Source organism: Borostomias antarcticus (genome assembly GCF_949987555.1).
Source record: "Borostomias antarcticus genome assembly, chromosome: 4".
NCBI lineage: Eukaryota > Metazoa > Chordata > Actinopteri > Stomiiformes > Stomiidae > Borostomias > Borostomias antarcticus.
The window spans coordinates 27,374,073-27,515,400 of NC_140237.1; the positions used below are offsets into that span (position 1 = coordinate 27,374,073).

General features: G+C 44.2%; 10 protein-coding genes across 13 annotated transcripts in view; 6 read left to right on the forward strand and 4 right to left on the reverse strand.

Annotated features, from left to right (window-relative positions):
• The window catches only part of ppfia1 (PTPRF interacting protein alpha 1), a 67,502-nt gene extending 41,311 nt beyond the window's left edge, over positions 1 to 26,191 (reverse strand). For both annotated transcript variants that reach the window (XM_084437000.1, XM_084436999.1), the window contains exons 1-4: positions 25,182 to 26,191; positions 21,714 to 21,980; positions 3,432 to 3,533; positions 827 to 991 (exon numbers count right to left, since the gene is read on the reverse strand). In XM_084437000.1, the coding sequence (XP_084293126.1) occupies positions 827 to 991; positions 3,432 to 3,533; positions 21,714 to 21,980 (534 nt within the window). In that variant the 5' untranslated portion in view covers positions 25,182 to 26,191. The remainder of the gene's footprint in view (positions 1 to 826; positions 992 to 3,431; positions 3,534 to 21,713; positions 21,981 to 25,181) is intronic.
• An 11,779-nt stretch (positions 26,192 to 37,970) lies between these two features.
• On the forward strand, positions 37,971 to 87,365 carry LOC311308452 (uncharacterized protein; the record flags this gene model as incomplete). The annotated part of the gene is made up of 28 exons (XM_084437411.1): positions 37,971 to 38,015; positions 41,203 to 41,355; positions 42,113 to 42,262; positions 42,594 to 42,707; positions 43,122 to 43,271; positions 44,672 to 44,851; positions 45,013 to 45,135; positions 45,481 to 45,594; positions 48,787 to 49,099; positions 49,297 to 49,412; positions 49,737 to 49,851; positions 50,339 to 50,430; positions 55,356 to 55,506; positions 61,139 to 61,290; positions 61,720 to 61,843; positions 62,840 to 62,973; positions 64,349 to 64,458; positions 64,709 to 64,877; positions 65,246 to 65,350; positions 65,495 to 75,736; positions 75,974 to 76,086; positions 77,394 to 77,466; positions 78,208 to 78,354; positions 80,092 to 80,250; positions 81,392 to 81,492; positions 82,300 to 82,413; positions 83,687 to 83,789; positions 84,949 to 87,365. 28 exons carry the CDS (start codon positions 37,971 to 37,973, stop codon positions 85,105 to 85,107), a joined length of 13,821 nt encoding a protein of 4,606 aa, XP_084293537.1. The 3' UTR covers positions 85,108 to 87,365.
• Positions 87,366 to 90,345: 2,980 nt separating this feature from the next.
• Positions 90,346 to 91,743, forward strand: hypk (huntingtin interacting protein K). The gene is made up of 4 exons (XM_084436868.1): positions 90,346 to 90,522; positions 91,062 to 91,117; positions 91,211 to 91,262; positions 91,418 to 91,743. The coding sequence occupies exons 1-4, from the start codon at positions 90,361 to 90,363 to the stop codon at positions 91,511 to 91,513; spliced, it is 366 nt and encodes a 121-aa protein (XP_084292994.1). The 5' UTR covers positions 90,346 to 90,360; the 3' UTR covers positions 91,514 to 91,743.
• Positions 91,744 to 91,750: 7 nt separating this feature from the next.
• Positions 91,751 to 96,008, reverse strand: mfap1 (microfibril associated protein 1). The gene is made up of 8 exons (XM_084436867.1): positions 95,833 to 96,008; positions 95,316 to 95,532; positions 95,042 to 95,180; positions 94,616 to 94,803; positions 93,760 to 94,029; positions 92,964 to 93,123; positions 92,774 to 92,863; positions 91,751 to 92,327 (listed from the first exon to the last, which is right to left on the reverse strand). Exons 1-8 carry the CDS (start codon positions 95,912 to 95,914, stop codon positions 92,148 to 92,150), a joined length of 1,326 nt encoding a protein of 441 aa, XP_084292993.1. The 5' UTR covers positions 95,915 to 96,008; the 3' UTR covers positions 91,751 to 92,147.
• Positions 96,009 to 96,363: 355 nt separating this feature from the next.
• Positions 96,364 to 97,989, reverse strand: hddc3 (HD domain containing 3). Its single transcript, XM_084436548.1, has 4 exons — positions 97,822 to 97,989; positions 97,668 to 97,723; positions 96,837 to 97,077; positions 96,364 to 96,559 (listed from the first exon to the last, which is right to left on the reverse strand). Exons 1-4 carry the CDS (start codon positions 97,931 to 97,933, stop codon positions 96,429 to 96,431), a joined length of 540 nt encoding a protein of 179 aa, XP_084292674.1. The 5' UTR covers positions 97,934 to 97,989; the 3' UTR covers positions 96,364 to 96,428.
• A 101-nt stretch (positions 97,990 to 98,090) lies between these two features.
• vps33b (VPS33B late endosome and lysosome associated) lies at positions 98,091 to 104,421 on the forward strand. Its single transcript, XM_084437063.1, has 24 exons — positions 98,091 to 98,108; positions 98,445 to 98,589; positions 98,708 to 98,788; positions 98,908 to 98,969; positions 99,133 to 99,182; positions 99,522 to 99,589; positions 99,697 to 99,742; positions 99,826 to 99,920; positions 100,245 to 100,349; positions 100,472 to 100,562; positions 100,667 to 100,744; positions 100,835 to 100,908; positions 101,013 to 101,099; positions 101,214 to 101,304; positions 101,417 to 101,491; positions 101,623 to 101,687; positions 101,777 to 101,831; positions 101,975 to 102,021; positions 102,373 to 102,505; positions 102,652 to 102,725; positions 102,830 to 102,931; positions 103,628 to 103,703; positions 103,810 to 103,932; positions 104,113 to 104,421. Exons 2-24 carry the CDS (start codon positions 98,494 to 98,496, stop codon positions 104,190 to 104,192), a joined length of 1,854 nt encoding a protein of 617 aa, XP_084293189.1. The 5' UTR covers positions 98,091 to 98,108; positions 98,445 to 98,493; the 3' UTR covers positions 104,193 to 104,421.
• Positions 104,422 to 105,578: 1,157 nt separating this feature from the next.
• Positions 105,579 to 112,553, forward strand: prc1b (protein regulator of cytokinesis 1b; the record flags this gene model as incomplete). The annotated part of the gene is made up of 12 exons (XM_084437164.1): positions 105,579 to 105,701; positions 106,137 to 106,370; positions 106,669 to 106,839; positions 106,962 to 107,111; positions 107,296 to 107,443; positions 107,533 to 107,669; positions 107,779 to 107,874; positions 109,602 to 109,748; positions 109,835 to 109,945; positions 110,563 to 110,676; positions 111,040 to 111,219; positions 112,482 to 112,553. Exons 1-12 carry the CDS (start codon positions 105,591 to 105,593, stop codon positions 112,551 to 112,553), a joined length of 1,671 nt encoding a protein of 556 aa, XP_084293290.1. The 5' UTR covers positions 105,579 to 105,590.
• Positions 112,554 to 113,360: 807 nt separating this feature from the next.
• On the forward strand, positions 113,361 to 116,927 carry LOC311307774 (uncharacterized protein). Of its 3 annotated transcripts, XM_084436643.1 has the most exons (12): positions 113,361 to 113,479; positions 113,621 to 113,709; positions 113,795 to 113,913; positions 113,996 to 114,098; positions 114,192 to 114,286; positions 114,481 to 114,630; positions 114,881 to 115,048; positions 115,177 to 115,246; positions 115,334 to 115,412; positions 116,371 to 116,524; positions 116,605 to 116,709; positions 116,798 to 116,927. In XM_084436643.1, exons 1-12 carry the CDS (start codon positions 113,373 to 113,375, stop codon positions 116,828 to 116,830), a joined length of 1,272 nt encoding a protein of 423 aa, XP_084292769.1. In that variant the 5' UTR covers positions 113,361 to 113,372; the 3' UTR covers positions 116,831 to 116,927. The 3 variants fall into 3 exon arrangements, with proteins under 3 accessions (XP_084292769.1, XP_084292768.1, XP_084292767.1); XM_084436642.1 differs by lacking the exons at positions 113,996 to 114,098; positions 114,192 to 114,286 and having other exon boundaries at positions 113,795 to 113,922; XM_084436641.1 differs by lacking the exons at positions 113,996 to 114,098; positions 114,192 to 114,286; positions 116,798 to 116,927 and having other exon boundaries at positions 113,795 to 113,922; positions 116,605 to 116,784.
• Positions 116,928 to 117,265: 338 nt separating this feature from the next.
• mtfmt (mitochondrial methionyl-tRNA formyltransferase) lies at positions 117,266 to 121,068 on the reverse strand. The gene is made up of 9 exons (XM_084436640.1): positions 120,602 to 121,068; positions 120,315 to 120,512; positions 120,017 to 120,139; positions 118,811 to 118,913; positions 118,626 to 118,701; positions 118,266 to 118,357; positions 117,801 to 117,879; positions 117,648 to 117,721; positions 117,266 to 117,524 (listed from the first exon to the last, which is right to left on the reverse strand). The coding sequence occupies exons 1-9, from the start codon at positions 120,832 to 120,834 to the stop codon at positions 117,273 to 117,275; spliced, it is 1,230 nt and encodes a 409-aa protein (XP_084292766.1). The 5' UTR covers positions 120,835 to 121,068; the 3' UTR covers positions 117,266 to 117,272.
• Positions 121,069 to 128,753: 7,685 nt separating this feature from the next.
• Positions 128,754 to 141,328, forward strand: part of LOC311308453 (semaphorin-7A) — a gene marked incomplete at both ends in the record, with an annotated part of 26,882 nt that continues 14,307 nt past the window's right edge. Inside the window, 7 exons of the mRNA XM_084437412.1 lie at positions 128,754 to 128,766; positions 132,283 to 132,384; positions 133,169 to 133,305; positions 133,702 to 133,737; positions 134,753 to 134,931; positions 135,281 to 135,389; positions 135,581 to 135,676. Coding sequence (XP_084293538.1) covers positions 128,754 to 128,766; positions 132,283 to 132,384; positions 133,169 to 133,305; positions 133,702 to 133,737; positions 134,753 to 134,931; positions 135,281 to 135,389; positions 135,581 to 135,676 — 672 coding nt within the window. The remainder of the gene's footprint in view (positions 128,767 to 132,282; positions 132,385 to 133,168; positions 133,306 to 133,701; positions 133,738 to 134,752; positions 134,932 to 135,280; positions 135,390 to 135,580; positions 135,677 to 141,328) is intronic.

Sequence of the window (141,328 nt, forward strand, 5' to 3'; positions counted from 1 at the left end):
TAAATTAATCTAACTAACAAGTTAAATTGACATTGACAAAACATAAATGTATTGAATTATAATAAAAATATATTTAAAAAAAAACAAAACTGTATCACAAGACAGTTTTCCATCTCGGCGAAGCATTTTATCGTGTATATCTCGTGGAATGATATATTGTAACACCCCTGGGTATGCATGATCGCACCCTAACTGGGCAAAAATAATAATTCTTGTGACATTCATACTTGGTACATGTATTCCTACCCACTACTTCTGATTAGATTTTGGAGCGGATCCGAACTGGAGGCGGATCCACAAATTATTTTTCTCTTTCGTTATGAGTGTATAGGAGTTATTAATACTTCTGACTAACCACCAGAGGGCAGCAATGACTACCTCTCTCTATAGCATGATTTCACATTGAGCTCGAGCACATTTTGTCAAAGTCGAAAAGTCGGTTTCTGACTGCAGTATCGTCCTCAGAAACGAACACACAACAAAACAGATGAATATTTCATATTCAGGAATTCACATTATACACACTACCACTGACAACCCCTGTAACAAATTAGTCACAATTTCTCACACACATATGGTTCCAGCCATATACTAGGTTTTTACATATACCCAGGACTATACCTTGAACACCAAATGTTGGTTCTCAACAAAATAGTACTTGGCAGCTCTGAGGTGCAAGCTGGCACATCGCTTGAGTGCAGTCTAATGATTTTGAGCAGGCTCCATTGTATATGTGGTCACAATGGGATTACCAATTTAAATAAAAGGATAAATAAAAATGTCTGAAAACACATCAACTCAACAGAACCTCATGTATGTACCACACCTTCTCGTCCAGGGCCTTGTGATGTTCGAATAGGGACTTCAGAGCCTTGAGGACCTCCACCTCACTGGAGACCCCCGCCGGTGACTGGGCCTGCCTCTTCACCACCGTCATCCTCAGACTGCGCTCATGACGCGACACCAGGCACTCCAGATGCTCCAGGAGGAGCTAAGAACGAGGGAATAAAACAGATTACACAAACACACACAGGTTACACAAATACACACACATACAGGTTACACAAATAGACACACCCAGACAGACCCAACACAGTGTGGAAATCACACCACACAACATAAGCCTCCAATCAGCTCCAATCCACACAGAGGTGGAGCTGCATAACGTATGTATGAGGCCAGAGGCTCAACCCTGTATGAGGCCTGAGGCTCAACCCTGTATGAGGCCAGAGGCTCAACCCTGTATGAGGCCAGAGGCTCAACCCTGTATGAGGCCAGAGGCTCAACCCTGTATGAGGCCAGAGGCTCAACCCTGTATGAGGCCAGAGGCTCAACCCTGTATGAGGCCATTGGCTCAACCCTGTATGAGGCCATTGGCTCAACCCTGTATGAGGCCTGAGGCTCAACCCTGTATGAGGCCTGAGGCTCAACCCTGTATGAGGCCAGAGGCTCAACCCTGTATGAGGCCTGAGGCTCAACCCTGTATGAGGCCTGAGGCTCAACCCTGTATGAGGCCAGAGGCTCAACCCTGTATGAGGCCAGAGGCTCAACCCTGTATGAGGCCTGAGGCTCAACCCTGTATGAGGCCTGAGGCTCAACCCTGTATGAGGCCTGAGGCTCAACCCTGTATGAGGCCTGAGGCTCAACCCTGTATGAGGCCAGAGGCTCAACCCTGTATGAGGCCAGAGGCTCAACACTGTATGAGGCCAGAGGCTCAACACTGTATGAGGCCAGAGGCTCAACCCTGTTGTCCAGCAGTTCAGTGGGTTCCCATCAAAGCAGCAGAATGACAAACCCACACTCATCACTTAAATGATTTTGAACATTTAGCTTGTTTTTGCACTTACTGTGAGTGTAGCAGAACTCTATACTATTCTGACTCTATTCCAGGCAATTTGAAGAATCCATGTCAGCTCCGGTTAGCATTACCCCCCTGGTATCTGAGCATTGGGCCAGTTGTTGGAATCCTTAAGTACAGTAAATCTTTAAAATAACGAGTTTGCGATAACGTTTATATAGCCAAACTTAAGCTAGCTAGCTACGCTACAACATTAGCCTACTGCCAGCCAGCATCGTTAGATGGCTTTGAGTGCTTCACTGAATCAAACCTGTGTAAGTTGACAGCCCTAGCCAGCTAGCATAGTTAGAATCCGTAGCATGGAATATTGTTCGCTCAGCCTGTCACCGGTAGGCTTAATAATAGACTATGCAATTGCTGCCACCTAGGGGATCCATTTGGATTTTTTGGGGAGAACGAGTACTCGAGTACTCGTTTGGAAACACCAAAGAGTATCCAAGCCTGTAAAATGGTATTCGGGACAGCCTTAGTAACTATTACACGGACTACCCTATTACTGTGACAAGCCCTCAACTCCACAGCAAATAGGTTTCAAGTAAAACAGTTGGCTATTACAGAATAGACCAAAAAGAATGTTCAGAGGTTTGGTATTGTCTCTGTGTGTGTGCACGTGCACGTGAGGACATGTTTGGTATTGTCTGTGCGTGTGCACGTGCGTGTGAGCAGGACATGTTTGATAGGTTGAGAGCTGTCACTGGGGAAGAGGTAATTCATCGTTTCTCATTATGTATGCTGGACATTCTTTCAACTAAAGGCAAACAACTACAGTGTGTTTTAAGGGAGTGAGTGTGTGTGTGTATGAACTATGGGTGTGTGTCTGTATGTGTCTGGCGTGTGTGTGTGTGTTTGCTGACCCAGGTGTTGTATGGGTATGGGCCTGACGTGTGTGTGTGTGTGTGTGTGTGTGTGTGTTTGCTGACCTGGGTGTTGTATGTGTATGTGCGTGTATTTGTGCGTGTGTGTGTATGGCTTGTGCGTGTGTGTGTGTGTGCTGACCCGGGTGTTGTATGGGTGTGTATCTGGCATGCGTGTGTGTGTGTGTGTGTGTGTGCGTATGCGTGTGTGTATGTGTGTGCGTGTGTGTGTGCGTGTGTGTGTGTGTGTGTGCGTGTGTGTATGTGTGTGTGTGTGTGCGTGCGTGCGTGCGTGCGTGCGTCTGTACGTGTGTGTGTGTGCTGACCCGGGTGTTGTATGGGTATGTGTGTGTGTGTGTGTGTGTGTGTGTGCGTGTGTGCGTGTTTGTGTGGGTGCGTGGGTGTGTGGGTGTGTGTGTGTGTTAACCCGGGTGTTGTATGGGTATGTGTGTGTGTGTGTGTGTGTGTGTGTGTGTCTGTGTGTGTGCGTGTGTGTGTGTGCGTGTGTGTGTGCGTGTGCGTATGTGTGCATGTGTGTGTGTGTGTGCGTGTGTATGTGTGTGTGTGCGTGCGTGTGCTGACCCGGGTGTTGTATGGGTATGTGTGCATGTGTGTGTGTGTGTGTGTGTGTGCGCGTGTGTGTGCAAGTGTGTGCGTGTGTGTGCGTGTGTGTGTGTGCGTATGTGTGCATGTGTGCATGCGTGTGTGCGTGTGCTGACCCGGGTGTTGTTCCTCTCCGCCTTCAGCTCAGCGATCTCCTCCTCCCGCTCCAGCAGCTGCTCTCGACACACGTTCACCTCTTTGGTCAGAGCTGCAAACTCCTGCACAACAACACCACACACAACGTTAACAGGGTCAGCTCCAGGGCACATGCAGTGATACTGTATACAGTAAACAGTCGTTAAAGGAGTAGTAAAGGGGAAATGCATGTTTAGCCCTGTTTTAAGGTTACTTATGATCATATACAATGGTTCAGATCAAAACGTTGACAAAACTAGCACTTTTGAGAAAGTCTGATAATTGCTCTACCACCGTGAGTTTCTTGTCTTTGAAATTGAGAGTTTAACATGTTTTTTGAATGATTTTTCACGGTGCCCACCCACATCCATTGTATGACCTAAACGGTGGTAGAGCAATTATCAGACTTTCTCAAAAGTGCTAGTTTTGTCAACGTTTTGATCTGAACCATTGTATATGATCATAAGTAACCTTAAAACAGGGCTTAACATGCATTTTTCCTTTACAACTCCTTTAAGGAGGGTTAGTTCCATGGTACATGCAGTGATACTGTATAAAGTAAACCATTTGTTAAGAGGGTCAGTTCCATGGTACATGGCATATTGCTATATACAGTATATATATATATATATATATATAAGTAATTTACACAACACAGAGCACATGGGCAGGAAGAGACTTCTCAGTTTGGCAAAACCATTCCGATGGTTTAAAGTGGCAATTTCAAACTTTTCAGTTTAATTATTTTTGACAAAACAGTGTGGTTTGTGTGATGTTGGCGGACTGACACATGAGCCACATCATTATAAAAATACTTTTGCGAGTAGCTAGCTGAGCAAAACAGTCAAGCTGCTAGAGTCAAAGTGTTAATTTAGAATTGTTCATCTAACTTGTGTTCCATTTAACTGATGGGAGTAATTACAGATAAAGTTGCCTTCCCTTGTCATAACCTTAAGTGGTCTTTAGAATCAGAATCAGAAACAGTTTATAGCCAGTTATGGTTTTCACACACTAGGAATTTGAACAGAGCAAAATAGTGGCAAGTAGGGTTGGGCGATATCTTAAAATAATTTGCAATTTTTTAACAATGTAAAAAAAAAAAACGGCTAAAAGTTAAAGTGGTTTGCAAAGAATGTTCACAAGTGAAAGTGAAAGTCTGGAGTTGCAAGTGCTGCCCGAGCTGGTTACACTAGATGGTGGCGGAGGCAATATTTCAGATTTAAACCCAATGCTAAGAGGGAACCTGACAACATTAATGAGGCAGTCTGTAAACTAGAGCCATTTCTCCCTCTCCTTCCTCTTGTGTGTCATAGTGAAACATGACCCCGTTGCTCTCTGCTGAGGATGAGACCCACTCTGTTGCAGGTGCAGAGTGAGTGACAGGAGAGCAGAGCAGACAGGGGGTCTCATCCAAAGCTTATATTTTACTAAATACCGTAATTTCCGGACTATAAGCCGCAACTTTTCCCCCATGCTTTAAACCCTGCGGCCTATACAACGGTGCGGCTAATCTAGCGGCGAGAAATCATTCACCAAAACTGGTCGCATGCGAAAAGCAACTTTTGCTCAAGTCTGCCAGTGGATCCTGACAGCGTGGAGAAGTGTCAAAACATCCACGATCTCCAACGGGTTTCGAAAGGCTGGACTGCTGCGTGATGAAGAGGAGGACGCCGTCACGGCTGACGAGGCCCTTCAGAGGATGTTCGATTCCGACACTGACGAAGAGGAGTTCTTTGGTTTTGAGAGCGACAACAAAGGAGAGACTGGGAGAGTGGCTGACGAATCCACCCTGAGGCTGTTCGTTTCCGACACTGAAGAAGAGGACTTTGGTGGTTTTAGTACGCAGGAAGAAGACGAAGACGAGGATTAATGACTTTTCTGGTAGGCTGGTTATATTTTAAGCAGCCATGTTACTGCACCTTTAGGCCTACTGCCGTGTTACAGGCACTTTCATTTTAGCACTTTTAAAAAGGAAGAAAAAAAAGAAAGCCGGGACGTGCGCTGGGAGCGCACCGTTTACGGTATTATTTCTGCACAGTGAGTGGACACGTTTCGAATGCTGTTAAACGTGAAAGTTTGTGTGTCTGAAACGCTATGTGATACAGTACAGTTTACACAGCACAGTAAATGTTCCGTACTATTGCACTAAATGGTAACACTTGAATAAGTTATGCAAATATGCAACTTGTTTGTTGAAATGTTAATAAAATGGACATTTGCGGCTTATAGTCCAGTGCGGCTTGTATATGTACACATTTGTTTTTTTCCCTAAATGTAGCTGGTGCGGCTTATATTCAGGTGCACTTTATAGTCCGGAAATTACGGTAGTTCTTCTATTTGATTAACGTGGGCACCGCACCGATATAAAAAAATATGAATATATAGGATTGAAGGATAATTTTATTGTTAGGTCTACATGCAATATACAAGTAGCCATATGTTGTGTAAAATTGATGAGTAAAATTATGTTTTGGATCCTCAACATAAGATACAAGATATCTTAATAATAAAAACAGTTCAATGCAGTACAGTAGCAATACAGTAAGAATATGGTGTGTGTCAGGGGTCATTCTCCCCTGGCCTCTCATTAACAAGGTGAACAGAGCTGCTGCTTAATGGATTTTTTTTTTTTTTTATCACACCCTTCTCTGCAAACTCTAGAGACTGTACGTGAAAAAAGAAGGGGGACAAAAAGATGAGAGAGGGAGAGAGAGAGAGAGAGAGGGAGATGGAGAGGGGGAGAGAGAGAGAGAGAGAGAGAGAGAGAGAGAGAGCGAAGTAAATGGCACCAGACCACTCACACACAATTAGGCTTCTCCCCATCAGTGCCTTAACAGATTAAACGCATGGCCTGGCCCAGAGAATGCCCTCCTGTTTTTGCCCTTCAGGACCAGGTGTGAGTGGTGCCCCCCCTCCTTCAGGACCAGGTGTGAGTGGTGCCCCCCCTCCTTCAGGACCAGGTGTGAGTGGTGCCCCCCCTCCTTCAGGACCAGGTGTGAGTGGTGCCCCCCTCCTTCAGGACCAGGTGTGAGTGGTGCCCCCCCTCCTTCAGGACCAGGTGTGAGTGGTGCCCCCCCTCCTTCAGGACCAGGTGTGAGTGGTGCCCCCCCTCCTTCAGGACCAGGTGTGAGTGGTGCCCCCCTCCTTGCCCTTCAGATGAAGCTTGGTTGTGACCAAGTGTGCAGCGGCAGTCCTTCACAGACACCACCACAACTATCCTGCTGGAGCACGCCCCCCTCTCCTGGGCCTCTGAGCCACCCTATCCTGCTGGAACACGCCCCCCTCTCCTGGGCCTCTGAGCTACCCTATCCTGCTGGAACACGCCCCCCTCTCCTGGGCCTCTGAGCCACCCTGACTGGCACCCATTCTGAAAAAACAATCTAAAACTGTGCAGTTAGCCAATCAGACGCCAGAAGAGGCGGGATTAGAGGTAATTACGGGGAGAGTGAATTCCTGACTACCAGAGCTGAGGCAGAGCAAAACGCAGGCCTCCCAGTCTCTCTCTGGCAGCAGCGTAGTGTCCTGTCTCTCTCTGGCAGCAGCGTAGTGTCCTGTCTCTCTCTGGCAGCAGCGTAGTGTGTCCTGTCTCTCTCTGGCAGCAGCGTAGTGTCCTGTCTCTCTCTGGGAGCAGCGTAGTGTCCGGTCTCTCTCTGGGAGCAGCGTAGTGTCCTGTCTCTCTCTGGGAGGAGCGTAGTGTCCTGTCTCTCTCTGGGAGGAGCGTAGTGTCCTGTCCCTCTCTGGGAGGAGCGTAGTGTCCTGTCTCTCTCTGGGAGCAGCGTAGTGTCCTGTCTCTCTCTGGGATCAGCGTAGTGTCCTGTCTCTCTCTGGGAGTAGCGTAGTGTCCTGTCTCTCTCTGGGAGCAGCGTAGTGTCCTGTCTCTCTCTGGGAGCAGCGTAGTGTCCTGTCTCTCTCTGGGAGCAGCGTAGTGTCCTGTCTCTCTCTGGGAGGAGCGTAGTGTCCTGTCTCTCTCTGGGAGCAGCGTAGTGTCCTGTCTCTCTCTGGCAGCAGCGTAGTGGGTCCGGTCTCTCTCTGGGAGCAGCGTAGTGTCCTGTCTCTCTCTGGGAGCAGCGTAGTGTCCTGTCTCTCTCTGGGAGCAGCGTAGTGTCCTGTCTCTCTCTGGGAGGAGCGTAGTGTCCTGTCTCTCTCTGGCAGCAGCGTAGTGTCCTGTCTCTCTCTGGCAGCAGCGTAGTGTCCTGTCTCTCTCTGGCAGCAGCGTAGTGTCCTGTCTCTCTCTGGCAGCAGCGTAGTGGGTCCGGTCTCTCTCTGGGAGGAGCGTAGTGTCCTGTCTCTCTCTGGGAGGAGCGTAGTGTCCTGTCTCTCTCTGGGAGGAGCGTAGTGTCCTGTCTCTCTCTGGGAGCAGCGTAGTGTCCTGTCTCTCTATGGGAGGAGCGTAGTGTGTCCGGTCTCTCTCTGGGAGGAGCGTAGTGTCCTGTCTCTCTCTGGGAGGAGCGTAGTGTGTCCGGTCTCTCTCTGGGAGGAGCGGAGTGTCCTGTCTCTCTCTGGGAGGAGCGTAGTGTCCTGTCTCTCTCTGGGAGCAGCGTAGTGTCCTGTCTCTCTCTGGGAGGAGCGTAGTGTCCTGTCTCTCTCTGGGAGCAGCGTAGTGTCCGGTCTCTCTCTGGGAGGAGCGTAGCGTCCTGTCTCTCTCTGGGAGGAGCGTAGTGTCCTGTCTCTCTCTGGCAGAAGCGTAGTGTCCTGTCTCTCTCTGGGAGCAGCGTAGTGTCCTGTCTCTCTCTGGGAGCAGCGTAGTGTGTCCGGTCTCTCTCTGGGAGGAGCGTAGTGTCCTGTCTCTCTATGGGAGCAGCGTAGTGTCCTGTCTCTCTCTGGGAGCAGCGTAGTGTCCGGTCTCTCTCTGGGAGGAGCGTAGTGGGTCCGGTCTCTCTCTGGGAGGAGCGTAGTGTCCTGTCTCTCTCTGGGAGCAGCGTAGTGTGTCCGGTCTCTCTCTGGGAGCAGCGTAGTGTGTCCGGTCTCTCTCTGGGAGGAGCGTAGTGTCCTGTCTCTCTCTGGGAGGAGCGTAGTGTCCGGTCTCTCTCTGGGAGGAGCGTAGTGTGTCCGGTCTCTCTCTGGGAGGAGCGTAGTGTCCTGTCTCTCTCTGGGAGGAGCGTAGTGTCCTGTCTCTCTCTGGGAGCAGCGTAGTGTCCTGTCTCTCTCTGGGAGGAGCGTAGTGTCCTGTCTCTCTCTGGGAGGAGCGTAGTGTCCTGTCTCTCTCTGGGAGCAGCATAGTGTGTCCTGTCTCTCTCTGGGAGCAGCGTAGTGTGTCCGGTCTCTCTCTGGGAGGAGCGTAGTGTCCTGTCTCTCTCTGGGAGCAGCGTAGTGTGTCCTGTCTCTCTCTGGGAGCAGCGTAGTGTGTCCTGTCTCTCTCTGGGAGGAGCGTAGTGGGTCCTGTCTCTCTCTGGGAGGAGCGTAGTGTCCTGTCTCTCTCTGGGAGCAGCATAGTGTGTCCTGTCTCTCTCTGGGAGCAGCGTAGTGTGTCCGGTCTCTCTCTGGGAGGAGCGTAGTGTCCTGTCTCTCTCTGGGAGCAGCGTAGTGTGTCCTGTCTCTCTCTGGGAGCAGCGTAGTGTGTCCTGTCTCTCTCTGGGAGGAGCGTAGTGTGTCCTGTCTCTCTCTGGGAGGAGCGTAGTGTGTCCTGTCTCTCTCTGGGAGGAGCGTAGTGTGTCCGGTCTCTCTCTGGGAGGAGCGTAGTGTCCTGTCTCTCTCTGGGAGGAGCGTAGTGTCCTGTCTCTCTCTGGGAGGAGCGTAGTGTGTCTGCTCTTGCTCACCCTCTCCCTCCAGCTCTCCAAATGACGCTGAAAACCTGTCCAAAACTTCAGTGCCAACTTTATGTTCTTTTGGATAACATTAAAATAGAAAATAATGAATCTTACTGCCAGGGCAACTCAAGTGAGTCCATCTATGTGACCCGTGGGATTCACTCATCTATGTGACCCGTGGGATTCACTCATCTATGTGACCCGTGGGATTCACTCATCTATGTGACCCGTGGGATTCACTCCTCTATGTGACCCGTGGGAAGCACAGGTCATGTTCAACTTGCCAAAAGGTCATTTTCCCTTTCCCAAAAAATAGTGTCTGTTATAAACAATAATAGGTCAAATTTGAATAACCTTTCATTTAATATTAGTTGATGCATTAGCACACTTAGGCTAGTTACAGAGAGAAGAATGCTGACCAAACTGCAGCAGCCTGGAAGCCACTCTTTATGATAAAAAAAGCTTTCATGATCGTCTAGACTTCCAGCCACCCAGAACGGTTTGAGTGGGCGGGAGTGCTTGCCTTGACAGAAGAACCCCTTCAGCCAGTCAGCGTAACAAAACACAGATCAAACTTTAGCCAAATCCAGTTGGAAGAACGTTACCTAGGCTAGCTAATGTAGCTAACCGGATTGTGCCAGACAGCCAAACAAGTTCAACATTTATTTGAGATTGCTGGCTAGCATAACCAGTTTTGTGGAATTTGTTTTGATAACTGGTCAGTTGATATGTTGCACAGGAAACTAGCAGTACAATATCATTAGGGCTAGGTTAGGTAGGTAGCTAGCAAAGTCAGCTTGCCCGGCTGGCAAGTAGTACATTAGTACATTATGTAGTAATACATTACATTAGTCATTTAGCAGACGCTTTTATCTAAAGCGACTTACAATAATTGCATTTAACATAGGAAGTCAGTGTACTACTACTCACCAGAACTCAAGTGCATCTCCTTTTTAAACAAGTGACTAAGAGCATAATCTAGTGCTATAGGCAAAGTGCAAGAGTAGCAAACTAAAAATACAGTATATGCTTAAGATGGAGGATCCTGGTAGTACTAGGTGAGTTTTGAGCCTGCGTCAAAAGATGGGCAGCGACTCTGATGCATAGTAGCCTGTTATTTAGCTATGGTTTGGCTACTGTACTGTGTTACTGTAGATCAATATTTACAGTGGGGGACAGGACTACCACCCCACCTGTACTGTGGTATATCCGTGGGGGGGGATTAATGCTGAATTCTCACACTTTGGATGTAGGAAATGAAAGAAGTGTGAATGTGAATGATTAGTTCACACATTCTGTGGCGGTGCAAGAGTCAACAGAGCTGCAGGTGTAGAGCTGACAGAGTTGGCCAACACAGCCTAGAGCAAACAGCCTCGTCTCACAGGGTTGCAAAACAGACCCGACTGGCCAGACCAGGGCATGGCCACACATGGTCTACCACCTGAGCAGGATGGAGGGGATTTGGGTGGAGACCTGTACAGGGAACTAGGGTTCAAGGTTCAATATAAGTCACAACAGCATGCTGCTTCTTGGTTTTAATGTGAGATGCATGCCCGTCAATTTAATACTACAGTAAGAGCAAAATGTTAATCTATTGAATCTCTACAAATCTACAGGAGTGGCAAGGACTAGGAATTCAGATTATACTTTCACTGGGTGGATTAAGACAACAACGAAAGAGAAAGAAAACAAGGCAGTCTGTCCTGTGACACTTCCCATGGAATACAGACACACAGAATACTGAGGACATTCAATACCATTAGTGATGAGCTTTTCTCTGCTTTTTCTTTCCTCATAGAAGTAAATATGTAGGGCAGGCGAAGCCAGAAGGCTCCAGACATAAAAGAGCCCAGGATAAAGAGAGAAGAGCAGAAGAGAAACAGGGGGGGGGGGGGGGGTTGGCACAGGATGTAGGCCGTTTATAGAGCCACTCAAAATCAAGACCTGATAGAAATCACATTTTTGAGTTATTGCTAAGTGAGGCAAGGAGGGGAGGAGCACAGAGAGTGAGACTGAGAAGGAATAGCTTAACGTGCATTCACGACAATAGAGTTAATAATATAAATCTAATGATATCAGAACAGGAGGCAAATCTGAATGGCTTACTGAATCACAACTTTTGAATTTAGCTGCTCACAACAAAACTGACTGAGTCTTATTGTTTAACAGTTTGTGTGTTAGTAGGCCCATCAAAGACGCAAATGTGCCCAAGCACTGAAAAGTGAGGTTTTCATAATAGGGGACCAAGTCACTGGAAAGCCAAATACACAATAGCCTTCTTACTACATAATTTAGGGCTTCATATACATAATAGTAAGCGTTTAAAAGTATTAGAAATTAGTTTCAATCCAAATTCCAAACATTGCCATTTACGTTTTTGTAACGTTCCTGATAGTGGGTTTGAATGTGGTGTAATTATGACATTTATTACGAAAATTATGCGATTAATTCTGCAAATCAATCCTCAACCATATCCCATATACTGTGTGTGTGTATATATATTTTTTATTATTATTATTTTTTAAATATATATATCTATATTTGATCTATCTACCCATCGTCATGGATTGTGATTCGCTACCTTGTCTGCATTTCTCTGGCAAGTTTAACCCCCACCCCCCTCCCCCACCACCCCAGCAAGTTCTACCAAGCTGGGCAGGTTTCAGGGTAGAGGCCAGACGAAAAACAACACCTGGCCCTCCAGGTTGGGGGTTGGGCGGGGGCTAACAACTCCAAAAAGACAATCCGTTAAGAAAACTACAACAAATGCTACAGTTGCCAGTTGCCACAGGCCCTGTGGTAGACTCCAGCCAAATCTCAGTATACTCCTAGTGAAAGCCCTTAACAGGAAGCTATGGGTGCGACAGAAAGCCTACCTGGGCCCAAAACAAAGCTCCGCCTAGGAACATAGAACGTATGCGCCATGTATGAGACGTCCAAACCAGCCCAGGTTACCAGAGAGATGAAAAGGTACAGGCTGGATATTTTGGGAATCAGTGAATATCGATGGACTGCTTCTGGACAGCAAACAAACAGTGAAGGATCGGTTGTAGACTAGGGCTGGGCTGAAAAATAGTTTGTACGATTCAAAATCGTACTTCATTTGAATTAATGATAATCAATTTATAAATCCCAAGATCGATCTTTTAATATATTATTTTTCCCGTGGATACTTGAAGCTTTTAAACCCATTAGTCTGGCGTGCTAGAGAAACTATCTAGCTAACGATAGAGCTAGCTAACGATAGAGCGAGCTGGCTGCATAGCTAACACTCTAGCTTATAAGTTGAGCTATCTATTCTCAGTAGCTAGTTCATATAATTTAGCTAGCTAGCCAATTATACATGGTTCGTTGGGTCATCTTAAATAAAAAGTACATTAATGTAACTGCTTTTGGATGCCTTCTAAATGTAAACACTAATATTTCCTTGCACCGCCGAGGCACGCGAGTAGGGTGATCACTGCTGCCTGTATGTGGGTGGGTGGCTGGATGGGCATTTTGTTTACACCATAGCTCGAAGACAAATAACCCAATGATGTTCATACTTGGTACATATGTTCCGCCCAAGGTACCCTGGACCTGATTAGATTTTGGAGTGGATCTGAATTACAGGGCAGATCCACAAATTATTTTTCTTGTGTTATGAAAGTATAGGAGTTATACTTCCCACTCACCACTAGAGAGCAGAAATGACTATCTCTACATTGCATACAATTGCATACAAAATGTAACTCTTCATCCTCATATTTCTGTCCGTGAGAACTATTATTGTTTCCAGCGGATATCTGATTGATCCCATGACCGCCCTAAGCAGCACTCAACAAGGAAGTGATTTGGCATGACAGCATACATTTGCGGATGTTTAGGATCAATCTGTAAGGGGAAAAAAATTCCAGCGAATATCTTAGTTAATACAAGGTTGATTGATTGATTGATTAATACAAGGTTGATTGATCTAGGAAAGCCGTCCTGTTTGTTTTTGTTTATATATGGTATTTATTCTCTTTTGCTCTCGAGTAGCGCAAGGAAGGGAACTCCTCCAACCAGCATTAAAGGACTATGCTCGTTTTTGACAACCTGGACCTTATTTACGACATATTATAAGAAGTTTGACTCACCCAGATCACTTTTGTGTTGTTCGGAGGCATGTAGAAGAAATATAAAATCCAGCGCGAGCCAGTATATCCATGTAATGGCGGCGCACGGGGCATAGGGAATGCAGTTTCTCAAAATCCATTTTCGGCCGCTAAACGGTTGTTTTCATCAATCACATAGCATGAATCGACAGTTGATATTCCTCTACGCCAGCCATTGTTGTTTTGGTGCCATATAAGGGGTCTTGATCCTCTGTAACATGCTCTTTATAAGCCGCTCCCCCACTTGCTCCAGCACGCATGCGCACAGGCCAGCGCGCAGACTTGCTGGAGCAAGTGGGGGAGCGGCTTATAAAGAGCATGTTACAGAGGATCAAGACCCCTTATATGGCACCAAAACAACAATGGCTGGCGTAGAGGAATATCAACTGTCGATTCATGCTATGTGATTGATGAAAACAACCGTTTAGCGGCCGAAAATGGATTTTGAGAAACTGCATTCCCTATGCCCCGTGCGCCGCCATTACATGGATATACTGGCTCGCGCTGGATTTTATATTTCTTCTACATGCCTCCGAACAACACAAAAGTGATCTGGGTGAGTCAAACTTCTTATAATATGTCGTAAATAAGGTCCAGGTTGTCAAAAACGAGCATAGTCCTTTAAACAGGAAACCCCATTAATATGTCACAGGCGTTGCTATGATGACCAACTACATTTAGGGGAATACTATTTTGCGGTGTGCTGTGAAAAAAGTAGTGGAGGGGGATCTATTTACATCTCTGAGGCAACATCGTCCCATTTTTTCCTAAAAAACGTAAATGTTATAAAACCAGACAACATTTGGTGATAAGGTAGCTTAATTTATAGATCAAAATGTCCTCATTATGGCGATAAGTCGGTTTTAAATTGGGTTGCTAATTTTTACGATAGCGCCACAGTTTGGAATCCTCTGAGAGGGGCTGTATTAATATGTACACTACAGTAACGGTTACAGTCACAGACATTATGAACAGAGTACTCACACAATGGCATCGGCAAACAACATTTTCAGGGTGAAACAGAATTAACAGTGATGATTTGAGGTCACTAAATATGCACATAAAAAGCTGAAAACATGAATGTAGACTATGATATGTAATTGTAGGAGAGTCGGTTACTTTTCCGCTGCAGTTTAAAATGTCGCTAATTCAAGGCAGAAATCAAGTCTTGTCGCAGCGTAGCTTGGCATTAATACATCCCATCTCAAGGATTGTCGTTAATAGATCCTCCTAGCAAATAAAGTCGAATCAAGTTGAATCAAGATGACCCGGTAGCATGCTATGGAAAGACGTAATATCTGGCTCAAGTTCGCACCTCGCCCGAGTGCAGTTTAGTTTAAAATTAAAGGCACCGCGTTAGAGGGTTCTTCCTTGTACAGTTTACAGCACTAGTTCTCTGAGAGTCTCTTTCATATCAAGCCAAATAGGTGTTGTAACTGAAATACCCCCTACCGAATCGATATCGAATTGGAAGTAATTTTGTGTAATCCTAGTCCAAAAAATGACTGGAGGTGAATGGGTGGCTTTATTTGGCCAGCTCTGTGGCGCCCCCCTCAGGTCACAGCTGGCGGGGGGCAACGCGGTGCACTCCGGGCTCTCCCCCCACACACCCCAGTCCAAACCCCATGTCTCTAACCCCCACACAGGGAGCTGGCTTCGTTCTCAAGTTTTGTTTTCATTCATGGATCCGGCCCGTGATTTGGATCTGTTCCAAAATGTATCGGCTTCTAAGGTGACCCATGATACACCCCTGCACAGAGTTTCAAGAAAATCGATCAGGTAGATTTTGCGTAATCCTGGCTCAAAAAATGAATGGAGGTGAATGGCCTGCTGTGTTTGGGGGGCCCGTGGACCCGACCCATGCTTCGGATTTGGGCGATATAGGCCTTTGTATGAAGATGCATAATGCATACTGTATATTTTAATCTTGTTTAAGTATGTTGGCAAAAGCAGGACCAGCCCTAAACACACACGAATGTCTGTGGTGTTGTGATGATATGCAAATTAGCCATGTGGGAATTCACACAGAAAGACATCAGGACCGATCTCTCCGTTAAAAATATGGAAGCAAATCTAAGTTCATTAGGCCTACTTGCAAACTTTGGATTCACTTGTCAAAAAAAGTTGTAGGTTTTTTTTAAGACAAGAGAATATTTTTGCGATCTCTGTGACTGATTGTGATAGACCTGCCAGCCTGCTGTGCATGCGTGTTGGGCACGTGCGCCGTTTGGATTCAGTGATAAACAGAAAGTTCATGCAATCATTTGTCTGTTTATTTTTATTTTTTTAGTTGTTCTCCAAAAAAATTCCAACAGTTTTCCCAGATGGGTGAGTGATCCCAGCTGGGTGAGAGAAACAAACCATCTGGCGTTTCAGGTTAGGAGGGATTATAATCTAACAGAGATTTACATTTTAAATCAAAGAATCTCTCCCACTCTTGATACCGATACGGAATGCTAGCACAATCACAGTTTTGTGGAAATATTTATGTGGCGGTTCACACACAAGTCCGCACGTTTGCAGGAGCAGAGGGACAAGAACCTGCATTTCTGTAAAGCACAGCTCCTCCCGTTGTGCAGCCTAGCCAAGTTTATAAGCGCCTTAAGAGAGAAAGACAGATAACAGGTAAAATGCTCTCATACACAAGAGTGATATTTCTAAATCTCCATATTTAATAAGGAGACCTTAGTCCCTCTCTCCGCCCACATCACAAGACCAGTAAGCCTGTGCCAATGTCCCCCTCTCTCTCTCCCGATTCCAAAGCCCTTCTCGTCACATGATGAGGAGAGGGGGGGGTGGCCGTCTGGTCCTGTTTCCCACCCACACAATACAGCCAGTGTGCTGGAACGCCTTTTTACACCACTACACACATCTCACTCTGCCATATCCTTCCACTCTTTTCATTACCGGAGCTGTTTGTCTGTTACTGTCTAGGCTCTACAGTAGGATACTTTTCTCTACCTATTGTTAACTGTCTATATTCATCTTTTTCTCCTATTGCATTTACTGCATTACTTTAAACTTGATTCAAGCGTTCGTCTACTGTTATTGGCATGAAAGCAATAATACATGATTCATTACAGGGATATGAAAGCGATGTTGCTTTCCTTCCCCCTGTCGATTTCCCTTTTATTTCTTACTCACTTCTCACACCATGTACTCCTGTCACCAGCCAATAGGGCGCTTCCATATGTCCTCCTTCGTCCCAACTTCCCTTTTCTAATTGTTTTATTTTTTCAGGATTCATATCCCCCCCACCCTTATTTTTTTTTTTTTTTTTTTAAAGAGAGCAAAAAAAAACAATGCTAGCCAACAAGGTCACAAACTGGTGGCCACGGCAAAACTGAGGGACATGGCGATTAGAAACGGTCTTTGTTGGTCAATTTTGCATTGTGTGAATTCTGCGATTCAGTCCATGTTATCCCTAACGCGAAACTCATAGGGCCCTAAGCCTAGTAATATTTGAAATGTTGCCATTGTACTCACCGTACTAAAAGGATTCAAAATAGTTGGCAACACATTTCATCATCGATTCGTTGGGTCTTATGTTGAACTGTCTCTTTGAAACGATGCTGCACTTTCCCCCAGTAGAATCAACCCTCCGACTGCCAGTTGAAACACACACACACACACACACACACACACACACACACACACACACACACACACACACACACACACACACACACACACACACACACACACACACACACACACACACACACACACACACACACACACACACACACACACACACACACACACACACACACTGCAGTGACCAAATAGCCCCTCCTCTCCTCTCTCTGTCAATTCAATTCACTCACGTCTTCTCGTCACTCCGCAGGTCTCATTCATACATGGAGCAGTGTAGCATTTCATAGCGGGTGCAATTCCAGACCAAAATGCATTCAATGCCGATACCACCACCATATTTAGGCAACGTAGGTTTAAAAAATTAATTTAATTAAGTAGGCTACTGACAGCGACCTCTACAAAGCCACGTCACATCATTATTTGGCTGTGTAATGTGTGCTGTTGTAGTCGGTTACTACGAGCTCGCCCTGTACCGCCTGTAACCTGGCCTATGAATACGGTTTAATAGGCACGTGTTCAATCGTAACCTTTGATTGACTGGTGATAAAAATAGAAAACATAATTGACACAAGGAATTAACAGTCACACTGCGGATTATGGGAAAGCTGAATGACAGGTATCTGTTCAGAATTATAGTAATCGGGGGTTTCATAGACTTACAGAATAGATGCTTATTCCTTGCAAATTCACCTGGTAGTGCTGCCGGTAAATAATTGGTTGGGAAGCTAACAATCTCGTCTTTCCATTGGTGTATATAACTCAAAAAGTGTTTTCGGGTCAATGTGACTCGTTATGATGGAGCAGATCACATATTACAGGATGAAACTGTTGAAGACATCACTTGAAACAACATCAGAGGCCTACATGCAAGTATTGTGTAGGCCTATGTGTAAGAGATGAATGGTTGTGACCATGAACTCAGCCAGGTAGATTATCAGCATTTATCACCAGCCTCAATTTATTTGATAAAGCTTTTCACGTGAGTACTTTCCTCTGTGTTGTCATTCATTTAAACCACCGGAAACCGAATATCATCTAGGCTACTTCCAGTTGCTGCATTTCTACCTTTATGCTTTCATGTTTTTAGAGCGCATTCAATATTTTACAGGATTCCAAATAAAAACCATCCATTCATCCAACTTCGTCCTGAGCGCAGCGCACTCTCCATGGAATCAACTCTACTGTCGTTTGCACAATGTTCTAGATGACATTAGATTCAACATTGCACCATAGCGTACAAGTACTTGGATGACAAAGTGCAGTAGTAGGCTACACTAGGGTTGGGCGATGTGTGCTGAAATATGACATCACGATGTGGCCATCCAAACATCGCGATGGACGATGATATCGTCATTTTATGGAAATAATAATAATAATAAAATAAAACGAAAAAAAAAAAAGTAAAACATGTTTTATAGGCCTATTACGTATCCCGGGTAGGCTATTGTAGAATCAGGCTTCACATTAACTGGCTACATGACGCAGTCACTTTATATGAAATAACTTATATTTAATTTAGAGAGAAAATGCAAGTCTACAATAGCCTACCCGGGATACGTAATACGCCTATAAAACATGTTTTACTTTTTTTTCGAACAAATATGATAATGACGCCACCATGGCTATCTTGCACAAATCAGCACTGCTTGATCCAAGATACCGAGGGGAACACATGCAGCCACCCGAGCTGAACCACGTCAAGACCGAGCTGGTTGCAGAGATGGTAGCAACAACGACCCGCGCAGAGCGCCCAACAGTCAGTCCCACCACGCAGGAAGATCAGTCCAGCGCTGCAGAGCAGAAGCTCGCTGGGCAGTCTTCTAGGGGAAAAAAACAAACCAGCTACGCGCACTGCTGCTGAAATCGCAGAGGTAGAGATCACAGCCTACTTGCTGGAAGAGACAATTGACGGAGATGACGATCCACTCAGATGATGGAAAGATAACCAAACGAGGTTTACTTTTATGGCTAGTATTGCGCGTAAATACCTCTCCATATGCGCAACCAGCACACCATCAGAGCGCGTGTTCAGCACCGCAGGTAGTGTTGTCACTCCTCTCCATTCCCTACTAAAGCCTGATAAAGTGAACATGCTGGTTTTCTTAGCCAGGAATCTAGAATAGAAAGAGTAGGCCTAAACCCTGGGGTAAGAGTATAGAGTCAGATTGTGGAGTTTTTGTTAGCCATTTTTTATGCCATTTGTGGTATTTTTTTAAAAAAATATGTAAATAACAATTATTTACAATTTCTTTATTATTATTTCTTTATTATTATTCAACGAAATATATGTAAATAGTGTGTCATTTATTGATAGTTGGTTCGCTTAGAACCTTGAACTGGACTCATTAATAAAAAGCGTTGTAGGCCTCAATGTGGCGAAAAGGTAAGAAATAAATTGCAAAAAAATAGGCTAATGCTATATTATTGTTGTAACAGGTAATATTTATGTTGCATGTGGCTGATCATGGCAGGCTAAGTTTGATGAAATCGTTTATCAAGTCGAGTCCGAAGACCCTACTATTATAGGCCTAGTCATAGGCCTAGTTATAGGCCTAGTCTTGTATCATAAATGACTGAGGGAAGAAGTTGCAAATGTTTGCCTATGCCCTTCCAATACATTGTTTATGTGTCATATAATTTAACAGATTATAATTTATACAGCTAAACAAACATGATGTTCACTCCGTGTCCGTGCGTAAAATGTTCCATGAGCGCACGGGCTGTTGAACTACATCAAATTGAGATGTTTGTTAAGCTATAGATACATTCTAATCTGTTACATTTTATGACACATAGGCCTAGAATTAGTAGATTACGACTCAAATTAGTTAATCTAATTATTTACAATGTTTAAAGAAGCAGAAATAACTCCGGTATAGGCGTCGACTCGCACCATATGCCTCTCGCTCAGTTTGCTGTCCAAATTCTTCACGAAGGACACAATAACTGTGGGAAACGTATTAAATGGTCTTCATTAACGTCGGCCTACACATATATAATACCCAACTGTTCCATTTTCACAGCTCAAGTGTTTAAAAAGCGCCGATGTGACGATGGTTCTCAACCATCGTATTTTTCTATCAACCATTGGCGATGGACGATGATATCGTCCATCGGCCCAACCCTAGGCTACACTGAAATGCAGTTGACATCGTGAATAACAATTTTTCTGAAATACGATCCAATGATATGTTCCTTTGCATCTACTTTAAACTAAGTTATTCCACAGATTTTAAATTTTTTTAATGATTATTTGTGAAGATAGAGCTTTTTTCCCCAGTTTTTTTGTCACCATAATAGTAGCCATCTTTACCATCACTGACCAGTTTCTTTGCTTTCGTCACTTCCGTGACTTCTGTAAGCCAATCAGAGTGATCTCTCTTTTCCCGACGCGCCCGCTCACTCCGCCGATTAGACACGCTCAGATGTCCCGACCCACACCGACTCAGCCACCAGCATTCACCAGCATTCACCAGCATTCACCACGTTCACGGCGGCCGATTATCGGCCCGGTGGGTCAGGGGCTTTAACTGGTCACAGCCCTGACATAACATATACATGCATTTGGTCACCAGAGGGTGAACGCCAAGGCTCTGTGCAGACATGAGCGCCCTCTATGCTATGAGAGAACCAGCTGAGGCGCCCTCCAAGCGGACTACAGTAGTAGTATTAACAGAACCAGCTGAGCCTCCAAGCGGACTACAGTAGTAGTATTAACAGAACCAGCTGAGTCTCCAAGCGGACTACAGTAGTAGTATTAACAGAACCAGCTGAGCTTCCAAGCGGACTACAGTAGTAGTATTAACAGAACCAGCTGAGCCTCCAAGCGGACTACAGTAGTAGTATTAACAGAACCAGCTGAGGCGCCCTCCAAGCGGACTACAGTAGTAGTATTAACAGAACCAGCTGAGCCTCCAAGCGGACTACAGTAGTAGTATTAACAGAACCAGCTGAGCCTCCAAGCGGACTACAGTAGTAGTATTAACAGAACCAGCTGAGCCTCCAAGCGGACTACAGTAGTAGTATTAACAGAACCAGCTGAGTCTCCAAGCGGACTACAGTAGTAGTATTAACAGAACCAGCTGAGCCTCCAAGCGGACTACAGTAGTAGTATTAACAGAACCAGCTGAGTCTCCAAGCGGACTACAGTAGTAGTATTAACAGAACCAGCTGAGCCTCCAAGCGGACTACAGTAGTAGTATTAAAAGAACCAGCTGAGCCTCCAAGCGGACTACAGTAGTAGTATTAACAGAACCAGCTGAGCCTCCAAGCGGACTACAGTAGTAGTATTCACAGAACCAACTGAGCCTCCAAGCGGACTACAGTAGTAGTATTAACAGAACCAGCTGAGCCTCCAAGCGGACTACAGTAGTAGTATTAACAGAACCAGCTGAGCCTCCAAGCGGACTACAGTAGTAGTATTAACAGAACCAGCTGAGCCTCCAAGCGGACTACAGTAGTAGTATTAACAGAACCAGCTGAGCCTCCTAGCGGACTACAGTAGTAGTATTAACAGAACCAGCTGAGCCTCCTAGCGGACTACAGTAGTAGTATTAACAGAACCCCTTTGGTCCGCCGCTGTCCGTGGACACGTCCATAGGGAGTATAACCGAGGCTTTAGACTTCAGGTGGTCTTATCAGCCTGCTGTGGAGGGAGTACTAAGTTCATTTCAAGGTATTTCAGACAACTTTCCAGTCAGCAAAGACCAGAGAGTTTGTGTCCTTCCAACGGCGCGTGACAGTGCTGTGCAGATATGAAGCCAGGATGAGCGTTCTCTCTCACCTGAGGCAGAGCGGTGTTGAGTTGTCTCTGCAGCGCGTCTCTCTCGTGGCTGACCTCGTGCAGCTTGCCCTGGGTCAGGCCCAGGTTCTCCTGAGTCTCCCGCAGCGTGTCCAGCAGCCGGTCACGCTCCTCCAGCATGGACACCATCAGCGATTCAAAGTGCCCCTCTGAGTCCGACTGCAGGGGGGAGCCAGAGCCTCGGCCACCCCCGCCTCCCCCTGAGGGACCCTCTGCCTCGCTGATGGTGGGCATCACCTCGCACATCATCTGGGGGAAGAGGAGGAATGAAAGGGGAGGCAGGAAAGAAGCAGGTGAAAGAAAAACGGGGTAGAACGGAGGAAGAACAAATGAATGGGAGGAGAATGGAGAAGAGTGAAAAAGCAGGGAAGCAAAGGCAGAGAGGAGAGAGGGAAGAAAGGAGAAAGCTGGGTCAACAACAATGCTTCAGGCCACAACAATTGACCTAAGCTACTGTCAGCCTTAATCCATTAATCCAACACATCAACAGAAACGAGCAGCAGGACACCATGTACACCAGCAATCTCAAAGTACAGAGAGGAAGAAAAAGATCACTGTTGGAAGGCGGCCTCAGCATGGCACACGCCATATCGTATCTGCCCTCAATAAAAAAAATCTTCCCACAGTAGAAAGCTCTTACAAAGCCACATAATGTATTTCCTTGATTTGTATTTATTTATAACTGTGTCTTTCATATGTTCTGTATGATGCTGTGTTATTGTTTACTTTTATCTTGTGTCATTTTAGGATGCCTATTTATAACATCTTGGCCAGGGACCACAAATGAAAATTAGCCTCCTGGCTAAATCTGGTGTATTTACATTTGTTGATGATTGATATGCATTGTCCCTTCTCAAATAAACTGAAAAATTAAATGAAAAGAAATGACTGGCCATTGAACTGAACAGAATTCTCCAAATTTGTTAACAGAGACATGACCTAAACTCCCTTGTTCTCCACAACACATACGGGCGCATCTACCGTGGCACAGGATGCTTCTTAGATGACCTTCATTGCTTTTCAAGTTCTTCCGATCCTCTCGCTTTTTGCAACCCGAAATACAATTGGGATTCAACATGCCCCTTTCACGTGAAAACACAAGGGCTTTTTGTATAATCAACAAATCATTGAGCTTCAGAGTAAAACACAACACGCGCATCTGTCTCGCCTATCTTTTCAGTGCGGCATCGAGATTTTAGAGCATTATTACTTAGTTAAATTTTGCAATTAATCTGTGGTCCACATACATGCCAAACTGTGGGGGGCGACCCAAACGTATCACGGATCAATAGGATCACTATTTAAATGGAAACTGTACTGCTATATCAGCAGCTATAACAAAACACAAAAAACAACCGGCAGTGTATTGGCAGATATGGCTCATAGATATGGCTCATAGATATGGCTCATAGATATGGCTCATAGATATGGCTCATATATATGGCTCATAGATATGGCTCATAGATGATCTGTATCGGACACAAAAAACGTGATCGGAGAATCCCCAGTTATAACGTTTCTTATTCTTACTTTACTCTGATTGCGCGTTTGCAGGCAAGCTGTGGAGGCACACAATGGCAAATTGCCTCCGCAAAACGCTGTTATTATGAATGGAACACTGCTAGAATAGGCGAGAGAACAGGCTGCTAGAATAAGCTAGCCAGCGAGCTAATGGCAACAGCCACTAGGTTAGGTTAGCTGAAAAGCCAACAGGTGGCAAGGTTAGCTGAATGTTAGCTAGGCTAGCTAGCTACGAGAGGCTATTAGCCATAACCTGCCCCTCCCTACTCTCTTCACATGAATTGAAACTGAAATGTGATTCCTTTAGTCTCCGCTCTGTGCTGCGTGTGAAAAGACCAAAGAGGAACATCACACATTTTCTTCACTTTTCAGGCACGGCGGTCCAACAGTAAGGGAAAGACTTAACTTTGTCCTGTAACACCGACTCTGACCACCCAACTGTCTTAGTGTAACATGTGTTTTATTTGAAAATAAACTTGTGAAGCAGCTTAAAGGAACACGGCAACATTTGGGGAAATTAGCTTATGTGCCATCATCCCCAGTCTAATAAGAAGATACATACCCTTCTCTTCTCTGTGCGTGCTGTAGGAAGCATTTAGACCCGTTAGACTAGCTTAGCACAATCACTGCAAGTGGATTCAAAACAGTTTCAAATCCTCTTCCAGTCACTGAGCTAAGTTATGCTAACGGCTCTAACGGGTCTCAATGCTTCCTCCTGCATGCACAGAGAAGGGCGTGCATCTTCTTATCTGACTCTGGGGATGATGGCAAATAAGATCATTTCAAGATGAGTAGAGGCAACACGCATATCAACTTGCTCTCTTTTTAGTGGTGCTGGGAATCAAATGCCCTGAAGATGCACACATTTTCACCTCTGCATTGGTTTATTAGAAAGTCAACATTTCAGTCACAGAGAACTTTTAAGACATGGCATGGCAAACATACCCTTGCGTGTCACTTTACCATGCCATGTTTTGAAAAAGGTCTCTCTGACCCGAGACGTTGACTTTTTAATGAACCAATGCAGGGGTCAAAGTGTGTGCTGGAATCATGAGCTCATTTCCCCAAAAGTTGGCGCATTCCTTTAATGCTGAGGACATGGGCAATTGGGGCATTTCTCCTCATGTATGATTGTGCTGTAGCCAAGTGTCCCTCCTCATATCGCCTAGGCAAATACAGGATGGTGCTCCACAATGAGGTCAAGCCACCAAAGTGCCACCATTTTTATAAGGAAGATGGGCCAGCGAGACAAATTGACATATGGTAGCCTGGCTATAGAACAGCCATCACTTCTTCCAATATCAAAAAGGAATCTGGAAGATGCTAGAAATCCCAAGAGGTGCCCACTGCCCAGGCCTCAGACTACCCTCACTGAGACCATGTACTGACCTGATGAGCTGAGGAAAACCATACAGAGCAGTGAGGCTGACATGAAACTATACATTCACTGAGAAGCAGGCAGATGAAAGGTGCCTGAACTTGTCATCATTAGCCTGCTTAAAGGTTAATCTGAAACAGATGCACTGTGGAATGTGACTTTTTTCTGTAATGTGATTTGAATTCCTGTCAGCTGGGTAGATATTACTGTACCATAATAAGCATCAACTTCCCTCATCGCACCTAAGGACAGATGAATTAATGATGGCAGCATTAGCTAGCCTAGTTGCTAAACATCAACATCTACTCTCTGCAAGAGATTTTTTTAAATACATTTATACAAGAATATGGTTGATTCATGCACTAAATTCCTCTGAGCCCATTTTCCATACTGAGAACCATATCGAGCTACTGTTAATTCTAGCTGGTGCACTGTTGTCCTCCAATACAGCTATGAAATGTACCTAATAATTAGCTAACGTTAGCTGCTTAATACATGCAATAACAATATAATAACATAAAATATCTGTTCACTACTTCAATGCATCTTACCTTTGAAAAGTATCGTAGCTGGATTCCTTTATGATGTCCACTTTCCTTTTGTGACCACACAATCTTCTACTAAAAGAACTAAAATCATCTAGCTAGCTAGCTAATTTATTTAATCCAGTTCCGTTTTTCAGCGTTGAAACTGTACGATTAAGGAATAAACTACTTCACCCACATCCGTTTTTTAGCTTTGAAGCTAACTTTACGATTAAAGAATAAACTAAAATATGCACCATACAAACTATGAAAGGTATTTTCGACGAGAAGGAAGACAATTCCAAAGGCCGCAAAACCAGACACATAACAGAGGGCAAGTTAGCTAGATAGCCAAGTTAGCTAGCTAGATAGCCAAACAGTTTACCTAGCTAACTTAGCTAGCTCGCTAGCCAAGTTAGCCAACCAATTACGCCAACATAGTGACAAAATTCACCAACTAGATGCACCGTGCCAGTGGTGACACGAAAATCATACCTACACTATGGCTAGTTATCTTACTCTGACTTAAGCGTATTAGCCAACGTCGCTGCAAACTGTTTATCTAGCTAGGCTAACGAACCAAAGGGAATTCAGCCCCCAACTTAGCTCAGCTAGAAGCAGGCAAACATAGGTGAATCTAGTCTGTCCTCGGCTATGCTGTAGCTAAAGTGAAACATCAAAGTCCAAGCCGATATCAGACAAAACCCGAAAGCTATTCATGATCCACCTTCCGTGGCAAAGTCGCGACAAAGCTATCTGAAATCATTTTCTGATGTCTAGCTAACCAGCTAGCTAGCGTATCGTACCAAGCTTATCGTTATGAGCCTCCTGCCGCTGAGCCGCGTCACCACATCACATTCTGTCTGCCAGTGGCAGAAGATTAAATATCTTTATATTCCTTGAGTTGCGCCTTAATAGTTCCCCGATGCATATGTTACGACGGTCAGCTTTTCAAAAGCGTCCCGCTTTACACATAAACGTACTACGTGACCGAATGGAACCCTTTTATTCAATTCTTTCGGGGGTAGCCTACAGCTCAACAGGGTCCTTCTACCGGCCAGCCAGCTAGCTTGTTTTTTCCCCTTCTTCTACTTCTTCTACTTCTTCTTCTTCGCCGAGTTTATTGGCGTATCGCGAACCAACGTAACGGCGCATACCGCCACCTACCATGGATACACCGGACTGTGCAACGGACTGCTTTTTAAGGGCCGGGCAGTCTCAGCTGCCGGTCCCTCTTATATTTCCCAATATTCTGGATCTTCTTCTTCCTAGGAAGTCTGGAAGTGTAATGGTTGCTGACATGTGAGCTCTCGCTCTGCCCAGGCATCCTGCAGCGGTCCAGAGAAGGGAGTGGGCTCGTTGGTGCGGGGGATGACAGAGTGGAGGATTTGGATGTACCCCGTCAAGACTGTTCTTGCACCCATGATGATGTTTCATCATGTTCATCTGCCCAGAGGGAAGCATCTCCCAGGGAAGGCTCTTCTGTTATACTGTCCATCTTCGACGCTCCAGACTCAGGCATTACTGACAGAGGGGCTTCACCACGCGTACTGACGCTACTCAGCATCATCATCCAATTACTAGTCCAAGGGGAGGAAGTTGACTTGGAGCAGAATGTTTCTGTGCACCACTCTTTCATTCCCATCATGGTCTCTGATCTTATAGATGTGGAGAGAAGGCTTCGAGGCAACTACTGAGTATACTGCTGTCTCCCACCTGTTGGCGAGCTTGTGTTTCCATCTGCACCCTTTGTTTAACACCAAGACCTGGTCACCGATGGAGAGAGGCAGACCTTTGACTCTTTTGTTGTACTAGTCAGACTGGTGTTTTTGTGCCACCGCTGAGTGCTTTTGAGCCAGAAGCATGGCAGAGCTGAGGTCACTCAACAGGGACTTCACATAGCCTGTCATTAGGGCTGTAACGATTACAAATTATGCTAGACGATTAATTGTCTCAGAAATAATAGCGATTAATAAAATAATTGTCAAAAATTTTTTTTTTTTCTTTGTGCGTTGAGTAGAGGACCTAATGACTTTTCTTGTTTTAGGGGGGTGCACTTGCAAAGCATGCCCTGGTGGGAGGTTTCTAGGTACCAGAAGGGTTCTTGAGCTGTGGCATTTTATATGTTAAAAACATACAGGGGAACTACAGTAGGCCTATTCTTCCTACTGATTACTGATTAAGTGATTACTGATTTTTAACACTTCAACAAAGGCCAATCATTTGAGTGAGTGAGGACTGTGAGAGAGAGAGAGTGAGTGAGAGAAAGAGAGAGAGAGGAGTGAGTGAGTGAGTGAGAGAGAGAGAGAGAGAGAGAGAACTATAACCTGATCAGAGAGGAGGGTTGAGTTCCAGCTCCCAGACCAAAGCCTCTGGTTTGGTTTAGGTACTTGTTAGCTTTGTTAGTTAACTATCTTGCCCAACAGCCACTGTCTGGAAGTGCAAGCATTCTGAAATTATTCAGTGGTCGGTTTAAACATTAGCAAAAAAACAACAACAAAAAACAACATATTTGCGATTATACCACACAATTGCGATTTGGCGACGATGCAATAATTGTTACAGGTCATAGTCACCGACAGTCTCGTCCTGGAGCACGTTCTTGAACACACGATCGACAGGCAGCCTTACATTTAGTAGAATGGAGCGAAGCCGGTGGTTTCATGAGCTGTGCAGTTGTACACGAAGGTCATGGTCTGGATCATCTGTGGCCATTTGTTTTTAGACTCAGGTGGGAGGGACCTCAACATGTTGCCCAGCGTACGGTTGAGTCTCTCAGTGCCACCGTTGCCCATCGGGTGGTATGGGGAGGTACGCCAGCCAGCTCCAGGAGCTCAGCCAGGAGCTCACTCTAAAAGTTCGCCCCCTGGTCAGAGTGGAGACGTTCAGGGAAGCCATAGACAGAAGAAACCATCCCAGAGCTTCTTCGCCACTTTCTTTGCAGTCTGGTCTTGGCAGGGGAGGGGAATGCATGTGCCATCTTGGTGAAATGGTCAGTTATCACCAAGACGTCCACAGACTTGTTGCTACGGTCCTCTGCAGACCAGAAGTCGATGCACACAAGTTCCAATGGCGCAGAGGTCTTTATGCTCTCTAGTGGGGCTCGTGCGGCAGGTTGCTTGCTGAGGATGCATCTCACACAGCACTTAACATAGTCATGGACATCCTTCTCCATGCTCAACCAAAAGAACCTCTGACGAGCAAGAGAAAGTGTGCGGGACTGACCTTGGTGAACAACCAGGTCATGAACACAAGTCAGCACCCAGACAGGACATACTGGAACCTCTTGTGCTTGGTCATACTGGAACCTCTTGTGCTTGGTCATACGGTCATTGGTAACTCTGTATAAGATCCCATTCTGAAGCTCTAGATTCTCCCACTGTTTCAACATTCTCAGGGCGGGCTGACTCTCATGACTGCGCTCCCGTCTGTAGGGTCTGCGCCTCCTCTCAACATAGTGGATGACTCTTGAAATGGTAGTACTGTATCTACTTGTTGGCGGACCTGAAGGTGGAGGTCTGCCAACCTGAAGGTCTGCCAGTGACAAGGAGGAGAACGTGTCGTTACCAGCGGTGGTCAGGTAGCCAGTCAGGGACGCAGCCCTCTCTTTAGGTGCAGAGCCCCAGTCCTCACGGGAGGAAAGCACTGAGGAGGTTTCATCTGCTGACATGGACACACCCATAGCTGCACACACAGAAGGGGTTCCCCAACACCTGGGGATGGCACGTTAGGCGGCACACATCCTGCACCCCTCCATCCTCCACATCACACACATGTTCCAGCGGTGCAGAGTAATGGTGCTTTCTTGCGTGGTCGGAGCTGGCAAGTCGCAAGTGGCAAAATACCTACCTCCGACCTGTGTGCATTCGAGCTATAGCGAATGATTTGATGATGATATGATATGATATTGACGTCAGCCGGCAACTGGGGGCTGAGAAACATATCCGAATTTGCGACGAGGAAGTGCAAGTTCATGCGGCGTTTTATTAGTTCCTATTATTCCTAGTAGCAAGTCGCAATTTGCCACCTCCCAGTTAGAAACGAACGCACCATAAGGCTCGGACAAGAGCCGCTGGCTAAGTGGCGTCAGAAAGGGCTCTCTGCTCAGGGCACATGCTGATTCAGTTTCCCTGAAACATGCTTGATGTCAAAGCAGTATGGAGCGAGTTTGGACACCCAGGGTTGTTCGCATGCGTCAAGTTTAGGCTTATATATGTGAGTGGGTTATCAGTCCATACGGTGAACTTGTGAACAACAACCAATCAGCGAAAATGCTTCTACGGCGCTCCTCTGTTCCGTCATATTATTAAACCCTCCCGATATTAGATAAACGGTTGTGATTGACAAATTTCTGATGGATTCCGTTAGAACGGTTGGATGTCCAGACGGATCTGTGGAGTGAAATCGAATGTGAGCTTGCGAGATCAGGCTGGCGACGCCAGGGCGATCAGCGAATACACTGTGATCCGCAAACACAGATTTGACACTTTTTATTAGGGCCCGAGCACTGGCGGTGCGAGGCCCTATTGAAACTCGAAGGATTATTATTCTCCTTCTCCTTCTTCTCCTTTACTCCAAACAAATGCCTTTTAGGCGGCCTGAACATCGATGAAAACGGATGAAACTTTGCAGATACGTCAGTCCCGGTGAAAAATTTGATAATTCATGGGTGACGGAAATGGGCGTGGCAAAACGGCTCAAGAGCGCCCCCTGGAAAATCTAAAATGGCGAGCCCCACCTTTCAGTTTGATGTAGGCGAACGAAATTCGGAGGGCATATGTAGTTCATCGAGACGCACTAAAATGTCTCTTGGAGCTATACCCAACATGCAACAGGAAGGCCGCCATTTTGCTTTTAATGTGCCATTTTGTCCTTGTTTTGACCATTTCCATGCCTCGTACTTCGACGAACTCCTCCTACAGATTTCATCCGATCAACTTCATATCGGGTCAGCTTCATCTTAAGACCTTTGTGATCAAAAGTTATCAAAAAAATTGAGTTTTCACCAAACACCCTTGCCGTGGCGCCCCGCCAAAGTTTGACATTTCGCCATAAAACACGAAGTCCTCATAACTCCTACATACATTATCCAATTTGTCCGATATATCTCACGCTTCATGACGGTTCTGTCCTGAACACATCTATGTGTCAGTATTGCGTCATACTTATAGCGCCACCTATTGGTGAAACAGGAAGTCCTCATAACTCCTCCATACATTATCCAATTCGTCCGATATATCTCACGCTTCATGAAGGTTCTGTCCTGAACACATCTATGTGTCAGTATTGCGTCATACTTATAGCGCCACCTATTGGTAAAACAGGAAGTCCTCATAACTCCTCCATACATTATCCGATTTGTCCGATATATCTCACGCTTCATGAGGGTTCTGTCCTGAACACATCTATGTGTCAGTATTGCATCATACTTATAGCGCCACCTATTGGTGAAACAGGAAGTCCTCATAACTCCTCCATACATTATCCGATTTGTCCGATTTATCTCACGCTTCATGACGGTTCTGTCCTGAACACATCTATGTGTCAGTATTGCGTCATACTTATAGCGCCACCTATTGGTGAAACAGGAAGTCCTCATAACTCCTCCATACATTATCCAATTCGTCCGATATATCTCACGCTTCATGAAGGTTCTGTCCTGAACACATCTATGTGTCAGTATTGTGTCATACTTATAGCGCCACCTATTGGTGAAACAGGAAGTCCTCATAACTCCTACATACATTATCCAATTCCTCCGATATATCTCACGCTTCATGAAGGTTCTGTCCTGAACACATCTATGTGTCAGTATTGTGTCATACTTATAGCGCCACCTATTGGTGAAACAGGAAGTCCTCATAACTCCTACATACATTATCCAATTCGTCCGATATATCTCACGCTTCATGACGGTTCTGTCCTGAACACATCTTTGTGTCAGTATTGCGTCATACTTATAGCGCCACCTATTGGTGAAACAGGAAGTCCTCATAACTCCTGCATACATCATCCGATTTGCATCAAATTGCTGACGCTTCATGAAGGTCACCTTCTGAACACATCTATGCGTCGGTATTGAGTAACACTTACAGCGCCACCTACTGGTGAAACAGGAAGTACTCATAACTACTACATATATTATCCGATTTACTCCAAATTGCTCATGCTTGATGAAGGTCGCATCTTGAACACATCTGTAGGTCAGTATTGCGTCATACCTACAGCGCCACCTACTGCTTACAGGAAGTCCTCATAACTCCTACATACTTTGTCCGATTTACACAACATTTCTCACGCTTCATCAAGGTACTGTCCTGAACACATCGATGTGTCGGTATTGAGTCACGCTTAGAGCGCCACCTACTGGTGACAGGAAGTTTCTGTCAGTACTGGACACCGAAATAGCACACCCTTTAACGGCGCCACACCCCGACCCGCGTGGGGTGCGAGGGCCCGCTCACTGCTGCTCGCAGCACTAGTTGAATCTGTGTTTTAAAAATACAAGTTAGACTGTGTTTGTTTGCAAGATTGTGAAGAGGGCATTTGTAGATTTTTTACACCATAAACAGCGGAACAGTAGTGTCAAAAATCTGAAAACAATTGCGAAACAATCGACAAATAGAATACGATCCACAAATGCAGAGCAATCAATTTGCATTCATTCAAGTCACCGAATTCTATTTGTGAATCATGATGAGTTTGTTTGCGGATTTCAAATCTACAGTATTTGTAGATCATGTATATATTTGTGGATCATGAAGAGTTTGTTTGCAGATTTCAAATCTATTTGTAGATCGTGTTTTATATTTGTGGGTGATGAAGAGTTTGTTTGCAGATTTCAACTGTATTTGTAGATTGCGTTCTGTGTTTACAAATTGTAATATATATTTGTGACTCATAGTCTGTGCATTTACAATACATTTTACATCCATTTACCCCCATACTCCTCCCTCCAGACAATTCATTCTAACATCAACCACTGGAACTTTGAGATAATTATCCTATTAATTTGATCATCTTATGCTAAGTTTAATGACTCTAAGCCTATTAATTATATTGAGCTTTTGAACCTTCATAACAACCAGGCCAGATCCAGTCTATGTGCGTGGCTGGCTTGTTTCTGTTCAGGACTGGTAGGAAGGAAGCTAGTCATGCCACTGAAATAGCTGTGAATTGCAATGACATGAAATAATGTCTGATAAATTAAGATAGGTCTTGTCGCCTGGACACATCAGTTCCAATGCTTTCAATGCTAATCCAGCACTATAAGAGCGGGATAGCCAGTTAGCTCATGAGCTCACAACAACTAGCAGCAGCTTCCATAACATTAATGGTAGCGGTCAGTGGCTAAAGCAGTTACACTGATGATTCCTGTAACGTTAGCTATTTTGCTGCAATTGGTTCATCTTCTGTTTCTGGACAAAGGTAAGGGATAAACCCAGATAACACAAGGTTAGCGGACCTACAGCGGGTCCCCGAGGGTCCAGCTGGCGGACCTCCGGCCGAATCCGCTGGCGGGTTCCTGGCCATTTGCACATTAAATGGCAAGCGGACCTCTGGTGGATTATTAGCGTCAGGGACAGCGGTCCACTAGTAATCCGAAATGCTCCTGCTGTTGCTCCACCACCATTCCACCAGTAGTTTATTGTCTATATCCTAGGCCCATTGGCCCTAGGCTTATGGATTTCTATTGCTAAATTAACTTACTCTGAACATTGTTTGGGTAAACCTTCCTTTCATAGTCCCCCAATTACCAATTACTAAACATTTACCTGGTAAATACATGCAAAGTATAGCGTAATATAAAATGGGTAATTACTGAGACACCTATACTGTAGGTATACTTTCAAAACAGGAGTATTTCAAATGTTAAATTACTGCACATAAATTCAATAACTGACATAGCACCACCAGGTAACCACATTTGTTACATAGCTTCTATAACATCCAGTGACAAAAAGAATCTTCCCTCAGCGGGGCTTGAACCCCTGACCTTCCGCATGGGAGTCAGATGCTTTACCCACTACACTATACAGTACACTCTGAGCTACACTACTCTACTTTATCCACTATAGAGAGGGAAAGTAAGTTCATCGCCCCCTAGTGGTAGCGTTCTTAATGCCGAGAGAATTAATGGGATTTTTCATAGACACGTCTTTTGAAAAATTATATCTTGGTCGACACCGAAAAGTTAGTAGAATGCCTTAAACGGCAAATACTTGGAGACAAACTTTATTGATTCTGGTGATATAATTGATAGCATAGTTGATTTTCAATCACAATCCGAATTATGAAATTTTTTCTTTAATTCCATTGACTTTGACTGGAGGAATGGAGCAATTTTGAAAATTTGAAAGAAGGCGAAATACTGTTTGAAATTCTCACGGTTAGTAGGTTATTACTGTAAAGACACTCACAAGTTTTTGTTTTGATAACTTCACGGAAATGGCTTCGTAGTAATTATTAGAAAATCCGGTCTATGAGAGTTTACATTGAAACTCCTCTCCGATCGGAACAAATCCGCTAGGGGCGCATGTTTTCACTTTCCCTCCCTATACTACAGGAACTTGAAACTGCGCGGTGTCATAGTGTATTTATTTTCGTGTGCTGGGACTACTGCCTCTTGTGGTGGCAACATAGAACTGCAGGACAACAACGGGACGGAGGGAGGGAGTGACAACCAGACAAATGCTATCTATGGTGCGCTGGCTTACAGCCATGCACAAAAAGAAGTACATAGTATAACACATACACAACATACAAACCGGCCACATTCCGTTGAGTGATACAAGAATTACGTGTTAACCCTTTGAATACGACTGTCTCGCCAGCAAAATTTTAAAAAGCTCCAAAAAATCTACAAAATTCCAACATTCCAACACTTCCTGAAAGCTGAGAAAATGTGCTTACTTGTAGACTAATATAGGAAAAATCAAATTGATATTCGGAATGTTGGCACTGTACTTAATGTACTAGATTAAAAGGGTTATGGGATTATTGAGTAAAACAACTTAACTGAATCAGTTTCAATTCTTTTGTCTTTTCAAAGAAACTGTGGGTTGACGGAAGCTCTCACTTACACCCCGGTACAGTAGGTGGCGGTAATGCACCATTAACGTTGGATGCCAACCGCCGATAAACACCAGGGAGAAGAAGAAGAAAGCGTCTCTGACAGAATGTTGACAGGCCGTTATCGGTCTGATGAGGGATAAGCTTTTATCTGTTGCGATTACACACTCAATACTTACAGCATACGGCTTTTAAAGGCTTCTTTTAAAAGCATGTCGAGGGACGTCTTTATGAAGTGCTAAATCAGGTAAGTCGCATGCTATGGCTTGCATTCGTGCTGTTGTCTTGGCCAGTGAGCAACCTAGCGTCAGCTAACTAGCATACCTAGCACTACCTCGCCAGTTAGGGTCAGGCTATCCATTATTTGTTAGATACATTCGCATGTTAGTTAGCGCTAGCTAAACTAGCTACGTTGTCTACTGTATGACCGAGGGCTAGCTACTGGTAAGCCAGTATTGGGCGAGTATGTTAGCTATCTAGTCAGCAGTAAAATGCAATTCCAAGATGGCAAATGTTGCCAACAGTGACGCAGTCAGCGGGAGCCTGACTCTCTAGGGCTATATTGACAGGTCGGATGACATTCCTAACGCTCCTCATTTTGTGAAGCCTCAAGTCAGTGGACCGGCCTCAAACTGTCCTGCGTGCGATGGTTATACTGTAGCTAGATAGGCTGTTAGGGGCTAAACTAAACGTGTTAGGCTCGGCCCAATCCCATTTCTTATTTTTACCCCTATCCCATGTTTTTGGTGCGGCTTGCTTTTCGACTTGCCCCTCTGAGAGTTACAAGGGGTAGTGGTTGAAATCTTCCCCTATGAAATGTAACAACCCTCCAAGACCCCGATACGTCATCAGTAGTAGTGTACTAGGCATAGGTATTATCACCATGACCTTTGCCATGGACGCTCGCAATTATTTCATGCTTAAAGTCGCACAGAAATGAAAAAAAGCATTCTGTCCCATTTTGGTTCACATAATTGATCATAGTGTTGATTGATCATAGTGCGAAAAAAATGACAAAATTCAACTTTTGTTGTAATCGTATATCAAAGTATATAATTTCTTACTTCCTGGTAAACGGTAGGTCACGTGCAATTACGACAACAGGTACCTTAGATTTTAGGTAGTCTGGGGCCTTTCTCGTTCGGTGTTGTTTCGCCGGTCTAGAGCGGAAGCGGGATGACGCATCACATAATCATCCGGTCTGGACCGGAAGAAAAACAGTTGTTGTAATGTTTTTACTGTAGGCTGCACATGGTGAAGTTTCGAGTAGATAACATTCGCGATGACATCACCAGGCATAACACCGACGAAAATTGTAAAAGAAGATGCGAGGAGAACTACCGGTTAAGGAAAAATAAAGCAAGCGGATGTTGGAGGCGGGCTCTACAGGCTCGAGCCGGATGATGGGGCGGGCTTAAGGCAGTGAAGTAAATAGATACCAGGCTCTCCGAGGAGAGACTGGTGACGCGGGGCTAGATTTTAGGCCAATAATCTCACGACATCCACCCGTCAATCAACACTTTCCTTCTATCGAATCTGTCTAAAGTTCTTAAAGTCGCACTGAAACGGACGTTTGAGATCATCGAACTTCCGTAGTTTGACGTATTTCCGAAGCAAACAAGCTATGAGGGTGGGACAATGTTTAGAGGAATTTGATTGGAACATTGACAATGTCCGTTTCTGTGCGACTTTCACGCTCTCAATCTAGATATACCTTTCGTTATGTTATGTTATGTTATGCAATACCTTGCGTTATGTTACTCTGCGTTATTGCGTTTGAGCCATGTTAAGGGCTTACCCAGGGCGGGATTCGAACCCACACTCTTACAAGCTCTTCCGCTTGCGAGGCGGGCACACTGACAGTTGTGCCAGTGGCAACGTCCCTCTTGGGGGGACTGTCAGCGCTCCTTTGATGAGTGAGTTTACCAGATTAGTGAGTTTACCAGCTACTCGCTACCACTACCTCAGACTTCACAAGGGTTTATGAGGACTCATGGTTCACTTGGGAACATTAGCTAACTAACGCTAGCTTGGGAACGCTAGCTAGCTAACTCAGAGCTAACCATTCCTCAGCATTGTTTGTGGCTGGTTTTGCTAGGAGGTTAGCTAGCTAGCTAATATTTAACAACAATCCATCTGTCAATGTTGCCAAAATATAACCCAGTTTTAGAACACATCGCTTGGCTAATAGGGGTGGGACAAAATATCGATATGGTATTTATCTTATCATGGACTCTTGCGATACAATTATCGATACACATGGGCAAATAGCAATTTCTTTGGGGGGGGACAAGCTGCGCTTGCACGTAGTAGAAAAGAAGTGAACCAGCTACACACACTGGGGAAGATGATTGGCTGAAATTGCGGACTGTGGGGGAAAAACAAATATGAAATGCACCTCTAGCCTTCAAATCTAAAGTCTGGGACCATTTTGGCCTTTACACCAAAGATGGGACAAAAAAAACTTGATAAAGAATATGCTATCTGCAAGAACTGTCTCATGGAAGTGAAGTACACAGGAAACACAATGAACATGCATAGCCACATTGTTCGTCATCACCCTGATCTCTGGGAGAAAACGGCTAAACTTAGCAGTGCCAAAAGTCAGACTGGACTGGATTTCAAAGCAAAGCTTCATCCTAACTGCCTGAGGACTATTACCAAGTCTATCGCTGGGTTTATCTGCAAGGACCTTCTCCCTTACAGTGTAGTCAAAAACAAAGGTTTCTGCCGAATGCTGCAAACACTGGAACCAAGATATGAAATAGTGTCAAAAATATTTCACTGAAACGGCTATTGCAGCCTTGTATGCAGATGTGACCGGTCTAGTTTAGTGTTCGTGTAGTTCTGCATTTTATTGTACTTATTTATTGGTTTATTTGTTAGGGACAATGCAGCGCACATCGTTACATACATGTTGTCGTAATAGATGTGTTGCATGAAAGGTTTCTAGCCTATTGGCTAATTTGCAACCCCAGTCCCTAGTTAGGCGATTCTCTTTCTTTTCATTGTGTATTCAGTTACAGACTGGACCTCTGCTTGGGTGACTGCTGGTTAATTTATTCTGCATTAAATAAGAATAGAATACAGCCAATGCTGTGAGTCTGGCTGGTCATTCACAGACCTGAAAGAAAGGGTGAATGAGCAGGAACAAGACCAACAACTCAACCTTGCTAGCTAGCACAGCAACTAATCACTTGATGTACAGTATTCGATAAATTACTCCATTCACCTCAGAAATACAATCCCAATGGCACTTTGCCAGTTCTATAACACAGTTATCTTATGAATTACAGTATTCACAAACACTTTTAAGAGCTTTTATGAACTTTTATGTCTTGATAAAACAAGAGCTCTATCAGCCGCTTACCTCTCCTCAGAACACTCATCCAACTGAGGAATCTGGCGCGCAACGTTGATGACATCAAAAAGTACAAAATAAATGTTTTATAAACAAATTAATAAAGCTATCAAAAACGACTCACTCTTACTTAGAAAATACAAATAGCTTAGAAAAATAATAAAACAAAATACATTTTTGTCTGGTGAAATACATAATAAATGTTATACATTTGATGCAATGACAAAGGTGGTGCTGAAAAATGTCACGACAAGTTAACTGTCTGAATTATTCATTTGTGTTGTCATGAATATGGTCAGAGAACGTGCTATTAGAATGTTTTTTTTTCTTTTTCTTTTTGTGGAATCATAATTCCATTGCTTTTTTCCAGATAACCTGAAACCATGTTGAAGTGGTTTTCCAATGAGGAGGGCGGGACAGGCCCAGGAGTAAGTATTGACAAAAAAAAAGTGTGTGTTGATGAATTTCTAATTAAAATATAAATATAAAATAGAGTAGGTACTAAAATTCAATACAAGCAGCTGTGCCATGTAGTGTAATATTCACTGTTGATTTGAAGTTACTAGGTCACATGACATGGGAGCATTTGCAACCTTTTTTTGGGTAATGCGATATCAAATTTGAATGTTTCGCATTGGTGCCAGTAAAAGAAAAATCTACAATACGATTATAAAAACATAGCTGCAAGCATCAATAGGGGGGGCAAGCATCAATAGGGGGGGCAAGCATCAATAGGGGGGGGCAAGCATCAATAGGGGGGGGGCAAGCATCAATAGGGGGGGGCAAGCATCAATAGGGGGGGGGCAAGCATCAATAGGGGGGGGGCAAGCATCAATAGGGGGGGGCAAGCATCAAGCGCATCAAAGGCATCCAGGGAAACACCATAGCCACATTTGAATCCCTACCTCAATTTAGAAAATCGGGCATACGGTTCAGGATAAAAGCACTTGCAAGTTTGACACTTTGGAGTTCAAGGTGTCGACATAGACTTGGTGACAGGGGTCATGGGACTGTCCCCAATGAGTGTGCCAAATGTGGTTTTGATACATCAAAACGCTGCTGAGATCTGACCTAATTTCCTTTGCCGCTGATTTCGATTGGCTGTTACGGGTGAACGTTTTCGAATATCAAAAATCTATGTAAAAACTTAAATGAGTCTTGGTCTGAAGATTCAAAGAAGATGTGATTAAAAAAGGCCTGTGATTAAAAAAAACTTTTCATAAAATCCAATATGGTGGACAATGCATTATGGCCGAAATGACCTCATAGGGTGTGTTGAACTCGGCCTGATCTAAGGAATCCAACAGGACATCAAATTTGAAAATCGGGCATATGGCTCAGCATAAACGCACCTCCAACTTTGACACTTTGTTGGCACTAGTGTTCGAGGTATCGACATGTGACTTGGTGACTGGTCACGGGACTGATTAGCTGTAATGGGTGAATGCTTTCAAAAATCACAAGTCCTTGTAACACTTGTAGACATTGGTCTATAGATCTACAGACTTACGGGTCAAAAGTTGCATGCATAAACGCACCTCCAACTTTGACACGTTTGTGGCGCTAGAGTGTTTGAGATGATGTCATGAGACTTGAGGACAAGAGTCAGGTGATGAATGAGTGTGCCAAAATGCATAACTTTTTACCATATGGCACTATGGGCTCCCATAGCAGAAGATGATGAGGAAGAATGAGAAAAGGTACAAACACAATGGGTGCCTCGCAGCTTCAAGCCGTTTTCGACAGCGTTTCAAGTCATGGCCTGAAGATCATAAATATTTCTCTTCAAACAGGCATCTTCCCAGATGGGAAGATGCCTTCAAAACAGCTGTTGTAAAACCGCCACTAAAGAAACACAACCTACTGTAGATGCTAATGCACTGAACAACCACAGGCTGATATCCAACCTCCCATTCCCAGTAAGATACTTGAATAGATAGTCTCAGTACAAATAAACTCCTTTCTCAAAGAAAATAATATCCTGGAGGAACTTCAATTAGGCCTTAGGACACACAGCTACACTGAAACTGCTCTTACTAGAATAAACAGCAACCTCACACTAACTGAAGCAAATAAGGTCTCAATCCGTCCTATTAGACCTAAGTGCAGCGTTTGATACGATCGACCATGACATCCTAATCAATGGCGTTGAAAGGCTGGTTGGTCTCTGATGGTGTGTTAAACTGGTTCAGAACATGCATCAGAGGGAGAAAGGTCTACGTCAGGCTTGGAGATCATGTGTCTGAGAAACATGACCCCTGCTTTGGGGTTGCACAAGGGAGCTGCCTTGGTCCTATTCTCACTATACATGCTGCCTCTCGGGGATATCATTACAGAGCACAATGTACTGTATGTTTCCACAGTTATGCGGATGACACACAACTGTACATCTCTGTTGGACCAAATGATGCTGCAGCTATAAATTTCATTACAACGTGCGGGGCGTTTGTGGCTCAGTGGTAGAGCGGGTCGTCGTAGGGTCGGCGGTTCGAATCCCGCCTCCTCCTGTCCACATGTCGAAGTGTCCTTGGGCAAGACACTGAACCCCAAAATTGCAAGTGGCGCAGTACCTTTTACTGTTGCATCACAGCAAGAGGGTCTCCGGCAGGGTGTTCCAGAGGCTGGGGGCATAAAAACTGAAGGCTGCCTACCCATGTCTCGTGGTCGTGGTCCAGGAACCGTTAATAGTTCAGTGCCAGACGACCTCAGGGTCCTACTTGGTGTATAATGTAAAAGCATGCCTGATATGTATCCAGGTGCATGACCATGGAGTGCTTTATAAACTAATAAACTCATCTTAAAATCTATTCTTAAGCTGACCAGATCCAATTTTGAGAAGTGAACTCTCCTAGCATTCTTTATTGCCTTATTAAAGGCAAAGAGATGTTCTTTAAGAATATCCTGGTGAACCTGATGTGTACTGAATGTGTACTTTTTTATAGAAGGTTATGCTCTTTAACTGTACTGTGTTAAATACGGTTGTTGTGTTTTCAAATAAAAGTTACAGATAAAGCAATGAAGTTGTCTTACTTGATATTTACCTGAGATACAATGCATAGATTTGAGAACTAGAAAATAAGATCAAAAGATCAAATGACAGGATGTTCGAGTAACAATTCATTGAACAATAGTTTGTTCTTCATAGTGCAATAATATAGCATATTATTTATATGCCTAATAGTCAGTGTTTATCTGATTTGTTTGTCATGAGTCAGATATTATTTTGTTTTACATGTATATATACAGATATGTTAATATTGTTCGCAAAAACGGCAAATAAAGTTAATTTAAAATGTAATCCGTTCTAAGTTGGCCCATGCTGCACCCCTCCACCGAGTTTTGTGAAAATCGCTCTGGTAGTTTTTGTGTAATCAAAAAGAATGAATGAACAAACCAAATAACACACCCGACTGAATATATCTCCTCCGCCACAGCAGTCGCCGAGTGTGGAGGCAAAAAAATGAAAAATCTATATGTGGCGGTCAAGATTTATTTGTGGCGACCCTGGCCTACAGTACATCTGGGCCAAATTTGGTGCTTTTGCACGAATTTGCACGGACTTAGCCTCTTATCTCCCCAAATCCCTCGACTGCTATCTTCCTCTCCTCCCAACAGGCCCCTGGCTCCCCCCAGGGGGCTGGTGGAGGCGAGGTCGTCCTGGGGGAGGTGTTGGACCGGCTGGCCCAGACAGAGCAGCTGGTCGCCCATCTGAAGGAGCTGATCCGGGAGAAAGATGCAGCTCTGTGCACCAAAGAGGAGCAGCTTAAGGTGAGGCTCAGTGTGTTTATTATATGGGTGTAACAATATTTCGTGCCACGAGCTATCGTGATGTAAAAACGTGACGATATGCATTGTAGAGATGAAAAACTGTCGCAAAATAAATATACGTAGATAGCATTATAATACTATTTGCAGTAGGCCCTACTACAGTCTATCTACCAGATTACAATACTAGCATTAGCTCTCTAACACTAAGTACAGGTCATTGTATGTATACTCTTATTGCAAACAAACAAACAAAAGCTACTACATAATCTTGGCGCTTTTCTCAGAAAAGTATTTCCCCTCTTCATATGATGTTTTTCTTGTTCTTATGTTGTATATTCATCTTTCTGGTTGTGTACCACTGCACTGATGTTTCTGATTTAGGTAATTGTACTTCACACCACAATTGTGGTCTAGAGTGAAATCAATCTAAAAATCTAAAAAATAATTAAAAAAATGGTCAAATGACTGGCAGCTACAGCTGCTAAACAAAAACTGTAAAATTAAAGTGAAATGTCCTAAATCAAATAAAGATTGAAGAAACAATATATTTACAGATGTTTTCCTTTAACGTTTTACAGAGAAATACCGCTATTTTACACCTATTTCCTAAATGAAATGATCCAATTTCTTTACTCCTGATTTGACATAGTGGCAGACACATCTCTACATCCTCATCTGATCAGATGAATGAGTAGAGTAAAAGTGCCAAATTGTCCTTCACTGAAGCTAACAGGCCTGTCTGATGACTGTCTTAAAGACTGAGAAGGAGGCTTTCGAGGCCAAGCTCTCCAAGATGCGTCTCCAGAATAAAGCCAAGGTGACCTCCCTGACCACCAAACTAGAGGAGATGAAGAAACAAGAGGCGTCCCCTACTCAGGCCGGCCAGGACTCCACCCCCAGCAAGAAGGTGAGAGACTTCCCGTTTGATCCCACCTAAATGGAATCAGGAGTGCCTTCTCCAGAGGTCCTTGGTTCCTCCTCCAGAGGTCGTGGGGGGCATAAGAAAGTCAATACACCAATTGCTGTTAAAACAAGAGTGATATTTAAAGTTTGTGAACAATGTTCAATATTTGTTATCACAATGTCACCCATCTATCATTTGAAGTTTAACATGTATCACAATCTGAATATTTTTACATGTTTGGCATGACTTGTGGGATCAAAAACACAACGTGTTGTTGTATATTCAGCTCTGCTCTGTGGTGATCCTGTGTGCTTTGCCCTCTGTGTCTCTGCAGGGGGGGAGTGAGGGAGGGGAGCAGGCCAGCCGAGGAAAGATCCTTCTCCTCAGGAAGAAGGTTGAGGAGCTGGAACATCATCTCTCCCAGAGAGACGAGGAGCTAGCCGTCAAGGTATGCCATTGAGGACTGCATGGTGTATAGAGCTGTATAATAACATGACTGCATGGTGTATAGAGCTGTATAATAACAGGACTGCATGGTGTATAGAGCTGTATAATAACAGGACTGTCAATGTCATTTTATTTCTATAGCACCATTCATACAAATCTTTACATAAAAAGATACTTTATATAAAAAGAGATGGATAAAATGCTTTACATGAAAAGAGATGGATTAAAAATAGCATATAAACACAATTGGAACAGATTTAAAAGAAACAATACAATTAAAAGAAAAAGAAAAAAAAGAAATAAAAACAATACAAATTAAGAACAGTTTGGGAGATGGAGGCATGCATACTGGGGCTGGGAGATGGATGTGTGTGTGCGTCTCTGTCTTTGTTTATGACCATCTCACTTCTCTCAGACCCTGGAGCTGAAAGCACAGTGGCAGCGGGGCCAGGAGATGGACGCCATGTTGGCCGAGAGAGATTCCAAGCTGGCAGAGAAGGAGGTCTACATCGTCCACCTGCAGACGGCCATGTCTCCCTCCGTCACACCTGCACCGGAGCAGAAGGTGAGACAGACCTCATCATCCCCATTTCTGAATTGATCAATGGCATCTTATTATTGTACGAAAGCTGTACCATCCTTATGACCTGAAACCAGGAGCTCCTTGTACTCATGGCGTCCCTGTGAACTGAACTGCATGATATGCACGCACTGACTGCAGTCTGTCCATCATGAGAAATGTTAAATTAATTGTCAGGCAGATTCAAGTGTTGCTTTAGGATTGAAGGTGAGACCCGTGTAAGCATCTTTGGCGTTAGGGTTCTGCTTCAGAAAGCTTTCTGCCTGAAAATGCTTTAGATGATAAAAACTAGACCAGGCCAAGCCTGGCTTATGGGCTGGTGCTGGCTTGTTTCTCTTCAGGACTGGTTCGTAGGATGGAACTAGCTAGCCATGCCATTGCAATAGCTGCAAACTGAAATGGCATGAAATGTAATGTCACCTGAACACATCAGTTACAATGCTTCCAACGCTAATCCAGCACAATAAGACTGCGATAGCCAGTTGGCTCACAAGCTCACATCTAGCAGCACCTCCCATAACATTAACGGTAGCTGTCGGTGGCTAACGCAGTTAGCTAATGTTACAGTGATGATTCCTGTAAAGTTAGCTATTTTTAAGTTAGCTAAGATTAACCCCAGCCACAGCCTATTCACCAAATAACCTCTCGTCTACCTAGTACTAGACTACCTCTCTAGTGCCTATTTCTGAACTAGCTCCGCCCATTTATGAACTAGCCACGCCCATTTATGAACTAACCACGCCTATTTCTGAACTAGCTCCGCCTATTTCTGAACTAGCTCCGCCCATTTCTGAACTAGCCCCACCTATTTCTGAACTAGCTCTGCACATTTCTGAACTAGCTCTGCCTATTTCTGAACTAGCTCCGCCCATTTCTGAACTAGCGCCGCCCATTTCTGAACTAGCTCCGCCCATTTCTGAACTAGCTCTGCCTATTTCTGAACTAGCTCTGCCCATTTCTGAGCTAGCTCTGCCCATTTCTGAACTAGCCCTGCCTGTTTCTGAACTAGCCCCACCTATTTCTGAACTAGCTCCGCCCATTTCTGAACTAGCTCCGCCTATTTCTGAACTAGCCATGCCTATTTCTGAACTAGCTCCGCCCAGTTCTGAACTAGCTCCGCCTATTTCTGAACTAGCTCTGCCTATTTCTGAACTAGCTCCGCCCATTTCTGAACAAGCTCCGCCTATTTCTGAACTAGCTCCGCCTATTTCTGAACTAGCTCTGCCCATTTCTGAACTAGCCCTGCCTGTTTCTGAACTAGCCCCACCTATTTCTGAACTAGCTCCGCCCATTTATGAACTAGCTCCGCCCATTTATGAACTTGCTCCGCCTATTTCTGAACTAGCTCTGCCCATTTCTGAACTAGCTCCGCCTATTTCTTGCAGTTGTCAGAAGACGGTGGACGTCTCCAGGAGCTCCAGATGTTGGTGCAGAACCTGACCAAGAAGGTGGAGGAGGGAGAGGAGCGCTACAGCCTCCTGCAGGAGCAGAAGGAGAGCCTCAGAGAGCTGCTGGTCACAGAGAAAGACCAATACGAGGAGAAGGAGAACATGTACAAGCAGAACGTATGTCCTACCAGTAAATCACAGCTTTCATACTGCTTCAGTCATATCCCCAAAAAGGTTTCACGTTGCTGGAGGAAATATAGAAACATGCTTTCAAGTATTAGTAATAATATTGCACTATTCAAATAAAATACACGTTCATTCTGTATGTTACATTTCAGATCCAGACGTTTAAAGACATCATTCTACAGAAAGACAACAAATTAATGGACGTAAACCAGAGGCATGAACAAGAGCTCTTCAAGCTGGCTGCTAAATCTGACGCAAGTGCTGATCTTGATCAGGTAAGCTAGACACTACAAAATGTATTGAAATGTTATAATTGCTACCGCAATGTTGTCTTCAAGAATTGGATGTTGTAAGAAATAGTTGTAAGGGTTTCTTCAGTTTGGGTTAAATTAATCTATTTAATGAGAAATCTATTGTTTGAGCTCATTTCAAATGTAAATAAGAATATTTTAAAATAGTTCAATATTAAGAGGAATAGGGTTAGACTTTAGTATTCATCCAAAAACTAAATTGCTTGTGGCTGGTTGTTTACAAATACTCAAATTCAAGGCAACAATTATTTACAATTACAAATGAGTACTGTATGTACTGTAATCGAGCCAGGTGTTTTGTTTCCCCAGCTCCTAAAGGCTCTGAAGCAGAAGCTGCATGAGAAGGAGGAGGTGCTGCTGGGTAAAGGGCAGGTGATCGATGTCCTTCAAGGAGAGGTGGATGGCAGAGACCAGCAGATAAAGGTCAGTGGCACCATTTCTGATTTAATAAAGACGAGCTCTATTGAAAACACTGTTAGGTTGCTCATTTTTTGTCTCATCTCTGAAGGGGCTGGAGAGGCAGGGATTATGTTTTCGATCTGTCGTCCGCCCAGTGGGTGGGTACAGCCTTGAAAATGTTAATGATTTTGGCCAATGAAATCGCAATGGGAGGGTGCTGCCTCCAAAGTTAACGCATTGGACAGGTGCAGCCTCTAGTTGCGTTGGACAGGTGCAGCCTCTAGCTGCGTTGGGCAGGTGCAGCCTCTAGCTGCGTTGGGCAGGTGTAGCCTCTAGGTGCGTTGGGCAGGTGTAGCCTCTAGGTGCGTTGGGCAGGTGCAGCCTCTAGTTGCGTTGGGCAGGTGCAGCCTCTAGTTGCGTTGGATAGGTGCAGCCTCTAGTTGCATAGGGCAGATGCAGCCTCTAGTTGCGTTGGACAGGTGTAGCCTCTAGTTGCATTGGACAGGTGTAGCCTCTAGTTGCGTTGGGCAGGTGCAGCCTCTAGCTGCGTTGGGCAGGTGCAGCCTCTAGTTGCGTTTGGCAGGTGCAGCCTCTAGTTGCGTTGGACAGGTGCAGCCTCTAGCTGCGTTGGGCAGGTGCAGCCTCTAGCTGCGTTGGGCAGGTGTAGCCTCTAGGTGCGTTGGGCAGGTGTAGCCTCTAGGTGCGTTGGGCAGGTGTAGCCTCTAGTTGCGTTGGGCAGGTGCAGCCTCTAGTTGCGTTGGGCAGGTGCAGCCTCTAGTTGCGTTGGATAGGTGCAGCCTCTAGTTGCATAGGGCAGATGCAGCCTCTAGTTGCGTTGGACAGGTGTAGCCTCTAGTTGCATTGGACAGGTGTAGCCTCTAGTTGCGTTGGGCAGGTGCAGCCTCTAGTTGAGTTGGGCAGGTGCAGCCTCTAGCTGCATTGGGCAGGTGCAGCCTCTAGTTGCGTTGGACAGGTGCAGCCTCTAGTTGCGTTGGACAGGTGCAGCCTCTAGTTGCGTTGGGCAGGTGTAGCCTCTAGTTGCGTTGGACAGGTGTAGCCTCTAGTTGCGTTGGGCAGGTGCGGCCTCTAGCTGCGTTGGGCAGGTGCAGCCTCTAGTTGTGTTGGGCAGGAGCAGCCTCTAGTTGCGTTTGGCAGGTGCAGCCTCTAGTTGCGTTGGGCAGGTGCAGCCTCTAGTTGCGTTGGACAAGTGCAGCCTCTAGTTGCGTTGGACAGGTGTAGCCTCTAGTTGCGTTGGGCAGGTGTAGCCTCTAGGTGCGTTGGACAGGTGTAGCCTCTAGTTGCGTTGGGCAGGTGCGGCCTCTAGCTGCGTTGGGCAGGTGCAGCCTCTAGTTGTGTTGGGCAGGAGCAGCCTCTAGTTGCGTTTGGCAGGTGCAGCCTCTAGTTGCGTTGGGCAGGTGCAGCCTCTAGTTGCGTTGGACAAGTGCAGCCTCTAGTTGCGTTGGGCAGGTGTAGCCTCTAGCTGCGTTGGACAGGTGCAGCCTCTAGCTGCGTTGGGCAGGTGCAGCCTCTAGCTGCGTTGGACAGGTGCAGCCTCTAGTTGCGTTGGGCAGGTGCAGCCTCTAGTTGCGTTGGACAGGTGTAGCCTCTAGTTGCGTTGGACAGGTGTAGCCTCTAGTTGCGTTGGGCAGGTGCAGCCTCTAGCTGCGTTGGACAGGTGTAGCCTCTAGTTGCGTTGGGCAGGTGTAGCCTCTAGCTGCGTTGGGCAGGTGTAGCCTCTAGTTGCGTTGGACAGGTGTAGCCTCTAGTTGCGTTGGACAGGTGTAGCCTCTAGTTGCGTTGGGCAGGTGCAGCCTCTAGCTGCGTTGGGCAGGTGCAGCCTCTAGCTGCGTTGGGCAGGTGTAGCCTCTAGCTGCGTTGGGCAGGTGCAGCCTCTAGCTGCGTTGGGCAGGTGCAGCCTCTAGTTGCGTTGGGCAGGTGCAGCCTCTAGCTGCGTTGGGCAGGTGCAGCCTCTAGCTGCGTTGGGCAGGTGTAGCCTCTAGCTGCGTTGGGCAGGTGCAGCCTCTAGCTGCGTTGAGCAGGTGCAGCCTGTTGGGTTTAGCTTGGAAGAGTGGAGTCTGAAGGTCAAGGTCAAAGGGTAGGTACCTCGATAAGAACAAGAAACCTAAACAAAGTTTGTAGGGATGCCATTAAGAGTCACTAAGAGGCCAGATTTGCTGCAGGATATTGGTCGTGCCCTCATTGTTGACTTTGACACCGATACGCCTACTTCCTGGGGAGTGTTCTTGATCGGGCCAACTGTTGTGAAAGGGTCTTTCTTCACAGGGAAGTAGTTCTTCTGTCATCCACCACCGTTGTTTTCCGTGGTCCTCCGGGTCTTTTGGTATTGCTGAGCTCACCAGTGCGTTCTTTCTTTTTAAGGATGTACTCCAGCCAAAAACGACCAACAAGAAAACTACTTTCCCTATGTGCTCCCCACTTGGATCAACGTTTAGGAATATCATTCATTGAAAAACACCCATGTTGTCCAGTCAGATCCATAGCTCAAGTCAGTGGGGTTGAGATCAGTAAAGTGGTGGAATAATGACCCCAGCCGCTGAGGCGCGCATGTGGGCATGTGGGTGGGGGTCTGGATGGGCATTTTGTATCACCATAGCTCGAAAACAAATAACCCTATGATGTTCATACATGGTACATATGAACCCTGAACCTGATTAGATTTTGGACTGGACCTGAATTACAGGGCAGATCCACAAATTATTTTCCTTTTGTTCTAAAAGTATAATGTCTGTTGTGGGTGGGCTCAGTAACATGCTGAGTAAAGTCCATAGAGTTCAAGAGGTTAATGAATAGGGCTGGGTTAAAAAAATTGATTAATCAATTCTGAATCGATTCTGAATCAAATGATTCAGAATCGATTCATGAATCCCAAAATCGATCTTTTATTTAATGAATGAATGAAAAAATTAAGGAATGAATAGTTAATTCATTCATTCAATGATTCATTCATTTTTGGAAATCAGTATCGATACCCAGCCCTAGTATTGATGTGTTGTTGCATAAATTGGCAGTCATGTAATTAAGGTTACAGCAAAAAAAAAAAAAAAAAGGTTTTAGTAACACTAACCGAATCGATATCGAATCGAATCGAATTGAATCGTGATAATCAATTCTGAACCTTGTGAATCGGAATCTAATCGATTCTTGAAATTCGAATCGATACCCAGCCCTATTAATGAATATTGTCCCTCAACTCAGGAGCTGGTGGAGCGGGCGCGGAGGCTGCAGGTGGAGCGGGAGAGTCTGCATTCCAAGCTTGAAGCAGAGAAGCATGTGATGCGGGCGCAGATACGCGACCTGATGGAAAAGCAACAGGCTGAGCTGCGTCACGTCGCTGACAAGCATCAGACTGAGCTGACTGAGAGGGAGACGGCCCTCCGTGGTCAGCTGGGGGAGCAGAGGAGGGCTCCCTCCACAGCCCGGCCCTCACAGACAGCCACCCTGGAGGAGGGGCGAGGGGGAGACACCTCTGTGGATTCAGGCGTAGCCCAAAGGATAGCAGAGCTTGAAGGTAGGCAGGAGATCATGGCACCACAATTGGGTGAATAAGTACTAGATGTGAATCATTATTGCCCTCCGAGCTTTCAGCTGTGCTGTCTTCATGCTTCTTAGATTACGTCTCCTCACTCTCTCTCTCTCTCTCTTTCTCTCTCTCTTTCTCTCCATTTGTGTCTTTTATCTCTTTTCTCTTTTTCTCTTTCTTTACAGCGCTAATTATATCTAAAACTGAGGAGGCCAGTAAATCAGAGGCCAAGTTCCTGAAGATGAAAGCATGGTCCAAATCACGTATCAGACAGCTTGAAGACGAGCTTAGGAAAAACCAGGTGAGACAAATATTTAACAAATACTGTACATAGGTGTATTTGGATGGTAACTACAATATAAATGTAGCTGTGATAGTCCGTCAAATAAAAATATTAATCACTTTGGAGTAAGTGTGTGTTAACTTGATGAAATTCAGATAAGTATCAGGCAACCCCGAAATCAAAAGCTGAAAAAAATTCAGCATTGACCTGAGGGGGTTAATGTTTGATGGAAGAGATATGCAATATGTTCATTTGACCCATTTAGTTAATTGAATGTCTAATTACAGATTTGAAGATGCATTAGAACTTGCTTATTTGTGTCTTGTTGTTTGACCCCGCCAGTCTGGAGGCGCTTCCCCTGACGTGACGCTCTGCACCCGCATCACCGACCTGGAGGAGGAGAGAGAGGAGATCCTCTGGAAGCTGGAACAGTACGAGGAGGTCAAGGCCAAGAACGGTAAAGCTGCTGAAATGCAGCGGCACATGTGTACTAGGGCTGTAGCTCAGCTGGTAGAGCGGGTCGTTCAATGATCGAAGGGTCAGCGGTTCGAATCCCAGCTCCGACTGTCCACATGTCGAAGTGTCCTTGAGCAAGACACCTAACCCCAAATTGCTCCCAATGAGCAGGTTAGCACCTTGCATGGCAGCTGCCGCCATTGGTGTGTGAATGTGTGTGTGAATGTGTGTGTGAATGGGTGAATGAGAGGCCATTGTAAAGCGCTTTGAGTGCCGCTAAGGTGGAAAAGCGCTATATAAGTGCAGTCCATTTACCATTTACTGGACATTAACAAACATGTTACCTGCTAAAGATAGTGTGCGTCATACTTTCATTAAGCCTACTGCCCTCTGTTATAAATACAATCAAAGGGCATTGTGTGTATCTAAGAACGACTAACAGCTGTAATATAAGTTGATGACACGGAGAGTCGTGTGTGTGTTTGCAGATCTGCTGGAAGCCAAGCTGGTGGTGTACGAGGAGCAGCAGAGGACGATGCAAGCGGATCTGGAGCAAGTCACCAAGAGGGCGGCCTCTCAGGTGGGTGTTCACCATGGGGTCAGGGGTCAGGCAAGCACACTAGTCCCTCTCAGGTGGGTGTTCACCATGGGGCCAGACAAGCACACTAGTCCCTCTCAGGTGGGTGTTCACCATGGGGCCAGACAAGCACACTAGTCCCTCTCAGGTGGGTGTTCACCATGGGGTCAGGGGTCAGACAAGCACACTAGTCCCTCTCAGGTGGGTGTTCACCATGGGGTCAGGGGTCAGGCAAGCACACTAGTCCCTCTCAGGTGGGTGTTCACCATGGGGTCAGACAAGCACACTAGTCCCTCTCAGGTGGGTGTTCACCATGGGGTCAGGGGTCAGACAAGCACACTAGTCCCTCTCAGGTGGGTGTTCACCATGGGGTCAGACAAGCACACTAGTCCCTCTCAGGTGGGTGTTCACCATGGGGTCAGACAAGCACACTAGTCCCTCTCAGGTGGGTGTTCACCATGGGGTCAGGGGTCAGACAAGCACACTAGTCCCTCTCAGGTGGGTGTTCACCATGGGGTCAGGGGTCAGGCAAGCACACTAGTCCCTCTCAGGTGGGTGTTCACCATGGGGTCAGGGGTCAGGCAAGCACACTAGTCCCTCTCAGGTGGGTGTTCACCATGGGGTCACGGGTCAGGCAAGCACACTAGTCCCTCTCAGGTGGGTGTTCACCATGGGGTCAGACAAGCACACTAGTCCCTAGTCCCACACTAGTCCCTCTCAGGTGGGCGTTCACCATTGGTAAAGGGAGCGTGTGTGATGTGCAGGGGGCATGTCATGCAGACAGAGGAGGGATGTTGACGTTAGGGTACTGCTTCAGAAAGCTTTCTGCCTGAAAATGCGTTGACACGTAAAGAGAGTTCAGAGAACAATGTGAAGGACACAGATGTGCAGAATTGGGTGCAAGAAATGAAGTGTTGAGCCTGAGTCTCCCTGATTCAGCCTCAGAGGTCATCAGAGTTAAGAGGAGCGTCTGAAAAGGAGAAAGATTTGGGCCCGTCTGTGGGAGGGGGGGTAGAAGCTGCGTCAGCACACCCATCACAACAGCAGAATAAAGCGTGGGTAGACCTCGGGAGTAGTCACCTTACCGGCTTCACATTCCTTCCTGAGTGTTTCACAGAAGCGTCTAAGTTTGAAACACTCGTTGCCATGTCTGTTTACCATGTTTAATGCAAACAATTTGAAACGTTCTTCAAAAGCCAAAAGTAAAATGTCCTTGTTGCACCTAAATGATTAGTGTGCTATTGTGGACATTTAGCCCTATTTCTGATATGTCTAACATCAATCTGAAATATAGAGACCATGATTTCACTGATCGCTCAAGCAATGAGCAAGATGGAGGTTTTCAACTCAAATTTCTTTACAATAGAAGTGGCTGGGGCACTTTAATGTGTATCTTTTTCAGACACGGTAAGCTCATGGTTTTATATTGCTTGGCCGACCTGATAAATGTAGGCTACTTGCTAACCGAATGTTGAAACAACAGCTACATTTGAACTGGAACTATTTCCCCGACCGTCACTGTGTTGCACTGTAAACTTCCACTTTGTCGCATTGTACCGACGGGCGAGCCGGAGAGAGAGTTACCTCATCGTACAAACACAGAACAAGACTAGGGAGTTCCCAAGTGGCCTTCAGCAGGATTATTGGTAACGGGATATATCATTAATAACAGCAATGGTGCGAGAACGTGCAGTCCCCTGTTGTGGGAACAAAGTGAATGCAACATCAATACACATCACTGTTCATAGGCTTCCGTTGTCAGACCCAGACCGATTGAAACTTTGACTTGATCTTGTTCTGGGGATCAACATTTAAACACTCCAACCCAAGTGCTCCGTAGGTCAGACTTGCAGGTTTGTGGAGAGCATTTTGACAAAAAGGATTTTACTAGCGGTAACATGATGTGAATCTCCTTAGTGATTTGATCCAGTAGCTAATGGCAGGGTTGTTGTTTATTATTACTCAACTCTCCCTTTTTTTAGCTTAAAATGCTCTGATCATAACGTTACATTTTTGTAGGTTGTTAGCTGTATCTCTTAATCTATATGGGCCGGGCCGTGCCAATATCTAAATATATTAGACTCTATATATACCCTGGCTTTCCTACTGAGACCAACTTAACTTTCTCTGTGTGTTTGAGTGAGTTGTGTTTGAGTGAGTTTGTGTAGGGATGTTTGAGTGAGTTTGTGTAGGGATGTTTGAGTGAGTTTGTGTTTGAGTGAGTTTGTGTAGGGATGTTTGAGTGAGTTTGTGTAGGGATGTTTGAGTGAGTTTGTGTAGGGATGTTTGAGTGAGTTTGTGTAGGGATGTTTGAGTGAGTTTGTGTAGGGATGTTTGAGTGAGTTTGTGTAGGGATGTTTGAGTGAGTTTGTGTAGGGATGTTTGAGTGAGTTTGTGTAGGGATGTACAGGGTTGTTGGCAGACGGGCCTCAGTGGTCCTTGGACTCATGCCAACCAACAGGAGGAGGATTTTAGACTTATGAATCATCCCTTTCTTGTCCCCTAGGGGCGTATGGTGGGCCTGCCCACACAGCGTGCGAGTAGGTGCCCCTCTCGTGAGGGCTTTGGCCTTCCTGCAACAACATTTCACCTGAACATCTTCAGACTCACCACTCCTGGGCCCAAACAGTAACCTCTAGACGCACCTCCCCTGCTTGGGGACCAGGGTGATGACAGCTAGTAAAGACCTCCATCACTATCACCTCCCCTGCCTGGGGACCAGGGTGATGACAGCTAGTATAGTCCTCCATCACTATCACCTCCCCTGCCTGGAGAACAGGGCGATGACAGCTAGTATAGACCTCCATCACTATCACCTCCCCTGCCTGGGGACCAGGGTGATGACAGCTAGTATAGTCCTCCATCACTATCACCTCCCCTGCCTGGGAACCAGGGTGATGACAGCTAGTATAGTCCTCCATCACTATCACCTCCCCTGCCTGGAGAACAGGGCGATGACAGCTAGTATAGTCCTCCATCACTATCACCTCCCCTGCCTGGGGACCAGGGTGATGACAGCTAGTAAAGACCTCCATCACTATCACCTCCCCTGCCTGGGGACCAGGGTGATGACAGCTAGCATAGTCCTCCATCACTATCGGCCATTTGGCCTTCAGGACCGGCCCGTCCAGCATGGACACTGGACTTTATTATAACAACATAAACACTATTCGTTTCTCCAGTCGTATGGGCTGGACTATTCAAGCTCAATTTATTATTTACAGGCGCAGACCATTCCATGGCCACTAGGGGTCACCATGCTACCACACATGCCTTCTCAGTTTTGTTATCATCTCATCCCATAGCCTCATTCATGTATAGTCGGCTCATGTCACGTAAATTATCTGTCCTCTGCAGCAGACCAGATAATACTCTTCATTTGTACTCATTCACTCAGGTATGGCATTCACGTACATTGGCTCATTCATGTAAATTATCTGTCTCATATAGACCAGATAATCATTCTTATTTATTCACACTAAGTATACTTATTCATACATACGGGTATAGCCCATTCACGTACATTGGCTCATTCACACAAAATATCTGCATCATGCATTAACATTCATCCATCACAGATATGCTTAATCATTCACTTGGGTATGGCCCATTCTCGTACATTATCTGGCTCATATAGACCAGATAATCATGCATACTTATTCATTCACACTAAGAATACTTATTCATTCATATGGGTAGCCCTTTCACGTACATTGGCTCATACAAAATATCTGCCTGATATAGTAGATAATCACTCATTCTTTGTCATTCATTCAGGTAATAGCCCATTCATGCATCTTTGGCTCATTCACACCGGGTCATCTCTGGCTGGTTGGGTCGTTCACACTCATTCATATCCTCCCCTGTCACAAACTTCTACCCCAATGATGTTTCTCTCAAGCATTTATAGACACTGTTAAATAAGATTACTCTCTCATGACCCAGTTTCGAATTAGCCTGTATTCGGGTCATCATTGTATATATATTTTGCCAATTCTCTCATCTGCCTCACCTGTGGTCGTTAAGTTATTAGTTTGTAGGTTCTTTTTACTGGTAACCTCTTTGGCAATGCTTACTGCTTTAAGGCGGCTGCAAAACCATGTCTGGGTGACAATAGTGGCTAAATAACAACACAAGACTACTGTTTCAAAATAAAATAATAGGCTAGGCCTACAGTTATTTTACAGCACAGCAGTGGAAGCCAGTCTACACAAAGTAATATAATAGAAATGATAATTGCAAAATAATATAATTTATTAACGGTTCTTCTAACCACTGAGAGATGACTACTAAACAAAAAAAATCAACAAAATAATAGCCACCAGCTCAGTCTCATTAAGGCCTAGGCGGCAAAAAAAGATGACCAGATCCACATGGGCGAGAGGTAATGTTTTCGGTGGCGTTTGTTGGTGCGTGCCGTTTCTTGGTTTGTTTGCAGGATTACGCAAAAACTACCTGACCGATATTCATGAAACTCGGTGGAGGGGTGTAGCATGGGCCACCTTAGAACCCATTAAACTTTGGAGCGGATCTGAATCCCAGGGCGGGTCCACAAGCTGCCCAAACATGGCCGACCATTCACCTCCATTCATTTTTTGGACTTGAGCGAAATATCTCAACATGGGAAGGTCAGAGACATGTTTTTTGTGTTTTTTTTTTAAAGATATTTTTTAGGGCTTTTCAGCTTTAATGTTATAGGACAGTGTAGAGAGACAGGAAATGTGTGAGAGAGAGGGGAGGACATGCGGCACAGGACCGGAGCCGGGAATCGAACCCAGGTCTGCCGCGCGAAGGACTAGCCTTCATATGGTGCGCGCCTTACCCGGTGAGCTACCGGGGCGCCCCAGACATGGGGTTTTTAATGTACAGTAAGGAGACAGAACATTCTCTCCTGCCTGATGCCCCTCCGCTCCCTTTTCAACCCCTAGGCCAGTGAGTCGGGCAGCGCCGATGACACCCAGAGCCAGGTGCTGGAGTGGCAGGAGATGCTGTCGGAGGCTGTGACGGCCAGGGACCGGGCCAAGGAGGAGAAGGCCACCATGGTGCTCCGCCTCAGCCACATGGAGGAGGAGAGAGAGGGTAAGAGCTCCACTAAGGGGTGACACAACACACGCTGACACCAAACTGTCTACATTCATAGTTAATAAGACTATATAAGAGGAAAGAGAGGGTAAGTGCACTACGGGAGGGTGACATCATGTTCAATGTCAAACCACCAATCCTTATAGCCATGGCTGAGAGGAGGGAGGGTGTGCTTTCTGAAGTGTCTTCCATGATCTTGAATTGAGTTGGACAAAAGTCCTTATCTCTTTGATTTGAAAACAAAAGTAGTTTTCTGTTTTTAAGTTGAAATGGCGTGAGTTCCTGCTCTCGGGCACGACCTTGCCTGACTCCTTTGTCTTAATTTTGTTGTTTCTTCCCCACCACCACTACCGTGAGCAATGGACTTTGCCCTGCCCCACCCCCATCTGCCCCACCCCCACCCCAACCTGCCTCCACTCATCCTCTCTGCTCCTGGCATTGGAACAGCCACTGAGAACAAGTTTCCCATCAGTTTTGTGCATGCAGGCTCCTCCCCCTGACTCCCCTCCACTGGTCTAACTGTGCTGTACTGTCTGCAGTTTCCCACGATGCTTTGCTCTATCAGGATAAACTGCTGGCAGCACAGAGGTGGCCTTTGCTTCAGAGTCCTCCATGTTTGTGTGTCTCTTCTGTTCAGAGTCCTCCATGTTTGTGTCTCTCTTCTGTTCAGAGTCCTCCATGTTTGTGTCTCTCTTCTGTTCAGAGTCCTCCATGTTTGTGTATCTCTTCTGTTTAGAGTCCTCCATGGTTGTGTCTCTCTTCTGTTCAGAGTCCTCCATGGTTGTGTCTCTCTTCTGTTTAGAGTCCTCCATGGTTGTGTCTCTCTTCTGTTCAGAGTCCTCCATGGTTGTGTCTCTCTTCTGTTCAGAGTCCTCCATGGTTGTGTCTCTCTTCTGTTCAGAGTCCTCCATGGTTGTGTCTCTCTTCTGTTCAGAGTCCTCCATGTTTGTGTCTCTCTTCTGTTCAGAGTCCTCCATGTTTGTGTATCTCTTCTGTTTAGAGTCCTCCATGGTTGTGTCTCTCTTCTGTTCAGAGTCCTCCATGTTTGTGTCTCTCTTCTGTTCCGAGTCCTCCATGGTTGTGTCTCTCTTCTGTTCAGAGTCCTCCATGGTTGTGTCTCTCTTCTGTTCAGAGTCCTCCATGGTTGTGTCTCTCTTCTGTTCAGAGTCCTCCATGGTTGTGTCTCTCTTCTGTTTAGAGTCCTCCATGGTTGTGTCTCTCTTCTGTTCAGAGTCCTCCATGTTTGTGTCTGTCTCCCTCTTCTGTTTCCTTTCCTTTCCTTCCCTCTTTCCCTCCTTCTTTCTCCCATAAGGACAGATGGGTTATAGTGGGATGAAGGAGAGGGAGTTGAACCTGCCTAGTTGTGAGCTTTAGTGATACATTGCTTACATAGGATGTATACAGTCCCACCCACACACCACAGGTTCTGCTGCTTCATAACTTACCATCAATCATCAATCCATGTTTACTTATGCTTGCTTACCATGCTGCTTTGATTTGCCTCTCTAATGCTACTAATACAGTTGCTATAGTTGGAGCCATCACTATTGTAATGTCTAATCGGTGGAGTCCTTCACAACCATAGTATTGTAGAATTGTTGATATGGGCCGCTACAGTGCATCCGGAAAGTACTCACACCCCTTAATTTACACATGTTGGTACGGTCTAGCATTCTCTCTCATTTTTTTTCACTTCAATCTACACACAATACCCCATAATGACAAAAGTGAAAAAGTTGTTTAGAGATTTTGCAAATGTACACGGAAATATCACATATAAGTATTCACTCCCTTTGCTATGCCACTCAGAATCATCCAGAATTGACTCTCACCCTTTACTCAGTACTTTGTTGAGGCACCTTTGACAACGATTACAGCCTCAAGTCCTCTTGGGTATGACGCTACAAGCTTGGCACACTTATTTTTGGGCAGTTTCTCACATTCTTCTCTGTAGATCCTCTCCAGCTCCATCAGGTTGGATGTGCTCAGCCATTTAAGATCTCTCCAGAGATGTTCAATCAGGTTCGGGTCTGGGCTCTGGCTGGGCCACTCAAGGACATTCACAGTCTTGTCCCGAAGCCGCTCCTTTATCTTGGCTGTGTGCTTCGGGTCGTTGTTCTGTTGGAAGGTGAACATTTGCCCCAGTCTGAGGTTCAGAGCGCTCTGGAGCAGGTTTTCATCAAGGGTCTCTCTGTACATTGCTGCATTCATCTTTCCCTCGATCCTGACTAGTCTCCCAGTTCCTGCCGCTGAAAAACATCCCCACATCATGATGCTGCCACCACCATGCTTCACTGTAGGGATGGTATCAGCCAGGTGATGATACCACCATGCTTCACTGTAGGGATGGTATTAGCCAGGTGATGATACCACCATGCTTCACTGTAGGGATGGTATTAGCTAGGTGATGATACCACCATGCTTCACTGTAAGGATGGTATTAGCCAGGTGATGAGCGGTGCCTGGTTTCCTCCAGATGTGTCGCTTGGCATTCAGGCCAAAGAGTTCAATCTTGGTTTCATCAGACCAGAGAATCTTGTTTCTCATGGTCTGAGAGTTCTTTAGGTGCCTTTTGGCAAAACTCCCAGCAGGCTGTCATGAGCCTTTTACTGAGGAGAGGCTTCTGTCTGGCCACGCTACCATAAAGGCCTGGTTGGTGGAGTGCTGCAGAGATGGTGGACCTTCTGGAAGGTTCTCCCATCTCCACAGAGGAACTCTGGAGCTCTGTGAGAATGACCATCAGGTTCTTGGTCACCTCCCTGACCAAGGCCCTTCTACCCGATTGCTCAGTTTTGCCGGGCAGCCAGCTCTAGGAAGAGTCCTGGTGGTTCCAAACATTTTCCATTTAGAAATGATGGAGACAACTGTGCTCTTCGGGACCTTCAATGCTGCAGACGTTTTTTGTACCCTTCCCCAGATCTGTGCCTCGATGCAATCCTGTCTCTGAGGTCTACAGATAATTCCTTTGACTTCACGCCGTTGTTTCTGCTCTGACATGCAACTGTGGGACCTTATATAGACAGGTTTGTGCCTTTCCAAATCATGTCCAATCAATTGAATTTACCACAGTTTAGCTGTGTTCGGAATCGCTCCCTATTCACTATATAGTGCACTATATAGGGCGTGCCATTTTGTTTGTAGTGTCCGAAATTCTCCACGGAATTTTTGTTCCGTTGTTGTTGTTGTTATTACCCACAATTCACCTTGATTTCCAGGGAAAAGTGCATGTACCCTGCATTTTCTCCGTTCCCTAGGTAGTTCACTACATGGTGAACCCCATATAGGGAATAGGGAGTGAGGGAACGAGGGAGCGATTCCGAACACAGCTTTTGACTTTAATCAAGTTGTAGAAACATCAAGGATGTGGAAACAGGATTCACCTCTCAATTTTGAGAGTCATAGCAAAGGGAGTGAATACTTATGTACATGTGATATTTGGCTGATTTATTTTTTTATATATTTGCAAAAAGTTCAAAAAAACTTTTTTCACTTTGTCATTACGGGGTATTGTGTGTAGATTGATGAGAAAAAAATAATTTAATCAATTTTGGAATAAGGCTGTAACATCACAACATGTGTAAAAAGTGAAGGGTTGTGAGTACTTTCCGGATGCACTGCATCAATTCCAGTCCTTGAATAACTGATTTTAGTTATTAGATTCTAGTTGAAGCAGCTTACTTGATAGAACTGACCACATCCCTATAGTGAATTCCTCATCCATGTGCATACAATTTAATTTGCAGTTACCAATCAAAGCAATCAGCAATATTTCATGATTGCTGCTTTCTTTGTTCTCTAGAACCGTAATTGTGAGTGTGTATGGGCACAGGTAGACACATTTAAATTCATACAGGATGATGATGAAAAGCTACATGATCACTCTTGGTTTCTGAAAATTCTCTCCAGTTCAGTGTGTTACTTTGAATGTGACTGGTCTCTATTATCTATTGAATTAGACTCTGGTCTCTATTATCTATTGAATGTGACTCTGGTCTCTATTATCTATTGAATGTGACTCTGGTCTCTCTTATCTATTGAATGTGACTCTGGTCTCTATTATCTATTGAATGTGACTCTGGTCTCTATTATCTATTGAATGTGACTCTGGTCTCTATTATCTATTGAATGTGACTCTGGTCTCTCTTATCTATTGAATGTGACTCTGGTCTCTCTATTATCTATTGAATGTGACTCTGGTCTCTATTATCTATTGAATGTGACTCTGGTCTCTCTTATCTATTGAATGTGACTCTGGTCTCTCTTATCTATTGAATGTGACTCTGGTCTCTATTATCTATTGAATGTAACTCTGGTGTCTGGCTTTTCTGATCATTTCTGTCACCATCACGGTCAATATAGAGAGGCCCAGCTACAGGCTCAACAATATAAATCGATTTATTTCCAGTAAACACCATTAATGAGTAACGTACTGTTAGACCGATTCTTATAAAATCCAGAGCAAATCAAGTGTTTCTCAATCATGTCGCTATTTATTAACATTATGTTTGGATTGTAATGAAAATGTAAAAATCAGATTAGGCCCCTTCCTCCTGGCATACGATGGTGTTCTGGCTCTCACCTACATTGACCGTCGTGCCCTCTGTCCATAACCCTCTCCTCCTGACCCTCCTCCCCTGTCAACCCACCCCCCCTGTTGTCTACCTGATACCACAAAATGGATGGGAATTTTTGTGCAAATTGTTGCCATTGATGTGGCTGCTAGCCCCGCCCCCCCACTGTCCAATCACCACTGCTGGATCCTGGTTGAAATAAGAACATGTTGATCCACAGTGCCTTCCCTTCACATTATTCCGCATCATATACATTTGAAATGGGACAGATCTTTCCCATTTGCAGCATCATTAAGCTAGCGCATCTCACCCTGCAGCGCGTCTCTCCAGCGCGTCTCACCCTGCAGCGCGTCTCTCCAGCGCGTCTCACCCTGCAGCGCGTCTCTCCAGTGCGTCTCACCCTGCAGCCCACCCCCCCCACCCTCCTTTCCCCTCGCAAAACACATTCCAAGTGCATGGCTTTGACCACCCTGCTGCTTCTGAGACGCACAGCGCTCAAACACACACTGCTCTATACAGGAATGTACACACATCCACTGAATATGGGCTCTCTCTTCTGTCTCTGGTGGGACTCCTGTGTTTGCTTGTGTTGTATTGTGCTGTTATGTGGTCTCTCTCAGTTGTTGGATGGAGCTTTCCCTCTGATCTATCATCTCCCTCTTCTCTGTTTCACACTGTCGCTCCATCCATCCATCCCTGTCTCCTCATCCCCGTTTCATCCCTCTATCCATCCCTGTCTCCATCCCTCTATCCCCGTCTCCATCCCTGTATCCATCCCTCTATCCCTGTATCCATCCCTGTCTCCATCCCTGTCTCCATCTCTCTATCCATCCCTGTCTCCATCCCTCTATCCCTGTCTCCATCCCTCTATCCATCCCTCTATCCATCCCTGTCTCCATCCCTCTATCCATCCCTGTACCACTACTGTGCCACTGCTGTATCCCACTTCTTCTTCGTCCAGCCGTTCCCTCCTTCCTCTCTGTTCTCACATCTCTCTCCTCCTCTTGTACGTCTTGGATCCATCTATAAGTCAACCCCCTCCCCTCCCTGTGGCACAAAACTGATTGAGGATGACTGGTTCTTTCCTGGCTGCTCCGATCCAGTGCTCGCCAGCCGGCAGCAGGAGCTGGAGGAGGAGTTGGCCCAGGCCCGGGGGCTCCGCCCACACGGGGGAAAGAAGCTAGGAGGCCCCGCCCCATGTACCTTGCAGGTATGGGATGGTGGGGCAGGGGGCTTCAGATCGCTTATCATGGGCTGTAGGTGTGTAAAAGGGGATGGGTGAATATATTGCTTGTGTGATGATTCAAATACAGACTAGGTTTGAAACGGGGTGAAGAGAACTAAAAGGATGTCGGAAGATGATCCACTCTTCACACAATGGAGACGTTGTCAGTATTACCTGGTTAAACCTACTTTGGCAAATGCAAGTTTTAAAAATGGGAAGCTAGTTTAGCAAAGTAGCTGAAAATAGGAATAGGAGAAATTAATGCATAACACTGGAGAAAGCCCACTAATGAAAACGCTCCATATTTCTGAAACAGTCAATTAGAAGAATATAACTCTAAAATTGGGAATATGGAAACTGTATGTGTTATTATATAAAACGTTGTCAATGGAGATATGGTGTTTCCCTGTTCAGGAGGACTTTGAGTTTTCCAGGCAGCAGTCTGGCCAGGACCATCGTAGCGCCTCGGAGAGCGGCACCCCGATGGAAGGGGAGAACATGGGAGGTTGGTGGCCCGAGTACAGTTCCTCCAACTCAGGTGTGAGACCCGCTAGACGGTTCATGCTAGCATGCACAACGGCCTCTTGTGTTTTTCCACCCACCCACCATTTTCTGAGTCTTGATTCATCATTGGGTTTATTTGAGTGCATTTTGTGACCATAACACTACTCTGCAACCGCTTGTTTTGTGGTCCATGTTGCACGTACACAACCTTGTGACATGAATCATCCGCACAGTTTTATAAATCAGGCCCCATAAGAAGAACCTTTTGTGACTTTCCTGCTGGTTCAGTAGCACCAGTATCAAAAACGCCCTGGAAAACCTTGCTGATGGATATGCCCTCAGTCTGAGTCTTAACTCTCATGACTTGGGTTTGTTGTCGCAACAAGAGAATGTTATTATTTTGAACATGTGCATGCTGGTTGAACTGGCTAGAGTTTGGCTCTTTAAGTTGTATTGGATAATATTGAATGCATTGAGCTCTTGTCAGTTCATATAAAGGTGGAGAGACCCTTCCCTCTGGTGAGACTGTAAGTTTTGGGTTTTCATTGTCTGCATGTTTGGTCTTTTTCTCATCTTTCCTTGTGTTCGCCATTCTAAATATTTTGAAAGGTGAATTTCAATATATTTGGGGATTTCATGGGATGGAAATGAAACTAGAAAAGGTAAATTTTCTGAATAACATTTTTATGCTTGCTGAAAGCAGTCAGCATATTTATCTGCGCTAGTTATAATGGTACGATCATAAAAAGTATGACTAGTGAAACTGACAAATAGTAAGAAATGCTGGAGATTAACAGATCATTCGATGGAGAGAAGGAAAGAATGATGAATTGAGCGAGATGAGAGTGGGAGAGATGGGAGAGAAATAGCATTTATGCAAACGAGATAGAAGTTGAAATTGATATGGAATATTCATTAAAAACAAAAAAGCTTGTGGATAAATGAGCAGTGCATAAACCCACTGATTTACCCATTCCTGCATCTGTTCCTACCCCCCTACCCCTCACCCCCTCCCCCTCTGCCCCCCCAGAGGGCCTGCGCTCCGTGGTGCAGGAGCTGGAGCTGGAGCGGAACCAGCTGCAGGAGCAGATCATGGGCCTGGAGGAGCGCTGTCAGGACCTGGAGGACCGGCTGCAGCTGCAGACTCGCATTGAATGGCTGCAGGTAAAGACTCAGGGCTGGAGTAGTGCAGGTAGGAGTAGGGCAGGTAGGAGTAGGGCAGGTAAAGACTCAGGGCTGGAGTAGGGCAGGTAGGACCATGGCAGGTAGGAGTAGGGCAGGTAGGAGTAGGGCAGGTAGGAGTAGGGCAGGTAGGAGTAGGGCAGGTAGAGCCTCAGGGCTGGAGTAGGGCAGGTAGGAGTAGGGCAGGTAGCAGTAGGGCAGGTAGAGCCTCAAGGTTGGAGTAGGGCAGGTAGGAGTAGGGCAGGTAGAGCCTCAAGGTTGGAGTAGGGCAGGTTGGAGTAGGGCAGGTAGCAGTAGGGCAGGTAGAGCCTCAAGGTTGGAGTAGAGCAGGTAGGAGTAGGGCATGTAGAGCCTCAAGGTTGGAGTAGGGCAGGTAGGAGTAGGGCAGGTAGAGCCTCAAGGCGGGAGTAGGGCAGGTAGGAGAAGGGCAGGTAGGAGTAAGGCAAGTAGAGCCTCAAGGTTGGAGTAGGGCAGGTAGGAGTAGGGCAGGTAGAGCCTCAAGGTTGGAGTAGAGCAGGTAGGAGTAGGGCATGTAGAGCCTCAAGGTTGGAGTAGGGCAGGTAGGAGTAGGGCAGGAAGGAGTAAGGCAGGTAGAGCCTCAAGGTTGGAGTAGGGCAGGTAGGAGTAGGGCAGGTAGAGCCTCAAGGCGGGAGTAGGGCAGGTAGGAGTAGGGCAGGTAGGAGTAAGGCAAGTAGAGCCTCAAGGTTGGAGTAGGGCAGGTAGGAGTAGGGCAGGTACAGCCTCAAGGTTGGAGTAGGGCAGGTAGGAGTAGGGCAGGTAGAGCCTCAAGGCGGGAGTAGGGCAGGTAGGAGTAGGGCAGGTAGAGCCTCAAGGTGGGAGTAGGGCAGGAAGCTGGATGTCTTTTTAAAAGGGGTGGCTTCTCATTTGGATTTGGGTTATCATAGTTTCTGCATGCAGTATTACTGTGGGACAAAACCTTAGGTTTAGAGAAAAAATGTTTGAGATGGAGGCATCTGAAAAACATATGAGTCTACCTTGAGAGAGAGAGGATCTACAGAGAAACAGCTTGAACTGCCCGTGTGCTCCATCTCCTTTACAATATATAGTCCTTCTGAGAGGCACCGGTTTGTCCATACTGTAGAAGGCAATGCGCGATAGGACATCTTCTTGATCTCTCGGTCTTATTTGGCTGTGCATTAAATGTGGACTTGTGTGTAAACTTGTGGATACATTTTAAATAATTGGTACTTGCAGCTATTTTTTAGTTATTTTTTGGTATTGAATTGGAATCAAAGTATTGGTTTGTGACATCCCTAGACAGGAATACAGTTATTATTCAATAACTGTGCAGTGAGATGTCCTGCTGCCCCCTTTTAACTCTTTAACGCTTTAACAGAATGAGTCGGAGAGGCTGCAGAGTCAACTTGCCGTCCTGCGTAGCCAACAGAGTAGAGATGCAGAGAAACACCAGCTGCTCGTCACCAGTCTCAACAAACAACTCAAAGGGTAGGCAGACACCTGCTCACCACATACAAACTGTCCAACTATTACAGTTAACATTTGATTCTAATCTTACATCATTAGAGCACTGAAAGGTTTGACGAATATTGCATGTATAAGTAAGTAAAAGTGTTAATACTATTTTGCTTAACATTTAATGTTAATAGTTCAATTGGGCATATATGATATCTTGGGTATATTTCTAAGTCTTCATGTGTGGCTTCTTTATTATTTCCTGATCTGTTATTTATTTCAGACTGAGTGACACCCAAGAGTGCCTGGAAACCTCTCTTATTGAGAAGGAGAACATGCTAGCCAAGACGTCTGAGAAACTGGAGCTCATAGACAGCCTACAAGACTCTCTGAAGGACAAGGAAACACTGCACAAAGATGTCTCTGACAAGCTGCTTCAAACTGGGCAACATGTAAGAATGATTACTTGGAATAAACTGGTGTGATCATTGTATTTCTCTCGGACTAGCAATGTGCATTTGAGAAGTTTGCAGTCGGTTAGTGTCGTTCTAAGCACCGAGAAAAAAAAGCCCATTCAACACCATTCAGTTGGGACTTTGGCTCAGGAACAAAATACTGTAGGCTGCATTTACCCATTCTGTATGCCGCTCGGTTCCGACACCCGTATCTTGGGTTCTAGTGGGCCTGACTAAGTGGCCAATACTGATTGGTCCAACGGGTATCAGAACTAGTCTTCATAATACTAGTTTGTTGCTCATACATTATTAATGAAATGGTTTCTATGATTGGTAATAGAATGCAGCTTCATGTTTTTTTACAGCTCACTGAAGTTTTGAAGAAGTGCAGTACCTTTGAAAAACAATGTTTAGAACTGAAAACGACTCTTGCAGACCTCACACAGAAGCTCAGTGTGCTTAAAGAGAAGGTAAAATTATGTTAACATTATTTAATCCTCTTTGATAATGAGAAAAGGGGAACACTGCATTATCAATTTGGCTTGATTTTTTTCTGTAATGAACACTTAAGACATTTCACACTCATGGGAACACTTCTTTCTCCAAATCTGCAGTCACAGAAGCAAGAGGCCATCATAGAAACTCTTCAAACTGACTTGGATCAGACAAATGACGAGCTGGACAAGCTAAACACCACACATTTAGAAGAAAGGGCTCAACTCATCCATGACCTTCAGAGCTGTGAAAGAGAAATTGATAATCTGAAAGATATCCTCTTGGAAAAGGACAAAGAGATATGTGTCATCTCTGGCAACATGGTGGAGTATGCAGAGCAAATCACTGTACTTAAACAAGAGATCAAGAACAAGGAGGAAGACCTGGTTCGCATTGAGAGTGCTCTGACCAAAGCACAGATCGGCAAAGATTCACAGGACTCAGACAAGCAGTCTTTGCATACCACAATGGCAGAGTTGATGGAGAAGCTGAAATACACAGAGAATGAGTTGAGCAAGGTCAAAGAGGAGAAGGAAAGTAAGTTAGTTGAGGTTAAGGACCTGACAAAGCAAGTCAAAGTGGACACGCAGACCATCCAGGACCTCCGTGCGGAGATCCTGAGGCATAATGTTTCCCATCACAATCATCTCTCTGAATGTGAAGCTCAGATCTCATCGCTGAAGGAGCATGTAACGCTGGCTTCACAGAAACTGCAGGAGTCTGAGAGTCTCAATTCACAGCTGAAGGAAAATAATTCATCCAGTGAAAAATTAAAGGACCAGCTGCAAGACAAGGTGCAGATATATGAGAAAGACCTCAAATCCTTCAAGGAAGAACAGAACACGCTTTTTGCAGAGGGGGAAAAACACAAACAAGATCTACAGGCCTTATCCAAACAACTGGAGGAGCAAGTAGAGTGTCAAGAGCAAGTGAAAAGGACAATGCAAGAAAAAGTGGATACCATAATTTCATTGGAAGAAAAAGTCAAGATCACTCAGGAACAAGCTGAGGGAGACAGACAGAAATTCAGCACCGAATTAGAAACCAGAAATATTGAAATTGAACAGTTGGGGAAGGAACTCCAGGGTAAATCTCAAAACATCTCAAAACTTAAGAGCCTCTTGAAAAGCATGAAGACAGAAAATCAGCATTTACAAACTGATCTTAAAGGGATGACTGAAAATCTTGAGTCACAAAAGCAACATGTGGATGAACTAAGTGACAAACTTGGAGCTTCTGTTGAAGAGAAGAAAAGCCTGATGACGCAAATAAATGGGCTTACAAAGCAGAATGAGACACTGCAACTGGAAGTAGTTGAAAGGACAAAATCTCTTTCAGAATTATCAAATGAAAGGGTCTCCCTTCTAAGCAAAATACGTGCCTTTGAAACACAGCAGTCAGAAGATGTCACAATTATTAAAGGACTACAAAAAGACAAGGATGGCCTCAGTACTCAAGTTCATGAACTGAACATGGTCCTAGAACTAAACAAACATTCCATCTCAGAGACTTTGCTGGAGAAAACAAATGAATGTACTAATCTCATAAAAATGCTCAGGGCATCCGAAGAGACAGTTGTACTTCTACAGAAACAAGTTGACAACATGAGCACTGAAATTGAACAACTCCACCTCAACATGGGTGAAAAGGAGAAGACTGTCACAGACCTTAAATCACAGATGGAGACTCAGCAAGGCCAGCTAATACAACTCCAGGAGACTTTGTCTCTACTTCAAGAGCAGGGAAATGCTCTAAAATCTGGTCTCCTAGAGAAGGACACCTTGTTGAAACAGAAACAGGAGGAGTGCTACTTTTTAAAGAGTGAAGTGACGCAGCAGAAATGCATCCTATCTGAGCTTAAGATCGTGGCTGAAACAAGTCAGGCAGAATGCTCCCAACTGAGTCAGCTTGTCAAAGAAAGAGAAGAGACCCTCACATGCATGACACGGGAGTGTCAAGACAGCAAGGATGAGCTGAACAAGAGGAAGGAGTCTGTACTGACGTTAAGCAGCCAGCTTGGTGTCATGAACGAGAGTGCTACTAAGCTAGAGTCTGAAAATAGTACACTAAAAAAGACTCTGGAGGACCATGTAGCTGAGCTGAGGCAGGAGATGGAACAGGGGCGAGTTGAATCGCTTGGTCTCCACAGCCACATTAAAGCACTAAGTGAGCAACACCACCAACTCCAAACTGCTTATGAGATCAGAGAGAAGGAGCTTGCCCAGCAAATGCAGGTTGCATTTGACCTTGATAGAAAGGTCACTGGGACTTCACAACAGATTTCAGATTTGAGCACACAACTGAACAGTCTGACTGAGGAGAATCATAAATTGCAACAGGAATTGACTCAGAAGACAAAATCTGTTTTTGAACTAACCACAGAAAGGAGTTTAATTCAGGAACAAATGTCTGGCCTTGAAATTCAACATTCAGAGAACCGCTCGTATATTGATGTTTTACTGAAAGACATGAATGGACTCAGACAAGCAGCTGATGAACTGAGCAAGGCCCTTGGACAAACCAAACAGAGCTTGCTGGAGAAAACAAATGAATATACTCACCTCACCAGTCTATTTAGGGAGAGGGAAGAGGCAATTGCAAGTTTACATAAGCAAATTGATAGCATGAATCTGCAAATTCATCAACTGAACAACGATTTGGCTGATAAAGATACAACTCTCATAGATAAATGTACACAAATTGAGAGACAGCAAATCCAACTGGTGCAGCTCCAGGAAACGGTGCGTCTTCATCAGGAGCAAGACACAGCTCTGAAATCTGGCCTAATGGAGAAGGACACCATGCTGCTGCAGAAAACGGAGGAATGTAGCTCTTTACAGAGTGAAATTGTCCTGCAGAAAGAGCGTATATCCAATCTTCAGGGTGAGGCTGAGTTACTCAGAGGAGAATGTTCAGAACTCAGTTGTCGTTTAGAGGAAAAAGAACAGACCATTCGACACACAGAACAGGAATATCAGAACTACAAAGATGAGCAGAATACAACAAATGAGTCAGTGATGCTGATAAGTAGTAAACTTGGTTTTATGAAAGAGAATACAGCAAAGCTTGAGATAGAAGTTACTGAACTGAGGGCTTCTCTAGAAAACCGTGTAGCAGAAAAAGACAAATTGAGGCAAGAGATGGACCAGAAGCAAACTGAAGTAGTGGATCTTATGGATAATATGCAGGCATTGAATGAACAGAAAGTGAGATTAAAGACTGAATTTCAAAAATCAGTCACAGAGGCATCAAGGTCACTTGAAGAAATATCAGTACTCAGGACAGAGATCTCAAACAGGGACAGTCAGATGTGTAATTTAACAGAACAGATGAAAGCAGCCTGTGCAGATAAGGAAAGTTTAGCTTTGATGCTGCAGCAGAAAGATGACTCCATGAGACAGCAAAATATGTTCATTAAGCAGTTACAAACCAACTTAGAAAAGGTGGAAGGTCAGATGAGCCAGAAGATGGAGGTAATCACTGAGCTGCAGATACAAGCCCAAAGTCTTCAGGAAAGTCTTCAAGACAGAGATATATCCTTGCATGAGACTGAGAGAGAGTTGACTGTGCTCAGAGAGAAACTCACTTCAAACTCTAAGAGTTTCAAAACCCAGCTACATTCAAATGCAGAAACAATTACACAGCTCCAGGGTGAACTGGTAAATCTTGTGGAAAAGAATAGCAAACTAACTGAAAGATTTACGGAGCAAGAGGTACAGCTTAGGGGTCAAGTTGACAACTTAACATCTGAGTCCTCCCTCTTGAAAGAGACTTTGAAAGAGAAAGAGAAAATCATTCTTAAAAATAAGAATATATCCTCAACTGTAAGCAAAAGTTTCAATTCAAAACTCCAAGCCAAAGAATCTGAGTTCAATAGCTTGAAAGAACAATTGTCAGACCTTCAAGAATTAATCTCAAAACTCAACATTACCCTCCATACACAGACCGTTGAAATAACAAATCTGAAGAAAACCTTAGAGGAAAAAGAGGCTGCTGTTTTGGACCAGTCAAAGGCCCTTCAGCATATGCACAGAGGAGCAGAAGAAGCTGCCTTCTTCAAAGCCCAGTTCACGGAGAGCACCAATCTGGTGTCTCAGCTGCAGAGTCAGATTCAGCAACTCTCCACTAAGTCTGCAAACATCAGCAAGTCAGCAGAAGAGAAGCAAGGTGCCTTTGTCAATCTCCAAGAGAAGTTTGCAGCTCATTTGGAGGAGCTGCAGGAAGCCAGAAAAGAGCTCTCTCAAAGGACTGAGGATATTTCAAGTCTAAGTGAGGCCCTCAGTGGCTGTAACATTGCACTCCAGGCCGCAGAGGTCAACACAGAGGCACTAAAGAATGAGTCTTCACTGCTTCGACAGGATCTTCAGCAACTCAAAACCATTAATTTCAATCTTTCAAAGGAACATGAGAATGCCCTTGCCGACCATCAAAGGAGCACCTCTTCATTGACTGTTGAGATTGAGAGATTGAAGTCTCAGCATTTGCATGTGGCTGCTCAGGTGAATGCACTTAGAGAAAACCTTGAACAAAAAGAGATGGACCTCCATGCAATAAACAGTCAGTACACAGCCCAGGTTAAACACACAGAGCATTTAGTGTCAGAAATCCAGAGACTTGAGGAAAAAAATAAGGATCTTAAAGAAGAGATGCTTCTGTCAAAACAAGAACACCAACAACGTCTGGATGCAACACTCCAAGAAAAAGCAAAACTGCAAAAGGGAGTTCATAAATTAATCGCTGAGAGAGATGAAGTTGGTAGGAGCCACAGCCACAAAATACAAAGGATACAAGAACAGATGCAGCTCCAAACACAGCAGCAGTCCAGCAGCATGAATGAAGCATTGGAGAAAATGATCGCAGAGAAGGAGAATCTACAAATTGAGGTTAGTGTAAGAAGTGAAAAAATTGCTGAATTGAAATCAGTCATTCAAAAGATAGAGCAAACTCTTCAGGACTCAGAAAATGAGTGGATATCGGTCCTGGAAAGAGAAACACAAGATAAGAATCTACTTGTTGAACAGTTAAAAAGTGTTGAAAATGAAATGAAGTCTAAAGATTTTAAAGTTCAAGCATTGAAGCAAGATCTAGATAGTTTGCATGAAAAGTTGACAGAGGCAACCTCAGCAATTAGACAAGGGTCTGACCAGCTTAAAGAGAAAGAATTAGAAGCATCAGCATCTAGAGTACAGCTACAAAAGATACTGGCATCTGTACTGGAAAAAGACAGGGAAAATGTCACTTTAAAACAGGCTCTTCTGGATATGGAAAGCAAGGCTAGAAAGCTGGAAGTTAGCAAGGAGTGCTCTGATAAAGATTTGTCTGTATTGTCACAAACTATGTCTGAAAGATTAGTTGCCTTGGAAGAAGAGAAGGTCTCTTTACACACCACAATTAAACAGTTAAGGGAAAGTCATCAATCTGATTTAAGTTCTTTGAAAGGAGAGTTGGACAACGTTTCTGAACTACATAGAAAGATAGAATTAACCCTCAAAGAGAAAGAAAAAATGTACCATGGTGAAAGTCAACAAAAACTTGTATTACAAGAACAGGTAGAGTATATCCAAATGCAATTTCAAACTGAGGCAGAGAATATGAGAGATGTAACTATTAAACTATCAGCTTTAAATAGTGAAATCCAAAAGAGAGAAGATCAAATCACCTGCATGAACATTCAGTTAAGTCAGCAGAAAGAATTAATTGCAGGTCTCAGTCAACAGGTAAGGGAGAAAGATGTGTCAGTATCCTTAGTTATGGAATCTGTTTCAAATGAAAGAATGAAACATACTGAGGAAAATAATAATTTAAAATCACAGGTGGAAAGCTTGGAGAATACACACATTAACTCAGTAAAACAGCTTGAAGAGGTAAAATCTCACCTTTCCCTCTCTCAGTCTCAGATCGAAACTAAGAATTTTGAAAATGGGGAGTTGGTTAAAGAAAATGATAATCTTAAAGCCCAGCTCAACAAGTTATCCAAAGAAAAAGAAGTAATGAAGAAGAAGCTCCAAGCAGCTCTTGTTGTAAGAAAAGATCTATTAAAACAGATAGAAGAACATGCAAATCAAAAGGAGATAAATGTGAGGAATGGAATTGAGCTTTTAGCTTTACAGAATGAATTACAAAAAGTCAGTGCCAAAGCTCAGGTTAGTACGGAAGAACACGAGGTACACATTCACATTCTTAAACAGCAACTTCTTCAACAAGAGGGGGAACTTCTTGAGCTGGCACAGGAACAATCAAAAAGAGAGGACCTTGTGGAACAGTTAAAAAGCAATGTGCAAACTTTACAAACGAAGCTAAATGAGCAAGAAGTGTGTTTGACATCAAGTCTGCATACTCTTAATGAAAAGAGTGCCATCATTGAGCAGCTTTATTGCAGCATGTCTGACGATAAAGAGGCCTTTGAACATGATCGATGTGACATGAGAATTAAATTCAACCAGCTTCAAGATGAGATGAAAAAGCAAGAAGATATCTTCAAACAGGAATTGACTAGTTCAGTTTCAGCTGCCGTTGATTTAGAAAATTATCTGGCCAAAGAAAAGCAAGAAAAAGCTTTATTTCAGAAGAAGGCTCAAGCTGCCTTACTGGCACGAAAAGAAACAATAAAGAAGTCTCAAGAAAATGAAAAGAAATACAACCAAGAGCTCTCAGAATTGAAAAATGATTTTAAATGTCTCCGGAACCAACACTGTAATCAGACCAATGAGTTAACTGCTATTCAGTTGACTTATGACCAGAAGGCTAAGGAATTAGAAGACATCCGTAAAACATCATTATCTAATTTAGATGAATTGGAGACCCTAAGACAGCTTGTTGAGGAAAAGGATAATACTCTACAGTGTCTCAAAATGGCCTTGGCTGAAAGAGAGGGTCAATATCAATCTTTTTCACCCTATCAAATGGAGGCCCATCAGTTCAATCTGGAAAACATTTCTGAGACTTTTGTTACTGAAAAGACAGAACAGCAATTGCAGCAGCAGATCCACCTGCATGAAGTTGCCACGGAAAAGCTGAGGACGGAAGGTGAAGATCTCCAGCAGAAGTGCATGGAAGATGCCAGCAAAACTAAGGATCGGGACAGCCAAATGACTACCAAGAAGCTTCAAGCTGCCTTAATTTCCAGGAGAGAGATCTTGAAGGAGAATTATGTACTCAAGGAACAAATAGAAACACTGTCAGCTAAAAACAAAGACATGGAGGCCTCATACTCTGCACTAAAAATATCTGTTACCAATTTGAAACAACTAAATGAGAATCTGGAAAGCAGTGTTTCATCTCTGAGTAAGAATAAAGAAAAGCTTGCTGCTGAGATTGAAGGCATCCTTAATGATAATCATAATCTATCTGCAGCCTGTGAAAGCCTCAAACTCAGGTTAGAAAACATCACCGAACAGAAGCAAGCCTTTTCCTTTCAGCTTGAGTCCCTTAAAGACTCACAACTCACAGAGTTGTCAGAGTGGAAATCCAAACACGAAGAGCTGAAGCAGCAGTATGACTCCCTTTTGCAAGCTTACGAGAATGTCAGCAGTGAAGTGGATAAGATGAGACCGCTATTGGAGGGAGCCAGGAGAGAGAAACAGGAAGCTGTTTTTAAAGCATACACATTGGAGTCAGAGAGGGAGAAGCAGATAAGCGAGATGGAGGAAGAACATGAGAAAATTAAAGAGAAGATGCAGATGTTTGCCAGGACAAAGCAGCAGAAGATCGAGGAGTTAGAGGAGGAAAATCAAAACATGAAAAAAGAGTTGCTACTATTTGACAAACAAATTTCTACAGTTGACGAGTTGACTACCAGAAACCAACAGCTGGAAGCCAAGATCCACAGCCTTAAAGAGTCATCAGAAGAGCTTCAGGAGAGTCTGACTGAGCTAAGGGAAAGTCTGACTGAGCTTCGGCATGAAAATGGCAGCCTGGCGGAGGAACTGAAAGAGGCAAGCTGTTCATTAGAAAAGTTGTGCATAGAATCAAAAGCCAGTGAGAATAGTATGCAAGTTAAACTAGATGAAGCACTCAATTTGAATAATTCACTGACTACTCAGATTGAGACTCACAAAACGGAACTGGCTGCCCAGTTGGAAATCAATGAATTGATGCTAAATGAACGGCGAAATATCTCTGAAAGACTAAATCAAATGCAGAATGAACACGAAGAGGAATTAGGCAAAAAAGATCTTGCCAAAGCAGAGCTTCAAGAAATTATCAACAGACATAGCCAAGAGATCATTAGCCTTAATGAAAAGGTAAGGATCTTGGAAGATGACAAGTCTCTATTGCAAGAGGAGCTTGAAAATGTCCAGGAGATCTCTGACAGAGTGAAAAATGAGAATGAATATTTGGAGATTATGACCCTCAAAAACTGTAAAGGAATTGAGGAATTGACTGAGTCAGTCAGTGGTCTCCAAGCACAAAACACACAGCTCTCCTCCCAATTGACTGCAAGCAGAGAAGAAAAGGCTCAGGTTTTTCAGGAAAAAGAGAAACTGGAGTTGAAATTAGTCAAGGAATTTGAGAAGCTTAAAATGGTCCAGAGAGGGAACGAAGGCTCAAAGAATTTAAAGGAGGAACTGCAAGAGTTGCTGAAAGACAAACATCATGAAATTAATCAATTGCAACATGACTGCATTAAATACCAGGAGCTGATTTTAGATTTAGAAAGGTCTCTGTGTACCTCACATGTAGCTCACGAATTACTGAAAAGAGAGCTTGAGGAAATGACTCACAGGATGTTTAATGAAGTTGAAAGAAGAAAGCACATTGAAAAAGAGCTTAAGAACCCTGTTATTGAGGCTAGAAAAGAAATGGCAAGCATTTGCTCAGAAAAAAATCAATTGCTTGTGGAAGTATCAGAGAAGAGTAAAGAATTTGAATGTCAGGTCTTGGAGAGAACACAAGCTCTGGATAGTGATAGTATAGTGGGTCAACAGAAAAGTGTTAACATGAAAAGGCAATTGGTTTTGCAGAAACCAGCAGGCAAAGTGCAGAGTTCAAAAGACACGGAGAGCAAGGTTGTCGTAGAACTGGGGCGGCAGTTAGACTCTCAAGATTTGCAGATTAATACTCTCAAAAGAGAGACAGAGACACATTTAGCTAATATAGCATCACTGTCTTCCAGTACACAAGGTACCGTTGAGGGAGACCTTAATGCAACCAAGGGCTTTAAACATGAGATTAGGGTTCTTCTGCACCAGATGGATGACCTGAACTCAGAGAACGCCATGCTCAGGGCACAGCTGATCAGATACAGAGAGGATCTGAATCAGGTCCTATCCATAAAGGACAACCAGTTGAAAGAGCAACTCAAAAAGCAACAAGATACTATCAAAACCCTTGAAAACCAAAAGGCCACAACTGAGAAGCAGCACAATGAGTCCCTCTTGGAGCTCCAAAGGGAACGGGATGCAAACAATGTCTTAAAAGCAGAGAAGGCCGAACTTCAAACTCAGGTCACCCATACGGATGCTGATATGTTGGCCCTTAAAACGGAGAGAGCTCAGAGTAATGAGTGCAAAGTCATTGCTGATTTGCAGCAAGCTGTAGCTACCAAAGCTGCTGAATGTAACAACCTCCAGCAAAAACTATTTGCGCAGAAAGTTGCAGCAGATGAGCTGAAAAACAGCATGCAGCGACTGGAAAATGAGACAGACAAGAAACTGACAGAAGCAGAAGACAAATACAACAGTGAGCTTGAGGCATTTGAGCGGGAGGTAGAACTCATTAGAAATGTGAAGGAGAATGCAGATCAAAGGCTAGCAGAGCTGGCGCAGGACATCTTGCAAAAGGATCATCTGTTGTCTGAGGCCAGAGGCCAAACCAAGGGCATTAAGTGTCAGAATGAGTCTCTGAGCAATGCCATGGTGGCTCTACAGAATGACCGTGATCAGCTCATTGAGGATTTCAAGATCATGCAGAACAGATACGATGATGAGCTCAAAGAGACCCGAGCAGCCATGAACAAGGTGGAGCGTTGTCTAGGGGATGCCACATCAGAATTGGCTACCTTATCTAAAGAGAGGCACATCCTTGTCCAAAAACTGTCTGCCCTAAAAAGCAAAGATGCCCAGTCCCAGCTGGCAAAGTTGATGGACGAGTTGTCAAAAGCTTTGTCAGAGAAGGAAGGGGAACTCAAACGGGTCAGCCTGGAGAATGACACATACAGCAGACAGGTGTCTGCCTTTTCCAGATCCATGGCCAGCATCCAGGATGATCGCGACAGGCTGATGCATGAGCTGATGCTGGCAAGGCGGGAGGGGGAGTGCAAGCAAGGGGCAAGCTTGGGTGCAGTCAACTCTGTGAACCAAGAGGAATCAAATAGCCTTAAAAGCAGTATTGACAGCATCCACACTGAGAGAGATGGGCTGGTAAGTCACCAGCTGAGGCAACGCTTGTGTTTGGATGTTGTTTTTCATTTCTGTTTCATTGGTTGTGTTTTCAGGAAGCATGCAGGCTTAGTCAGAAAGTTTAGTTTTTATTTTACATGCTATGGGTTGCTTGTGGTGCAGGAATGCTAATGTCTGAAATATAAAAAATGTATTTTAATTGTTTTGTTCCACAAACATTTAATTATATCTACCAATGCTTTATTTTGTCTACTGTAGGAGATGAGGAAGAAGGTGGATGAGCTGCAGAGAGCATTGCAGCAGGCACAATCCTCCAGACTTAAGGCAGAGAAAGAAGTCAGTAGGTACCAGGCAGAACTGGCCAAATTCAGGTAAAATCGTAGTTGAAAGTTAATGGACAGTTGTGGAGGTGAACAGTTAACATTAACGTGATTTCATATTACAATTCCATCTATGGTTAACTGAAGGTAATTTTATTTTACCTGAAGACCTATAGATTATCACATCACAAACTAGAAAAGGTGCTCAGAGATCACAGGGCTCCGCCCATGAATGCATTTTGTTGGTGTAACCAAGTTGAAATGGTTAAACTCACTCCTCAGTATAAATATCAATCACTAGCACATAGGTTCCCAAACGTCATCAGCCGGAGCTCAACCCTGGCACATCATCAACAACATTTAATTTATTTGTACATTTTTTCTCAATCTTTATTGTTTGAAGAATGCAGCCATTTCATGTTCACCAGCGATTCCTGGCATTAAATTAAATCACAATTCATTTTAGTTACTGCTTTTTTAAAAATGATGCTGCGTCACCACTTTCACTGGCCTGGGTACTCTTCACTTTCGCTCCGCTTGTCAGTCAGTCGTCAGATTAGAAGTGCTGTACGCTCATGGCATGGGATAGGGATCCCTCATATTGAGTGAGTATACCTTGGAGTTCTGAGGTCTGATGTTCCGATTAAACAATGTTTTCTCTAACAACACCGATATTTTAGTCTGCCAGGAATCACTGGAAAGCTATCCAGTTAGCTAACGTTAGCCAGCTAGATATACAGGTACATTACCTAAATCAAGCCGCCCAACATGGCAACATATCACATCAGCCACATTAGCTAGCTACATTACCTAGGTTTAGTTTACCGTTAGCAAGCTGAATAAATGATTCTATATTTTTTATCCTACTCAGGCAATTTAGAAATTAATTATTTCCTTTAATTTCTTAAGTTACATTATTTTAAAGCGAAAACAGAAATGAGACAGTGGAGACCAGGTAGTATGCAGTATGGTAAACTGAGCAGAAGACCTAAAGGAGGTGAATTAGGTAAAGAATGGGCAGCCAAGTTTTGTTTTAATTTGTGTATCCGTCCAGTGATCAGCTCCAAAATGTAATGCATTCTGAGTTGGCCCATGGTACATGCCACCACTGAGTTTTGTGGAGATAGTTTGGTCTGATAGTTTTCGTGTAATCCTGCTAAATAACGAACAAACGCATGAACGAACACACACAACCAAAAACACAGTCCAACATGTCTGCACATAATTTCCTCTGCCTCAGCGACTGCTTGGAAGACCACCGCTTGAACAGGTTTAGTATTAGAAATAGCATTAGACTAACCGCTTGAACAGGTTTAGTATTAGAAATACCATTAGACTTACTGCGTGTTGTTTTTTAGGTCTGACCAGAGCAGCAGGGCCCTGAAGGAGCAGCATCAGGCTGGGGAGAGGAGAGATGGCCACCCCATCAAGGTAGGAGTTGGGAGTCTTACTACTGTATTTACTCAAGAAATTATTTTGCTGTACCTCTTCAAAATCCAAATATTTTTAAAATCAGTCCCAAAATGGAATTTCTTTATTTTGGTTGCCACATTTCTAACATTTGCCCACTAGCTTATATCGCACCAGTCTGTGTAATTAGGCGTCCCCACTAGTTAACGTCACAATTTTGTCTGTGTAATTAGGGGTCCCCACCGGTTTAAATGGCATCAGTTTGTCTAATTAGGGGTCCCCAGTAGTTAACGCCATACCAGTCTGTCTATGTAATACAGGTCCAAGTAGCAGAGCTACAGTCAGGGTGAAGTATTGAAGTTTTGCTAACTGTACTGGAGTCCTATTCTCTTTGGTCGAGTTGTTATGGCTCCAAGCACTGAAGCTATTGCTGCCCTGGTGTAACTTGTAGGATTATCACGAGCGGTCCAAGTAGTTTGCCCCCCCCCCCCCCCCCCCCCCTCAAAAAAAATTAGTTAGTCCATGATTAATCACAGAAAACTATGTGACTGGGCTAAAGTGGTAACATTTTAAACTCTTTTGACAGCCCTACTAATTACACACTGTACTCGTTGACAAACCTTTTAGTATGGTGTGAACTAGTTAGTCAATAGACATTTCCTTCTCAGTTTCTGTCACCTTTCTATTACTTTCTGCCCTCAGAGTAGATGAAATACCATGTTGCTCTTAGTTTCATGGTGTTTATGTGTGTGCATGTGACAGGAGTCTATGGCTCTTGTGGGGAGTGCTGTATCAGAGGGTACTGTTGTCACGCTGGAGACGGAGAGAGCTCAACTACAGAGGGACCTGCAACGTTGTCTGTATGAGATCCAGCAGAGAGACCTTTACTGCCAGCAGTTAAACGCCAAGGTTAGCTACTTAACGCTGCAATAACGTTTTCCCCCCCACACATTGTCAAAACTAATTAAAACCACCTGATATCAGATTGTTTCATTGAGCCATAGCGTCCTAATAGCGTCCAACTTCAATGACTCACCCCTATTGGTCGCCACGTCTTGTTATTCTAGCATCTTAGCCTGTGTTGTCAAATTACAGCCTGTAACTTTGCCTGCCTTAAACGTACATATAATACGTTTTAGACCTTTCGTTTGTAAACAACTCTCTTACTGCCATCTAGCGGTAGGAAATCACTTATTCATGCTTTAAAGGACAGGTTCGGAATTTAGCATTATAAGCCATGTTATGTTATTTACGATCATGTACAACGGCTGATAAAGTTTCGTCAAGCGGTGCACTCTCGAGATACAGTGGGGAGCTTCTAGCACTTATCAGTGCTGTGGCATTTCACCATTGCGGTATTTCACAGGGAAATCCCGTGAGAAATCTTGTGGAATTTCAGCCGGGCGTTATTTCATTTCAGTGATGCACCACCACCAGGTGGCGTGTTTCAGCAGATTTAGCGGGCATGGCTCACAGTGTCTTTCTCTTATAGTCTACGAATGATCATAGCATCGTTATATTTCACATACTCTATGAAGACCATGATACACAGCATTAGATGAGTACCTTCTTCTCATATTTGTTCTCCTTCTGGATGCAATTTAATAATAACAAACGTATCTATCTACCAATTCAACATCGGGTAACACCGTTCAATAGCCTAGCTCAGTTGGTATGTAGCAAGCATCCGATATGAGCCTACCTCAATGAACTTAGAATTTTCAATTTTTGCATTTTGTTCGTCATTAAATATAATTTAAGTTTCTGGGGCCTGGTGGCAAGTTAGTTGGCCCGTAACACAAAGCAATCCTAGGCTTCTCGACTTGTTATCAATCAAACCTTTATTAAACCAGAAAAAAAAAAAAAAAAAAAAAAAAGGTTAGACCTCTTCTTCTACGGTAACCTCCAAACTCAGTCAAGACCTCCCAAAGTTCAAGTGGAAGTTTACAAATGTATGTACTGCGAGTGAAAATAGTTTTATGCTAAATGATAAATAAAACCCGATTGGAAGCATACTTTTTGGTGATCTTTTTGTCAAAACATCAACGGACACCAGTGATCACTAGGTGAGTTTCCCGTCTTTGAAAATGAGAGTTTATTTTGTTTTTGAGGGATTTTGTCTATGCACCTATGATCCATTGAGTGTGTTGGCAGCGACGGAGTATATTTCGAGAGTGCACTGTTTGATGTAACTTTGATATCGGCCGTTGTATATGATCATAAATAACCTTTTAACATGGCTTATAATGCTAAATTCCAAAGCTGTCCTTTAATAAACATACCATCCAGATGAGACCAAATAATGGCCACTTCCTCAGAAAAGAAAACAAAACCAAAGCAACGTAAAACTTAATAACACATTTACCATCGTACCACTAAGATGAAGATTGCCTAATACAAAGGTCTAAGATATTAAACAGCTGTTTGTAACTTGCTGTTCAGATCCCTACTATAAGAATAATGGAGTATATGCATTCTGTACACCATGCACTTTGTCTTGATGCTTTTAATGTCTCATGTAAAGCACTTTGAATTGCCTTGTTGCTGAAATGTGCTATACAAATAAACTTGCCTTGCCATGTTCTCCTCACTCCAGCTCCTCACACATGTCCCATGTGTTCCCATGTGCTTGTGTTGTCCTGCCAGCTGCAGCAGGAGGTAGAGGAGAAGGGGGGTGTGGTGGCTCAGCTGAGGGTGGTCTCCCAGACTCTGAGAGACTCCCAACTCAACCTTGGACAGCTACAGGACCGCTGCTATTGGCTTGAGAACCAACGCCAGGCCTCATCCAACCAGGGCCAAGCTCTAGTAGGATGTCACTTCTTTTTGCGTGTGTGTGTGTGTGTGTCTAAGTTGATTTGCATTGAATTAACAAGTCCTCTGCAAACCTGAGTTGTCTTGTGGACAGGTACTTATTAATGTCACATAACTTTGGGTTAAGTTAGGGTTTGTCAAAATCCTCTAAAGGCACATTTGAAAAAGAGAAAGTAAAATAAAAAATTTAAATGACCACCACAACCCTAACTGGCCTTTAGGCTTTGTAGACAAATGCATTTCCATTCACTGGGGCAAATATAAAAAGATCAAACTCTTAAAGGATAAGTTCACTATATTGGACTTGATTTGATTATGGTCTGTCCTCAGTCTGTCTTACATGAACCTGACACAAAGAGACTATAATTTCGTTGATTGCCTCAGTATTGAGCTAGCTACAGTTCTGCAGGTGCACACTACAATGGACGTCAATGGGGCCAACAGAATTTGACAGATGGGCATTCACAGATGGGCTAAACACAAAGTTCACGTTTTGCGAAATTAGGCATACAAATGTAGCCCATAGATGTCCCACCATGTTGCAAACTGAAGGCTTTATCAAAACAGAAATATACTGTAGTATAGAATATAGAACAGTTGTACTTCAAGACATAAGAATCCAGGTCAACACATTCAGAGAATGTGGATAATAGTGAGTTTGTTTTGTGCCACAATGAGAGCTGTGGATCAATTTTGGATTTCTATATTTTGGCCAGTTGTATATTACAGAGTAAATGGGATAAAACTAACAAAAAAGTCAAATTCTGATTTAGAAATCCAGCCCTGTTCGTATTGCCAATTTGTATTGCCAACCCAGTAAATGCCTATCAATTACTTGCCAGATCCATCTCTGTCTTGCCCTCTAATAACATTAATTGTATTTTTGATCATATTAATCTATGACCAACCTGTGCTATATTCTCAGGGATTTATAAGTGTTTGGGACTACGTGACCTAGGTGTTAACCTTGGTGTTCACCTCTGTGTTAAGCTCAGTGTTAACCTTGGTGATCTTGATGATTTTACCTGAAGAAGGCTGTGTGGTCAAAACTTTGCTCATCGAAAGAAAGTATTGGGAGCTATAATCCAGTGTGCGGATATAATTTCCTCTTAACCTCCTGTGCTCTCTCATCCAGCAGGGGGCGCTGTCTATGGAGGTGGCTCCCGGAGCTCCCCAGGAGAGGAACAGTGCTGTCGATGACATGGACACAATGGAAGCTGTTGAGCTCCGAGCAAAGTAAGTGTCCACCCCCCCCCCCTTCTCTCTGTGTGTTGTTTTAACTTGTGTGTGTGCTTCAGCTGGTTTTGTGCAGTGTTGGGAAAGTTACTGAAATTAGTAGCTAGTTACAATTACTAGTTACTTTTTTCAAAATAACTGAGTTACTTTACTGATTACTGCATATGTAAATTAACTAGTTACTGGGCTAAGTAACTTTTGCATTACTTTTCAGTTATCTTATTAATGCACACACTATAGTATATATTATTATTATTATTATTATGCTTAACAAAAGGGTACCCAGCTTTCAATGGGTTAACAATAACTCATAGGCCAGTGACCTCCAACTTTCCTAGCCTTCAAACCAATGTACTGTAGGCCTACCTCAAGAGAAGCTTCTCAAACATTTGATTTTATTGCCTACAGTATACAGCATGTTAACAAACTTATTTTTTAAAATATTTCGACTGGGTCGAATATTATATATATTTGTTATGCTGTTAAAACTGTAGGAGTAATGGCAGTTTACAAAATGTGTGGATATTTTCACACACACATCAAAAAACTAGCTGTCACACTCTAAGAACGGAACATTCCACACATCCACTTCAATGTTAAAAAAAAGCTACAAATAAAACTTAAATTACTTAAAAACTACAAAGAATTTAAAAAACCTGTTGACGTCCTTAAAACAGCTAAAGCTGAATATTTTAAACTTTGAAGGGGGTTTATAGCAAAAAAAGGTTTCAATGTTGAAATGTTAAAAAAAGCTGAATATTTTGAAAAGTATGAAAGATATAAAAAAAATGTGTGTGTGTGTTCCAGTCTGATGGAGGCACAGCAGTGTGTGTCCCAGCTGAGCTGCAGGCTCTCTGAGGAGAGGACCAGGAGGGAGGCGGCGGAGGATGCTCTGGGATCGCTAGAGGGACGAGCCAAGAGGTGGGAGACACTCTGTTACTGTTTCACACACACACACACACATACATGCACATACATACACACACACATACACACACTGTGACGTTCCTTTGGAAAGAAAACATTTTCGCACGTTCTCAACCCGTCCGGATCAGTTTCCTCTAATTGTCCAGTCAGTGCTTACCTGCCGATCTTGGTTCCGCCTACCTCCGGTAATCAATGACAGATATAGCCAGCAGGTTTACTCCAGGAGAGGCGCGCAGTTCAAGCCGAACACGGAAGCGAGGGGACTACTAGCCGAGTTACGCTGTAGCCTAGAGCCGACTAAACCAGTGATTTGGTAAACGAAACGTTTCGCTTGTAGAATAAAACCCTGTGAAACGGTGGACGTCCCGTATGCTACTTGTTGTGGATTACAAATGGTCTCGCATCAGAACGAGCGCTATGAGGAATAGCAGTTTGCCGGTGGACCTCGAAGGAATGACTGACTGACCTGACTTGACTCAGTGAGTACGATCCGGTGGGCGTTGCTCTAAACTGTATTGACTGTGTGAACCGAACTTTGGAACTGAGGGGGAACAATTCTGAACTGTTGTGTACGGAGCTGTTGAATTGAGGAACTGAACGGACAATGATTCTGAACTGTTGCTCGCGGTGCATGGATGAACCGATTTAATGAATATATTGTGTGCTGGAAAATGTTGTTTATGAAGGGGCGCTGATTACTTTTGAATATATGATTTATTATTGCAATTTCTAATTCTGTGTCCATCCTTATTCATTTACTGACAGTGACTAAGAGGGTTATTGGGTTGTCTGAAGGGTTCATGAGAGGAACGACTTATGTTCGGATACATGCATCCTTTGTACTTTGACTTGACCAACATATAATTGTCAGGCCTGACCTGACTGGCACCCCAGGTTTTCCCGAGTCAAACTGTTACAACACACACACACATACATGCACACACACATACATGCACACACACATGCACACACACACACATACATGCACACACACAAACAAACACACACACACATACATGCACACACACATACATACATACATACACACATACATACACACACACATACCACACACACACACATACACACATGCACACACACATACTGTACATACTGTACATACAAACACACATACATACACACCTACCACACACACACACACACACATTCATACATACACACACCACAAACACACACACACACATATACCACACACACACACACACCCACACACACACATACTAATAGTGAATTTCCTTGTTTCCAGCATTGAATCCAGTCCTTCTAGAGATTTCAGCATCCAGCTAGAGACAGAGGAGGAGTGGGAGGCCCTCATTCTGAACTCCAATGAGCCCCTCATCACACGCAAGGTCAGCACACACACACACACGCGCACACACACATGCGCGCACACACACAGAATCTGTGTTCAGTCCAAAACTGTTATACCATACCTTTGTACTAAGCTGATGACAACATCAACAAAGCCTCTATTCACAAGCAAGGCCATACAGATACTTTGTATCTCACACCTCATATACAACGCACCTGCCTAAATTCATGTGCCTCTTGTCACATTTGGTTAATAACCATCACCAAAACCATCACCATTTTTGTTCCATATTGTGCACAATACCATACCAATGAGTGTTTTGTTATTTTGTAGTGCATCTTGCATCTGCCACTTCTCGGAGTGGTGCTTAACCCTTTTACTATACTTGTCATACAACGCAAACGTGTAATCTGTTTGAAACAATTGATTTAAACAAGCTTTTACCAGGCAAGTTAATGCACATTAGCACCAGAGTCTAACATGCTACAAAAACATACCACTGTTTGTAACATCCACCAGACAGATGTTACTGCAAAGTAAATAGACAGAAAGTACTCAGAAACATAAATGGTTATTTACAAAAATATTCACTAGTTTTAGTATTACGCATTTTAATATCTGGGGTTTGAGCTCACACTGGCTCATCTGGTATGAACTTTGAACTGAGGCCTCATGGTGATGTGATGTGGTGAGATGGGTGATTGAGTCATGGTGATGTGGTGAGATGGGTGATTGAGTCATGGGGATGTGGTGAGATGGGTGATTGAGTCATGGGGATGTGGTGAGGTGGGTGATTGAGTCATGGGGATGTGGTGAGATGGGTGATTGAGTCATGGTGATGTGGTGAGATGGGTGATTGAGTCATGGTGATGTGGTGATATGGGTGATTGAGTCATGGGGATGTGGTGAGATGGGTGATTGAGTCATGGGGATGTGGTGAGATGGGTGATTGAGTCATGGTGATGTGGTGAGATGGGTGATTGAGTCATGGGGATGTGGTGAGATGGGTGATTGAGTCATGGGGATGTGGTGAGATGGGTGATTGAGTCATGGGGATGTGGTGAGATGGGTGATTGAGTCATGGGGATGTGGTGAGATGGGTGATTGAGTCATGGGGATGTGGTGAGATGGGTGATTGAGTCATGGGGATGTGGTGAGATGGGTGATTGAGTCATGGGGATGTGCTGCTGTTCCAGGTGAAGGGAGGCGTGCTGGCCTGCAGGCGCTGGCTCCGAGGCAGGAGCCTCTACTGCTCCAAGCTGCTGACCACACGAGCGCGCTCCCGATACTTCTTCCTGGCCTACCTGCTCACGCTGCACATGGCTGTGCTCATGTGCCTCACTGGGGCCCTCTAGTGGCCCAGCTCAGACAAAAGAAAACACAAGAACTGGGGTTTGATTCCAACATTGATGAGCATGTTTAAAATTCTGATGATTTGTGATGAAACTGAGTACAAATTACAATAAGGCCCTCCTCAGCAGAAACATGGACAGATGCAGTCCTTAGCAGAAACATGGACAAAAACATCTGAAATTCAAGATTTTTTATTTCAATAATATATTTCATTGTCCTTCAAACAAGTATGAGGGAGTAAAATGCATGCTGTTTTAATTGATTTCTGTGAGATTATGTTGTGCGCATTGATGGTCTGATTTTGAAACGACTTCCCCACTTGCCTTATTTCCTGCAAAATGCTCGTCCTCGGCAGACTTGCCCTGCCTTGCTCTGTCCACTCATCTCTTCCCATCAATGCTGGAGAAAGAAAGAAGACAAGATGAGGACACTGATTTCCTCCACTTACATGTCCCCTTTGATTGTCTCAGGCAAGCCTGCTCTGTTAGCCTGCAAAGGTGCTGAAAAGCCATACCCATTCGTAACGAGCACTAATGTAGTATGAGTGTCTGTTTGCGTGGCAGGAACTGTGAATGTGTTGATGTTCATGGAATGTGTGTAGTGTACGTGAAGACACAAGCCCTCTGGAAACCGAACTCAATTGAAAGCACTAGTGAATTCCTACAGTATGTGAGAGTTGTGCCATGACTATCTGTTACTGGCCAAGACTTGGGCAAATCTCCATGGTACTTATTTTAAGAGGTGTGTTGCGCCCCCTGCTGCTCAGTCCTCAACCTTCCAGCTTCCATCACCCTCACCTTAAAGCAACCAAATACACACGTACACAAACATGCACTTCCCCAACCCGCTATTGGCTTCATGTCCAATCTGACATCTCTAGTTACTAGTTAGGTTGGGATCTGTCATGACCAGCTATCTTGACGCTATATGGATATATTTGTTATATTAGATGTGAAGTTGGTCTTGCACTGACATTTCCAATGCTATGTTTTAACTGCAGCGTGATTTATCTAGGTTAGTCTCACTGCCTGTTCTTATGATCGGGTGGCAGTGCTTCATTCTATCTCTCTCGTAAAAGTATATTTTTTAAAAGTATATTCACACCCCACCTCTGGCATGAAATAATATTCTAAGGGCTCTGGTAAGAGTGGAGTATGAAAAGGTATTATCATGCACACTTGAAAGCACACTTAAACCATTTTTAAGGATGCACTTGTCATAGACAGTAAACTGAATCAAGGGTGGAGTGGAAAACAATGATTTGTTAATTATCAATTAAAATGCTAAGTATGCTGTATGAAGTGTGGGGATAGGGAGGTGTAAGAACGATACTGTATATTGTGTGTATTTATGTACAGCCCTTGGCCCCAACAGCTGTTTATTAATCGTCATCTCTTGTTGCTTGCTTACATGTCCATGCACAATCTCATGATTGATAACACAAGGAGAAGAGAGGGGCAAAGCTATCAACACATTTATAGAATAACTTTATACGGTATGATAAAACTGAAATGTATTTATCCCCTGGGGTGTATAAATGTGGTTTTGTATAATATTAGCCTAATTTTCTGATTTGCAAACGCTACAGTTTGAGTCACTGCACCAGAGGTGTTTGAGCTGGTAGGGTAGTTTGGGACGGTAATGTCTGGATCCTCCTTCATGAAATATCCTACCAGCCCAAATGTTGAGTTTGTGGCACCATGGTCCTAATGATCTGTATATATGGCATGATTTGAGAGGGGGAGAATTAATCTATTTATAAAAAGTATGTGACACTCTACCTAAATGATTATGTAACAACTTTACTCAATACCGGTTATCACAGCATTGTAGTTATTTAACGACATACTGTAGTATTACGGTTTAGCATTATAACACACTCAGTAGAACAATGTGGAGGGGGGGGGTCTTGAGGGGCAGGTGGATGTTGTGACATCCACTTGCCCCTGGAGAGCTCCACACTCCACTTGTGTAATAACTTACTGTACACCGTTAAACCATAATACCATGGGGTTACATAGTAGTTCCTATGTAATACAATGTTGTTACTACAGGTATTGCTATATAGTGTAGTTACATAGTAATGAATGTACATTTAGGTAAAGTATCACCAAAGGTGTAACTACTGAGTGAAGCGTAGATGTCATATTTTCCAAAAGGGTCTATTTTTCAAAGAGTTAACACTAAGAAAGGTGGTTGATGACATCAGAGAGCTTTAATACTGTGTTGAAGGTGCTTTTTTCAGATGTGCATTTGTTGTCTTGGGAAAAGAGGAATTTTAATAAAGCTGTTTGAAAAATCATGTCTGTCAGAACGTGTGTGGAAAGTTGTAATTTGGTGAAAAGTGTAACTATATGCACATCGCTGTTGAGGTTGTAATTTGCTCATGGTTTTTTAAAGGTGCATTGGTGTAGGATGTAGTGTAACAGACTTGGCAGACATTGAATTTAATATTCATCAGTATGTTTTAATTAGCGTGGTGGCGGGATCCACCATCTTTTCGGCAGTGTTGCACACTAACCACCAGGAGGCATCGTTGATCAAGCAACTTCTAGGCCCTAGATGGTATTTGAACATCTTTAAATGAAGTTTAAATAACAGGCTGTGACAGCCCATTAAAAAACTTAAAAAAAATAAAATAATGTATGCTGTTATCTTAATGTACATAACATGGAAACAAGTTTCAGTTTTTTATTTAATTTAAGTACAACAAAATGAACAATGCCACAGCAGTACAGTTCCTAGCAGCATAGGACAAGATAGAATATATATATAAATAAATAAGCAAAAATAATAGTCCCAAGTCTGCTGTAGCTAAAGCTAAAATTATACCATAAATAATACTAAAGCAAATAAACAATGAATAAAAAAACAAATGTGTTTTAAACATTAAAATGTTAGACAAAACTGTACAGAAATGTCACACTGCATACCAAGACAGATGATATACACATAAACACCTCAATTGAGATTACGTTTTATTACATAATGTTACAATAAGTCGGTTGCTATCCTAATGGTCGCTAGCTAAACAGCTATCTTACGTTAGTTGTTTAAGGTTAGCTAGCTAGCTAGCACTAGCAAACTGTCAAACTGTCACAAAAATAGCTGAAAATCAATGAAATATACAGTTTATGGATTCAAAGAGTAATATTTACTTCAAAGTGAAGATTTCCCAGTGCCTCGCATGTGAAAATCACTTCTGTTACTACTTCTGAAATTTCATCTGTTGCTACACTGGCTGCTTGCGTTCCGCTGTGATGGTTTGATCTGGTGCATCTTCAAACTCCATTAAAGGTTTTACGGCGCTGCATCAAAGTTCACACATCAATATTCTACTTGTGCAAAAATAAAGCAATATCTTGTAGCCTATGGACTTCTCCGGTGTATCATTTTTCATATTTGCTGTTACTAATGCATTGGGCGGCTGTAGCTCAGTTGGTAGAGCGGGTCGTTCAATGATCGAAGGGTCAGTGGTTTCGAATCCCAGCTCCGACTGTCCACATGTCGAAGTGTCCTTGAGCAAGACACCTAACCCCTAATTGCTCCCAATGAGCAGGTTAGCACCTTGCATGGCAGCTACCGCCATTGGTGTGTGAATGTGTGTGTGAATGGGTGAATGAGAGGCCATTGTAAAGCGCTTTGAGTGCCACTAAGGTGGAAAAGCGCTATATAAGTGCAGTCCATTTACCATTTGTAATATATACATATATATATATATATACACACACACACACACATATATGTAAGGGATAATCAACGAGTAGGTGTGTGTTAAACGGTTTTAAGGCTCGACGTGGAGGCAAGGAACCACCCGACGCGCAGCGGAGCAGTCTGGCTATTCTCCGTTACGTCTGTAGGCTACACTCGCGGCTCACATTCTCTACTCTACGATCGGCTTGTTGGAGCCTGGAATATTGTGTGCAATATGCCTGAATATTTATCAGATTTTGAGGATATAGAAGATGACATAGAATATAATGGACGCCGATCGTAGTGTAGAGAATGTGAGCCGCGAGTGTAGCCTACAGACGGAGAATAGCCAGTTTGCGTGCTGTGCGCATGTGTGCTGGAGCAAGTGGGGAAGCTATTTCGTTTCTAAAAACGTTTGTAAAGATCATATTAGAGAGGCATGTGAAAAACCACAACAAGCCCTCGCTCTATGTAAGAACAACTACCGTTTCGCGGCAGAAAATAGATTTTTTAGAAGCTGCATTCTCAGTGCCCCGTCCGGCGCCATTACATGGATATACTTGGCTCGCGCTGGATTTTAAATTTCTCCTACAGGCCTCCGAATTAGACCAAAGTTATCTCGGTGAGTCAAACGTCTTATAATATGCCGTAAATAAGGTCCAGGTTGTCAAAAACGAGCATTCTCCTTTAAAACAGGGCTAAACATGCATTTTCCCTTAACTTCTCCTTTAGGCTTCGTTTACACATACACGGGTATTTACATAAACCCTCTCCGTTTAAAAAAATAAAATCGTGCACACGAACCCGCATGTACGCCACCAAGAGCACTCTACGCCTGTAGGCGGCAGTGTAACGAGAAGCACGAAGACACGTTATCATAATAAAGCAGTTGTATTTGCAAATGCAAACACACCAACAGACTTTGCACTAACATAAAACGAACATCGCTTTAGCATCTATGATTATTAGAGCACGTCAGAGGAGCAAACACACTGTAAACAAAGGTCGCTCACCTGACGCAATGCATTTTCTGCCGCATGACGTAAATGTTCGTCGTCCTCTGTTTACATGCAAACGAAAAAACTGAGTTTTCCTAAATCTCCACTTTGGCCGGAGTTTTTAAAACATTCGTTTTCAGTGGGTTAAAAACCTCCGTTTACGTGTACGACAGGTACAAACGCAGATAAATATCACCGTTTTCCCAGATCCCCGGCTACGTGTAAACAAGGCACTTCGCGCGCGTCGGGTGGTTCTTCGCCTCCACGTCGTGCCTTATAACCATTTAACGCTACTCTTGATTATCCCTTACGTAAACGCAAGCGTCAACATGCGAGTAAGTGAATGACACTGGCAGCTAACAGGTGCATCACAGGTTGCGAAATCAACTTGACAGTCCAAAATGCCGGCGGCCCGGCTCAGCAGCTGGGTTGGTTCCAAAGCAGAATCAATTTGAGCGTCCCCTCTTGGCATTCCATACTCTCTGGTGCTACCTAGTTTACTTTCCCCACATTTCGTCGCCGAATGTGTTCCGTTCTTTTCATTCCGGCTATACAGGAGCGAACATGGCGGCAGAGGGAGATGTGGATTTGGACCTAGAAGCCGAGGATAATTGCACTGGAAAGCCCGCAGAAAAGCCTCGAAAACATGATAGCGGGGCCGCTGATTTGGAGAGGGTCACTGACTATGCGGAGGAAAAGGAAATTTCTAGCTCCGATTTGGAAACGGTGAGTCTAACTTCTCCAACCACACGGGGCATCAGTTGCACGACCATGCACATAAGCAAACTAACGTTATATTAACTATACAGCAAATGCTTAAGGCCTGAATAGAAGCTAGCTAGTTAAATACAACGTATTTCATTTTTAATATATTAACTACTGAACAATATATAAAGTATCTGGGGTAACTAGCTATCTATCAATAATCACAATCCTTTGAAGCTAATGACGCTATTAGCTAACGTTAGCCCCACGAGTAGCCCTGCGCGGAACGGAGTGACAGTTGCGTTGGGGAGGTCTGGCTATGCGCGATAACGTTACCCCTAGCTAACTTATCTAGCTAATATTAGCTAAACTAAGTTACATATTTTGCCTCTCCTTGAGTTTTTGATTTTAGACAAAAATCATAGTCAAGTAGAAGTCGCTAAAACTAACGTTAGGCTTCCCAGCTAGGGTACCACAGCATAATAGCATAATATTAAAATAATATTAAAAAAAACAACTTTGTGGTTAATATCTTGGGATGTGTGTTTCGTTTTTTCCAGGCCATGTCAGTGATCGGAGACAGGAGGTCACGAGAACAGAAAGCCAAACAGGAGAGGTCAGTCTCGTGGGCTCTCTTCATTCTGATATCTCCCGGCACTTTCTACATGGAAGGGAGCTCTGTAACATCTGTTGTTTTTGCATATTTCAGAGAAAAGGAGCTGGCCAAAGTCACCATTAAGAAAGAGGATGTAGAACTCATTGTATGTATCTGTCATTCTATGAACGTTTCTTGTCACTACAACTTACTCCATCTCTGAGACGTCACCTACGTTCTAGTATATGAATCTATTACTGACTCAGACGTCAGGACCTCCATATTCCATCTCTAACGTCCTGCCCCTCTGTTTGTCCACAGATGGGAGAGATGGAGATTTCCAGGGGCGTGGCAGAGCGCAGTCTGAGGGAACACATGGGCAGCGTAGTGGAGGCACTAATCGCTCTGACAAACTGAAGCATCTCCGGTGAACTATCCAGCGTTTCAGAGGAGCAGCAGGGATCAGACCACTCACCCCCTGACTGCATCAGCTCCACTCCGTGGCCTGGGTCTTAGATTTTGTCAAGAAAAAAAGTTTTTTCATATACCCACAAGGATGCTTAAAATTATTTCAATTTTAGCAAATACTTATGAATGTTGAATAAAAATGCTTATGTTCTTACAGTTCTTATGAAATAAAACAATTGATGAAAGCTCTGTCTTTTATTCTAAAAGAACATCCTACAAGACATGGACATGTCACATACAAGACATGTCACATACAGCATCACAAGGGATACAATACATCTGAGTTAGTGGGGAAATGAGTCCTTAGAAGAATTGCCACACAAATGTACAAAATTACATAAAATTGAACCCACATTTCTCAGATCAATATTAAACCTCCAATTCTGGGTGTATGGTATCTTCATGCCTATCTACCTTCACTGGCACTGATTCAATACCAGTGTAAAAGAAAGTAAGGAGAAAAGCATTTGAAATATGCACTGCACCCTCATGCACACAAGCATCATGAAGATATGGGCCAATGCCCTGGTCCTAAAGAACAGTCTATAACTGCAGGGGGAGCTGTTTATATCCTCCCAGCAGCTTAGGTCTTCCTCTTGTTCACTGTGGGCCGGTCAAACACGTCACGGACGCCAGCGGCCTTCTGCTTGAAGAACTTGCTGTTCTGTGCGCTCTCCTGAGCCCAGGCAGAGTCGAACGACGTGGTGTCCTGGTCCACCAGATGTGTGTACTTAGTGCGACCGGAGCGACCAAAGTTCTTGACCTGTAACATAAACAGATGTTAGCACAGAGAAATTGCACTGACACTTAATTTGAAGATGGTGAGGAAAGCTATATGTTATGTCCTGCCCCCGCAGTGGTGGAATGAGCCCACTCACGTCAGGACAGCAAAGTCGCTCCCCATCACCTCTTCAAGAAGTACAGTACTACCCGGGTCCATTCTTACAAGTACCCGGATCCTCCCTCTCAAGCACTTATTGTATTAATATTTTGCTGCTATTGCATTTTGGCTTTAGCACTATTATGCTCTTTGTTTAGAAAGGAGATGCACTTGTGAGTTCTGGTGAGTAGTACTGTAGTACACTGACTACCTGAATTGAATGCAATTATTGTAGGTCACTTTGGATAAAAGCGTCTGTTAAATGACTAATGTAATGTAAATGTAATGTAAATGTAATGTCAAGAAACAGAAACATAGTTCCAGCTGACCTGCATGACTTTGGGCAGGATGGTTTTGTTGAAGTGGTCCTCCAAAGTTGGAGCACTGAAGTCCCTCTTAAACACCTCTTGCTCATCATCCTGAAGGAAAATGTCACTCAGCATTAACAATGACCAAGTTTTTTGTACCAAGATCATGTTTAACATCTGATCATCGTCTACAGTGCCGTCCACTGCTCACCATGAAGAAGGCTCCTCTGTGGTAGTACTTCTGGAGGAACTTGTATTTGCCCTTGGAGGCTTTGTTGGTGATGACCTTCCCATTGTTGCGCAGTTCTGCCCGGCGCTCCTCCTCGGTGAGGCTGTGGAATCTCTCAATCTCAGACTTCTCCTTCTCCATTCTGGAACAAAACACAACGGCATTGAAAGCAAGCTCCGCTTTCTCTGGGAAAACTCTTGCATTAGCCATTTTCTCAACATCCCAGAATCACAATTATCAGCAAACCATACAGCATCCATCCTCAAAGTCCGGGGAAATGGTGATTTGTATTATAATTGTTTTCTTAAAAGGCGGACCTTTGGATTATTGTAGGGCTGGGTATCGCGTCGAATTTCAAGAATCGATTCGATTCCGATTCACAAGGTTCAGAATCGATTATCACGATTCGATTCGATATCGATTCGGTTAGTGTTTTAAAACCTGTTGTTTTTAGCTGTAACCTTAATTACATGACTGCCAAGTTATGCAACACATCAATACTAGGGCTGGGTTTCGATACTGATTTCCAAAAATGAATGAATGAATGAATCATTGAATGAATTAATGAACTATTCATGCATTGATTCATTCATTCATTAAATAAAAGATCGATTTTGGGATTCATGAATCGATTCTGAATCATTTGATTCAGAATTGATTCTGAATCGATTTTTTAAACCCAGCCCTAGATTATTGGGGAAATAAAATGTGGACCTTTAGGATTAGTATTTGAGTGTCCGTGCCGTGCAGGCCCTGGGAGAGAGATGGCGGTACTCACGCTTCACGGGCCTCTCTGTCCCTCTTGATGCGCTTCAGCTCGCGGACCTTCCAGGCTTCATACTCCTCCTCCTCGTTCTCTCCGTCCGTGTCCAAGGCGTCCAGGGCAGCCAGCGTACGGCGGTTCTCCTCAAACTCCTTCTTGGCCTCCTCCTCCACGATCTTCAGGGTGTAGCGGCGACGCTCCTCCACCTGTTTCTTGGCCTCTGCCTCCAGCTCCTTCTGCTTCAGCTCCTCCGCCTCGCGCTCCGCCACCGTCACACGGTCCTTCCTGAAGCACACACAGGTTCACATCCAGGGTTAGGGTTCACATCCAGGGTTAGGGTTCACATCCAGGGTTAGGGTTAGGGTTCACATCCAGGGCTGCACATTTCAAGGGATTTCATTCATCGATAACTGTTAACCTTAACAAACGATAGTCGATTAATTGATCAGAACGTCCCACGTTGGACTGCGCTTTGCTCGCTTAATTTGTGTGTCTTCTTCCACTGTGTTATTGAAATTTCCCAGCATCCCAACTAGCCTTCACTACATGGCAGGGCGCCCTCATGTCAGACCTTAAATCATGATTACATTTTACAAAACTCCAGTTTATAATGTTCGTGAAAAAATTCCATTAACAAACAATTAATCAAGTAACCTTACTAGAGTACATTCTTATCGGGAATTAATCAATAGTCGTTTAAATGTTAACATCCCTATTCACACAACATGCTTAGAGACGGTTGTGGTTCTCAGGTGAGTGACGGGTCGTGGTTCTCTGCTGTGTGACGGGTCGTGGTTCTCTGCTGTGTGACGGGTCGTGGTTCTCTGAAGTGTGACAGACAGGTTGTGGTTCGTGTGACGGAGCTTCTTACTTGCGGATGAAGACGGGTTTAAGGCGTGGCTCGGCCTCGTCCTCGCTGTCCGTGTACTCCTCGTACTCCGACTCGGACTCAGACTCCTCCCCCGACTTCCCCTCCTCCTCCACCTCCATCACCTCCATCTCGTCCGTCTTGCGCTCCTGGGCTCTCTGACGCATCATCGCTCGCCGCCTCTCAATTTCCTACACGGGAGAGACGGGTCCACGTTCACACACAGAGGTCAGGTGTCATTCATGTGTAATTAATCTATAATATGAAAGTTTCACTTTTTGAATTAAATTATGGAAAATAATGAACAATAAACTACATTCTTTTTTTTTTTTTAGATGCACCTGTACTGAGAATACACATTATTCATGGGATAAAAACAAGAGGTGCACAACTAAATAGCTGGTCAACTCTACGTTATTCTCTGCACACCTCATCGTCCACTTCTTCCTCTTCCTCCTCCTCTTCCTCACTGGTCTCCTCGCGCTCAGGATGCCAGGTCCCTTCATCTGAGTCCTCACTGCTCTCTGCTATCAGCTCTGGCTCAGCAATCTGCCTGTGTCTCGCCAACCTGAGAGAGAAATGAAGAGATACATAATGTAAGGTTTTCAGTGTTACTGTCAGGCATGGAGTCAGTGTCCTTGCTGAGAGACAAAACCAACATAGAAAGCCGCAGATCTAGAAGGTAGACAGATCTTAACAATACCTCTCCTCCACATCCTCTGAGACGCGATTGAGCAGACGCTTGAGACGAGGGTCCGAGACCTCCTCTTCCTCCAGCTCCAACTCCGGCTCTGCGTCCTTACCCTTCTTCACAAACTTGAATTCCTCTTCTTCCTCATCAGACGACTCCATCGGAGCGTAGTCTGGACGCTTACCAGACACATACCTCTTCACCTTCACCTTTTCCATAGAAATCTCGCCTGTGTGAGACGTGACATGTATAGGAATGGTCATACATGGTTAGTAGCTCGACGTTATTTTTGGCATGACTTGTTTAACTACTTAACATTATGTAACTAAGCAGATTCAGTACTATAGTCACAGAAAATTGCTGGCCATGATCCATAATGCACAAAGTGGTATACACTATTATAAATAGTTAGGTATCATTATGTTAGCTACATTGACTAGCCAGCGTTATTTCAGCCAACGTTATTAGCAACAAGGTAGCTAGCTAGCAAGCTAACTTAGCTAATATTAGCTAGCTATAGGAATCTTACCCTTCTCATTTCGAATCGGCACAGCCCCCGCCGTAGACTGGATCGGCGGGAGCTTCATGTTGAGGACGTCCCGTCCAGACATGACTGCCCGTTCACGATACCAGGGAAATACAAAATTGAATCAACTTGTTCAACTGTAGCTAGCTGGTTAACAAAACAAATCCTCACGACAGAACCGGAACTACACGCTGATATGAAACGGAACAGGATGTGATTTTGTTCCCGTCGGAAAAGCGTCTCAGTGTCTATGGTTCCTATGCTGCTAAACACAACCTGTCAAACTAATACATCCATGCTGTCAAATCACTCAGATGTGAATCATGAGGCGTCACATCATAATGTATGGTGGACCATTACCCACAAAATGTATTTATTGTGTTTAAACATAGCGTGTGGAAAATGATGAAACAAATAATTTAGAGTTCTGTGCAAATTTTTTCCATCATAATCATTACAGGCGTCTTCAAGTTTGTTAATAATTAAATACATTTTATTTCTCAAATGCATAGCAAAAATACCCAGCAGGTTGGCAAGAACATTTAAACATAAAGCTGTAGCATTCATCAAAATTACATTGTATCTGTGTTTGTTTGTGGTCAGAGCTCCACCCCCCTCTTAATGAAGAGCTCCTCCAGTTTCTTTTCCAGTGTCGGGTTGGTTCCCCTCAGTCCTCTCACCACCTGGGCTCCCCACACAAAGTACTCCTGAACCCGCTCGGCTGTCCAACCTGGCAACCGCCGGGGAAACACAACAAGCAAAGACACATTATTATCATGATGAAGACGTGAAGAGCGAGAGAGAGGGAGAGACCGAGAGAGAAGCTGAGTGAGTGTGTGAGTGCATGTGTGAGTGTGTGTGTGTGTGCGTGTGTGTGTGCGTGCATGCGTGTGCTGAGAGAGAAAGAGATGGAGAGAGAGAGAAAGAGAGAGAGATAGAGAGAAAGAGAGAGAGATAGAGAGAGAAAGAGACAGAGAGAGAGATAGAGAAAGAGAGAGAGAGATTACCTGTGGGTGTGCAGCGGTTCAGGTCTCTCAGGTTGTAAAGTTTGTCGGCCAGTTTGACCAGTTTGGCCTGTTGGCTACAGTGGGGGGCATGCTCCACCTGCTGACGCTTCCTCTCCTGCTTGGGCAGAGTTTTGTCATCAGTCACCTCCTGGACGATCCGTGCTACCGTCTGTCCGAACACAGCCTCCAGCTCTGCTACGCTGGTGGCAGTGTCTTCCACTGTGTCATGTAGTAATGCTGCCTGAAAAAAGACCAAGTGGAAAGATTATCAACCAGATGTTGAGAATACAATATAATACAATAAAGAGTTTATTATGATATTATTATACGTGTTACAAGTACGGGTACAGGTAGGCTACATTGGAATTCTTGTAATTGCTTGTCCTTACAGTATCTTATCAGTGCTAATCAGGTCCTCCCCACTGAGCAAAGACACGTCTAAAAGACGTATTTTTTGTCTTTTTCAGACGTCCAAAGACATCCAATTAGGAGCCAGAATGAATGTTTTTTTTTTTACGTTCAGATATTGAACCTGTTCTGCACGTCCACAGACGTCTTAGAGGGGTCCAAGCCAGACGTTTGAATATTGAGGGGTCCAGCAGACGTACAAACGGGGTTCAGGACCGACGGACGTTATTAAGACATAATCTGAACGTCTCCCTGACGTTGCGTGTTTGCTGGGTCATTCCAGTCCTAGGCACTTAGCTAGACATTTCAAGGTTCCCAGACTGGCTATTTATTAGTATCATCATCATCTATCCCATCCGATCATGAATGACTGTCTGTCCATGATGTAGGCAGTGCGATTAAATAACGTTCAAATTAACTCACTTGAAGAACTTCAATATCTGTGATCCCACCTTCATGACTTAGAATTCTTGCCACTCCTGTTGAAGATATCAAACCATGTCAAATGTGTAAGAGAAATTCAGGTCTGCGAGATGTTATTATGATAAATTATGATTCAAGTAGACGGAGACGATACCTATGGGGTGATTGATATACGGGGTTGCCTCTGGATCTTTGCGTCGCTGATTCCTATGCTTTTCTGCCGCAAAGTGAACTGTCTCCAATAGAGTAATCGAATCTAAACTCATTTTACGTTGGTAATAATAAATGCAGTGATAAAGTTTGCTTTACTTAGCCTGGAAGTCTTTCTCGAAAATCCGTGCAGAGAAATAGAACGTGATCACGTCATCAGGCGCCACTGTTGCACCTTTAATTTTGTTCGAAGTGAAACAAAAGCTTTGATACATTCCATACGGAAGCAAGGTAACGTTAGGCACCATTGGTGGTAGTAACTATTTGAATCAATATGAATAGTAAGATTACGTGGATTGTAAGAATTAGATAGGTTAAATTCCTAGTCCTGTCAATATCCGGGTAGTAAGAGTTTGAATTCATGGCCACCATCTCAGCTGTGTTTACTTACTAGATAGCTAGCTAACGTTAGCAGATCATGCAACTCAGCTTTAACGTTACCACGAAATACTTGTTCTTTTAAATTGGGTCGTGTCGTGGAGTGTTATTTGTCGTTAAGTACTATTCATTTTTAAGTAACAGCTTGCAGAGCGTTATCTGATGTGTTGTTGTACCTTTCCGTTCCAGGGAGGGTGTTGGCTACTGGGTGCACAACTGTCATACTTGACTCCATCCCATGGCTCACAACGTCAGGAGAGATGCCCCCGAACCCCCTGACTTCTCTATGCTCAAGGGACTGGCCAAGGACCAGCTCATCTACCTGCTGGAACAGGTGGGTCTTGTCATCTCCTGCTTAAGTTGAGTCAACTATAGTAGTAGTGCAGTCTCAAGCTGGTGGCCATCCTGCAGTATCCATCATCATCATTCCTAATGTTGCTCTTCTCTGATAGCTCCCAGGGAGGAAGGATCTGTTTATTGAAGCAGACTTGATGAGTCCCTTGGATCGCATTGCTAATGTCACAACACTAAAGGTAAATATGAGGCTATTATAATGGCTCCTAGTTTAGTGACTTGCTGACTGTATGAATTTCATATTGCATGGTAATTATGTTGTTGGTTTCAACTGCAATGAAACTCCTCCTCTGTGTAGCAACATGAAGTCGACAAGCTTTACAAAGTGGAACACAAACCCATCGTCAGCACCTCAGATCAGTGAGTACTAGTTACTAGAGCATCTATCTATCTATCTATCTATCTATCTATCTATCTATCTATCTATCTATCTATCTATCTATCTATCTATCTATCTATCTCTAATATATATATATATATATATATATATAGTATTTTGATACAATGTGCTTATGTTTCACAGGCTGTGTTTCCTGATCCGCCCAAGGATACAGACTGTAAAGTGGATATGTGGTATGTACTCTTATACCAAGACTGAAGGGGCAGTGTGCAATTTTTCGACATTTAACTCTATTTGTGGTTTGTCTACCATGAACCTGAAACATAGAGACCATAATTTCACTGATTGTTCCAGTATTGAGCTAGCTGTAGTTTTTATGCAGGCTCTTACTGAGCTATTTGGGCGTTACAGCAGCGAGAATGTACAGAAAGATCAGAGTAAAGAATATACATCAGAATACACATAGAAGAGTACAACATATATACATACAATTCGTTAAAAAAAAAACTAAAAAAAACTTGTTGCCAAATATAGACATTGCTGTTATTTATTTGTTTTCTGTCTTTTCTCAGATGTTGTCAATGCAGACAAAGCAGTAGGAAAATTCAGAAGATACAAGATCATATTTAGCCCTCAGAAGGTGTTGTTGACTTTTGAGCATTTCCTGTAGTTAATATCTGTCAACCCCATTCAGTTAAATTTTTTGCTCACTCATCTACCTATATCTCACTTCTCTGTGCCATCCAGTTCTATGCGTGTGAGACCGTGTTGGAGGAACAGGGAATCTATGGTGGTAGGTATTTGTCTGTTTATCATTTAACTGGAAAGTGTTTGTATTTAGACAGAAAACACTCCTTTTCTCATCTCCCTGGTCAGATGTGACCACTGATGAATGGGCTTTCTACCTCCTCCCACTGGATGATGACATCATCAGTCTGGAGCTTCCAGAATTCTTCAGAGACACCTTCCTGGTAATTTGATTTGATCTTTATTTATCTCTAACAATCAAAACATAAAAACACAATAAAAAAATAAACAGAGAGTTTCTATATACAAGGATATCACCTAGTCCTTATAAAATACAAAATGATACGTTCGACAAGGGGCAGAAGGAAATAAAAGCTTATCTTGTCCTACCCCCTCCTTACAATTTAAATCAATCATCAATCAACAACGTGTGTGTGTGTGTGTGTGTGTGTGTGTGTGTGTGTGTGTGTAATGAAGTGTAACTGCACTTTGTTGGCTTGTTTGACCACTAATTCCTGTAAGTCTAAAACCCTCTGGTTTATGCTCAGGAAGGGAACCAACGCTGGATGAGGACAGCAGGGGGCGCTCTGCACCTCCTCCACTCGCTCTATGGCCCTTTCTCTAAAGTCTATCGGATTGGACGATGCTCCAAGGTAAAACCCCTCTGAAAAACTCTTGGATTCTAGGTGTTTTCAACCGCTGAACTGAACACTTGTTTGGCAGAGGAACCGTTGAGTCACTGAATCCTGTATTTTGCTGATCCCTCCTGATCCAGATGGCGTATGAATCGTGGAAGAAGCAGGTGGAAGAGGATGAAAAGACAGCTCGACAAGCAGAAATCGGAAATGTTTTTCTCATTGATAGAGGTGTGTGGTCTGGAGCAGGGTAATGGTAGTTATTATGGATAGTTTAATTCTACCAAAACTACAACTATAGTGTCCCCTTCTGCTTGCTGTAATTCTCCCTGCAGATGTGGACCTGGTTACGCCTCTGTGCTCCCAGGTTGTGTATGAAGGACTGGTGGACGACATATTCAGGATCAAATGTGGTGAGCGATGCAGCCGAGTTCTGATCTGACCGCTACGCCGTGTTTCTGACCCATTTACGCTGCAGTAATGCTGTTCTGTTTGTTGTACAGGATGTGCAGAGTTTGGTCCTGAGGTCACCTCGTCTGACAAGAGTATAAAAGTGATGCTGAACTCTCAAGATAAGGTTGGCTTGTGGAGAGAATAACCATATGTGTGGGTTATAAATTATTCCTCTACTTATTATAATATGATAAATGTCTCAATCGGCTTTTGTATTGTTTTATTCAGGTGTTCAATGAAATCAGGAATGAGCATTTCTCCAACGTGTTTGGCTTTCTAAGTCAGAAGGCCCGAAACCTCCAGACTGCATACGATGTGAGTGTTTGTGACAGAATGACAGTTCATCCAGACGCTGTGCTTCTACGGTCTGGTCGCTGCTCAGGACGACGGCTGAATAAGAGCCACGTCTCTCCTGTTCTGTCTCTGTAGAAGCGCCGGGGGATGGACATCCAGCAGATGAAGACGTTTGTGTCAGAGGAGCTGAAAGGGTTAAAACAGGAACATCGCCTTCTCAGCCTGCGTGAGTTGAAGGCCTCAAATTGTACAGTAGCATCACGTTTTCTGAGATGTAGCTGATAAGGGTTCATGAAATCGGTAAAGTGATGTGTGAGAAATCCACATGGTGTCCACAGATATCGGTGCCAGTGAATCCATGATGAAGAAGAAAACCAAGCAGGACTTTCAGGAGCTGTTAAAGACGGAGCACTGTAAGATCGCATGAGCCAGTGTGTGTCAGGTGTCCCTACAGATACTCTACGTAGCTGTAATAGAATGCATAATTTAGCAGATTAATCACATGTACTTCATTTCATGCCTATTGATTTCTGCTTCTCTGCAGCCTTACTAGAGGGCTTTGAAATCCGCGAGTGTATATCCTTCATAGAGGAGCATATCAATAGACAGGTGAGCTTGTCAAAGATTCCCTCAACAATGTGACATGCACAGTAGTGACGTCGTGGCTGAATAGATGTTATTATTGTCTATTCCTACAGGTCTCCATGGTGGAAAGTCTGAGACTTCTTTGTCTGCTGTCTTTCACAGAAAATGGTGAGTCCTGGCAGAGACACCGCGCTAACGTTACATGAACTACATCGGTCTTGTGATGATGTGTGGTGGTGGTGTTAACTTGTGATGATGGTGGTGGCGGTGAAAAGTGGTTTTAAAGCAACTTCACTTCCATCTCTCCACAGGGCTCCTTCCCAAAGATTACCGATCATTAAAAGCACAGTTTCTCCAGGTGGGTTTGTTACGGACCACTGCGCATGCCCCCCTCCCAGCTCTGATCTGGACACAGTTCCCTCAGCTGCAGCCCAGATCCTCTCTTCTCTGACCCTTAATATCCGTTCATGGTTTCATGTCTGTTGCGTTCCCCGTGTTGCTGCTTCTTGTGTGACTATTAAACTCACTGAAACTCACCTTCCCAGCCTGCATTTGGGTCCATCTCTCCCTGTTGTGCTACACAAGAACAAAGTGTGTCTGTCTGAGGGTTTGACTCAATACAGGTCTATGGATGCACCCATAATTCTTATGAATCTCATGACATTTTGTTGTCTAGTCATATCTTGCATATTCTCCTCATTTATTTCAGAGTTACGGTGTGAACCACCTTCTAACGTTTTCCAACCTGAGGCAGTTGGGGTTGCTGGTGGAGCAGCAGCCGGGAGAGACGCTCACCGTCATGGAGAGCACGATGGGCAAACTGGTCAACGACAGAGCTGCAGGTGAGACCAGAGACGCTCTATAACCTCCTGTTATCCCCATCTCCTTATCTTGGTCAGTTATACAGTATGTACTGTACATGACTCACAATACTGTTTGTACTGACAGTAACAATGACCGTAGTTATCTGATTCACACTGGTTTCCAGGAAAGCTGAGTGATGCTTTTTCCTCCCTGGCCAAGAAGAGCCATTTCAGGGCCTTAAGCAGGAGACTGAATCTGGTTTGTTTTTATGTAGCTTTTTGCACATTAATTGTTATAGAAGTACATACTGTTTCAGTCTGACTGCATTATGTTTGTAACTGGATCTATAATTGTATCTTAAGGTACCAAAGTCAGATGAGGAATATGATCTCCGTGTTCCTCGAGACATGGCCTACATCTTCAGTGGAGCGTACGTCCCTCTGAGCTGCAAACTCATTGAACAGGTGGGTTATTCCATTAGCAGGTTATTCCATTAGCAGGTTATTCCATTAGCAGGTTATTCCATTAGCAGGCTATTCCATTAGCAGGTTATTCCATTAGCAGGCTATTCCATTAGCAGGTTATTCCATTAGCAGGTTATTCCATTAGCAGGTTATTCCATTAACAGGTTATTCCATTAGCAGGTTATTCCATTAGCAGGCTATTCCATTAACAGGTTATTCCATTAGCAGGTTATTCCATTAGCAGGTTATTCCATTCTATTGATATCCAGAGCTTTGGATCCTCCTGTCAATTGCTAGGAAGCAACACTGTCATAAAAGGAATCCGTATCATCAGGATTCATTTGATTATGTTAATACATACATAAACAATTTTACTTATCATGTACATTTTTTTAACCTTAATTTAAGCAGGCAAGCCCTTAAGAACAAATTCTTATTTACAGTAGCAGCCTGGCAAGAGGAAGAGGGGGGCTGGGACGAGGGGGGGGGGTGGAGGCGGGGGGCTGAAAAGGAATGCCAAGGTTAATTAAAAAACTGACAGACAACAGCACACATCCAGACAATCAACACAGCTAGAAGACAGCAGCCCAATACAGTACCATGTAGACTGACGTCTCTGCCAACGGAGCCAGCTGGACAGCTTGTGGTTTAATGATTAGAGCATGTTACATTGTTCTTTGTTCTGTGTGTGTTCAGGCTCTGGAGCGCGAGGGGTGGACGGGGCTTGAGGACGTCACCCGGATGCTCAATGGGCATGAATTTGCCGTCACACGTGAGAGGTTTTGGCGCAAAAAAAGGAAAAGTAATCAAGCTAGCCTAAAAACAGTGGACTAACAGAGAGCACTTTCTAGCATGTAAGCCCTTTATTCCTTTATCAGTCTGCAGCAACGGAGCTGACCCGAGAGTGAAGACTGAGGCTCAGCGCACCGTTCTGGTCATGTTCCTGGGAGGCTGCACCTTCTCTGAGATCTCAGCTCTGCGCTTCCTTGGCAGAGAGAGAGGTAAAATAATAATCATCTGAGACACCAGATGAGGGTCCTGATTTTAGAGTTGATACACTTTTCTGTAGGATTTTTTTGTTTGTTATTAGCCCACTGATGAGGTGAAAGATGTGACCACTTTGTCTACATGGGCTTGCTCAATATATGCACATTATGTAATTTACCTATTTTTCCCTCCAGGTTATAAATTTATTGTGGTAACCACTGCTATCACAAACAGCGCCAGACTAATTGAGTCTTTGTTGGACAACCATGTATGAGTCCTGGGTTCTTCCTATGAATCATTCCAATGAAGACACACAACCACTTGTCAGTATCTCAGCCACAGAGGACACTACCCAGAGAAAGATCGAAACCTCTTGGACAGTTTTTATCACAATGTGTTGAGATACGTACCACCCCCTGAATAGATCATCAATACTACAGTAAATACGCAAGAATCCATAAATTCTTTGCAGAAAGTTTGTAATGTAAAATGTTTTCTGTTTATCCTGCTGTAAACAAATAAATGTGTATATTGTGATTTTAACACTTGTGTTTGATATCGGTGGTCATTGTTGCTTATTCGATTTTCCAGTGTCTCGCCATGGGGTCTGAGCCAGCATAATGCCGTTGCACTAGACTAGAGCAGCGAGCACACTGTTTTCCCGTATACGCCCTTTCATTTGACAGATTTGATCCTCGTTTAAAATCCCGGGCCTCCCACCGGTAGAACTGGTCATCCTCGAACTGGTTGCCACCGTTGGACATTACCGTCTCTCCCAGATCATCACGCGATCCACCCTGTCTTGCCCCGCCCAGTGGTTTGGTTTAGTGGGTGTTGCCAAAACGAACGGTCCCAATGATACATTCGCTGCCCGTAGCCAATGAGAGACGAGACTGTATCTTGATGCATATTTTGAATCAAGCGGAAACGGTTTGGAGAAACTCGCCAGTATCGTTAGTCACTGATCAACACGGGTACGGCTCCGGAGGGCGCCTAGCTAACTAAATCTGGATGTAAAGTATTGCAGCTCTTCATACAACTCTGAATACGACAGGATCTTCACGATGAGAAAGAGGTAAGGCTATTTGAAATGTCTTGCTAGTTTCCTACGATCGTTACAGTTTCGCAAACTAACAGCAGAGGCAACGCATCGCTGGCGTGCACTTGTCCGATAGATCATGATGTTAGCATCAGCTAGTTAGAATAGCGTTTGATGGCCAGCTAACGTTAGCTAGGTAGGCTATATTAACTACCGACTAAACAAATTCCACCAGACCAATACAACTTTGTCTCTCATATTCGCTTCCAGTGAGGTGATCGCAGCGGAGTCTGTGGCATGCCTGAATAAAGCGCTGTGCCACCTGAAGGACATCTGGGAGGAGATTGGAATCCCAGAGGACCAAAGACTACAGAGAACCAATGTTGTCAAAGACCACATTAAAGTGAGCTGAAGACACAACAATTACGATCCCCGCAAAGTATACTTGCCTGCACCTGCTAGTCACTAGGTTTCTCACCTGAATGCATTAGGAGGGTGACTTTATACTGGTGTATCTTCTGTAGGCGTAAATCATTAGAGTATTTGACATTATGCGTTCTGCTCTCTTCTGGGACACATTGTCCAGCTGGATGTGTTGCCATAAAGATACTTCTCTTATAGAAATTGCTGGAAATGATGATCGCTGAGGAGGAGTCCCTGAGAAAGAGGCTGGTGAGCAGCATTGAAACGTGCAGGAAAGAGCTGGAGACGCTCTGCTTGGAGCTGCAGCTTCCCCCGTTTGAGGTAAGTCTCAAAATCATCAGTGGAGCACACATTACTGTAATGACTGCACTGATGAACACTGTGCAGTTTCTTACTTTGTATAACGACTGCCTTTTACACATCTGGAACAAACGTCCAGAAAGCTGCAGGTCTGCTGCAACTCCAACTCTCAGTTCTTTTAAATCAAGACTGAAGACTTTTCTTTTTGCTGCTGCTTTTTATTAAATCAAATGAATAATTATTAATTCATACACTGCACTGTAACTTTTATTCCTGTATTTTATTTGTCCTGCATTTTGTTTTAAATTTCGTTTTATATGACATTTTATGTGTTTCTTACACTTTGTCTTGATGCTTTTAATGTCTCATGTAAAGCACTTTGAATTGCCTTGTTGTTGAAATGTGCTCTACAAATAAACTTGCCCTGCCTTTTGCCCCTGCTCCTCTGTGTCCCAGGAGGAGGCGGGTATTAGCATGCTGCAGCAGGAGAAGAACATCCGCACGCAGGTGGAGGTTCTGGTGAAGGAGAGGAGTCAGAGGATGCAGCAGCTGAAGGTTCTGCTGGAGGAGGACCAGGAGCTGTGTGACATCCTGTGCTCCGAGACCTACGCCATCGCCCACGACGCCGCGCCCTCTCTGGAGCAGCTGGGCCGCTTCCGCCAGCACATCGCCAGTCAGACGGCAGAGAAGGTGGCCGCCATCAATCAATCAATCAATTGATCAATCAATCAATCAAATCCTTTATTTAATTAGATAGGCATCATTGAGATTAAAATCTCTTTTTCAAGAGCGATCTGGTCAAGACGGCAGCAGAAACAAAGTTACAGCAATAAATCCCGCGTAGATGATGAATGCGCAAACTTGTGATGTGTCAATCTACAGACGTGAAGAAGTAGTCTAGTATCGAGGTGCCTTTTCAACACAATATTTGTAGGACAATGTCTATTTGTCTGAAAAGTTTCGTAACAGCCCGGGTGTGTCTGTTCAGCGGCAAAGGCACGCGGAGTTTGTGGACATCAAGAAGCAGATCATCTTGTGCATGGCGGACCTGGACCAGCTCCCAGAGACCAGCTTTGAGAAGGACATCGTGTGTGAGGATGAGGAGGCGTTCTGCCTGTCCAGAGAAAACATCACATCCCTCAAACTCCTCCTCTGCCAGGTCAGTCAAATTATACTAATTATATTCGGCGATTTGTTCTTGCTTAGTAGTATGAAAAGACACTATGCTTGTATTACTCTTATCTTATGGTGCTATTAACCAGTTATATCTGTGTTGTCTAGCTGGAGCAGAGGAAGGCGGATAATGAGGCGGTGTGTGAGTCTCACAGAGAGAAGGTCCAGGAGCTGTGGGACAGACTGCAGGTCCCCCAGGAGGAGCGAGAGGCCTTCTCTGAACACATGGTCGCCTCCAAGCAGAGGAACCTGGAAGCCGTCAGTGAAACCTCCTCATCGCTTCTTTCACACGTTCATGTTTCAGGCAGACCGCTCGGCCTGTATTACACTGTCTGTTTCAGGCAGACCGCTCGGCCTGTATTACACTGTCTGTTTCAGGCATTCTGATGAGTTCTAAGTCTGTTTTATAACAGGAGAGATGTTTTCTTCTTTTCTTCCTCAGTTACAAGCAGAGGTCCGACATCTGGAAGAGCTGAAACTACAGAACGTTCGTAACGTCACTGAGGCCATCCGGTCAGAGATCGCTGTGCTCTGGGAGAAGTGCTTCTTCAGCACCGACCAGCGGCAGGCTTTTGAGCCGTACTTCAGTGGTGAGTCGTCCCTAAGAATTGTTTATTTCTTAAAGCGTCTACCTTAATGAGCAGCGGGGCTTTAAAGGGGGTGTGTGTCGTTCCCCCAGAGGAGTTCACGGAGGAGCTGTTGGGCCGGCACGATGCCGAGATCCAGCGTCTGAAGCAGCACTACGAGGAGCACCAGGATCTGTTTGAGGGGGTCCACCGCTGGGAGGACAGCTGGAGACTCTTCCTGGAACTAGAGGTGTGCAGCGCCCTTTAAACACACAGGGACCTGCCTCTGAATAGCACAGAGCAGGCCGATGAGCCTGTTACTACTTCCTGATCTCATCTGTGCCCTTTCATCCCCAAAGAAAAAAGCCACGGATCCCAGCAGATTCACCAACAGAGGGGGAAACCTTCTCAAAGAGGAGAAGCAGAGGACGGAGCTGCACAAAAGCCTGCCAAAGGTACAGTAAGATCAATCAATCAATCAATCAATCAAAGCTTTATTTGTATAGCGCATTTCATACCCAGAGGCAACACAATGCGCTTTACAGAGAACAAGGGAGGTGGGTATACGACCTACCCTTACATATCACAGTATCACCCGGGGGCCTGATAAGTGAGCTGTAAAAAATCTTCCCTGACCCCTCTCAACAAGGCGATCGAGCAAGCTCCTGGAGTATGTTTGTCTACCGGCTAAGAACATTTCTAAAGCAATAAATAACATTAAATTACATTTTCAGAGTAAGAGAGGCTAATAACATCATAGGAGAGACATGGCAAACACTGGTGTATGTCTGTGTGTGCGTGAATGTGCCTGGGCCCAGATAGAGGCAGGTGTTGGGGTAGGAAAAGGATACGGACCCGGGTGAGGGGAAGGGGATCTGAGCCCAGGACTGGTGTATGTCTGTGTGTGTGTGAGTGTGCCTGGGTCCAGGTAGAGGCAGGGGTCAGGGGTAGGGTGGGGGTAGGAAAAGGATACGGACCCGGGTTAGGGTGAGGGGAAGGGGGTACTGGGCCCAGGCCTAAAGCCGGAAGTGGACTGGTGTATGTCTGTGTGTACGTGTGTGTGTGTTTACTAATTGCTACGACATCCACAGCAGACACAGGGGTATCTATCGGACTCAGGGTGGTCTGCTGGTGACAGTGGGGCATCCACTGGACCTGGTTAGAAGATAGGAGGGAGAGAGAGAGGCACTAGGGAGAGGGGAGGCAGAACAGGGTTACACAGAGCCATATATAGAGCAATAAATTACGTCAAATTACATTTTCAGAGCAAGAAAGGCTAAGAGCATCATGGGAGAGGTATGGCAAACACTGGTGTGTGTCTGTGTGTGTGTGTGCCTGGGCCCAGATAGAGGCAGGGGTTGGGGTAGGGTGGGGGTAGGAAAAGGATACGGACCCGGGTTAGGGTGAGGGGGAGGGGATCCGAGCCCAGGACTGGTGTATGTCTGTGTGTGTGAGCGTGAGTGTGAGTGTGCCTGGGTCCAGGTAGAGGCAGGGGTCGGGTAGGGTGGGGGTGGGAAAAGGATACGGACCCGGGTTAGGTTGAGGGGAAGGGGGACTGGGCCCAGGTCCAGGCCTAAGCCGTATGTGGACTGATGTGTGTCTGTGTGTACGTGTGTGTGTTAACTAAATACTACAACATCCACAGCTGACACGGGGGTATCTATTGGACTCAGGGTGGTCTGTGGGCGACAGTGGGGCATCCACTGGACCTGGTTAGAAGGTAGGAGGGACAGAGAGAGGCACTAGGGGAGGCAGAAAACGGTTAGTAGCACGCTGAGCCATTTAAGCAACACAGATATTAGAACAGAACAAGCCTGTTTCAGGGCAACCAGCTTCTGTACACTACTTGATATACATACAGTGCATAGCAGGATATACACCAATGTATAGAGAGGATTCACAGGTAGGTTTGAGGCTGCCTTTCTGTGTCTCAAGGTCCTGGCTAGTGATTGTAGGCTAGGCCGAAAAGGTACGTCTTGAGATCTCGCTTGAAGACCTCCGTTGTTTCGGCCCTTCTTAGGCACTCCGGCAGGGTGTTCCAGAGGTTGGGGGCATAGAAACTAAAGATGATACTGGAATCTGTATACTGTACCTTCTGCTACCATCGCATCTGTTTCTGTGTGATGTAATCAACAACACTCTACACCGCTGTAAGAGGCCTGTATCTGTCTTTGCTCTTCAGCTGGAGAAGAAGCTGAAAGCCCAGATGGACGTGTGGGAGCAGGAGCAGGGCCGCCACTTCCTGGTCAACGGACAGCAGTTCCTGCAGTTTGTGGAGGAGCAGTGGGAGATGCACCGCGTAGAGAAAGAGAGGGAGAAACTGGAGAGGGTAAGAAAGAAGTTCTCATCGTGCCCTTTATATTAAACGTAAAATATATATATATTTTTAATAATCATTGGATCCTAATTCAACAGCAAATGAAGAAAAGCAAACAGATTGAGGAGGACATGCTCTATGGAACATCTGTCCGGACTCCAACCAAACGGAGGCTCATCAGCACGGCTACTCCCAGCAAATCAAAAAAGGTATCACACAGTAATACACCCACTAATACCTGTACATGTACCTCGAGCACCTTTTACACTCACTAATACCTGTACATGTACCTCGAGCACCTTTTACACCCACTAATACCTGTACATGTACCTCGAGCACCTTTACCAATTGAATGGCTTCATTTGTGGATAAGAAGGGACAAATGTTTAGCCTGGATGCTAACCTGTCTCCTTAAAGGCCGTTTCAGACGGGGAGCGATATTCCGCCTGCGTTCTCGCTCGGATCAGCGGGGGACGCACGCGTCCTGTGCGCAGCGGGGAAAGCTGACTACAATTCAGCTCTTATTGCGGGCGGGCGTGTGCACGAAACGAGCACGCGCGCCACAATTTCACCGGGTCGCGCCCGCTTGCCGCTCCGCCCAGAGATTGTCCGGGGATCACAAATTGTCCGCTCGCCTCTCTCATTGAAAATGAATTACAGTGCACTGATATCCCTCTTCGTCTGAAACGGTCTTAAGTCTGAAGTAACAGAGCTAACACATTCTTTCAGATTTAACAAGCTAGTTGAACTGGACTCTAATATGTGTGGCTGATTGGGGCCGATGACATCACTAACCTCTCTCCGTCTCTTTGTCTGTGACTCTCAGCTAAATGCCACCTCCAGCACCCATAGCGCCAACTCTAACAGCACCATGCGCTCAGCCTATGGCGGCACTATCTGCCGCTCACCTGTGTCCCGCCCCCCACTCTCAGCAAATAAGGTCAGTCCAGTGTAGGGCTTATCCAGCCAACCAGAATCATGGAATGGACTAAGGGCGGATTCATACTCTACGCTAGCGCCAGCTACGTAAGGCTACGCTAGGTGCGTTTGACGCGTCCTTGTGTAGCAATCCGTGCCATGGAACATTTTTTAACTTCACGCGAGTGCTCGCGTAGAGCCTGCGTTCACGGCCTCGCCAGCGCAGAGTATGAACCCAGCCTCACCGTTGAGAAACTGTTCAGCCAGATCCTCACTCATGCAAATCCCCCACCAACATGAATGCAAAACGGTCTCATTAGTGGTCATAGTTGGGAACAATGATCATATCATGTCTCATTTATTTTTCTCTGTGTGTTTCCCCCAGGGCCCGGGGGTACAGACCCCAGGACAGGGGAGACCCGCTCCCAGAGGACTGCAGGAGCGTAACAAGGAGAACCTGGGCCAGGGGAACGGAGCTGCTCTGACCGGTGGGTTGAGGACCCCTGCTAGCCCCCAGCGCACCTTCAGCGTTCTCTCTGTCGCCAGCACTTACTCAGAGTTTGCGGTAATTCACGTTGATTTTCGCCCCCTCGCAATATCTCATTCTAGCAGCAACACACAGTCTCGTCAGAATGACTTTCACATGGCAATGAAGAATGCTAATGATAAATTGGTTTTGTTTTAGAGGGATTTAATCCACCCTGAATCTGTTCAATCAAGGTTTGTTTGAATACATGCACTTCTAAAAGTTGTTCCCACCGGTGTTGTCTTTCTCTAACCTACAGTAGAAGCATGTCGTGATTAACCTCCTTATGCGCTGAAGTCCTCACATGCTTCAGTCCTGGTTCTTGTAGTTTGCTCAAAGCACGTGTCATGAGGGCTAGGCTGTGTGATGCTGTGATATTGTTTTCTTTAACAATCAATAACCCATCAATCTCCTTATATGCCTTCATTTGATCTATCACTGGCTCTGAGTTTGGGTTTATTTTCCTTTGTGATTCAAGTTTGTCCCTGATCAAATTGACTTGGTAGTGAAGTTCAGTTCCGTGTTCTAGAGCTGATTATCTGGTTCCCTGATCACATGTGTTCTAGAGCTGATTATCTGGTTCCCTGATCACATGTGTTCTAGAGCTGATTATCTGGTTCCCTGATCACATGTGTTCTAGAGCTGATTATCTGGTTCCCTGATCACGTGTTCTAGAGCTGATTATCTGGTTCCCTGATCACATGTGTTCTAGAGCTGATTATCTGGTTCCCTGATCCCATGTGTTCTAGAGCTGATTATCTGGTTCCCTGATCCCATGTGTTCTAGAGCTGATTATCTGGTTCCCTGATCACGTGTTCTAGAGCTGATTATCTGGTTTCCTGATCACGTGTTCTAGAGCTGATTATCTGGTTCCCTGATCACGTGTTCTAGAGCTGATTATCTGGTTCCCTGATCACATGTGTTCTAGAGCTGATTATCTGGTTCCCTGATCACATGTGTTCTAGAGCTGATTATCTGGTTCCCTGATCACATGTGTTCTAGAGCTGATTATCTGGTTCCCTGATCACATGTGTTCTAGAGCTGATTATCTGGTTCCCTGATCACGTGTTCTAGAGCTGATTATCTGGTTCCCTGATCACGTGTTCTAGAGCTGATTATCTGGTTCCCTGATCACGTGTTCTAGAGCTGATTATCTGGTTCCCTGATCACATGTGTTCTAGAGCTGATTATCTGGTTCCCTGATCACATGTGTTCTAGAGCTGATTATCTGGTTCCCTGATCACATGTGTTCTAGAGCTGATTATCTGGTTCCCTGATCACATGTCTTCTTTCTCTCACAGCGGGATCTCTCCAAGGCCTCCAACACCAAGTGCAAGCCAGACATACTGAACTCCACCATCACTCACCTTTGACCTGAACACTTGGACAATGACAGAATGACTCCATTCCAGTCCTGAATGTCTGTTTCTGATATGGATCACTACCTTTTTATTGGTGTCTGTGTTTTACAGTATCTGTAAATAATGCTAATAATATATTAAGTGATGGAGAAAAAACATTGAAGTAGGCCAGCGTGCTCTGAACTGTATCATATTGTAACTAACACTATTTGAAATTGTCAAAGAAAGCTTTGATGCATATGTGAGATGTAGCATATAAAGATCTTGTACTGCACTTGGTTTGAGTGAAAGAAGACTTGGGTCTTTCCTTATGCAAAGCTGTTTTAATCCAAACCATCATGATATATGGTATCATATTTTGCACATTATATTTTCCTATTCTATTGTATATTAAGTAACATTCTCACGTCACCTTTTTAAGTGTTGGTTTTATGTTATACTGGTTTTCAGGCTATTTACTACATTGAATAGATAACTTGGAACAATAGGTGGTTTCAATGACATAAATTGAGTATGTTTTGGCAACATTGGGGGAATAACATTTATTGTAATATTGTTGTACTGTACAAATGTACTGTAATTTGGTTAAATCAACCAAGGTTAATTTGATCTAATCAATCATATTCATATAAGAAAGTTTATCAGTTGTCAATTACCAAAGTTTGTTACCAGTAGGCTATTCATTAAAAAGCAATTCATTTGTCGTTCGTTTGTTTTTTCCACCGGATATGGGGCGGTATTAGGTGACGGACAATCCGGTAGCTCGTTTTGTAGTCCTCAACATTTCAAAGGCGCTGGCGAGCTACTATTATTTATAGAAACGAGATTTTAATGGATCACTTTGAGGAAGATTTAGTTGCAGCATTACGAGAAATTGTTAAGGACGGAAGCTGGCAATGTGTTGGAACGAAGTGGGATTTTGACCAACCATGCACTAAGTAAGTCATTCTAACGTTAGCATGCTGCACATTCACTGGCAATCCTTTGGGTTTCCTGGCTGGCTGGGAGCCTATGCTGATTTTGTAAAACCCCTACCCTCTTTATTCTTGATACTATCGCATGTGTCCAACTTACTCCAGGCTGTATTCTGAAGATGGTGAGCACATTGTACTGGTCCACACTGAGGACGATAGATTCTGGGCAATGGATTCATCCTGCCCCCATGAAGGTAACACTAATGAACTGTTGTTTGTCTATATGGCTCAAGATAGCAAGCGCTTGATGAACAGTGCAATCCCTTGTGCTGACACTAGGTGGCCCTCTCGACCTGGGAGACATAGAGGACCTTGGAGAGGGAAAGATGGCACTGGTTTGCCCGTGGCACCACTTTGACTTCTGTCTGGAGACAGGTGCCTCTACTACTGGACTGCAGGTAGACGAGGTGATCTCTAGCAACATTTTGATATAAAAACTTGATTTGCATCACATATAATGAAAAATCGGTTTGAATCTAGAACCAGGTCTATGATGTCAGAGTGGTGGAAGATAAGGTTTACGTGAACACACAAAATTCCCTGTCCCTGACTCCCATTCCAGAGGCAAATACAGCATCCATAGGTATGACATGATGAGCCATATACCTATATATTTATACAAAAAAATATGATGGCTTTCAAATTACTACAATGTGACTGATGTCTTTTGCTACAGGTAAGTGTTCACCAGAAGACAAGTTGTGTCCCTCTGACGACACACTGTGCTTCTGGGCAACAAAGGTCCTGTGCACCCCAGACCCCAAAGAGAAGGCGAGTGGAACGGCACCACTGGTTCATCACCCCAGGGGAAGATGGATTCCCTCCATCTCAGAATGACAGATCCGTCAATCTGTCCACGTTACTGTTGAGAGATTGAAAAGCGATCCATATTTTGGGACAGACCCGTGACTAACTGCACCACGGTCCAGGCAACCGTCCTCAGCGCCCTGTGTCCTTGTCAGTAGGTTTCCCTGACGCTGGAGGTCCAGGAGCGCTGGAACTCAGGGGCGATAGCAGAGGTTGGCGTGGCCTCTCCACCAGCACAGCCCGGCAGGAAGGACAGCCTGACCGTGCTCGAGCCAGGGAAGATCAAACGTGGCAAAGGAGGCACACAGGTGTGTTTAATCAACATCCATTCATCCATCGTCATCCGCTTATCCGGGGCCGGGTCGCTTAAACTAACAAATATTACAAATATTTCAATGTCAAGATACTTTTCATTTCATTTCAGTTTATTTGAGAAGGGACAATGCATATCAATCAACAACAAATGTAAATACACCAGATTTAGCCAGGAGGCTAATTTTCATCTGTAATTTACTGTACAAATACTAAGATGTGTCTACTTCCTGTTTGTGTGGCCAGGCTAGCCGGATCGCCCTGCTCCACTCCCTGGCTAACATCGAGCAGTGGGCCATCGACCTGTCCTGGGATATCATTGCCAGGTTCTCCGTGGTCAGACTGGACACTGGCGAGCCTCTGCCTAGACAGTTCTTCAGCGACTTTGTCAAAGTGGCCGGAGACGAGGCCAAGGTCAGTGACAGAGAATATTGGGGCACGATAAGATGGATGGATTTGAATTAATGTTGTTTTGAAAATGTGGGAACGTCAATAGTTGAGAGCTGCCTGCTTTGTGGTTTAACGTCTCCTCCGCTCGACAGCATTATCACCTGTTGGAGGCGAGGATCACAGAACTAGGCAGCTTCTTTGGTGCTTTACCGGTGCATAATGGTGGGTACATTCCACAGCCATCATTACATACATTCTGCATTCAAGTGAAAAGCTGTGAAGTTGAGAAACCTTTGTTTGTCTTCCCAGGACTGTGGCAGTCGGCAACAGACACTTCCCACGACCTCCTGGCAAGGCTTGCCATCGTGCACATGGTACATGAGGCCAGGTAATCAGTCACATGGTACATGAGGCCAGGTAATCAGTCACATGGTACATGAGGCCAGGTAATCAGTCACATGGTACATGAGGCCAGGTAATCAGTCACATGGTACATGAAGCCAGTTAATCAGTCACATGGTACATGAAGCCAGGTAATCAGTCACATGGTACATGAAGCCAGGTAATCAGTCACATGGCACATGAAGCCAGGTAATCAGTCACATGGTACACGAGGCCAGGTAACCAGTCACATGGTCCATTAAGTCAGATAATCAGTCACACATGGTACATGAAGCCAGGTAATTAGTCACACATGGTACATGAAACCAGGTAACCAGTCACACATGGTACATGAAACCAGGTAATCAGTCACACATGGTACATGAAGCCAGGTAATCAGTCACATGGTACATGAGGCCAGGTAATAAGTCACACGTGGTACATGAGGCCAGGTAATCAGTCACACATGGTACATGAAGCCAGGTAATCAGTCACATGGTACATGAAGCCAGGTAATCAGTCACATGGTACACGAGGCCAGGTAATCAGTCACATGGTACATGAAGCCAGGTAATCAGTCACATGGTACATGAAGCCAGATAATCAGTCACACATGGTACATGAAGCCAGATAATCAGTCACATGGTACACGAAGCCAGGTAATCAGTCACATGGTACACGAGGCCAGGTAATCAGTCACACATGGTACATGAAGCCAGGTTTATCAGTCACACATGGTACACGAGGCCAGGTAATCAGTCACACATGGTACATGAAGCCAGGTAATCAGTCACACATGGTACATGAAGCCAGGTAATCAGTCACATGGTACATGAAGCCAGGTAATCAGTCACACAGGCTTAGTGACATGAACGATGTCTCAGAACAGTATGCATTCCTGTCTCCCACATCTTATCAGTGAAGATGGAAGACATGTCCTCCCTCTCTCTCTCTCTGTTCCCCAGGGGGTTAGACGTGCACCCCCAGACGCTGGCCCGCTTCTCTGCCCAGGGTGACGCAGGCTCGGTGGAGGTGCTGGAGGAGATCTACAGAGACGAGATAACCCACGTAGCGGCAGGACTGAGGTGGTTCACCTACATCTGCTCCCAGGAAGGACGGGTACGACCACGGGAAACACATCCTCACGCCTCCGGGAAAACATGACCTTTGAACCCACTCTCTCCCTTCTCTCTGTGCAGGATTGCTTGTCCACTTTCCATGACCTGGTAAAGCAGCACTTTAAAGGATACCTGAAGCCGCCTTTTAACACAGAAGGAAGGAAGACAGCAGGGATGACAGAGGAGGTACAGCAATACAACATTCAACCTCAAAGCACTTCCTGTATGCATGTCAAGTCAAGTATTATATAATAATAAAGTCTCTCTTCTTCAGTGGTATGTGCCGCTCGTCAAGCCCCCCAGCTGACCACGTCCTCACGACCAGCTCACTGAGACCACTCAGACTTTCCTGGGAGAATGAATCTTCAGGACACGCCGTCATCTGGAGTCACATTGTTAGAGCTATTGCACAATGTTAATATGCAATATTATAACGAAGGAGCTGATCGCTATGAATTATGTCACATTGCAAATGGCACCATCGGCCCCATGCAAATGTAAGAAAACTGTTACGTTTGTGTAAATATGTATGCAAATAACATTTTATTTTGCAATTTGCACTCTTTGAAAGCTCACTGCACAGGAATTTGTGTATGCCTCTTATTACATTCATATATATTCGTGTTTCATTGAATGGGTTTCCATGGTCATTAATCAAGCTGTCTTAAAACAGACAAGTAAAACATTTCTTTACAAAGAATCATGAAGTATATCTTTTGAAATGCCATGTACAATGGCCGCCATGAGCTTCAATGGGCCGTGTGTTGTTGATGTGTGACCGGGTTCTGTGTCGCTGGCTGTGGCTCGGTTCTGTCCTTGTTGCTGAGAAACAAGCGCTCCTCCGTCTGCTGCACGGACCCTTTCTGGACGCTGAGAAACAAGCGCTCCTCCGTCTGCTGCACGGCCCCTTTCTGGACGCTCTGGTGGAGATACCCGTTGTAGAAGTCTGCAGCAGACAGTCTTTTCTTCAGCACCACCACCTTGAACCCCACCCAGCCATCCTGCCCCATGGAACACATTCAACATGGCCGTTACTCTTCTCATGACTCGTCATTTAAAGCTTTGTTTTTGTTTTTCTTTCTAGTACAGTAAGAGAGGTCTAACAAGCGAGCTACATACTGTACCTTACAACAGACAGCCAAGGTGTTCAATTGTTTCTGGTAGCTGATGGATCCTGGCACTGGATCCAACTCGCTACCTGCAGTCAACATTAAAACTAGTTGTTTTTCAAGCATCAGACTCTGGAAATTGTCTGACGTTAGAAACTAAAGTGTTACCTGAGAGGGAAATGTTGCATGAGCCGACAAAATCCAATAACTTGATTGTTTTTCCCATCCAAATGGTTCTCAAGGGGATCTGTCATGAACATGTTCATTAAGGACTACAGTATGTATATTCTTCTTACTCTTTTTATATACCTGTATATCACTTATTGTATATACTCAACTCAAATGTTATTTATAAAGCACATTTAAAACCGAGGTTGACCAAAGTGCTGTACAGCTCCAGAGCAACAAAACACACATATATTATATATAAATATATACCTTTTAATATATATATATATTTTTTTTTATATATTTTTTTTATTATTATTATTTATTTATAAGGGCTCTGCTCAGCTAGTGCAGCTGAATTGACACCAGTACAATGACAATACATAATTTCAATTCAATTACTGATTTACAACTGCAGGAAAAGGTATTTTAACACCCCAATAATCTCAATATTCCTGTTCTTACCCGTGATCCAATGGCACGATACAGGCGGTCAATCTGGCGGCATGTTTGTTCTTCCCACACCATCCAGCTCATAGATGTGTTGATCTTGGGGGCTGTTGGACACAAACAACTTGAATGAGTCACGGACGAATGAGACTTGAGACAAGAACAGTTCTGTAAGTGAACGACATGCTTACTCAATTAATCAATCAATCAAAGCTTTATTTGTATAGCGCATTTCATACCCAGAGGCAACACAATGCGCTTTACAGAGAACAAGGGAGGTGGGCATACGACCCACCCCTACATATTCCAGAGGGAAGCAAAAAAACAGTAATCACCCAGTAATTATTGTATGTGTTTGTTGAGAAACTGTCTTACCCAAGGTTGCCCCCTCCTTGGCCTGCTCTCGTTTGTTCATTATTCTCTCTGGAAGTGTCTTCAGAGTGTCAATCAGCTGCTCTTACAAACAAAAACAACCTGCTTTACTTTCATGGATCAGATATGACCTTTAACCTGCAAGACAACAGGTTCTTTATTTCACTCAAGTGAATGAGTTCACTCACCAAGTCTGCTCCCTTGGTGGCCAGCGTAGCTCCCAGCTGGTCAGCTGTGCAGTTCTCAGGAATCTGGTAGATCTCCTGGTGGAGAATGGGACCCACGTCAAACCTGCAGCACACAGATGTAGACATGCTGGGTGAGGGAATTCACTCATTTCTACAGGATCTGTTTACCTGCACCTTCAGTGGCAGGCTGATCCTACCAGGGTGCCCCACTGAACGCCTCCGTGGTCCTTCCTACCAGCCGCCATCAGACTTCAAGTTCGGGCGACATCTAGAACCCTGAGGTCCTCCTCCGACTCTTTTAACAGTCCCTAGATCGAGACTTAAGACCAAGGGTGATCGAGCTTTTGCGGTGGCTGGCCAAAAGCTCTGGAACAGCCTCCCTCCACACATTAGACACGCACAGAACCTAGGGCTCTTTAAGTCTCAGCTTAAAACGCACTTGTTTTCACTGGCTTTTGAGGCCTGATAGCCTACATCCCTTGTCCTGTTTTGTGTCCTGTCCTTTTATTGTTCTGTGATTATGAGCACTTTATTCTGTTTTTTGTTTTAGTTTATTTTATATATTGTACAGCACTTTGGTGCAACTTCGGTTAATTTTAAACGTGCTTTATAAATAAAGTTGACTTGACCTAAAGTTGACCTTTAAACACATCCTCTGACTGGTGGGATGCCTTGGACTTATATGACACTTTAGACTGGTAGGATGCCATGACATGGACTTAAATGACACTTTAGAGTGACATTTTAGAATGAACTGACTTTTTGATTTTAGATGGTAGTTTTATTGTATTCTATTACTTTTTTATTTTGATAATGATACAGTAGTTGATTGTGCTTTTTAATGTCCATGTGTGATATATTTTAATGTTATTGTGTGATATCTTTTAATGTCCATGTGTGATATCTTTATCTTTTTACTGCTGTTATTGTGCATTATGTGTTTTATGTTGTTCATATGCCATAATTTCCCCATTGGGGATTATTAACGTTTTCTATCTATCTATCTATCTATCTATCTATCTATCTATCTATCTATCTATCTATCTATCTATCGTATCCATCCATCTCAATGGCCAACAGTGTTTGGATAATTTTGAATGATTCTTCTCTCCTTTCGCTTATCTGTTTTGGACAGAGCTGTGAGAGAAAGCCCTGGACAGGAGGTGTCCCCATCCTGCGGTCTGACGAGGTGGCTCTGGCTCTGACCTGTCGGGGCGTATCTGCATCACGGTGACCCCAGTGAGGGTGTCCCCATGCAGGAGGGTGTGGAACACTGGGGCAGGTCCTCGCCACCTGGGCAGCAGGCTGGGGTGGACGTTCAGGATCCCACTGGGAAACACACACGTTAGTGGTTGAAGAAAACTGACAAGCTTCTATGTACACTTCAATGTAATGTGTTGTGTTGTTCTACCCCTCAGTGACATAAACCACATTCATCTGGTTACACTTTGCCCATACCATGATGTGTTGCATGCATCAGTCATATCCAGAGATTGTTGCTCACCATGGAAACTGGTTGATAACCCTCTCTCGGAGCAAGCAACCAAAGGACACCACCACACCAACATCAAACCGTCCTTTGAGATCCCCAAGGGGCCAGGTGTGGACTGGAAGTCTGTTCTCCTCTGCAAATCTCTTCACAGGAACATCATTGGACAGTGTGACAACTTCAAGAGATTCAACTACTCTATCACTGGACTCCCTGTAAATAAATAAATAAATCAGGGAATCACCATATCAGTCAGGGTCCTGGGATAAATGCTGCATGAAGAGGTTTGTATTTAGCCATACCTGTACATGGAGAGCCGTTTTAGGGATTGTACAGCAAAATCATCAGTCCCAAAGAATAAGACCCTCCAGGGTGGCCCTGGTGTTGAATAATTTGTAGTTATAAGTGGTCGGGTCTGGTCAGGAATTAGACCACCACTTCTCTGTTTGCCATGGATTTTTCTAATCCACGGTCTAACAAAAATATGTCTCTGTATGCAATAATTACACATGCCATGGAGTATATTCAGACCCATCTCTTTTGACTTGACAGTTGTTGACGTCTTCGATAGCTAGCTAGCTAGGGTAATGTAACATAGGGCAAAGGGAAGTGTCACCATGGTGGCTTCATTCACAGATGAAGCTATGAATGTTAAACGTGATAACTACAGGCGTATGTCATAAAATGTCCAATATAGTCAACTCCACTTCTTCGTGATAACTCGAACGACTGGGAATCGTTTGGATAATTAAACAAAGCTAAGCATCTCGGAGAACACCTCTGCCTATGGGCGCCGCCATGTTTTTCTTTTCAGTGAATTCAACTTCCGGTCCTCCAGATAAGAGTCTCGAAAATTGACCAGATATAATTCGTTCCGATTTAAAAAGCAAAAAAAAAAGAAAAAGATCTTCCACATGGATTGGAACAAATTGATATTGATTACAGTAGGACCCCACTTATAGAACCCAACGGGACCGAAGGTCGTTCGTATCTCTGAAATGTCCGGATGACTGAAACATGTTAAAATGCACCAAATTCAATAAGTGGTACTTGTTTCATATAGACTCATAATAGACCGATAAATACCCTTAATTGTGAAAACGCATCAAAATTGCAATCAAATAGCCAACTAAATTCATACAGCCTAGCCTATAATAGGCCTACAGTAGCCTAGAATAAAATAAACGAATTTCCACTTGAGTGCGTGCTTTGATCAAATAGGCTACAGTACTTTATTCTCAAATGAGGCGTACGCTGCATCGATAGGCTACTGTATTCGCAGAACAAAATGGTATAGCCTAAAAACAACCCACCATTAGAACAATTACAGCAAATGATAATAAATAAATAAATGAAATGACAGACAAGTTGTCGTGTCTTAGGCTATTGCAGCCTAAACAACCGATGTAGGCTAACGTGGCCTAGGCTGTAGGCTATTATTTAACAAATACAGTAGTCCTAGTAGGCTAATCTACATGCTTATGTTACCCAGGTAGATTTATAGGCTGGACACAGTGTAGAATACAAAAATATTTCCTTTATTTTTTAAATACAATAACATTAAAATACTTTTATTCTACACATATAAGATACTTTGAGAGCAATGACATAGATAAAGAAAATAGATATATAGGTCAGTCGGGGTACCACAGAGGCCCACCGCTGACTCTTAAAGGGCAATGCTCGTTTTTGACAACCTGGACCTTATTTACGACATATTATAAGAAGTTTGACTCACCGAGATCACTTTGGTGTAGTTCGGAGGCCTGTAGAAGAAATTTAAAATCCAGCGCAAGCCAGTATATCCATGTAATGACGGTGATCGGGGCACCGAGAATGCAGTTTCTCAAAATCTATTTTCGGCCGCTAAACGGTTGTTTTCATCAATCAGATTGGATGAATCGACAGTTGAGATTCCTCAACGCGAGGCATTGTTGTGGTTTTCAAATACGGGGTCTTTAGCCTCTGTAATATGATCTTTACACGCCTTTCCCCACTTGCTCCAGCACGCATGCGCACAGGCCAGCGCGCAGACTGGCTATTCTCCGGCTCACATTCTCTGCGCTACGATCGGATTGTTGCTGACGAATGACGACGACAATATTCTCGGCAGACTATAGTCTACAGGCCTCCGAACTACACCAAAGTGATCTCGGTGAGTCAAACGTCTTATAATATGTCGTAAATAAGGTCCAGGTTGTCAAAAACGAGCATTGCCCTTTAAGATGGCTTGGCTTCTGGCCGATGACTGTGGCGAGAGAAGGGGGTTAATACAGTATGGTGACTACACTACACTCTGCCTTACTGGCTACACTGCACCTCCTCAGAGCAACCCGGACACTGCACCTCCTCAGAGCAACCCAGACACTGCAGACCAACCCAACTGGTGCAAAAGGCCCCAACTTTTTAGAACAGCCTCCACCAGGTAAACCAACTGCACACTTCATATCAGAAAGTGGGGAGATGGCTGGAGCATACAATAGAATACAGAATAAAGAATAAAGAAAATAAACATACAGCCAACTAGCCCCGCACTCAAACTAAACTAAACTAGAAAAAAAAAAGAAAAAAAAAGGAACAGTGGTCCAACATTAGCAACTTGTTTCCCCGTAAACCGGATGCTTCTAGGTAGCTACCCACATCCATTCAACTCTCTGCAACTGCCTGTTGCGCAACTGGTTAAACACCCCGATTGCAACAGCACAGCACACAAGCAAAGAAACCAAACTTTTCCCCGCACCTCGACACTGGCGAGGCGTGAGAGAACTGGAAAGAGAGACGGGTCGCTGTCTCTCTGCCTGTGTTAAATACATGTACATAATGGTTGATTATCTGCCTCCCTCCTAGTTGGTCCACCCAGGGGTGGTGGCGGGTATTACACCAACGGTACAGCTTGGTAAACTGTCTTAATAAACAATATTTTGAATGTGAATCGGCACAGGTCCATGTCTTTAATCAATTCCATAGGTAGCCTCCACGTTTATTGATGTATTCTATTGATGCACAGTGTATGTATGATGGATGTACTCTTTTAGTGTTATGCATTTGTTGTTTGGTGCAAAACATCTCTCCTTGTTTTACAAGCTTAATGTTATTTGTACACTGTTCCTGTCTTAAAAATGAAGAATTCATTCATTCATTCATTCATTCATTCATTCATTCATTCACTGCGACGGCAAGCCCGCCCAGAGACCCTGGACGGGCCACCTTCGACCTGAGCCCTTCCTAGCTGACCCCGGTCGCAGCACACCGCCCTGACCTCTCTCTTCAAAGTCCTTTTCAACTTTCAATCTGAGACGGTTCAGGTTTCAGTGAGCGGGGGTAGGGTCCGCCCAGGGGCGGTGGCGGGAATTACACCAACAGGGCCCGTTAAGCGGGCCGGCGGGCTAAGCGCTAAGTGCATATATAATGAGTGAAGCTGAATCCCAATCTGAGTGCGCAAACCGCACTTGCGGCCCCTCGCACTTAATTGACGTCAGCTGGAAGGGCCAGAGGGTGCAGGGCCGTGAATTAAATGCGATTAAATGGGACAGCACTTCCAGTTTCGCTCAATGCCCCTCCCACTTCGTTTTCATTGGCTGCCGCGTTCCTCCGACGCAGAGGCTGCTCTGACGCTCCCTTCAGCTCTGCAAATTGACCGATTGACGTCTGTTTTAATTTAATAATAATTAAAAAATTAGGTTGGGGGGGGATATGTTTGCAGCATGTGGATTTCAAGATAAATGTTGTGTTATCTGCAAATGTCATCATTTATGTGTATTGCACTCGGATCATGACTAGGATGCACTCAAGCACTGTGTCACATGAGACGCGGTGGGCTGTGGGTATTTTCTGCTCCTAAGTCCGTGAAATTGCGGACTTTCGGTAAGTGCGGTTAAAGTGCGCAAAATGGCGGCGTGGCGCACTTGTGGACCTAGCAATTCCGTTTTGGAACTACCCTGAGCCCTTGTGGACTTAGCGGAACGCGCATGTAAGGCCACAAGGCCGCGAGTGTATGGAGTCAAAATGAGGCCAGAAAGCATTGTAAACGTAAGTGAAGTATTGTAAACGTAAGTGAGGTATTGTAAACAAAAAAATATGAATTGTAAATGTAAGTGAAGTATTGTAAACGTAAGTGAAGTATTGTAAACAAAAAATATATAAATAATTACTTAATTATTAAAAAATAAAATAAAAATTGCATTTACGATACTTTTTTGCGTTTACAAAACCTTTTCTTGCGCTGCAAAACATTCTGGCCTCTCTTTGATGTGGGGGCGGGGTTAGATGAGTGGCGTGTCCAGAGAGGAAGAGGCGGGGTTTCGGGATGCTCTTTTAGCCTTTGTGCCTGTTATGTGCTTCTAATCGTATATATATATATATATATATATATATATATATATATATATTTAAAATATTTATATGTAATGTACTGTCTTTACTATGTGGGCTACGAGCCTGTAATAAAGTTTATTATGATTAATCCCGCTTTAAGCAGTTTGAAACTTTAGAAGGCTTTTATTTTGAAAGGACACATCAGAATCTCGTGAAACTCCACGAGTCGGACTGGGATGGGGTGTCCTACCACCAGGGTGCGATTTGTAAAAAAACACAGAGGGGGGGACATTTTCAAATAAAATTTAATGTCCAGAAATTGAACAAATGTAAACATCAGGACAAAGAAAATGACTGTGTGCTCTTATTATATTCTTATATATACACCCAACAAAGTGCTAAAAGAAAAGACAAACCATACGATGTTAGGTTATTGATCACACTGCTATGAATGTAGAGCTATCCCGTCCTCATAATAGACCTTTAGACCTCATAAAAAAGTGATATGCGTAGGCTAGTTAAAGGTAGGCGTTTCCTTGCTAATTCTTGCTAGTAGAGTAGGCGCTTGGTTGACAGTTGCAATGACAATCAAACGCGTGGTTAGAACTAGCTGTTGTAAATCATATTTTTGAAATAGCTAGTGTAGTTTTTCTAAATTGCGCCATCTATTTTCGGGCACAGGAAATTGTAGCTATATTCAGTCTGACCAGAAGCGGGGATAAAAACGTATATCCACCGGCGATAAAAATGAATGATCAGAGGAGGGGATATCAAAACCAGAGGGGGGGAAATCCCCCCCCATCCCCCCCAGCAATTTGCACGCTGCCTACCACTGTGTAGTATAGATCCTGTGGCATTATGGGCACTTTTCTTTTAATCCCGATTTAATCCCGCTTTAAGCAGTTTGAGACTTTAGAAGGCTTTTATTTTGAAATGGCACATCAGAATCTCGTGAAACCCTACGAGTCAGACCGGGAGGGGGTCTACTACCACTGTGTAGCACAAAACCCGTGGCATCTTGGGTAGTTTTATTTTAATCCTGATTTAAGCAGTTGTTGAGACTTTAGAAGGCTTTTATTTTGAAATGGCACATCAGAATCTCTTGAAACTCCACGACTCAAACCAAGAGGGGGTCTACTGCCAATATGTAGCATAGAACCCGTGGCATGTTGGATAGTTTTCTTTTAATCCTGATTTAATCCTTTTTTAAGCAGTTTTTGATATTTTAGAAGGCTTTTATTTTGAAATGGCACATCAGAATCTCGTGAAACTCCACGAGTCAGTCCGGGAGGGGGTCTCCTACCACTGTGTTGCATATAACCCGTGGCATCTTGAGTAGTTTTCTTTTAATCCTGATTTAATCCTGATTTAAGCCATTTTTTAGACTTTAGAAGGCTTTTATTTTGAAAGGGCACATCAGAATCTCGTGAAACTCCACGAGTCAGACCGGGAGGGGGTCTACTACTACACTGTAGCATAGAACCCGTTGCATCTTAGGTAGTTTTCTTTTAATCCTGATTTAATCCTGATTTAAGACGTTTTTGATATTGTAGAAGGCTTTTATTTTGAAATGGCACATCAGAATCTCGTAAAACTACACGAGTCAGACCGGGAGGGGGTCTACTACCACTGTGTTGCATAGAACCAGTGGCATCTTGGGTAGTTTTCTTTTAATCCTGATTTAATCCTGATTTAAGCAGTTTTTGAGACTTTAGAAGGCTTTTATTTTGAAAGGGCACATCAGAATCTCGTGAACCTCCACCAGTCAGACCGGGAGGGGGTCTACTACTACACTGTATCATAGAACTCTATATCATAGTCACTCTATTAATACATCCATGGAAAAAGTCTACTGGTATTTGGCATTGTGTGTGTGCGCGCCATTCTATTAATACATCGTGCGCGCTGACACGTGTGTGGGTGGGGAAGGGGGGGGGCGGCCTTGAGGTTGGGCCCGACCTAGGCTACTTTGAGTGCGTTCCGCGGTCTATGCTTGAGTGACAATAAATTACCAGGCTGAAGTTAGAACCGTTTCTCAAAACCCGTTTGGAATTATCCGGTCCACCTCAAAAAAAAAAAAGGTTCAAAAATCAAGATTAAAAGAAAACTACCCAAAATGTCACGGGTTCTACTACACAGTGGTAGTAGACCCCCTCCCGGTCTGATTCGTGGAGTTTCACGAGATTCTGATGTGCCATTTCAAAATAAAAGCCTTCTAAAGTCTCAAAAGCTTATATAATAATAGAACCCGCTAAACATGCATTTTCCCTTTATTACTCCTTTAAGTCAACTGCACAATCTGAATCTGACAGCGCAGCCAGCATGGTGCTCGCTAGGTGATGTTTTGGAAGTGTGTGTGGGGAGGCGGGGGGGGGTAATAATGTTAACTATCCTCCAGACTGTGAACTACTAGCCTAATATACTGTATAAACCTGCCCAACTCAGAAACCAGCCCAAATTCTGTCCACCCACACAAGCTTATTTTTCCCTACAAATGCAACTCAAACCAGCCCAATTGTGTGGGAAACAAACCAATCTGGCAACACAGAGTGCCACTACTGTATTATATACCATGACTGCAAATTTGCCATTGCAGATGTCGAGCTCATTTATGAACCGATGTGGTCTATTGCTGAGTCATACTTGTCACGGTGTCAGTAAGGCAGTCTTTTTTTATCTGACACCCATCTCTCTGTCAGAAGGGAAGTGGTGGATGCTGTCACCTGCTATGCCTGATGCCATAGATAGTTCTTAACCAGAAAGTGGTTTATGACAGGAAACCCACCGTTTGCAAAAGACCACTAGCAGGGAAGCAGGTCAGCAGCACAGAAGCGCCCGTCCTGGCCGTGGCTCCCCACTCCACTTGCCGTTGTTTTCGCATTTGGAAATACATTGAAGTGAATGCAGCTGACGGCTCACTATGACTCATTCACATCCATGTATTTACAAACGCGAAAACTATGGCAGGGAAAAACAATTGGAGTTTAGTAATGATCAGTTTGTAATTCCGTTAATGTATTCAGTCTGTTATTTTGACTATTTTGGTTCTTGAAGTGGTGTTTTTATAATTAACTTTTAACATTGGAGTCAGACTCCCCCCCTCCGGTTAGAGTCAGTCTCGGATAGTGTAGCTCTCTCTGGGCCACCCTCCGCACCCACTAGTGAAGGCCGTGTGTCTCTAGTCCACTCAGGGGCCGAGTTGTGGGGTTCGTGGCGTGCTGGCCAGACTCCGCCCCCTCGGGTCAGAGCCAGTCAGGAACAGTGTAGCCCTCTCTGGGCCACCCTCCTGCACCCACCGGGGAAGACCTTGTGTCTCTAGCCCACTCAGGGGCCGAGTTGTGGGGTTTTTGGCGTGCTGGCCAGACTCCGCCCCCTCGGGTCAGAGCCAGTCAGGAACAGTGTAGCTCTCTCTGGGCCACCCTCCTGCACCCACCGGGGAAGACCGTGTGTCTCTAGCCCACTCAGGGGCCGAGTTGTGGGGTTGTGGCGTGGATAGTGGCTTGATGGCGAGACTCCGCCCCCTCAGGCTCCATCTTCGTTGGCGATGGTCGTTTCCTAGCACTCTGACACCATGTTATGTTCCATGTATTGTCACTCTTAGTGTCTAATAAATTAATTATGAAAAAAGACTTTATGTGGGAGCTTCAATCTTTATCTTCAACTCTGCAGCATGATACAGTGAGCAGGACTGGCTCTAATGGTGCGTTCGTTTATAACTGGGAGGTGGCAAATTGCGACTTGCTACTAGGAATGATAAAATAAAACTCGCACTTCCTCGTCGCAAATTCGGATATGTTTCTCAGCCCCCAGTTGCTCGAATGCACTTGATATAACTAGGTAACTGTGATATAATGGTATATAGCTCGAATGCACACAGGTCGGAGGTAGGTATTTTGCCACTTGCGATTTGCCACCTCCGACCACACACGTAGGCTATGACATCATCACTCAACCTAGTCTAATGGTGCGTTCCTTTATAACCGGGAGGTGGCAAATTGCGACTTGTGCTGTAGGTTGGTTCTCTCAACTAGACAGTGTAGGCTACGCGGTATGGGTCAACATCTCCGTCTGTTTTCCTTTTTAGTGGCGTTGTCGTTGGCTTTCTCATTAAAAGCCGTGGACGTCTCCCACACACCAAGAATGATTCTGACAGGTAGGTGAACGTTTCAGAAATGATTGAGTGCAGCCTGTTACAGCATGCAAGTAGCCCTTCTCAGCACCGTTGTCGCATCCCGCTCGCTCATGCCAGATAACAGTCCTTTGCTGGTCCATTCACTTTGCCGTCAAAATAAATCGGTGTCGGTCTATTTAGGAGAGGCGCTCATATTTACAAGTGTCAGATAAACATGAAACTTCACTTACCTAAGCAAAAGGGTCTATTTTAACAAATGCTGGGTTTTGAAGCCTCACCGCTACCATTAAATAACTTATTTAGACGCTTTCTGTCCGAGTGAAATTCTTTTTCCGAGGTAGTCTTCTGTGGTGGTGGCGGAGCTTTGAAGCTTCAGAGCACGTTACACTCAGTTATAAACCATTTATAAGCTATTAGTAAATAATGAGCAAATCATGAACAAACAATTTGTATAGAGTCGTAAATTATTATTAAATCATTTATTTTTAATTTAATGATTAAATGGTAAATGGTGTGCACTTATATAGCGCTTTTCCACCTTAGCGGCACTCAAAGCGCTTTACAATGGCCTCTCATTCACCCATACACACACATTCACACACCAATGGCGGTAGCTGCCATGCAAGGTGCTAACCTGCTCATTGGGAGCAATTTGGGGTTAGGTGTCTTGCTCAAGGACACTTCGACATGTGGACAGTCGGAGCTGGGATTCGAACCACTGACCCTTCGATCATTGAACGATTATGATGAATGACTTAATTTGTATAACATTTACAAACGATTATATAAAAAGCATTATCAACATTATCAACATTGTTTGTACTTAATACTTAATAATGTTATTTAATGCGTAGGAACACATTTGTAAATGGTTTTACGAAAATATTATTTGATTAAAGATACACATATTGATTTTTTTCATGGTTAATAACATTTAGTAAGACTATAGTATAAAGCATACTTTGAGTCTTGTAACCTAACACATTTCTGAAAAAAACGTTAATAATGAACTACTAATTATCAAAAGATGTAGGCCTACTTTAACATTCATAAATTACATTATTTGTAAATTATAAGTGCAACATTTAATAATGTTATCTAAGTGTACACTAGTAACACATTTGTAGATGCTTTTCAAAATGGATATGAAAAAAACAAACATTACTGTACCTCCATTGGATAACAAATGATAAAAGATCTACACTATAAATCATTTGTAGATATGTTATTGTATGCCCTAATCTAAAATGAAGACTACTCATTATTTACAAATATCTGTTAATGTTTATACATTATTTGTGGGCTTTTTACTCATCTGTTATGAACAATCTGGCTTTTATCAACCCAACTGTTGTATTTTTTTTTAAATCTGGGTCTCATGTGATCATTCTGATCTAGTATGCGCTGTGTTTTGCTGGAGGGTGGATTTGAACCTGTGTCTCTCATGTGACAGACCTCGTCCTAACCAGCTCAAGTTAGCTTTAGTACAGGACTTTGTACTTTGGTTTAGGTATCAAAATACGCCTTATATATCCTTTATTACAGTATGTGTAAACATAATATAATAGAAAATATTTACCTATCAAAGTTTTATTACATAAATAGGGCCGTTTATTTAATTACAATACAAGAGTAGCAAAATAGGGAGAATCCTGGTTGTACTTCTTGAAGAGGTGAGTTTTGAGCCTGTGGCGAAACATGGGCAGCGACTCTGCTGTCCTGATGTTACTGGGCAGTTCGTTCCACCACTGCGGGGCCGGGACAGAAAAGAGCCGTGACGTGTCGATCGACCGCAGGGGCCTCGGGAGTGACGAGGCAGCCAGTCATCCCGAGGTAGCAGATCATAGTGGTCAGGCGTGGGGGTAGGGCGGCGATCCTAACTTTTCAGCCTACAAATTGACAACATCACCTCACCACTCTGGCATCTTAACACTGCACTCAGTCACCCATAGCATTTGTGCTTGACACAATGTGTAATCAAGTGTATACAAATATTTATGCTTATCCAATCTCAAAGCTCACAGCACGTGACTGCTATATGCTAAACTCAACCTGAGGTTGTCATTGGTTGTGGAAATCAGTCCTCAGTCCCTGACTGTGTATCATGATTAGGTCATTAATGTATCTGCCATGTATCTTAATTTTGTCCAAGAAAGGGCTGGCTGGACTGTAGATGTGTCTTTCTTCCCATAAGCCCAGGAAAGGTCCCACGTAACTTGGAGTATACTGTAGGCCGCACCCATAGCAGTCCCTTTTTCCTGGCTATAAAGATGATCCAGAAATAGCAATACATTGTTTTCAACAGTCCATTCTGTGAGTGACACAACATACCGTAGTCGCTAAGAGGCATGATGGTTTGAATTGTACATGTTTTGCTCATGTTTTCCATGTGTTTACCCCCTCAGAGGTAGCATTCAAAAGGGTAACTTTGCATGGGAATAATACACACATGGAGCTGCTCCACGGCCCAGAAGATTCCATATATGCTGCAGGAAGGCAGCTTCTCACAGTAGACTTCCGAAGTCAGTCTGTGAAGGTACATACACTGCTTTTACACACCATCCTAGTCCCATGCATTCTAAAACCCTTTATTTGTGTACATTGGATGTGTACATTGGATCTGTCGTATCCCATTAGCCAAGTTGGTGCAGTATGTTCTGTAGGATACTGTCCATTAGAAGTTATGTTTGATGACTGCGATATGGAGTTGAAGTAGAAATAGCAGGAGTGAGTGATTACAGTATGTTAGATGATTAAACACAACAGAGAAGGATGTTCTAAAGTCCTTTTTGGTATCGACCGCTTTTCAGAATCAGAGTGTGTTCGGAGAGGATCATAGCATCGGTTGTACATCACCTGTAAGTTTTAATCATGAGTGTATAGTGATTTTATATGATCTTTGAATACAGTATGTGTACAGTATACTATCAGTAGTACTTACCTTTTGTCTCTTCCTTGTTCTGTAGGATTGTCAATATAATATCACCGTGTTACATAAGAATGAAGGCACAAACGAACTTCTCATATGTGGGACCAATGGAAAGGATGGAATGTGCTGTCACATGGTACGGAGCATCAGAATTCGATTGATTTGCCAAGTACATTTTCACATATGAGGAATTAGCCTCGGCGATACTGCACATACAGTAGTGTTTGGCGGTGGCAGTCTCAAGCCAGTGAGCTCTGCAGCAAGGCACACTCCACTCTGCTCCAAACTGAGATAACCCATTTGGGAAGCACGGCAATTAGCGGTCTTACCAACATTGTCACAAGACACACTTTTCTTTGAGACAAGTTTTAACATGGGTATTAGTGTTTGTTGACATTGCTATCTCTCGGCAGAACCTATCAAGCCATCCTGCTGAGTGCCGTCGGAATGAGGAACTAAACCCACCCTATCAGAAATGGGAACCTTCTCTCCTCATAGGTGAGTTTGAACTGTCAACTTGCTACTACTAGAATGTATAATAGTAATAAAAGTATAATGTAGAACTGTTGTCCTCTCTATGACAAAACACCATTGTTCTTGCTGTGTAGGCTCTGACTTCTACACAACCAAGTCTGGAGGGCCTACCACGGGTTCTGTAGGGATCCATAGGGTTGGGAAGGTTCCAACCGGACCCGAAGGCAGTCGAACAGGTACAGTACTGTAGAGGGGGAATGAAAGATGGCCACTGCCCCTAGGAACAAATTCTCCTTTACTATGATGGAGAATATGGAGATCCTATACTGTTATGGAGAATGATATTGAGTCTTATCTCTGATGAAGGCATACTGCCGAAATGTGTCAGCCCAGCAAGAAAAAAATATAAACTGAGTCAGACGTCTTGCACTTTTATTTATTTTGGAGTGCCGCTATCCCACCTGGTGGGTTTTTTCAGCTGTTCTACCTTTCAACGTTGAGTCTTTAACCTAGTAAGGAACATGGAAAGTCAGAGACGAGCTACGAAAGCAGCTGAGTGATTTGCAATAGAAGACTCCATTCCTTGGATGGTTTAACTGCCTCCAACTAAATGTTATGTACTGTATGTTTTATTTTGGTTTGGGGTTGACACAATCTACAAAAAGGTTGTAGGAAGCGAAATGTTTTTAGGTCAATAGATCTGGAGCATACTGTATACTGTACAAAATGTGTCATGCTCACATGCTCAGTAGTGTTGACATTGCACTTTTTTTTTAGATGTTTATTTAGTTGTTCATGTTGCGGCAACACTTTTTTTATTTGCTGGCTGTTATTGAGCATAAAAACATTGACATCAAATACATTGCTAAGTGTCATACACACAATCTTATTGGTTCAAAAACAGATGGTGTTTGAACTAGAAGGCACCAATGGTTGTTATTAGGTGCACATCTTCTCCTCACACGGCCTCAGTCGGTGTGGGGTGTGTAGACTAACTAACCTCTCTGTTCCTGTCCACAGAGAAGAGGTATCTGAGTTTGGCAGTCAGCGGGCCGAGAGAGGACCGCCTGCAGGACAAACTGTATGCCTTCTACACAGAGAAGAACCTAGACCCAGACGAAGAGCTGTGGGGGCCCAGAGTCGCTCAGATCTGCCTGGTGAGCTCTGCAACCTCATACAGTATTAATTATGGGCCCTGAGCGGTGCTTTGGTTACATATTAGACACTTTTATACCAGAAAGCCTCCGGTACTTTTAGTCCCTGGGACTAGTCCCTAGAACACCCTAGTCCCTAGAACTCCCTAGTCCCTAGAACACCCTAGTCCCTAGAACTCCCTAGTCCCTAGAACACCCTAGTCCCTAGAACTCACTAGTCCCTAGAACACCCTAGTCCCTAGAACTCCCTAGTCCATAGGACTCCCTAGTCCCTAGAACACCCTAGTCCCTAGAACTCCCTAGTCCATAGGACTCCCTAGTCCCTAGAACACCCTAGTCCCTAGAACTCCCTAGTCCATAGGACTCCCTAGTCCCTAGAACTCCCCTGCGTTCACACAGTGGGGAAGCTCCTCGTACGCCGTGCACACAGGGAAGGTACAAGTGACTCGTCTGCTTATAGCCTGCTTTTATGATCACCACGATGGTGGTGGTTGGTGACATTGCGGTGTTGGTGATGGGCGTACATTTTAATGTTTTATGAATGCTTGACGTGTGCTAAACAAATTCCCCTCTGGGGCAATAAAGGTTTCAATTCAATATAGACTGCTTATAGCGTTTGGCTGTGTTTCAGGTGGTAGAGCGGGTCGTCCAATGACTGTAGGGTCGGCGGTTCGAATCCTGGCTCCTCCTGTCCACATGTCGAAGTGTCCTTGGGCAAGACACTGAACCCCAAATTCCTCCCAATTAGCTGGCTATAGCACCTTGCATGGCAGCTGCCGCCATTCGTGTGTGAATGTGTGTTGATGAATGAGAGGTCATTTTGGGGCAGGTGGAGAGAGAGCAAATAACTCATCCTTAGTTACAACAACACTGAACTAGGAAAGCAGTTCCGTGTTTAGTGGTATTTATCCAGTTTGAGAAATCCCCGCAATCGCTAAACACAGAACCAGTCATAAATATCTGGCGCCTCCAGCCCCAACGACAAAGTTCTTGAAAGTACCAGGACCCCTTCGCCACTGGGGACTTTCTGGGGGGAAATTAGTTCCCCAGTACTTTTCTTTTATCTAGAACCTGGTTTCTGCAGTGAGAACACAGCTAGTACCCCGAGGTTCCTAGTTCCTGGGGAAGTCCGAGGGTTCCTATTTAATGGGGAAGTCTGAGGGTTCCTAGTTCCTATTCTCCCTCAGCATTCTACCCTGTCATCAGGTTTTCTAGATTCAAGTTCACGCTGAGCAATTTGTGACGCACTCACTTTCATTGTAGCTTTGAAATGATTACCTTACTGTAAAGTTAATTCATCTATTCTCCATGCATGCAGTTTTATTTAGGTACTTTATCGCCATTTTCAACCAACCAACCATAAAGATTCTTCAAGTGTTACTTGCACTAATGATTGGCTAATCCATTATACTGCAAACATGCTGATTGGTTGATGGTGTCCTGTTACTAGGCAGATGTAGGGGGACCTAAGATATACCTCCAGTTCATGTGGACGTCGCAGCTGAGAGCCCAGTTGACCTGCGGGGACCCGGTGAGCCGGCAGCACTTCAGCCAGCTGGTGGATGTAGTCACTCTGAAGGCAAAGCGCTGGCAAGACACCAGGGTCTACACACTCTTCAGAAACATCTGGTAGGACTACAGAGGCCATCATGCACCACTATGCATGGCCTTAACATGTTTCTCAGTATTATGAGAAGAAGTAAGAACTAAGAACCAGTCACGGCAGCACGGGCTTAAGATTAATGTATTGATAAAACACTAAACTTTAAGCGATTTACTGATACTGCCTGGTTTATTTTAACATTAACACTGAAAGCCTAAAACCAGATTATTGGTCTTTTTGACATGGCAATGCCCGTTTTTTTTTGTCTTGTCGGTTGGCTGCTGACGTCATATCCTGTCTCTATGTTCAAAGCAGTTATTTTTAAACGTGTGATAACTAGTTGACTGATGATCTTGCTCAACTCGTTCCCTGCAGGGGCTTGAGTGCTGTGTGTGTCTACACCATGGAAGATATTGAGCGTGTCTTTAACAGCTCTGACTTAAGGGGTTACACAGGCTCAACCCTGAGCCCACGGCCTGGAGTGGTATGACATTATCCACTGTCTCAACAATACACAGTAACTTTTCTCATTTTGCCCATAGTTGCACATTCAATAGAGTAGCCCAAAGCCATATGTGACACATGAGTAATGCCTATGTGTCACTTATGGCTGCTGTATTGAATGTTCTACTGTACTGTATGTTACAGTTTCTAACCCTATCCTTCCTCTGGTAGTGTGTAGTGAACAGCAAGAATCTCAAGTCAGAGTTTCTGGATGTGGTGAGCAAGCACTCTGAGATGGTTCAACGTGTGGAAGCCAGACCTCTGATGGTCAGTCACCACCGTTACACACACATCCGCACTGACCGCGTCCCGGCTGGAGCCACGGAGAGCAAACAGCACACAGTCCTCTTCCTGTCTACAGGTCAGCAATAAAACGGCACGTCAGACGAATGGAAGGGTGTACTTTGTCACACACACACACACACACACACACACACACACACACACACACACACACACACACACACACACACACATACACACACACACACACACACACACACACACACACACACACCTTGATCCACTCATGACTCATCTGTGAGTAAAGTAAATGAGATTGTACAGGCCAAATATGCAAAGCTGATGTCATCACACAGGAACCAAGACAAGGTCAGAACTTAGTTATGAAATTATGAAAATGAGAAATTACTGTGACACTATGTCTCTTCCCCTGTGACTGTTCCCTCCCAGTGACTGGTCCCAGTTTGTCAGGGTGTGGTATCATATAACAGTACTCTTACACATAGGTTACTCATATTTTATTTTTTTATAGTGTGGGGTAATCTATTCTCAGTGGCCAGCTAGCTAGCAGAGTCATACCAAAGAGGCGAAAAATGTGCTTTAGAAAGCTGCCTCACCCTACTGAAACAGGATGTTACTAAAGGGAGAGTAATGTTGGCACTTATTGTCTGAGAAAAACGTCATGGCATCATCAAACATGAAACTGGAAGCGGTTTGTCAGGTTAGCTGGGCTGCCCTGGCTACAGTAAATAAAGGTAAAATAAAAACAAATAGAAGAACATGTCCTCTTGTCAGCCTCCACCTTCTCAGGCATCACTATTACGAGGGAGAGAGGACGATGAGGTGGAGGATTTCACCATAAACAATGATGAAAGATTGTGTTTCTTTTGTGTTCAGTGCATTAGAACTCAATGACCTGAGTCCTGGAATTTTTACCTTTGTGGACGTGCATCCATTAGATAGATAGATGTGTGTGTGTGTGTGTGTGTATATGTCTTCTAGAGAATGGGAGGATTCACAAGGTTCTGGAGGTGGCTGAGAAGACCTTCATAATTGCTGAGTATCAACCTTTCACCCAGAGAGAGCACATTCTCAATATGCTGGTACAGTCCCACACGGTGAGTCAGATACACTTATACTATCACTCACTCACTCACTCACTCACTCACTCACTCACTCACTCACTCACTCACTCACTCACTCACTCACGCACATACATGTACACACAGACACACATACACACACACACACACACACACACACACACACACACACACACACACATGGAAGCCTAGTTATAGTTGAAAGTGGGGGTGCAGAGTTGGAGAGTGGAGAAAATGTTTTTTATGTACAGAACGAATTTTGGGGCAGGAATTTCCCCTGTAGTTATCCTACACATTAAGCTGACTGATATTTCCATCACCTGTAACTCTTGGGTCCTTTGCTCATGTCTGCTGCCTCCTCTCTCTCTGTGTACTGTCACTTCACCATTCTACATTAAGGAGAGCAATACATTATGATATTAATAGACTGTACTGTACTGGTTTGGCACGTTTAGTCCCCAACATATTTTGTGATGCTATTGAAATTAGATAAACAGCTTCTCAATTCAAATCCTACCTAAATAGTAGGCTTTTCAATTCACAACATTAGCTTGCACACCAACAAGACCTGACGTTATAACCGTGGCTAACAATTCAAGCAAGCTAATGTTAGCTAAACAGTGCACAAGCTAGTTAGCGACCAGACTGTCTTTATAGCTTTGACATCAATCCAGTAAGCCAATGTCAATTTATTTAGCTTGCACACCAACACCAGACCTGACGTTAAAGCAGCGCAACGTAGGATGTGGTATTTTTGTGATTTGGCGCCCCCTACAGGTTCACTTTTACACAACCGTCGTAGAATTGTTCAGTACAGATGCACGCCTGCATTTGTGAAACCAGTCCCCATATGAGACAACAGAAAACAGTTGATAGCTGGAATAAAAGGGCCTAGTTAGTATATATATATATATATATATATATATATATATATATACGTGCATGCATCCATCCATCTCCAAATGCGGTAACTACAAATCATACAATGGTGCACTTCATGGCTCCTGACAATCCTATTGTGCGGCTAGCCAACTAGTGCTGCAATAAGTTACCTAACAAAACTAACTCAATTCCACATACATACCACACACTTTGTCAGATAGCCAACTCTAACTCAACTGTTACGCTAGCAAGCAAATGTCAGCCTAACACACGCGATGTAGTTAGTATGCATCCCCAGACATTCACGGCTAACAAAGCCAAACGTCAAGTAATTCTAACAACATAAGAGTCAGACTCAGCCTTTCATTACACTTCGTCAGCACACTAACTCGCTAACAATCAGTCTAAAAAGTTACTATACTACCAGATTGAAGTTTAGCTAGGGAACATGGTAAATGGTAAATGGACTGCACTTATATAGCGCTTTTCCATCTTAGCGGCACTCAAAGCGCTTTACAATGGCCTCTCATTCACACACACATTCACACACCAATGGCGGTAGCTGCCATGCAAGGTGCTAACCTGCTCATTGGGAGCAATTTGGCGTTAGGTTTCTTGCTCAAGGACACTTCGACATGTGAACAGTCGGAGCTGGGATTCGAACCATTGACCTTTCGATCACTGAACAATGGTGCCCCAAGCTAGCTAGATTACATGCATCCTCATACATTCACAGCTAGCACAGCCAAACATCAAGCGATTTCAACATAAGACATAGCAAGCTAGCTAGCCTATATTAGGCTAGCTAACAATAGTACAGTAGTTACAGTACAAGTTCAACAGCAAAGAGGCAGCTCTGCATCAGTCCTGCAGCCTTTCACTGTGAAGCTCCCGCCAGCAAGTAAAAGCCAGTTAGCTAGTTTGTCTTCTGGCTTGGTCTCTTTCTCTTTTTTGGGTCTGTCTTTCTGTGATGTTCCTCTTTGGTATTTCTTGACGGGGACGGGGGGGGCAGGCCATTCACCGCGCACCAGGCCACCGGGAAAACTCCCGGTGCTCCCGATGGCCAGTCCGCCCCTGACCATGATATGTATAATACTGTGATTTGTGAATTTCTAATATTATTTTAGCAATAGCCAGCGGAGGTTGGTGTGTGAAGTAATGCCGTAAAGCATTACGGATTTTCCACGAAAATAGCGCCCCGCTACACCAAACTTATTATTTCAAGAAGGAGCATTTTGGGGGAGGGGTGGGAACAAAAGAGGCAACTTTCTGCCTATTACAAGACAGTGTACCATCAAAATGATTTTGAAGCTGTTATTTTAGGGTTAAAAAATTACATTGAGCCGCTTTAAAACCTTAGCTAACAATGCAGGCGAGCTAGCTAAACCGTGTGCAAGCTAGCTTTTTAGTGTTTAGTGAGTGTCCAGACCATACATCCATGGTCCAGACCGTCTTTAAAGATACACCGAAAGGGAAGTTTGGAGAACATCTTGCTTCCGTACTTTGACGTATTTCCGCCTGAAACGGGCTGCAAGGGCGGGACATACGTTTAGATGAATTTCATTGGAACGTTATAGAGCGGGTGGGATGTTCAACACTTGAGGCTGCAGAGTAGTTGACGTTTTGATTGACAAGGTGGATGTCGTGAGATTATTGGCCTAAAATCGAAGGTACCTGGTGTCATAATTGCACGTGACCTACCGTTTTCCAGGAAGTAAGAAATTATATACTTTGATATAAGATTACAACAAAAGTAGAATTTTGTAAATTTTTTGGCATACATCGTTGAATAAGTGAACACTATGACCAATTATGTGAACCAAAATGGGACAGAATGCTTTTTTCGTTTCTGTGCGACTTAAAGATTTGACATCAGTCCAGCAAGCTAATGTTACCTGTTTTTGTTATTCGGCTTTTTAAATGTTTTTGCTGGGCAGTTTTTGAAAATGAATGGTTGTTTGCCTGTGTCTTACTCTTTTCATATCGCCTTGCTCAGCCAAGCGGCCACATAAACCTGGAAAATCTCCACAATGAAAGTTAGTAAAATTAGGTTAGTAAAATGAAATAGCGTCTGGCGCACGCATGGGGATGTTGTCTTTTCTAGGGATGCTACAAATGTCATTTTAGACTACATTGACAGATAACAATTTTTTGCACCTGCACGTGCACCGCTTGCTCTCTAGTGCAGGCGCCAGTGCGCACATGCACACACACTAAGGATGTTTTAACGCCTGCACTTTCCCGTTTATTTCCCCCCCTAATGGGGTTGTTTTGGGCAGGTGTGAACACAGTAGGCTACTCACACCCTGGCCTAGTGTTCTATTCTGTAACCTACCCTTCACATGGTGTGATATTTTGACATGAGTAGCAACGAATTCACCTCAGCTGCAGGACAGAAAGGCTTCGTTTTCATTCATAATTATGATATAATTACGACAAAAATAATAACCATACATGTTGAGATGATGAGATGATAATAGTTGTGACAATTATGATGATAAACACTGTTTTCATAGGAAAAATGCAGGGCTCTCGTATCTCTGTCCCAGTATCAAGGGACACAGACTCATTCTCAGATGACTTGCACCTGTGTTTTGTACAACACACTTTGGCCCAGATCCACAAAGTTTGGATCGCTCCTGCTAACAGCTCAATATTTTACACAGCAATTGCAATGGCAATCTGCTCCAGTTTAGCACGATATCCACAAAGGATTTTGCTCTAATGATATACCCAGGCAAACACGCCCACAAATTTGCCACCTGTGTGCAATTTATGCTCATGATTGCAATTAGCCATGTGGTAAATATTGGCTTTGTGCCAAGAAAACAATATCCACAACAATGGCAGAGAGAAAACGCAAATATAAATCTTCAGACCGATGGCTGAATGTCCTCACCGATGAGGTGCAGAGACATGCAGCCAAACTGCATCTATACCCAACTGAGAGAAATCATATTTGTGAATCCATATCTGAGAGCATTAGTGCAGTTCTCTATAATTCAGGATACAGTTTGGTTCATAATGAAAATGACAAGACTCCACTTTTTTGCAGAAAATATCAGTTCTGTTTGTTGCTGTGCTTCACAGCTGGCTGAACTTAAATCCCCATCTTTGTATGTTTCGCCCATAATATCATCCAATATCAATTCAATATCATATAAACCTCACAAGTTCTGAGGAGAGACAGAAGGAGAGAGTACGTGCTGACTGCTGCAGTTAATACCAGATTTTCAAAAGATGTATTTGCACCTGTCTAACCGCGTGGCAGTTAGCTCATAGTCTGTGGATCAGACACAAGGCTTATTTGGGTTAATTAGGCAAAGAATTGCCTAATTTACATGCTTTCAAATGAGACTGGCGCGGTTTTGCTCATCGGTGCAGTTTGCAGTACTTTTCACTTTGTGGATTGGATGCTAATTTGTCTCATGTTCAAGGGTTTTGCTGCTGCAAAAGCCGTACAATCTTTTTGTGGTTTTGGCCCTTAGTGTTCACAGTGCACAGCGACCCGTACTCAGACCACTTCCTGGGGAGATCTGAATGTGGTTCAGGTTCACTTGTTTGGAGGGCTGAGAGGGACCAAGCGCACACTGTGGCAAAGGGGTAATCAACCAAAACCCTCAAACTGCAGTGGCACACGCAAAGACCAGAGAGATGGCTTGCAATTTGTCTGTTACTTGACCCTTTAATA

Excerpts from the sequence above, each read along its gene's own strand:
- hypk (XM_084436868.1), top strand. The coding sequence starts at position 90,361 with ATGGCGGCAGAGGGAGATGTGGATTTGGACCTAGAAGCCGAGGATAAT. Across the intron at positions 91,118-91,210 it reads CAGAAAGCCAAACAGGAGAG|AGAAAAGGAGCTGGCCAAAG; the intron begins GTCAGTCTCGTG and ends TGCATATTTCAG. Across the intron at positions 91,263-91,417 it reads AAGAGGATGTAGAACTCATT|ATGGGAGAGATGGAGATTTC; the intron begins GTATGTATCTGT and ends GTTTGTCCACAG.
- mfap1 (XM_084436867.1), bottom strand. The coding sequence starts at position 95,914 with ATGTCTGGACGGGACGTCCTCAACATGAAGCTCCCGCCGATCCAGTCT. Across the intron at positions 95,181-95,315 it reads TCAGAGGATGTGGAGGAGAG|GTTGGCGAGACACAGGCAGA; the intron begins GTATTGTTAAGA and ends TTTCTCTCTCAG. Across the intron at positions 94,030-94,615 it reads AAACCCGTCTTCATCCGCAA|GAAGGACCGTGTGACGGTGG; the intron begins GTAAGAAGCTCC and ends TGTGTGCTTCAG.
- hddc3 (XM_084436548.1), bottom strand. The coding sequence starts at position 97,933 with ATGAGTTTAGATTCGATTACTCTATTGGAGACAGTTCACTTTGCGGCA. Across the intron at positions 97,724-97,821 it reads GTATATCAATCACCCCATAG|GAGTGGCAAGAATTCTAAGT; the intron begins GTATCGTCTCCG and ends TATCTTCAACAG. Across the intron at positions 97,078-97,667 it reads CAGATATTGAAGTTCTTCAA|GCAGCATTACTACATGACAC; the intron begins GTGAGTTAATTT and ends GTCTTTTTTCAG.
- vps33b (XM_084437063.1), top strand. The coding sequence starts at position 98,494 with ATGGCTCACAACGTCAGGAGAGATGCCCCCGAACCCCCTGACTTCTCT. Across the intron at positions 98,789-98,907 it reads CTAATGTCACAACACTAAAG|CAACATGAAGTCGACAAGCT; the intron begins GTAAATATGAGG and ends TCCTCTGTGTAG. Across the intron at positions 99,921-100,244 it reads TCTTCAGAGACACCTTCCTG|GAAGGGAACCAACGCTGGAT; the intron begins GTAATTTGATTT and ends GTTTATGCTCAG.
- LOC311307774 (XM_084436643.1), top strand. The coding sequence starts at position 113,373 with ATGGATCACTTTGAGGAAGATTTAGTTGCAGCATTACGAGAAATTGTT. Across the intron at positions 115,247-115,333 it reads TGCTTTACCGGTGCATAATG|GACTGTGGCAGTCGGCAACA; the intron begins GTGGGTACATTC and ends TTGTCTTCCCAG. Across the intron at positions 116,525-116,604 it reads TCTGCTCCCAGGAAGGACGG|GATTGCTTGTCCACTTTCCA; the intron begins GTACGACCACGG and ends CTCTCTGTGCAG.
- mtfmt (XM_084436640.1), bottom strand. The coding sequence starts at position 120,834 with ATGGGTCTGAATATACTCCATGGCATGTGTAATTATTGCATACAGAGA. Across the intron at positions 120,513-120,601 it reads AAACGGCTCTCCATGTACAG|GGAGTCCAGTGATAGAGTAG; the intron begins GTATGGCTAAAT and ends ATTTATTTACAG. Across the intron at positions 117,722-117,800 it reads ATGCAACATTTCCCTCTCAG|GTAGCGAGTTGGATCCAGTG; the intron begins GTAACACTTTAG and ends TGTTGACTGCAG.